The 144,179-nt window shown below is 40.2% G+C and overlaps 1 long non-coding RNA gene across 1 annotated transcript; it reads left to right on the forward strand.

Moving 5' to 3' along the window:
• The first annotated feature begins 47,297 nt into the window (after positions 1-47,297).
• Positions 47,298-106,978, forward strand: LOC128564760 (uncharacterized). Its single transcript, XR_008374154.1, has 3 exons — positions 47,298-47,449; positions 92,623-92,782; positions 106,564-106,978. It is a non-coding gene; the product is annotated as an uncharacterized LOC128564760 (long non-coding RNA).
• The last annotated feature ends 37,201 nt before the right edge of the window (positions 106,979-144,179 follow it).

Below are 144,179 nucleotides of genomic sequence, written 5' to 3' on the forward strand. Positions count from 1 at the left end.
TGAAGTAAGGAGTGGGTTAAGAAGATACTATCTTCTTCCATAACTTACATTCAACTGCTTTGAATCCTTTTGGATGAGTTAGGGAACAGCCATAATTTAGGTACTTAAAAGTCATTATCTTATGACTGTTGTCCCAGGGAGAGGGCAAGATCTACATAAGAAGAAGGATTCAACCAAGAACTTTCGATGCCTTTCCTTTTACCACTGCTCCGTTAACATTTTCTAATGTAGGCACAAATTAGATCTTGGAAACAGGCAGGAAGGAAAGCATTAAATGAGATCAAAACATGAGCAGCTCCCTCTGAATTCTACCTTATGTTTTAGCCACTCTATTGGCTTTCTGGATTGGAATACTTTCAAATTCCCACTGGCTTAGTGGCAAGACATCTTCCCATTCTTCTTTTCTAAATATATTTTTGCTTTAAAAAAATTTTCTCCCTACCACCTCATCTCTCTTGTGATTTCTCTTTTAAGAATTCAAATTGCAAAGGACTTCACAAGTGAAATAGAATACATTTTTGAGTGTTATATTTACTGCTATTCGCAGCTCTGGGGAGCAGTAAAAATTTTCAGTAAAGAAATTTATAGCTTTTGTTTGCTTTGAGTTGAAAAGGCCATGTTAGCCTTGATAATCATTTCAGAGATACTGGCTTGTGTCTCGGTATCTTGACAACTGAGTTACTGAGTACAACTATCACCCCAGCACCATCTCATGATTCAGAGTTAGGCCAAATTTTGAGGGCTATCGGCCTCCACTGACAAAGACAGTATCGAACTTATTATCAGTATTAAAATATGACTATAGAGAGCCTATGAGATCAGATTCAGATGGGATTTGATGACACAAATTCAAAAGATGGGAAATCCAGCTTCAGGTCTATTATATCCCCCCCCCCCCACACACACACATACATTCTGGTGGTTTCATGAAGACTATGTGAAGAATGTATTAGCTGGGCATGGTGGTGCACACCCATAGTCTTCCAAAACTGAAGCAGGAAGATCACTTGTACCCAGGAGTTCAATTCTAGCCTGGGCAACATAGGGAGACCTTGTCTCTAAAAATTAAACAAACCAGTGGAATAATTTTACTTTCATGATTTTGACATGAGGCCAATATATAGAACCCTCTCCCACCTTGGAGAATTATATTCATGTGCAGATACCTACATCTAGGAATATAAATAATTATTACAATAAATACATCAATTTTATGTTCTCAACACAAAGCTGCTTTTTTTTGAGACAGTCTCACTTTGTTTCCCCTCGGTAGAGTGCCCTGGCGTCACAGCTCACAGCAACCTCAAACTCTCGGGCTCAAGTGATTCTTTTGCCTCAGCCTCCTGAGTAGCTGGGACTACAGGCACCTGCCACAATGCCTGGCTAGTTTTTTTTAAGAGACAGGGTCTCGCTCTAGCTCAGGCTGCTCTCAAACTCATGAGCTTAGGCGATCTGACCATCTCAGCCTCCCAGAGTGCTGGGATTACAGGCGTGATCCACTGCTTCTGGCCAGTGCAAACATTCTTCAGAAATATAATGAAGAAAGATCTATCACCTCACTGTTGAATAATTACAAATAACATTGCTCAACCCATGACTGTATTTATTGTATACAAAAAACAAATTGAGAGGAAAATTGCAAATTCATTATGATCGAATAAAAGTATAAACATCTAGATATTTGAGGGTTTCTATCTAAATAATGGAACATAGTTACTACTTTGCAACCATCGGATTGGCTTTGTGCCAAGATCAAAGCTGCTTTTCTGATAGGGAGATAATAATGAAAGAGCTGGTACTGATTCTGTCTCTCACCGAGAAAGGTAAAGCTGAGAACAAACAGTTAATATTTACCTGCCAAGTAAGTCAGCATTTAGGACAGTGAGCTCATTATCTTGGCAAAAATCTGAAATTGGAAAAAACAAACACTGAAGTAGAATGAATTATAGAAAATAAGATTTTCTGGGATTTACCCAGTTTGGGGTCAGAGAGACTCAAAAAGATAAAGTGTGCCCTGAACTTGGGCTAGCTAGAGAAGGATTTTGTGTGACTGAGCAGTTACTTAAACACTGAAATTACACATTTATAAATTCAAAAGGCAGAAACTATTTTCATTGAAAACTCAGGATGCTGGGATGTTTCCTTTTGCATAAAATATGGCTGCTTGGATTGTCTTTACTCACAGAAGATGGCCTTAAACAATCTTCCATGGCAGTCAATGAAAAAATTCTTCCTATGTTGCCAATTTGGTGAGCATAAATTACCGGGAACCTTATATGGAATAAATTATCTTCTTAAGCCTTCTCAGATGTGTAGCCAATAGAAATTTTAAAGCAGAAAATGAAATGCAAAATTTAGCTGGAAGGGGCATTGGTGTGTATTTGGAACCCTCTGTGGAGCTGTTTCCTCTCCATCCCCTGTGAGGGGATTACAGGGCTGCATTCCAACCGGAGGCTTTCTTAGCCTGGGCTCTTCAAAAACCTGCATGTGGTTTTCGTCTTAGATTTAAATAAAGTGACAAGGAATAGTGCAATGTTGAGTGCCAGCGGGCCCGAGGAAAAAAGTGAAGAACTCGCTTGAGTCACAGAAAGGACAAATGCGGAAAGTGTCACTGACCCTAAATGTGCCATTACCTGACTTGCATGCCTTTGTTGAGAATTCTGAACTACCACCCCTTTTTGTAAAACCATTTTAAGTGCAATTCATGGGCACTCATAAATGCAAGGTAAGCTTAATTGATTTGTGGCTTTCTACATTGCTGACTTGCTGATGATGAAGTGGTTCTTTGGCTCTTGAAAGGTGAGAGGAACTTGATTTCAATACGGAGATGAGATGCTGCATTCTCTAAACTGACAGATGGAAATTCTGCATCGGAATTCATTATTTAATGTGAAGGACAATGTTGGGAATTTGAATCTGCTATATAGTTCATCAGGTCAAAATATAGTCAGAACCATTAAAAGTTAAATGAATGGAAACATTAAAATTCAATGGGAAATGTGCTCATGCACGCACGTGATGGTTTCCAGGTTTCCTCACAGTCCTTTTTCTGTATCATCTTAAGTTTCCTCCACTCTCTTTGAGCTACTGAGGTACCCAATCTTACTAGAATTTTGTGTCGATGCAGTATCTTTACACATGAATGGAAATTAACATCCCTCATCTAAAGTCTCCTATGGACAGAGTGAGAAATGAGAGAATTATTACTACCACCACACCTTCCCACATCTAACTATCTCACTTCCTTCTCAAGCATATAGCTATCTATTGTCTATTAATGGAAAACTTGTTACAAAATAACAAGTTAATTGTAATTAGTCAAAATATTATATTAAAGTATTCGAAGAAAAATTTAACAGTTTCCCTTTCTTCTAATCAGAAACCTTCCATAGTTTTCAAATTCTATCCTCTAATTCTCTGATACTTGTCCTTTTAAGAGGCAGATCCTAATTCCAGGAAGTGACATTCTACTACTTTGGAGACTAGATAATACAAAATCCATTCTGGCTCTAGGGTGTATGCTCTTTGTCTTTCTCTCTTTCTTGAATCACTGCCCTGGGAAGTCTTATAGAAAGGCCCAAGTGGTGAGAAACTGAAGTCTCAGCCAGTGACCATCGAGGAAAAGAGAGCTTGCCAATACTGTGAGAGTGAACTTGGAGAGTGATCCTTACACCCCATTCAAGTCTTTTTTGTTGTTGTTGTTGCAGTTTGGTAGGGCTGGGTTTGAACCCACCACTCTTGGTACATGGGGCCAGCGCCCTACCCACTGAGCCACAGGTGCTGCCCAACCCCAATCGAGTCTTAAGGTGGCCTCAGCTCTGTCCCACAGCTGGACTATAACCTCCTCCCCAGAGCTCCTGAGATGAAACCACTCAGCTAAGTCATTGTCAGATGTCCGACCCTCAGAAACTGTGAGATAATTATCTGTTGATTTAACTTCCCAAACTTTTGATGAACTAGTTACACAGCAATAGATAAGAAGTACACCCCTAAGAACAAAACTAGAACAGTGGCTGGTATTGACTATGAAGGACACTTGATAAATATTTGTTTAATGCATAAATTAAAATGAATACATAAAAAGTTTAATTTATATCCTTTCATACTTTTCTCTATTTTATAGCCTCTTTTAAAGTTAGCATAACAGAAGAATGTTTCTGAGAGGATCTCTTTAATTATTAAAAGCTCAAGCATTCAACAGATATTTATTGCTGCTATTATTTGTCAGTGAACCACTTTCTTTGACTATGAAATACTTGGGAGACCAATTGAGCACCTGTCAAGTTTTCATAAATAATTATTTATTGACTCTCTCTCTGTAAGGCTGTCTGACTAAAGAGGTTAAAACGCAGATGTTGGGGTAGGAAGATACTGCTGACCAAGAAAAGCGAAGAGTTAGTGCTGACAGAGAAGTTCTTTTATACTGAAATACTTAAAGAATTCATAGGTGAGGATGAGATGGATTGCTGAGCTAGAGAGTATAAATAATGCAAGGTATCAACAGATACTGGGAACAATTTGAGGGAAATGTAGCCCATTCGTACTCTCTATGGTGTGAAGTGTGGTCAAAGTTAATTCTGGGGTCAGAAAATCTGGGTTAAAATCCTGCTTCTCCCATTTACCAACTTAAAGACATCATTGAATCTTTTTTTTTTTTTTTTTGAGATGGAGTCTCACTATGTCATCCTCAGTAGAGTGCTGTGGCATCATCGCTCACAGAAACCTCAAACTCTTGGGCTTAAGAGATTCTCTTGCCTCAGTGTCCTGAGTAGTAGGGACTACAGGTGTCTGCCACAACGCCTGGTTATTTTTTGGTTGCAGTTGTCATTGTTGCTTAGTAGTCCGGGGCTGGGCTCAAAAACCCGCCAGCTTTGGTGTATGTGGCCCATGCCCTACTCACTGAGCTACAGGTGCCGAGCCTATTGAGTCTTTTTGATCCTCAATTTCTTCATCTATAACTTGAGCAAACAAATATTATGACATGCCTTTTACACGAGGCATGTAAAAGGCTTAGCTTATTGCCTAGCATATAGTAGGCACTTCAACAATTGTTGGCTGCCTTTCTTATGATGAATTTTCATGTGCCCTATGTTGTTAGATGCTGACATCATGCATCTCCTTATTTTATTTTATTTTATTTATTTTGTTGTATTTTATTTTACTTTATTTTTAAAGACTGGATCTCATTCAGGCACCCAGGCTAGAGTGCAGTTCACATCATCATAGCTCATTGCAACCTCAAAGTCCTGGGCTCAAGAGATCTTTCTGCCTCAGCTTCCCAAATAGCTAGGACTACAGGTGCCTACCACAAAACTGGGCAAATTTTTCTACTTTTTGTAGAGACAGGGTTTTGCTCTTGCTCGGGCTGGTCTCAAACTCGTAGCCTCATGTGATTCCCCCCTGCTCTATCTTAGCCTCCCAAAGTGCTAGGATTACACCTGTGAGCTACTGTGCCTGGCCCCTAATCTCCCCCCTTTTTGCCAGAGCATAACATGGTGGAACTGTCTGAATATATAACATCAAAATAAATCATTAAACTATTAGGGATATTTGGAGATTCTTCTTGCACCACAGTGACCTTGATGGTGGGTCCTGTGTGTCTCTAAGTTGAATTTCTGAGGTTTCAGCTATATGGGTTTTGCAGGAATAATTCAACCCAAACACTTCAGGGCTAGTTAGCAAGAATCAAGTCAAAAAGTGGTTTTCTTGTTCATCAACTTAGCTGCCTCACTTTACTTGACCACATTTGAAACTGCGTGAACCTCCTTTCATTTCTCTTCTTTCTCTTTCTCTCTTTTTTTTAAAGACAGAGTCTCACTCTGTTGCTCTCAGTAGATGCTATGGCGTCACAGCTCACAGCAACCTTCAACTCCTGGGCTCAGGTGATCCTCTTGCTTCAGCCTCCTGAGTAGCTGGGACTACAGGTGCCCACCACAACGCCTGGCTATTTTTTGTTGCATTTTAGCCGGGGTCACATTCGAACCCGTCACCCTCGGTATGTGGGGCTGTCATCCTACCCACTGAGCCACAGGCACTGCCCCTTTCTCTTTATCTTATCAACCCTGCTCACTTTGCCAATTTCTTCCTCTAGTTTTACCCATTCTAATAATCTCTCTCATTTTTTTTTTTCCTTTTTCTCTTTCCTTTTTGTCTACTTCTTGGTCCTGGGGAAGTAGGAAGGAAGAGAATGAGTGGGAATGCAACCATTTGGATTTCTTCCTTTTGTTTTTCCTTACTCACATCACATGCTTTCACTGCAGAGGCACTTTGAAAATTGCCAAGCAAATGAGGGTTTTTTGTTTGTTTGTTTGTTTTTGTTTTTTCCAGATGGAGCCAATTACATTTTAGATGCATTTTAGGGCTTACGCGGCCATCAATAAAATTAAAGTGAGACTGGATAAAGTGGACAAAATATCCTTTCTGTTTGGCTTACTCCTTGGCTAAAAACACATCATTATTTTTACTCTCCTCCATTTGGTATTTTCCTAGAATAGGCCTCTGATCTTTTGGCAAAAGCAAGCAAATAGAAACCCCCTAAAAGTATGAATACATAAAATTTACCTTACATCAGCCTGTTTGAACATACTCCTTGGTTATGAGAGTTAAGATATAATGACCTCAGTCAGGAACATAATGTGATTTATTAGATTTATTAAAATGTACTTATTATTCAAGTCCTTTGGGCCACATCTGCACATAAATATGACTAATACATTGAATCCAATGTCTAATTAAATTAAATCTACATTTTTGTTCTGCATACTTTTACATTAGCACATGTGTCTTTCAAATTTGGCATTCTGTTTTGATATTTAGTAAGATAGAGCACTTCTCATTTATTTTTTTTTTTAAGTCCTGGTGGGAAGAATGAAAAGACATGTTCAAGCAGATCTCGCCAACTGCTCCCTCTCAGAGGTAGAGAAACTCCATGTGGCCTGTCCTTACCCTCATCTTTCCCCACAACTTATAAAGAAAAATATACCAGCAGATCTGTGGGGTTTATAGCTTCTTTTTGCTCTAAATCCAATGTTAAAATACAGAAAACATATATGCACGGCAGTTGTAGCATGTGAAGGTTGAGAGAAAATATAGAAATTACCTCTATATAGAATTAGTTAGGATAAGCCAGGTTATGCTGCTATAAAATATTAGCACTAAAATATTTGTGGTTTAACAAAACGAAGACTCATTTCTCATTCACGGTACGTATTGACTGGAGGTTGGCAGAGGGATTCTGTTTCATGCACCCACCCCAGAGCCCAAGACAGTGAAGGCTCCACCATCAATAAGTGAATCCTCTTGAATTGGTGGTATTCTCTCTGGTCACACTGGGTGAAAAGAACACCAGGGTGTCTCCTGTGGGCAATGAAGGCCCAGAAGTGACACATGTTTATTCTGCTCTTGGCTAGAACTAGTTACCTGGCCAAGCATTACCACAGGGAGTATGAGTAATATAGATTTCTGTGTGCCTGGAAGGGTGAGGACAGCCAGATATTAGTGAGAACCTGTGATGGCCAACTCATCAAATAATCCAATTCCTTCATTTTACAGATAAGAAAACCAAGTGCTAGAGGGAGCTTGTATTTTAGGGCAGAAAGTAAGCTAGAGGTAGAGCCACCACTATAATCCAACTCTGTTGATACTGGGTACTAATTTTATTCTTGTTTTATACTAGTTAACTCTTCTTTATATGGGAGCTGATGACACAAGAATGTTGCAGAGCTATGGAATACATGGACTAAATCATTTGGCATGAATAAATAATGATGACCTCACCATGATTTCTAATTCATATCTTCCAATGCCATGATCAAAGAAGTTTTCTCTCTCAGTTAGGCAAATACCATGTACTACTACTAGTAATAGTATCTTTTATGTATTTAGAAAGTTAAACTTCTCAAAGCATTTTCAAATATATTTTCTTGTTTGCTTCACACATAATAGATCTGAGATAAGCAGGTTTACTGTCACTGACTTAATTTTATAGATATCGGGGCAATAATACAATGTGTCCATGCTCACCAAGTCAGTTAATGGTGGTATTGGGATTAGAATCTGTATCCAAAGTACTCCTTACTAATATGAAATCAATATATAAATAATTACATGCTCAGAAAAACAATAAAACACAAATATAGTCTAGTAGGGGAGTAGAGGGAGGGTGGGAACAGAGGGGAGGATGATTGGCAGAAGGAGGGAGGGCATGAGGCGGGATCTCACCTAATGGGACATTGTGAGAGTGTATAACACACCCCCTGGGTGAGGGGTTCTTCTGCAAATGGAACTTTACCCTGGAAGTGAGAACAATGTAACCTAAAAATTTGTACCCAAGACCAATGTTAGAGCACAAGCCATTCATTTCCTCCCTTTTGTCCTGGGATTATAGATTTCAGTGTGAAAGGAATAATTAGGTAACTTTCTTGATGCTCCACCAGCATCAAGTGGCTGAATGAGGAGCATAATGTAATTCTTAATCTGGGTGCTTTTTCCAGATTCTTAGAGTGAGAAAAACACAATGTATGTTGACATCTAGAAAATGTTACATTGAGGCTCAATGTAGAACCCCAGAGCTTGGATGTCTTTTGGAACATTGCAAACAATTTTACCTGCCTTAGCCAGTAAAATAGAAATGCAATTATTCAAAAACATGAGATTGAAAGAGTGCCTGTTATATTTCATGTGCTACAATACTCACCAGTTGGGTATGATCAATAACAGAGAAGGAAAGTGAAACAAAATAAATAAATCCAGCTCTAAATTTTTTCTTTTTATTTCTACTTTCTATTTCTGAGGAGCTATTGGGGTGCTGATAGGCAATACCCATAATACATAGAAAGTTTATACAACTGGTAAATCTCCTTGGGTCAGTAAGATTGCCTTCAGTGACAAGCAATAGAACCTCACTAGGGACTGGCTTAATAATAATAATAATAATAATAAAGAATATAGTAATTTATGTAATGAAAAAGACCAAGGAAGAGCTAAGCATGCAAATGATGCTACTGGGAAACTAGTTTTTGTCTTTTGGGTTTGCTTTTATTTGTGTTGGCTTTATTCTTTCATGGATTCTCTTCAAATGGCAGCAAAGATGTCTACTAACATCTCGAAAGTTGTATTTTGTTAGTCTACCCTCTTTGTCAGTAGTTGCATCAAATATTCCAGAGTTAATTAATCGGGTCATGTACCAAGCCTTTAAAAAAATCACCACCACTCTGATTGGGAAGGCTTAGGTCACCTGTCAACTGCTGAAACCAACAGGTGGAATCAATCTTATTTAAACCTTTAGAACTGAGAAAGAAGAAAGGGAATTGTGTTCTAAAGAAAAAAAAATCAAAGTGCTAGCCCATAAAGGGAGAATGGATGTTGAACAGAAAAAATTTATAGATAATCTGTTGTAGTACTCAACTACATGCTCTAATACTCAAAAAATGTAGAAGGGAAAATAAGTTATTATAGTCAAAGATGCCACTTTATGGGAGGGTTATGATGCTAAGAACAGATGGAAGAGCCTGACAGATGAAATATTTCCAAGTTACCTTCTTTTTAATGCTACATTTTCCCAGAGCTTTGCACATGAAAAGGAGATATATGACATCCTTTTTATTTTCATTTTTTATGGAAAATTTATTGGAGGGGAGAAAGTGTATGGCTTTTAAAACAAAATTTCTTTCTTTTTTTTTTTTTTTTGGTAGAGACAGAGTCTCACTTTATGGCCCTCAGTAGAGTGCTGTGGCCTCACACAGCTCACAGCAACCTCCAACTCCTGGACTTAAGCGATTCTCTTGCCTCAGCCTCCCGAGTAGCTGGGACTACAGGCGCCCGCCACAACGCCCGGCTATTTTTTTTTTTGGTTGCAGTTTGGCCGGGGCCGGGTTTGAACCCGCCACCCTCTGTTATATGGGGCCGGCGCCTTACCGACTGAGCCATAGGCGCCGCCCTAAAACAAAATTTCAAAACCATGTAAGTGATCAGTCTTCTCCAAATAAATAAATATACAGATGCTGTTCTATTCTTTAGATAAGATTATTTTTTAATCCCCAGGAAATCCCTGTCATTTACCTTTGCTTAATCTGCAAGCAGTCGTGTTCCAAGCACAACTATGTTTAGAATGGGAACCTTGTCCTCATGTTCTATTTTTCTATAGATGCCAACAATTGTTTCCTCAAGCCTGGAGTTCATGGTTATGGGACAGCCATTTCCTCCTTCAAATCACATCCATTTACCCGTGTGACCAAAGTTCATCATTGCCATCTACTGATCATATCTGGCTTGACTGAAACAAATTTTTACTATCACACAAAAAAATACTATCCCCAAACCAACCAAATGCATACAAACCTGCCAACAAACTACACTTTTAAATAAACCTATCAACTCACATTTGTAGAGCATATCCATGTTTCCTAACTTCTTGCTTGTAAACCATTTCATTTGTTTATTTTTTGAGACAGTCTCACTCTGTCACACTGGCTAGAGTGCCTTGGCATCAGGCTAGCTCACAGCAACCTCAAACTCTTTGGTTAGAGCGCTGCCCTTGCCTCAGCCTCCTGAGGAGCTGGGACTACAGGTACCCACCTCCTCGATGCCTGGCTAATTTTTCCATTTTTGGTAGAGACAGGCTGGTCTTGAACTCTAGAGCTCAAGCAATGCACTGGCCTGGGCCTCCCAGAGTGCTAGGATTACAGGTGTGAGCCACTGTGCCCCGCCCACATGTAAGCCATTTCACTTGATGATTGTGAAAGCTTTAGAAGCCAGGTAAGGCAGCTAATAATGCTATTATTCTCTTATCATAATGATAAAATACAGATCCAGAGAGATGAGGTGACCTACAGAAGCTGACGTGAGCCATAATTAATGTGAGTCTCCAGATTCCAGATGTCAGGTTTTTCTCACTGCATCTTATTATCTGAGTTTGTGTGAGGATGGCAGACTTGGCCAGAAGCTAATGGGGAAAACTCTGGAATCAAATGACTAAGGGTTTGAAGCCTGGTTCTGCTCTCTGTTCGTCGTGTGACCTTGGGCAAATTCCTTGATTGTTTAGCCTCAAATGACTCATCTGTGTTGTTCAGTCATTCCATACCTCATAAGATGCTTATGATAATTAAATAAAATAATGTGTGGGCAGTTCTTAGCAAGGACTCTGTGTATGATTCTTGTTTTGATATACAAGTTATCATTACATGTCTCTAGGTGCAGATTTAGTCTGCATCATTCATCTGAATTGTACCAATCTTCTGTTTCTATTAACTGTATCTTTTGAGCATGAGAAAAATGTAAAAGAATGCGAAATCCTGACCACTGGACGGGGAGTATCCAAAAGGTGAAATCGAATTGCCTCAATCAGTTGCCTCACTATACTCAGATTCTAATTGCTTTTCTTCCCATTCTGATTATCCACCATAAAGCCAAGTATGTACCATGTGGACTCAAAATTATTTTGTATTTTCTAAAACATAAATGTAAAATCAGCAATTTGATTAAACAATTACGTTTAGGCGTGTAAACAAAACAAAATAAAAACACCCATTTGAGTCTTTCTTCTTAGAATAAATAAGCTTCAATAAAAGTTTGTCTCCAATTTTGCTTCCAGTTGAACTTTGGCCAATTCATCTTACATTATAGACCTCCCCTAGTCTTAGTTTTATCAATGGTAAAGCAATTATTTCTATGCAATTCCAACACTGGTTCTTCTGCAAGATTGGCTTTGAATATAGGAGTGGTCAAAACATCAATTTCTTTTGAACAGCCCCTGATCAGCAGGTGGTTTTGTAGAGTGAAGGCGGATGAAGACAGTATGTTCTGGGAAGGGGTAATCTTTCTCGTTGACCTTGGTTGTTTCTTTCATCCATTCAGGACCATTGAACAGTGTGTCAGAAATAGACTTCAAGGGGAAAGAGCAAGACCAAATCCCTGCCTTGTGGAGCTTGTGGTCAAATGGGATAATTAGACAATGAAGGATGGTGACAGAAGGGCAGGGGACTGTGAGTGCATATAGGAGGAGCGCTCAGCCCAGACTGTGGGAGTTCTAGAGATGATGTCACCCGATCTGTGGAGGGCTGACCAATCGGTGTGGATTAGCCAAGTCAGGGTTTGGTGGGAGGAGGTAGAGGTAACTCTTCCAGGCCCTTTAAGGAGAAGACAGAAAGGCTGTGAGGAGATGACGAACTCACCCAGTGTGTGGAATGCAGAACTGTAGGTGAAACCTGGCAGACAGGGAGCTTAAGAAGGCCTTGGGGCCAAATAGGGAGAGAGTATAATAATAAAAACTTCTCCTCTGCCTAGCCCCAAATCTATGCATGTGGAAATGATGCCCACTGTTCCCAGGGGAAAGATAAATTCCCTTTATACCCAGACTTTCTGGGGACTGAATGAAAACAAGGATGACTGAGTACTTAGTGTATTCCAGGCACAATTCTAGTTACTTTGGAGTGTTTTGACTTAGAGCAATTCTTTGTTGGAGGCAACTTTGTTCTGCCCATTTAGCAGGTGAGAACATTCAGGCAAGAAGAGTTCAATGATTTTCCCAGGAAAACCTAGCTTATGGGAGACAAAGCCAGGACTGGATCTCGGGAGTCTGCCCCCTGCACAAAGAAGGCTTGTCATCAGATGTCCCACGAACTTACTCAGGAAGGCCATGCATGTGGCTTCCAATGCAGTGCATGGCAACTGTAGAAAACTCTCCTGATAAGCATGGAGACATCCACTCTCTCATCTTTCTTGAGGGTTGGTGGCCAGAACAATGTCTAAATAAAACATGCTTATAAAAATAAGTATGTCTTTAAGCTCCAAATCATAACAACTATTAAAACATACAGTGGTATGTTATGCAAGAGCTTTCAGGCTCCTTTTATCTTTACTTCTCTGCTTTCTCTTTAACTTAGATAATGAAATTAGACAGGTCATTGTCCATAGAACTCAGAATACTTCCTGGTTCTCAAGAAGTGACAAAGAAGCATATATATATATAGATATATTTGCCTTTTATGAACTGCTGCTTTATTAAAATTTCAAAGATTAGGTTTTACCATGTCTTACTCAGGCTCTTATTTGGTTTATAATTTTTTAAGCAACATTTCTCTTTTTAGTAGATCGTGTGACATTTCTTTTGTACCCAAATGAAAATGCAGACCTCGGCCATGCCTTTTCGGTGTCTTAGGAGCTCATAAATCAGAATGGCAAAGGTGCAATCTTGCCTTTCATGCATCTGCAATAGCATAAAATGAAGTCCTGGAGACTGCATCACGTTTTCAAAAAAGAAAAAAGTAATAGAGAGAAGGGGAAAGATGTTAGTTAAAAAACAAAAAGAGTGAAAGGCCTGATTTAAACTGGGATACTTTACCAAAGGCCTTTATCACTGACATTCAACACGACAACCCCCAAATTAACATTGCCTCGCTACTATTTGCTGTCCACTCACAACTTTTCAATTCTATTCTAGTCTCCCTTGGGAAAAAGAAAGTCATTCACGTTAATTGTCTTCAGGTTTGGCAGATGTACTTGAAGCATATTTGTTGGAGAATCAGATTAAAAAACAAAAACATTGTACACTATTTATATTTCCAGAAACAAAATTCGCCTCCATGAACAACAAAAAAAAAATTTAAGAACATGGTCAATTAGTTCCTGGAATTGATTTTTTTGTGCGTATTGCTTCATTTTTTGTTGCTGTCCACAAACATTTGTCATGTTGGATCAGGCCATTTGATGCTATCCTGTTTCCACTCTCCTTCCAGGACCTGTGAGCAGCACGGACAAACACCTTTTAATTATCCTGATCAAGTGCAGGGGACATCTTTTTGCTGACCCCACTCGTAATCAACTGTGATCTTCTAGAAGCAGGCGAATTGATTGCTTCTGTCCTCCCCAAGTAACCAGGAGAGTGGGTCATACATTATCCTGCCCCTTTGAAAAATCCAACTCAGTGATTGATTTTATAGCTGCCTGTGGCAGCAAATTCCTCAGCATGAATTCTACCACGTGAAGAAGTATTTCCTATAAGTTGCATTAAATTTCCTTAGCATTAACTTCTCCAAGTGGCCCAGTCTCTTGTGGGACAATGTAGTAAGGATCTATCAGTTTTACTGCCTAGCACATATCTTAAATGCCTAAGTAAATCTCTCTTATTTTCCAGCCCAGGCTTAGTAATTCTAACTTTTGAAACCGCCCGTCAGGAACGAATCGACACTGCACTCTCTTTCTTGCTGTGCGTTGGCAGCCACCCCCGTGCCACATTTCTTAAGGTGAGGAAGTGAAAGATGAAGACAGTAACCAGAGGAACGCGTATTATTCTCTTTCATAAGGCCGCTCTATTATGTTCTCTCTTATATTTTTATCCTCTTGATTTCTCTGCACACACAGAAAAGGGGAATTCGTTGCAAGCCATGGAAAGTTTCTTTGAAAGATTTTTATCTCATCTTACTCACATACAGTGCCAGGCCCTCTCTCTCTGCCATCTACAGCTTGGGTTTTTGTTTTGTTTTGTTTTGTTTTAAATCCTGAGGGAAATGTCCTAAGAGAGCTTTGGTATACATTTGTTCCAATTTCTACATTCTTTGGGAGAAGAGAATAAGCCTTCTTTTTGTGAAATAAAATACACATCTTTTTTTTTTAATTTTTTCCAAGGTGTTTTATTAAAAATAAATGGAAACCTCAAGCCTTAGTTGCTAATGAACCAAAAATACAAATAAAACATTCAACTATCCAAATACCATATTATCTATAGATTTTCTCCAGCCTGCGTCTCATCTCTCTATAATTCCAGATAATATGACTTGTATTATGGCACATTCAGGCCATTAGTCTTGCAAATGCCACTGTCCTGAAAGAATCTGGTGGCTTCTTTTTTAGAACTTTTGTGAGATTTTCAAAACTTAAATAAAAGAATTGTACTGAACAAAATGTATTTTGTCATTCACTTATTGGGATGTGTGTGAGAGAGACTTGGTAATTCATGCTTGGCAAGTGACTTAGCTTTGAAATATATATAAATTCGCAGAGGCAGAGTGTAGAATAACAAAAACACACGAAGAAAAAAAAAGCAAATGTAGGTCCAGTTGGGGTACACACCAAGTCAGGGATGATTTTCATTTTGTAGTTTCTGAGAAGGTAAGAATGAGGAGAAAGAGAGAAGGAGAGAGAGAGGGACGGAAAGACAGGGGGTTGAGCTGGTGACACACGGAGGATGGCTTTTAAGTGGTTCCCCTTTCTGCTTTTCTTCTCGGCCTTCTACGTTTCCTTCCTTCTAATTTCCCCTCCGCTTTCCCTTCCTTCCTTCCCTCCCTCCCTGCCTTCTCTTGTACTTTCTTTTTTATTTATTTATGTATTTATTTATTAAATCATAGCTGTGTACATTAGTATGATCGTGGGGTACCATACACTTGGTTCATAGATCGTTTGACACATTTTCATCACACTAGTTAACATAGCTTTTGTGGCATTTTCTTAGTTATTTTGCTAAGACCTTTACATTCCACATTTGTTAGGATTCACATACACCCTTGTAAGATGCACCGCAGGTGTAATCCCATTAATCCTCCTCCCTCCACCTGCCTCCCCCCTCCCTCCCCTCCCTTTCCCCCTTCTCCCTATTCTTAGGTTGTAACTGGGTTATAGCTTTCATGTGAGCTTCTCTTGTACTTTCATCAAAGATTATTGAATCCCTCTTAGGTGTAAATACGGGGTGTCCCCAACGTCACCAATAAAGCCACCATACTTAGGGAAAATGGAAAATTATACCTAAATGTATCTTTATTTATACAGTAAACATTTCAAAATTTTACAAAATAGTCTCTCTTGTTGGCCACCTCTTTGTAAAATTTTGTCATGAATGTGTTAGGTGCAAAAACATAATGATGAGACAGACGTGGTCCCCCAGCTCCTCCCAGAGCAGGGTCAGGTGACCAAAGCACCTGCATTAGGAGTCATCCCGGACGAGCCACAGATGGGCGGGCAAGGAGCACACTCAGAGTTGAGGAGACTGGGAAGGTTTTCTGTGGAAAATGATGCTAAAATCAATGGGTGTAGGACGGGTGGAAGTGGCCAGTGGAAGAAAAAAGTCTTCCACACAGCAGGAGGAGCCCACGGTAGAGGAGCTGAAAGAAGGAAGTTCTTCGGCAGGTACGGCTCCAGGTGGGGAGCTCTCCAGCGAGTCTGTCAAAGCTTGCCGTGCCAGCCACTGCTTTGAAAACCACACTAATGCCAGTATTGAAAAAGCTGTTTCAGGGGAAGAGGGTGTTCTTTTTCCTGAATCTGAGAAAGATCAGATAGAGTTGGAGTCATTAAAATAAAATCCTCTGGTGTAGCTTAGAACTTCAAAGAAATAAGAAATTCAAGGATGTGCTAAATGGCTGCCTTCCTGCCTCCTCTCCTCCAGACAGGGACCTGAACCTGGGCTGTGAGCCTCCCAGGGACTAGCTGAGTACTCTGCAGGCTGCTGTGGTTGCAGACAGACAAAAGGGCTCATTTGGTGTTGAGAGGTTTTTCTTTAAGGGTCTTCTGAGCATCAAGTGACATACAAAATAGAGAGACCTGTTTGCTAGAGTAGAAAACACTTCATCGGGTACTTACAACTTTTAATACTAGCTCTCACATTTTTTTCCTTCTTTGCCTCTTTATTTCTCTCACCACTGTCTTCTCCTCCTCCTTCTCTTTTTAGTAGGGAGTGTCCAAAATCTTAAAAAGCATACATGTTAAACCATAGGAGATTTCTCACCAGGGCAGGGTCACTCTGTTGATGATGAGCAGAAGGTCAAGGTGGGGTCATGTTCTCCTTGCTCATCCTTCTGTTGGGGCAGGAAGGTAATTGCATGGCTCCAGCTGCTAGTGGAGGTGGAAACCCCATGCTCCTGCGCTCTTCTTCCACCAGGTCTCCAGGACTGACAGCAGACCATGAGACGTTGGCTTTAAGTAGGGAAGAAAATTTGCTGGAAATGTCCTCCCGAAATTTGAGCCCAGCTCAGCCTGATAGAGGCCTGACTTACTGTTCCAGAAGAATACAGTCTGGGCCTGTGCTCTTTACCCAAATCATTCCTAGTCTTGCTGAGTCAGCTTAACTTCCAAATGTAATACGGCTACCTGCTTATCTCTCTTAGTGGAGGCTTTAATGTCATTTTTTGCTTGGCTTAACAAAGGGAAATAGTAAAACTATCAAAGATATAGATTCTCACTTTTTTCTTTTAGTATATTTAGGGGTTACAGTACAGTTGTGTTATATAGATATAATATATTATATACCAGTAAGGTCTAGACTTATAGTGTATCAATCACTCAAGCATTTCAAGTGCCCAAAGATATACAGTCACTCAAGTGTATCATTATACCCAAAGAGGTACATTCTCTGTTGCAAATATAAGAATTTATTCTGGGCTCAGCACCTGTAGCACAGTGGTTATGGCGCTGGCCACATACACCAAGGGTGGTGGGTTCAAACTCAGCCCTGGTCAGCTAAAACAACAATGACAACTGCAACAAAAAATAGCTAGGCCATTGTGGTGGGCACCTGTAGCTACTAGGGAGGCTGAGGCAAGAGAATTGCTTAAGCCCAAGAGTTTGAGGTTGCTGTGAGCTGTGACATTATGGCACTCTACTGAGGGCAAGGCAGTGAGACTCTGTCTCAAAAAAAAAAAAAAGAAGAACATATTCTGAAGGTTGGTCGAGGGAGTCAGTATAGGGTCCTAGGCCATCATCCAGTTTCTGGCTTTGATGCCATTTATTAACAGAAAAATTAAAATTGAAACAGAAATTCTATGCCAAATTATCAAATAGCCATGACTGAGTCATGTCTATAGTGGCAGATTAATGTTTTGGATGTGAAGGGACACGGGGCATTCAATCAGTGTTCTCGTGTTAAGGCAGACACGTTCCTTCAACTTTTGGAACAATGTTTTCTTCAAGGGTTAGGTAGGACAAAACTCTTTTGCTTACACATATTTTAAAGCAGTTTGAAGATAATATTTAAACAGTTTTTAAATTAAAATTATTTTATTAAATTACTACATATGTTGGGGAGGACAGGGGTGAGGATAATATGTACATTAATTGACGTTCAAAGAAGCCAATCTTTTATTTGGGGGGGGATATTTTATTTTCAAATGAACTTCATATGTCAGCAGCTTTAACTGGACAGCTATGTGTATGGAATGCTTCTTACGCTCCCTTGTCAGACAGGGACAGCACCACGTTCATCTGTATCCCAACACACTCCCACAGCCCTCATGGCCTCTTCCACAGATAAAGTCCTCAAAACAGAATTAAATGGTGGTGACATCTATGTTTGCAGAAATACACAGCCTCAGTGTCCGTGCTTGAGTCCTTTACTGCCTGTCCCTGTTTCCTGTTTCAGAGAAGGTTGTCATGATGACAACCATAATGCCATAACCACCTAGACCAAGCACTTGCTGTGCATTAGAGACAGATGATTATTTTGTGCAATCCTTACAGTTCCTGGAGGAGGTATGTTTTTATTATTATTTCTATTTTACAACTAAGGAAACTGAGGCTTAGAGAAAAATTGCTTAAAACTGTAGAGCTAGTAAAGGGCAAATTCAGATTACAATTTCCAACTCCAAATCGAGTTTGTCCAATTCTGGGTACTGTGCCATTAGTCATCACTCACACTCACTAAAAGGGACTTCAAGGCACAAAACGTTCTAAAAAAAAAAAAGGAAAGATTTTCCTGGGCCCTAGTAAATTCAAAACCAGTTTAGGATGAGAAGCCTGTCTGTTGGAACGATTCTTTTCTTGTTTCTTTTGTTCTTACTTTTCTTTTTCTCACAACTTGTTATTAAGGTGTGCCAGGAATTATGCTGGACACTGGGGTAGGGCAAGACTGCCCATTCAGATCCCCTGCCCTCTTCTGGTTCTCCTGCCCACAGGACTGGTGGGGGGTGGGGGGTGTTGGAGCTGAACGATTCCCAAACCTGGCTGGGCCATCTGTGTGGGGAACTCCTGCAGACCTACATCTCCCACAATTCAACTTTTTAAATCCACCTTGTTTATAATCCTGAGGCAGGAACCTGAGCTCTGCTGTCATCTTTTAGTTTTCCAGTTATTCAAAATATTTTGATCCAAATCTGCCCTTAGTGCGACACTTTATTAATGCAGATATGACTCGTTTAGTGAATGTCTGTTTTGGAGCCATTTACCCTGCATAAGTTATCAGGTTTCATTGTTTATCTTAGCTTAAAAAAATTTCGTACACCCTGACCTCACGACACCTAAACCCTGACCATACCGTTAAAACAGGAAAAGCAGTCATTTGATATCATGAAGGCAATTTAGCTGGTAGACACGCTCAAATGTTTCCATTTCCACTGGAGTGCCAGCATTATGGGGAGCCATGGATTATTAATCAGGAATGCACAGGAGGAAATTCAATTTTTTGTCTTTTAATTTCCAAAATAAACCCAATGCAAAGAAGATATAGCCAGCATGCATCTATTTTTCATTGTTAGCACATATGGCTATGTCACCCTATAAGAATTGCTCAAAGACATTTTAAAAAATCACATGGATCGCTTGATGTTCCTTTTCCTACCTGCCTGTGGAGTTGTCTGGAAAGAGATAAAACATGCACCCTAGACAGGCCTTCGGGTGAGGAGGCTGCTTACTCTATGAGGGTGCTGGGTTAGCCTGGCTGTTTGTGGCCCAGGCTTGGGCAGGCCACCAAGGAGACGACATTTACCCCAGAGGATTCTGAGAAAGTGACTAGTAGAAACCAGGAATGAGGGTAGAGCAAAAGATTTATTCCATGGAGACCTCTGGGGAGGAAACAACTTCACTTAGCAACATTTCTTTTCTAGTTTGGATTTTCTTTTAACTGCTGCACATTTTTTTTTTTCTCACCAAATTTCTTGTGTACCACATTGTTTTATGTCTGGTGCTCCTGAAGGCATTGCCACACAAATTCATCAGAAAAGAATGTATTGGCTATGTAGGTCTGCAGGAGTTCCCCACACAGATGGCCCAGCCAGGTTTGGGAATTGTTCAGCTCCAACACCCCCCCCCATGCTAGTTTATATAATAAGACATACAAATAGATGACTTTTATTGAGCACTTACTGGTACCCAGTATTGTGCTAAGATGTCCATATCATAGGTAATTCTCAGAACCTAGCATCTAGATGCTATTCCCAAGCCTAATTGCAGTTGAAGAAACTAAAATATGGAAAAGGTAGGTAAATTTCCCAGTGCTTCAGAGCAAGTAAATGGCAAAGCCAAGAAAGAACCCCCAGGGCCTGATGGAGTTTGGGTTCTTCCCAGGGACCCTGTGCTCCTCCGGATGTAGGCACGTGCATCAGGAGCCATCTCTGCTAAGTACCTGTTGTGCTAATATGGACTTGCAAACCACCACAAGGGCCATTGGGCTAGAAGTCAAAACAAAACATTCTCTTATAATATGATCTAGTATTCACACTTCTTGGTATTTACCCAAATGAGCTGCAAATTTATGTCCACAAAAAACCTGCACATGAGTGTTTACAGCAGCTTTATTCATAATTGACAAATCTTGGAAGCAACCAGGGTGTCCTTCAATAGGCGAATGCGTAAACAGACTGTGATCCATGCAGACAATGGTATATTATTCATCAATAAGAAAAACTCTATCAAGCCACAAAAAGACGTGCAGAACCACGAAGACACATTGCTAGGTGAAGGAAGCCAATCTGGATAGACTACCTACCTTATAATTCTTGAAAAGGCAAAACTAGGGAAATAGTAAAAAAACAAATATAATAGAAATTAAAAAAATCAATGGTTTCCAGGGGTTATGGCAAGGGAGGGTGAGGTGGAACACAGAGGAATTTTAGGGCAGTGGAACTACTCCCTACGATACTGTAATGCTGGACACATGTCATTACTCTTTGTCAAAACCCATAGAATGTACAACACCAAGTGTCAACCCTAATGTAAACTGTGGACTTTCACTAACACTAGGGTATCAATATTGGCTCATCAGTTATAACCAATGTACACTAATGCAACCGGGTGTGGCAGTTCACAACTGTAGTAATCCCAACACTCTGGGCAGCTGAGGCCAGTGAATTGTCTGAGCTCAGGAGTTTGACAACAGCCAGAGCAAGAGCAAGACCCCATCTCTAAAAATAGCCAGGCTCCATGTCCGTAGCACAGTGGTTACAGTGCCGGCCACATGCACTGAGGCTGGCAGGTTCGAGCTCAGGCCAGCTATACAACAAGGACAACTGCAACAAAAAATAGCTGGGCATTGTGGCAGGTGCCTATAGTCCCAGCTGCTTGGGAGGCTGAGGTAAGAGAATTGCTTAAGCCCAAGAGTTTAAGGTTGCTGTGAGCTGTGATGCCACAGCACTCTACCGAGGGTGACATAGTGAGACTCTGTCTCAAATAAATAATGGTGGGTGCCTGTTGTCCCAGCTACTCAGGAGGCGTAGGCAAAAGAGTCGCTTGAGCCCAAGAGTTTGAGGTTGCTGTGAGCTATGACACCATGGCACTCTACTGAGGGTGACAAAGTGAAACTCTTGTCTCATTAAAAAAAAAGAAAGAAAGAAAGAGAGAAAGAGAGAAAGGAAGGAAAGAAGGAAGGAAACCCCAAATGGTAACAATAGTAGAAACTAGAAGGGAATATATAGTATCTATACTTTCCTCTCAATTTCTCTATAAACCTAAAACTCAAAAAAAGTCCATTAATTAAAAAAAAAAAAAAAAAGAAAGTAAAAAGGGAGACAGAGAGCATTTTGGTGAGAGGGGCTGGGATATAGGGCTGGAAGAGTATTTTTCACCCCTATCTACCATTTGCATGTTTCATCTTTACAAAAAATGAAATTAATTTTAAAAAGCCAATTAAGTGTCTCTATTATACATTCAAAATACAAATTTTAAATCCAAGGAAAGAATTCTCAACTTTGGGTATGATCCTGAGGCTCTGATGGCCTCATGTTTGGCTCCCTTTCAATGATGAAATGATGATCTCCTGTGTCCTTTATGCATTAGAGTCACCGTGCTCAAGAGGGACCCACTCGGGGTGGGGGAGGGTGGGGAGGAGGTGGCTCACGCCTGTAATCCCAGCACTCTGGGGAGGCTGAAGCCAGTGGATTGCTTGAGCTCAGGAGTTTGAGACAAACCTGAGCAAGAATGAGACCCTGTCTCTATTAAAAATAGAATAATCAGGGCGGCTCCTGTGGCTCAGTGAGTAGGGCGCCAGCCCCATATACCGAGGGTGGCGGGTTCAAACCTGGCCCCGGCCAAATTGCAACAAAAAAAATAGTCGGGCGTTGTGGTGAGCGCCTGTAGTCCCAGCTACTCGGGAGGCTGAGGCAAAGAATCATCTCAGCCCAAGAGTTGGAGTTTGCTATGCCATAGAGTGATGCCACAGCACTCTACTGAGGGTGACAAGGTGAGACTCTGTCTCTTAAAACAAAAAAAAAAAAGAAAGAAAGAAAGAAAGAAAAATCAGCCAGGTGTTGTAGTGGGTGCATGTAGTCCCAGCTATTGGGGAGGGTGAGGCAAGAAGATCCCCTGAGGCCAGGAGTTTGAGGTCGCTGTGAGCTATGATGCCACAGCACTGTAGACTGAGGCAAGAGAGTGAGAGTCTGTCTTAAAAAAAAAGAAACAAAAAAAGAAGCAATAGGACCCACTCTAGGAGGAAGCAGTGGAAGGTACACTCAAAAAGCGACAGTGGGGGTCACTATAGTGCTTCATGCTGCCTGGTCCTGCCCTTCTGTTCCTCAGAGACTCCATAGAGAGCTACTCTGGTGGTCCTGTTTGCACTCTGAAGTCATTGGGATGAGACAGTGCTTAGGGGAAGGGGTAGAAAAAGAAGTCAAGGAACAATAAATGAACGAGGAAAGAGAGAGGGGAAGGAACAAAGGATAAAGGAAGAGAAGGGAGGAGGGAGAAAGAGAGAATGTCATGTGGACGGGCCAGTCAGGAAGTTGGTATCGTTTCCCTTAAAGGCCTGGACTTGGAAGTGATTCCTGAAAAGGAGAGAAGGTTTCCTTTGTATGTTCTAGCAAACTAGGGGGCTGGTATTTTTCCTGATTCTTCTCCACTCCAAACTGTGGAAGGAACATTAAACCCCAAAGAGGATTAGCGCATATCTGCCACCATTTCCTGCACCCTCACTACCAGGCCTGGCAGACACCATTAATCATAAAACGTGTCCATCTGTGTGCCTGTCATTTGGCCTGCTCCCTACAGTCAGGGAACAGGCAAATGCCAAACGCTCGGCTGTGGGGGTCTCCAGTGAGGACTGAGAAAAGAAGTTACAGCTCTTTGCCTACCTTCTAATTTTCACCAAATCCAATTTACTCTTGCAGAATGAGATACCTATGTTTATAGAGAATGGAGCAAACCCAATTCCATTTGGCTTTCCTGCTGAATTGACATCAGAGGTTTTAAAGACCAGTAGACAGTGTTGAGACAGTTGGAACACACACAGACACATCCCAAATCTGATGCAATTGGGGGGTATCTGAACAACCTACTTTTCTATCTAATCGAATGCTTGGTTTTAAATGCAGAATTAGTCAAGACAATCATCTTATTTAGCTGTATTACTCATAATGGCTTTAGAATAGAAACTTCGAGTTCTCCCTCCCCTCCAGAGGGAGCTTATATCCATAAACTGATATACAAAGGAATTTCCCAAGATTTGGAATATTATTTTCAAGATGAATTTTTATTTGGGATGCTTGGACTCCAAAAGCTTTCAAGAAATTTAATTACTGGCAAAATGTAAATTCCCCAGAGAATCAGAACTGATGGCTCCTTCTGAGGCAGAGTAAGCTCTCAGAGAAGTGTCTGACTCTTTCTGCAGGTGTTCAAGGCTGCTGGCTTTCCAGTTTCTTTGGGTTCCTTCAGGATGAATCTTTAAATGGCATCACAGTTTATACTTAAATTTAAACAAAAACGGTATGATCCCACTTCTAGAAGTGAAAACAATACCAGGAAGTAAACAATATTCTCCAACTCTTTACATCTCCCTTCAGATTCCGGGACACATTCTTGGAGCTGCAAAACACATGCCTGAATTTTATCTCAGGCATTTTTTTTTCAAGGATAGAAGTAGACCTGGGCTATCCAACTGCACCCACTCTTGCTCAGGTTTCTTATGGCCACCCAGAGGAATGAATTCATGAGTGAGCCAGGTATGGCTTATAGTCACGGGACAAAGGAGGCTAACTGGGCATAGTCCTCAACTTTGGTCTCATTCATACCAGCTTCTACCAACTAAGCCTCTACCTCCAAATCTGAAGAGCTAACGAGGGGAACTCTTGAAGAATGGATTTTCTTCCCACGACCAATACTTCATTCATTTCCATGGGCTCCCTGAATTAAGCAGCAGCAAAACTGCCTCCTGTTTTCTGAAGGCTCTGCTTCAGGCACCATGCCAAATGTTTTATATACTTCATCTAACATGAATGATTTTCATGATCATTTGAGTATTATTATTTCTGTTTCCCAGATAACCATACATATATTGACACTTACAAAGGTTAACATAACCACCACCATCATCATCAATAGCAATAGTGGGGCTTAACTTTGCTTGAAAATTTACTCTCCTACCAAAACATGGAAAGCATCTTATTTTATAATTCTCAAACAAGTTTGCAAAGTAAAAACTATTGATCTCCCCATCTTACAGCTGAAGAAACTGAGGCCTCGTGAGTTAAATGTTGTGCCCAAGGTCACAGAATGCATAACATAGAGTTAACAGGAGTTACTTTGCCTTACTCCAAAGTCTTTGATCTTTTTTGCTATAATTTCTGGCAATGTAGAGTAAAAATGAACTGAAAGTTAATATCAAGTTTGCAGCCATTATTTTATTAAGAAAAGAAGAGAAATGATAAGACAAAAGAGAAAACTATAAAATCTTAAAGCTTAAAAGCTTAAAAATTTAATATTTTGAAAAGCTGAATATTCTCAATAACCATAGATATCTGGAAAAAGTTACCCCAAATTAAGTGCACATTTTACTGTCAACAAGAGTTACCATTTCCGTTGTATTGTTATAGAGGGGTTTTCATTATTATTAAACATGTTTCATACTTGTGAAAGTAGAGGGTAGGCAAAAGAACATCAGATCCTGGTGTATTGCAGTGATTCTGTTCTTCTTAAGTATGTGAATCATGTAAGAACTGACAAGTTTGTGAGTTCATCCTAGGAAAGGTGCTTTGAAGGGTGGACTAGGTGCTGGCATCCTTGCATGTGTCCCCAAGGGGGAGTACTTCAAAGGTGACTGTAGTGATATTTAGCAACAAGGTATATAGCCCTTCTTCTAGGACGAGTTCTCATACGTAACAGTCTGACTTCATGCAGTACTTTAATAACACTCAGGATGTAAAAATCACCAGCACGAGTAGTAACTTGAGATGGTAAGGATTCTGTGTGAAAGGGAAAGATCACTTCCTATATTGGTTTGGCTGTTCCCAGGTGTGACTCTTAATGATACCACTTGGTCACATTCCATATTTAAGCATCTTCAGTTCATCTGACGGAATGAAAATAAGGATGTTTTCTTTAAGAAAGAAAGGATGAATGAAAATATCGCTGATTTATCCAAATGCAAAAAACATTGTTGAGATGAACATGAGCATCCTGAGGAAGACTAAGTGCCTTTCCCGGACTTTTATTTGCATGTATAGAGCACAGTGTGGTTAAGCAAATGATGAGCTCCAGGAGAGGTACAGTTGCATATGGCGCCGCGCTGGACCAAAGAACTCCGGTCCCTTTATGTTTTAAGGACCTGCATCAATCTTTCTGCCTCCAGCATCGCCATTTCTCCCCCTCTCCCCACTGCCAGCATGCACACGTGTGCAGAGTCATCACGGGAGGGAGGGAAGTTTATTCTCCATAAACAATTTGCTCCCCGGCCACTCTGAATCTGCCGGCCAGGTTGCCAATTCTGATGTAGACACCTGTCCATTTGGAACAGGAATGAAAACAGCCATTCATTTTCTAGAAATCATCAAACACCCTGTCAGCGAACAACAGCTTTTCGTTAACTGCAATCTGGGCAAGACACGAATGGGTCACATCAATAGACAATCACTGATCCTCTAAACCATTCAGCTTCCTTCAAACTGATGAAAGTTTCGGATCCCTTCCCTACAATGTAGTTTGAGGAGGGTTATCTTTTTTTTTTTTTTTTTTTTTTTTTGTGAGACAGAGTCTCAAGCTGTTGCCCTGGGTAGAGTACCGTGGCATCACAGCTCACAGCAACCTCAGACTCTTGGGCTTAAGCCATTCTCTTGCCTCAGCCTCCCAAGTAGCTGGGACTACAGGCGCCCACCACAACACTCAGTTATTTGTTGTCGTTGTTGTTGTTGCAGTTGTTATTGTTGTTTAGCAGGCCTGGAACAGTTCAAACCCGTCAGCCCTGGTGTACGTGGCTGGCACCATACCCACTGACCTACTGGTGCCCCCGAGGAGGGTTATCTTTTCAGGATAGTGATAGGAAGCTGTTTAAACCTTAGTTTTTGGTATACAATTGGTTTTTTTTTTTTTTTTTTTTTTTTTTTTTTTTTTTTGTAGAGACAGAGTCTCACTTTATGGCCCTCGGTAGAGTGCCATGGCGTCACACAGCTCACAGCAACCTCCAAATCCTGGGCTTAAGCAATTCTCTTGCCTCAGCCTCTCGAGTAGCTGGGACTACAGGCGCCCGCCACAACGCTCGGCTATTCTTTGGTTGCAGTTTTGGCTGGGGCCGGGTTTGAACCCGCCACCCTCAGTATATGGGGCCAGAGCCTTACCGACTGAGCCACAGGCGCCACCCTACAATTGGGTTTTTTAAAACAGTGAGGTCAAGAACTTTCTAAGGTGTCTAAGGTGGTTTCCTGAATGATAACTTCACTGTTGCAATATCAATGGAAAATGGTTCACAACATCACTACTGGTTTCTGAAAAATTTCCATGATTTCAAATAGAAGCAATTATGTTTTCCTCTCCTCTCCCACGTGAGTGTGCACATACGTGTGTGTGTGTGTGCGTGTGTGTGTGTATGTGTTGGAAGCCTCTTTGGTTCTTCCCCCTATTCGTTGTCTAGGAAGAAACTGCCCTGGTCTTTTGACTATGACATCCTTGTGAATCTTAGGTGAAAAGTAGTTTAGGTCAGTGCTACCTACAACTTCCAGATGAAATGAAAATTACCATTGATGGAAACTTTTCTGAGAGAGCTGTCTCCCATGTTTCAGAGCTCCTGGCTGGTGGAAGCTGGGAACTCATGTGGGTTTAATGTTGTTATGAGCCAGGCGGCTGAACTGGGTAACAATACAAGTCTGTTGGACATGTCTTCTGGGTTGTCACGTTCAATTTGCACATGACCTCCTGGCCAAAAAATGGGAAAGAAATGGTAGAACATGGGACTGAAAGCTCATATTATTGCTTTGACAGCTTCACTCATCTAGAAGTAATGCAAAATGCAATTTATATTTATACACTTTGACCTCCTGTACAGAGAGGGAAAGTATCCAATGATGGGCCGGGGTAGTAAAGGAAGAAACAGATCTCGATACAGCTGGAATTTGTCTACATTTTTGCTTTTCAACCATTCAATTACAGTCAAAAGATAAATGAAACACAGTGCACTGGTGAGGTAGTGACGTGATTATTTTATAGTGACTGGGTTCTGGCTTTGAGTCTTGACAAAGGTGGCTGCAACATGCCTTATTTCACTGGAGACAGATAATCTGCCTGCTTCCCCTGGACAAAGGCCCCTCTGCTTGTAGGTGCATCATTATGTCCATCAGAGGGGAAAAAAGACACCAGCAAGTCCGTGACACTCTGGATCTGCATTTAGAAATTCTTGAGAGAGGCTGACACGTTAATCCTATTAACCAAGATAAATCAAGTCAAGCCTGGTGGTAACTGGGGCATTATTCACTTTCCTGTGGAAACAGGTAGTGGGCAGAAAGCGCCATTTTCTTTTGTGCATCAGGAAATTTACTGGTTTTACATGCCCCTAAATAGCTTCTTTTTGGATAGAACCCATGAACCAACTGGGGTGAATGGACCCTCAAATACATCCTGAGTATTTCTGACCAAGGTTTGAAACGAACATCATTTTCAGTCTATGGCTTCACAGTCTTTATGAGAGCAGCACTCACAGGGAAAAAGGATTCTGGCTTTTCCCAGAGATTAAAGGGGACAGAAATAATCACTTCATAAAGTCAGTAGCACTTGCACAACTGATAACAAACCACCAAGCTATCCACATCTGGGGCCTTGCTTGGGACCCAGAGATCAACCTTGAGAAGTAAAACAAAAAGAAAAATCCGGAATTGCCATAAGCAATGAACTACCAGATTCCAAAATGAATCACCCAAGCACTAAACGCATTTTCCTACATTCTCGCTGGTTTGTTCTTCATGTTTCTTCTCTGAGGGATACAGAGCCTCCTCCACAGCTTGTTTTTCTAGGTATCAAACTTCTCCCTGCGAAAGTCCACCGGTGCCTTTAGATGCAGAGACAAAAATGCTTTTTTTTTTTTTTTAACTGAACAGAATAGACTTCTGTGTGGAGGAATATCAAATAACTGCTACTCTCAAATGCAATCTTTCTACTTGCTTCCTCTTATCACAAGTTTATGACACAACTTTCCCACCCGACTCCCAGCCCCCACAACCAGAGGAAATCACCTACAGTGTTGAGCCAGACAAACCAGCTTCTCCTGGTTTCCTTTAGGAAATAGAACAGGGTTTGGGTTTGGAAATTACTGTTTTTAAGGTTTTACTAGCTCCCTAAAGCAGAAAGAAATGACCAGAGCGTTTGTGAATTGGAAAGAGAGGCCGTGGGTGAGGAGGCCAGAGGGCTGTGAGGGCCAGGGTGTCTCCAACCTGGGACAGGGCGCTGGCCTCCGAGAAGGAAGGGTGGGCACAGGAGGCTGTCTCCCTTTCAATGGCTGAAGCAGAACAGCCCCCTCCTCCCCTCCTCATTTCCTAGGAGTTCCCAGGTTGGACTTGGGGCCCCAGGGGTCAGGGAGGAGACACTCCTCTTCCCCAAGAGGGGCTGCCCCTTATCTTTAAACAAAGGACAAATCTGGGCGCCAGGAAGGCAGCTGGAGGGGCTCTGGGCTGGCTGCCGGTTCCCAGTTCTCTGTTTCCTCACCTGTTCTCCTGCCCACCTTGTCCCCGCCCTCTCTCTAAATTGGGTGACATCACAGCCATAACTTTCTCTCTACCTCAAATTATGGCAGGCAAAAATGCCAGGGAGACTCCCAGCTCCCATCCACGACTTTAAGGGATTATTACAAGGTGACTTGTCTGGGGACGCTCAAGTTCGCAGAAAGGGCGATGGGCGTCTTTCTGAATGTATGATGGTGGCAGGAGAAGGATTTCCCAGGACTGGAACGTCTTAGGAGGATGCGGAGCCAAACGCGACCATCAGGGCACTCAACTCTGCGGAAAGGGCCGCGCCCCAAGGCCAGCGGCCTGCGCGACACTGGCCGGCCGGCGATGCCTTTCTCCGGGCGCTCTCCCACAGGGTGAGATCAGAACACCATCTGGCAGTGCCCAGGTCGGACAGAAAATCCGAACAAATCTCCCCATTTCGATTCCAGGGTTATGAAAGTAATCAGAGGATGGGTTTGACTGAGGACACAGTCTGAACCGGTTCAATCACTAGCCTGGGGAAAAGCTCCCAGGACGCTGGCGGACGCGACCTCAGTATCACCCTTCCATGTTTTCACCGGGTCCGGAGGGATGTGTCGCTGTCGGTCAAGCCCTCGTCCAATAACAAAAGGAAAAGTGCAAACAGGCTCCTCTCATGTCGAGGAACGCGCCTAGCAGCACGTGTGTACGCAGTCCTCGGGCCCAGAACTTTCTCTCCATCCCGGCGCAGCTGAGCCAGGAGCCCGGGAGGACGTTCCGCCCGACGAACTTTGGGGGTGGCGGCTCCCCCCCGACCCCTGCCCAGCTGGACCTGGTAGGGCGGCTCGGGCCACGGTCTCCCCGGCCAGTCCGGCAGGAGTTAAACCCGGAGGCAGACAAAGGAGGCTGCCGCCGCGCCTTTTCTCGGCTGTCAGTGGAAAATAGAAGCGCTGCCCTCTGGACTTTAACTCCCGAAGGAAAGGGCATTTTATTACAGGTTATGACAAGTTGCAGAGAAACAGGGAGAACTCAATAAGAAGGAGAGGCGAGTGGAATAAAAAATGCTCGAGATGTTTGGAAGACAGAGTGAAGATGGCTTCAAATGATAGGTGTTCGCAGGACTGGAGATGGAATCTGCGAGCCGGGCCGGGGAGGGAGCCGGGGTGGCCGGCCGCGAGGCCGGGTCATCGCCCTAGAGAATTACCAACGGATCCCTTGCCCAAATTTGCTCAAACTATACGTTTTAGACTATATTCGGGAAATCTGCTCCGGGGTTCTCTTTCTTTCTGGACCTCTGTAAGAATAGGAATGTATACGCTGTTATCCAAGCCTTGCCCCAAATGCTCCTCCACTAGACTTTTCTTTTGGTGGGGGGGCTAGTTTTTTTTTTTTTTTTCTGAGTGCCCCTCCTCTCACCTAATTAAAACAGGAGAAAAATGAAACCACACTACAGACATAGTTTCTGCCTGATGGGAGATGCTTCTTTGGGGATTTCTGTTAGAGCCATAGTCTTAACAGTTCCTCAGGGGCCTTCCGGACAGAGCTGACTTTGCAGGGTGCGGAACCGTCCTCCCCTCCCTGGCCACGTTTCAAATGCTTTTCATCACCCATCTAGTGGAAAATAGCTCTGTCTGTGTGCCCAGACCCTCAAAGCCCTGCCCTGCCCTGAACTCAGAATGGGGTGAGGAACCCCCAGGTGAACACAAACTTTCACTCCCAAGTGGAGCTTACAGGATTCACTTCGACCTGAGGGTACCAATTTAGTTGGGAGGTGTGTGTGTGGGGGGTGGTTGGGTAGTTATCTGAAAAAATGCTGTAGAAATGGATGTGAATATGGGAGCAACCTTGTGTTCCAAAAGGGCTGATATGTTTCTTTCCATTCCATTCCTATCGCCCAATCTAGACAAGAACGTGATTAGCAGTTTCAAAAACAAGCCTCTGTACAAAGTTCCTTACCCTGAAGGGTTTGAGCTCAAAGCCAGAAACTAGAAACTTTTCCTGCCAGCAATGCACAGCAGACTTTGGCAAAGTGTTTACAAATAAACTACAGATCCTCTTCTTTCCCCTCCTTTAAAAAAAATCTTGCAAATAAAATGTGAATACCTTGTCTAACTCTGCCATTGAGGAAGGAAGATGAGTAGATAAATTGCAAATGCAGCTAATGCTTTTCAGTGTTTCCCAGTCGCTGAAGGAGGGAATTTGAAAAACTGCTCAGGTGCTTTCTGCTGGCTTAATATGTTAAAATGTTAACAGCCTCCCAAAGTTTTAAAAACAGTGGATTCAGATAGGCTGTTTCTTGGGGTGATAATCTGGGACACACTTTACTCCCTACCCCCACTGTCCAACTGATCAGCCCCACTCAAACTTTGTTTCCCCAGCGCTACCCAATTTTTTACTATGCATTTCTTTCAGAACTATTTATTCCTTTCCTGTCAGAGTGTGCCTGATTTTTATAAACCTTAGTTATTTGCTGTTCCTCTGGAGCTCTCAGTTACCTGTCCCCCCTCCACAACTTATGCCAGACATACAAACAGACCTCCAGTTCAAATTTGTGACAGAAATTGAAGAAGGTTCTAACCGAGCCTGATAAACAAGTTCTTAGGGCCCATTGTGTGCAAAGCATCTCCTGCAAAAATTTATGCTGAAGAGCCGTGAAACTCAGTGAGTAGAAAAGGTGCCCCCAGAACAGAGAAATCTTTTTTTTTGTTTAGCATTGAAATTATGAAACAAACGGGATGGGAGACACCATATTTGTTTTTCTGCCATGATGTGCCACTAGTGACAATTGTACCACGAAAATTAAACTGAATTTCTCCAAAGATCAATTTATTTGTGTTATTTTTGTCTTTAAAACTCTTCAGTATTTAATCTAAAAATAGTTGTGTTTTTAATGGCTATCCATTTGCCATGAATCAGAAAAAAGGTTTGCAAAACTCCAGATCCTTTTCATTAGATAACAAATGGAAAAGTTTTAACTCTCAAGATAAAATATTTTCCTCTACAATTTTGCTCTTGAAAAAACGGAGAGAAATTGTAACGAAATCACTCTCCTGGCTTAACTGTGTAAATCGGGGTCCTCAAAAATGCGCTGGGGGAACAAAAGCAACAGGAAAGTGCAAACTGGGTTGAACGAAATGCACATTTTTACGTTTGGGCAAAATCTTAACAGGTAAGACTCACTCTTTTTTCTCTTCTTTCTTTCTCTGTCTGGGATCTGGTCACACATCAATTTATAGTCCCGAATCAAACTAAAATATGTTTAAAACTTCCTTGATTTCACGTATTCTTATCCTATCTACTCCCTTTGTCCCTTTCTTTTCCTGGAAAAAGCAAATTGTAGAAAGTAAAAAATCCAAAAAACAATAAAACAAACCCATACATCTCAAACGTTCCCTCACACCCTTCCAAAAAGATAGAGAGATTTAAGTTGAAGACATGCGAAGCTGTCACCAGTAACGGTGCCAGAAAATACTTATAAAAAGAAAGAAGGTCAACTATAAGAAAGTTAAAATAAGAGCCATTGTCTGTAAGTGAAGTTGCCCTGGCAACTTCCATATTGTGGCTAAAAAAAAAAAAAAAAATGAACAGAATTGCCACTTCGTAGTGTATAAGAATGAAGATACTGGTAAAAAGGGAAGGAGACAAATTTGTTAGGAGGGCTAAATAAAAATAGAAAAAGTCCCCAGGAAATTATTATTATTATTTTTTTTGCACTCTCACCTTTGTAAATCTTCTAGGAAGCTTGGAGAAGGGCTGGAAGGCAAGGCGAGGAAAAGAAGACTCAGGTTTGGGCTGCTTTAGACCCTTTATAAGAAAAATGGGGACATCTCTTTTTATGGTTTCCCTCCCTTTTAAGGCTTGAAATAAAGCTTGAAATAAGGCTTGAAATAATAAACTCAAGTGGCTGCCCGTCAGCCCCGTCCATCTTCTTTAGCAAACTTGACATAGTGGAAGAAATATGACGCGTGAATTATTAAAGAGGAGCTAGTTGACTTTTAACCCTGGTTGCTTTTCTCCGACCCCATTACCTGCAAATTTATCTGGCAACAAACTGCAAGAATTACAGGGCGTGCAAGCAAAGAAGAAGAGAGGGGGGAAGCAGAGCTGGGGGTTTATGAAAATATCAGGGAGAAGCAGGGTGTTTTATCCTACCATTTGTACCACTCAAGAAGATGAGTTATATGTTACAGAAAACAAACCACTTCTCTAAGAAGGAGGTCAGTTTCTCTGTCCAGGAAGAAAGCAGAGATGGAATTCAACACCACCCCTATACCTCTCTGATTCCTGCTCCCTTCAGCCAGAGCTTTGCAGAATTTTAAATTTTTTAATGTTTAATTTAATTTAAATTGATTCTTAACTCTATGAACAAGAATCATATAATGGGGCTCTTCTCTTCCTCTTTTTGTCCTTTTTGATACAACTCCTGTTTTCATTCAAGTTGCAGATACTTCTCAAAAGAACAGAAACATTTTCTATGCACTCTTAAAGATAGCCCGCAGACCCTTTCTAAGTCAGACTATTCCAAAACTTTAGAAAACATCCAGAGACTAATATGGGAAACCGATAAGATTACAAAAATCAGCAATAATCAGACATTGTGCTAATTAAGCAGCCATTATTTGGGGGAGTTGAGTAAGTGGGCAGATGTTTTTAGAATAAACTAGGAAGGAAGGTATTGACCCCTTATGGGTTTCTTCTTTGAAGATGAACAAGAGAAGAAGTGTAGTAAATAATAATAATTGGGATTACTTAGTCCTTGGGACATAGATTTGTATATCCTGTTGCCAAGGTGAAGGTAATAATTGAATCTATCCCAAATCTGAGGGATGGCATAGTCAGAAAAGACTCCATCTGACAGAAGAGCCAGGAGGCAAGTGATGGATACTATTGTCCAACGTGACCCTCCATTAACACCACCTATCAGCATCTGGATCCTGTCACCATTTCCCATCCCAGAGCCAAGAGGGCTGCCTGGCAAGCTCTTCGGGGCTTCCAGGCTGCAGTTCAACCCCACGTTCACTAAATGGGTAGGGAGGCTGACCTAAACCCTGCTCCCTCTATCTCCACGAGCCTCATTACCCCTCTCCAGGCCCATTGTTTGGTAGGTGCTGGCAATTTGCTTCTTATCTCCTCTGTGTTCATGAGCGCTTTTTATTAATAACAAAGGGAGAAATGTTATTAATATTAATTAACACAATAAAATGAAACAGTTTGGGAATCCACCAAATGAATAATCTCATCGTCTAATTGGAGCTGGAGAGGAAGGGGAGGAGGAGGAGGGGGGAGGGGGAGATACAGATGACCTACTGGGTGACAGGCACAGGTTGGAAGGGTGACATTTTATTGTAAGCCTCCCAATGAAAGGAAGAAAAGGAAGGGACCAGTCAATTTAATGCAGGGACCAAGAGTGCAAGAGTGTTGCTAAGAGACAGAGATGCTGGTAAAGTTCTATCAGAAGCACTACTCTGACCTTATGCAAATAGAGGCGGCCAACTCTTTGTGGAACGCTGAAAATTCCACCCCCTGTGTCACCAATACCTGGCATCGAGCCTTTTATTCAAATGTTCTCTAAAAACACACACAGAGGATATGACAAAGCGTGACACATTTAGGGGCTTTCACGAAAAATACCCACAAAGGGGGGGATAATAATAATAGTAATAATTTTTAAAACCCAGGAAAAAAAATCAACACCAGATCTTCCTGTGGAAATGTCACCCATCTTTACCTTCTGGCACTGTCATTTTCCGTTAGTTGAAAAGTAACCTAAAGATTCAGAAATTGTCCTCTCATCGTGGAAATAGAAGCTTATTAAGACACCACAGTGCCGCTCAAAATACTGCCATTAATTTACATTCGGAGGAGGAGTGTGAGGAAGAGTGAGCAGGGCATGAGAGAGCTTGGTGCTGACTTGCCCTACCCCCAACAAAGTAAGTACAATGTTTGTCCTTTTATTTTATCTACTCACTCCAGGGCAAGGTTAAGTACAAAAAGCCAGAGGCAATGGAACCAGGCGGCTCTTCTGGGAAGTTGAATGTTCTTACAGCCAAAGTGGGAAGGTCTACACATCTCCACAAGCTGGTGGCACTGGGGCACCTGCCCCAGAAGGGCTTCAGGTCTACTTCCTACCCAACTAGGAGGTGAACACCTCCTGCACTCTTGCCTAAGGGCTCTTGCAGAGGCAGCCACTCCCCTGGCTGCACCTCTGTGCCACAAGGGGTGTTCTGAGCTGGATTTTGCCCTTGTGGCTCCACTGTTTAAACCTTGAGAGGCCAAGGAGAGAAACTCAACCTCACCATTCAGTGTGGCAGCCCAGAGCCACTGGGTTTGACACATTCTGGGCCACCTTGGGTTCTGGCTTTGTCCACAAATACTTCTACGTGTCCAGGCCAAAGTCTCTCTCATGGTCCTCCTTTCAGTCTAAGTTAACACCTGTTTCCCTGGCTGGGAAGCACATCCCATGGAAAAGCAACCACATTCTCCAGGACAACCATTCTCCCTGGAAAGCCACCTGCTCTTAAGGTGCCAATCCTGAAAAGTTAAATATCACAGAGGGAGACATAGGCCATCTTCACAGAGCTTGGCAGAATTTGATCCCCTGGGGTCTGCAGCTTTGGGAAGTTCTGGGGCCCCAGGCTGGAGGATGGTGGAGGGCTGGGTGGAAGGAGACCAGGAGACCAGCTGGGACCAGGGAAGGAGCTTTTCCACTGCCACTCACCTGCTGATCCCCCCTCCTCACCCACACACACACCTAGGACTGGCTGCAGCCACACCTCCAACACAACCTGGAAGCATTTGTTTGTTCCTCACTCCCAAGGACACCAGGAAAGTGGAAAAATGGAAACATCTGTAAGTGAGGGCAAACCCTGACACACACAACTTTACAAACTCCACTTAGCCGGAGAGCTTGTTATCCATTCTATTTCCTCACTCACTTTTGATTTCAATATTGATAAAATACCTACGGATTCACATGTTTATGGTGATAGCTGCAAATGAACATATTTAATGGCTGGGGTGGTGGGTAACTTCCCAGGGCAACTTCTCCCCAGGACCCTCCTCCTCCCCTCTTCATAATGTGCGCAGTACTATTAAAATTTCATATTAGCAGTGTGTATGGTGAACTTTGTAATGGGAAATTCAATAGCTGCTGTAAATATTAATGGAATATGAAATGAAGCCACAGCCTCCACCAGCCCTGACAGTAAAACGGAGTGAGCATGTGGCGGCCCCGGGGCAAGAGAGGCCTTTCCTCTTGTCGCGCTCTCGCTTTATTACATTAGCGCAGGCCTCCCCGCGCCGGCATGGGCTCAGAAGCCGAGGCACCGGGTCACCCATGACAAATGTCCCCGTGTCTCGCCAACAGGCCCCGCCTGGCCCTGCCACTCCATCTGCCCAACAGGCCCCCGGAGAGTGCTTGCGGGTGTCAGTTTCAGGTAAAGAGCTCTTGAAAGCGCCAAGTCTCCAAAAAGGTTACCAGGGGTCCAGCGCCTCCCCAAGTCGCCACAGCTTGGTCATCGCTGCCGAAGGAGGCGATGGGATGGAGAAAGAGCCTCTCTGTTCGTGTTAACGAACCCCGAGCGGCCCTCTGGGGTTGAAAGCTATTTAGGGCAGCCAGAGTCCCGCTTCCCAGCCTCAACTCGATCCCTCCTGCCCCCTGCCCGCAGTCCTGGCCTCAGAATCCTACGAGTGGCTGAGGAGGGCGCCTGGGAGGGGACAGGATGGAAGTAGGACCGGTCTGGGCCTCGGCTCCATCTGGCACCCCCCGCCCCGATTCCGGCGCTGTGCGGGGTCGCGAGTTGCCCCCATGTGGGTCCAGATGCCAGCCGGACCCGGGGAGGCTGTCTGCAGTGACGCGCGGACTCGCGGACCCTGGGCCCCGGCTGCCAGCCCAGCCCAGCCCAGCCTGTGCCCGGGAGAGGTTGTGCGTAGACCCCGGCGGGAGCCGCTTCGCTGGGCCTGCGGTCGCCCGGATCGCAGCAGTTCCCGGCTACGTAGCAGCGGAGGAGGGTCGGGGCCGCACGACGCGCTGACAAACGTGGCCAACACCTGCAGCTGCCCGGGCGAGTTATTTCACCAGGCTGGGAAAGATAGGTACCGTTTGAGTGGCAGGCGACGCCTTTCCTCACTGCCAGCATTTATGTCGTACCGACGGCACTTAGGAGAGCTTAGTTCTAGATGGGGCATTCCTCTTCACTTGTTAAGAGATGGGCTGTCAGCTCTTCCCAGGGACTTTCCTTCTCCAAACGTGCTGTGCCCTCCCCCGACGCTCGGCCGCTCCCCACCTGATCCTGCAAAGGAGAGGAACCCGGGGTTAAACTGCGGCAAGGTGGGCGAGGGAGGGTTAAAGTCAAATCAAGTAAGAGGTCCCTGCACCCACCTCTTTGATTTTTGCCTGTTTCAAGTGAGGAGAGCGAAGCACTTAATCACAGCGAGTTACTTTTCTGAAGGCACGAGGCACGCAGGCGCGAACATCCCGGCTGCTACCTCGGGGCAGCTGTCATCCCATTTCTCTGAAGTCTCCCTCCCAATTTCACCGATGTGAAGTCACAGAATCTGTATCTCTCTAGCAACACCAGCTCTATGGGGTCACTTTTCTCTTAAGCTCACTGGGGGCTCCCTCCTTTGAAATTATTTCCTGCCCAGTCATTTTTTCCCCCAATTAATCCAGAATAGTTTTCTCATCTGTTCCAGACGCATGAAAACTGCAGAGCTGAAATGAACTGAAATAAGAGCGGAATTGAAATGCACCAGGGGTTTCCCTGCAGGAATTGCCGCAACAAAATATCCACGTTTTCAAGATCCGTTGAAATGCTTCAGGTGTGGTTTGCATTCTCACCGACCTTCTGGCTAGTTCCGCGATCATTTTTACACCCCCTGGGTAAATAGTTGTGTCTCATTGTTTCTTTGAGGTCATAAAATTAGCCCCCCTCCCACCCCAATCTTGCAACTTCTTCCCCTTGCCCTTTAAAAGAGTTACAGTTTCGAAGAAGACTTAGGAAAAAAAAAAGACAAGAAATGGATATAGGTTTCGTAAGTGTTAAATAACTTTCTCAGCGTGTATTAAAGGAAGATTGTATTTTATCAACAGCTGATTGATGCAGCCCCGTGATCCTGTCGGTTTGTCTATGGTATCATATTTATTTAACCTGCTGGGGGACTGTGTTCAGGGGCAGCCTGTTCACGCTGACAGGAGCATGCACATTACACACTACCCCAGGTATTTTGATTGATTGTTCCCACCCTAAAGCCTTTGGTTCATAATTTAGCACAGCGGGTTCTGCATCACAGACTAGGTTAAAAAAATTCCTGTAAGAGATTTCAGTGAACAACTACTGCCAAGAAACCTTTCTACACCTGCAACCCACAAATATTTTAAACGCCTCTGGAGATGGTTTAGTTTGTATAATTAATAATTACAGGGCACGCAACCTTTATTTACCCTAGTTCCCTGAAGTGTGATGAGATTTCATTTTAAAACTGTGGCTGGAACAACATATCCTTTACTAGGGGGTGGCTTAAGGGCAGGGTGGTGCTGGGAACAAGGTCTAGTGTGGGCGTCTCTCTTCTCACTGTCTTTCAACATCAGGTTTGGGGTGTGGAAGCAGTAGAAAGGCAGACAAAATTCTTCTTTTTCTTTTTTTTTTTTTTTCAAAATTCTTCTTTTTCATAGACACTTTTCCCAGGTTGCTTTGGGACTTCCTTTGGCAGCAAACTAGATTTATTCTACCCCTGACTCACCACCACCTCCATGGAAAGCTTTTTCTAAACAGGTGACACTGTTTAGTATGCACAATAAAGTTTTATAATATTGGTGTCTTTTCAATAAATAATGTCAGTGATCGGTACATCTTAGTAGTTCTGAAAGTTGCGACCTGAATGAGCATAACCAATGAACAATTACTTCCTATGAGATTTCTACAAGGAAGGAGCCTTTTCCTTGATATTTTAATATTTTTTTTTGCCAACATTAACAAGCACACATGTTTATGTACTAATGGATGTATATTTATTAAATCAATTTTTTCACTAGGATAAAAATGGGGCACATTTTTCTGTGTACTTTCTTGAATGACTATTATGCTGACTAGCAATATTTTTTTGTCATTTTACATGTGTGCAAAAGTGAAATTTCAAAACTGTCCTTATTTCCAGTGATAGAGATGTTGTTTTTTGTGTTTGATGTCTTTACATTTACCTTTTAGAGACTCTTGAAGCCTGAAAAGGCAATCTTAGTACTTGTAGGTATCTCTTTGCCCATTAGAGTTTTATTTTTTCATTCTAGATCAGTTGGGAAGGTCATTACCAAGGTGGTTAATTGCATGTGTGTATAATGCTACACTGGAGGATGGGGATTTAAAGCATATAAAAAAGATGTTAAGTGCAGAATTGCCCCAACTAAGTCAACACATCTAAAGCAGGTTTTTTTTTTTCTCTTTTAGCTCTTAAGTTAGTATTGGGGGCAAAGTTTCTTATATACCCAGTGATGGAGATGTTGGCAGCGCTGATTATTAAAACTGTCTTCCTTACTCTCAAATATTATTTACAAAATTATGCCTTTTGGCTTGATTGTGTACCTTATGTAAAAGATACACACCTCTCATTCCAGTTAATACTTTTTTTTTGAATGTCTGTTAATTGTGTAGACACTGAAGCGTGTCTCTTACTGTCCCATATCCAATCCTGATGGCATGTTTTATTTGCTGCTAACAGCATCTTCAGCAACTCCTTTTATCACTAGATGTTGCCATTTTTCTTTAGATGATGTCCAATGACAAAAACAAAAATATTTGCAAACTCCAGGAGATGTATCTATCTTTCTGCTGAGAAAACAGCCATTGTCAAAAGTCAGTACAGACACAATATCCAGAGAGAAAGTGAGAGGGCAGGCTGCCAAGAGAATATTTACTCACAACTCAATGGCATCCGAGGGCACTAAGGCAGACCAAACAAGGTGAAAGAAAAAACCATTTCTGATTAACAAAATCTACAGATTTTACGCATATAAACTAAAGATATTTTGAGATACTACGTGAATCTATTTGTGATCGTTTCCCAAAATGTTTTGGAAATTGTTGGTTTGCATCGAAAATAAATCTCTTAAAGTTATCCACTACCAGGGTTCTTTAATAGACTACTGTGTACATGACCCATGATAATGAAGAAAATAATTTCACATATAGTCTCCTGGGGTGTCAAATAAATTGAATGAGGTCCTATTTATTTTCAAGGGGACACTTTGACTATATTGAATACATGCTCCTACATATATACACATACGCATTAACTTCTTTGAAGTTTGGCCACGTCCTCGCTGTGTGGTTCTGGGCAAGTTACTTAATTTCTCTGTCTTTCAATTTCATCAGCTGGTGAAATGATTACAGAACCTACTGCAGGGGCTACACTAAAGATGAAGTGAGTTAAAGCATGTGAATTTCCTAAAGCATGCCTACCGTGTCATAATTTCTATACATGCATTGTGCATCAGCTATTAAATGTGTGGCTAATATTTTTATTGACACCAGCATTTTTGTCCTAAACTTAAACTGTAAATTAGAAGTGGTATTTTGGAGACTTAGCTCAAAAACCTGCAAATCTGCAGATTTGTTCAAATCCTCCCTGTGCTGGAGCTTCACGGAGACATAAAGCGATCACTGTCTTTCTCCCTTTCTTTCACACACACTTAATAGCCCCAATGTAAATGCCAACCAAAAATGGAGGTTGGGGAATTGTGGGAAAGCCACCAAAATGTCCACACACCTAATTACAGGGAAACACCTCCACAAGCTTCTAAAAGACCAACAATGATGTGACATGCTTTCTATAGACACTTTATTTGGTAAGGAAGCCAACGTCCTTCCTCATCTTTGCCTTATGCTGAGCGCCCGAGTTTATCACAATATGTCTGACTATCCTCTGGGTTTTATGATATGAATTCTATATGTGCCAGGTACCGGTTTTTATTAGGTTGTCTAAATTTAAGTTTATTTCTAATAGAAAGAGATGTGTCTTGATAATACGTTAGAATGTTGATTTTTTTTTTTTTAGATTAAGATCTTGATGCAAAAATGAATGGGATGAAATAATCGTTCAACGTTTGATTTTCTTTCTTACATGTTGACTTTTGAAATTAAGACAAAACCAATTTCAACTGGGAATGGTATCAGGGTTACCTCTGCGATGAAGTGTCCTTCTTTCTGTGTTTGAGCTGTTCTATTGCCTGTTTAGATAGTAACTTGAGATCAGAGCTGAAGTGAAACCAGAGGGTTTGAAAGGCAGCTGAAAGCACCTTCCCCTTCTCTCCAGGTCAACCTACGTGGATGCAGAATAAGACTCAATTTTGTTACAATAGGATGGCAAAACCTTAGGAATGAATAGTTTGTGAATCACCGTGAACTAACTCCTGCAAACCAGGTTGGACAGGAGCTGGTGTTTTCTGACACATGTTCATGTTAACCTTGCCACTTTGAGTCATACCCCTTCTCTCTTTAAAGCATCGTTCCACATCCTACCCACATCTTTCCTTTCCAAAATGTTCAGTGTTGTAAAGACGTCTGTTTCCACTCCATATGAACACCAAAAATGCATGAAGTTCTGAGAAGCTGGAATTGTGTTTCGATGCCTCCTAAATATCTGCCATTGCTTTATTTGATATCAAACGTTCGATGTTTAGACTCAGCTTCAGTGTTAGATATTTTCTTACTTTTGACTTAACTAACTCACCGTTTTAAATGAGAGCAAAGTACTCTTTGGTGAACGTCACATAACATATCGTCCATCATGTGTATCAGACTTGCTCCCCAGCCTTGAAGTGAGTTTTCTCATATTTGGACTAATGATTTTTTTCAAAGTTGCCTAAAAGGCACTCCATAAAGATATTAGAACATCCTCAGAAAGAAAAATACACTAGTGTTTGTTGTTTCCTGTATGTGAATACTGAGATTTAAGAATATATCAGGATGCTCCTTTAGCTCACACATAAATTCTTTTTGTTTTAAAACATGGCTCCCTTTTGAGATTTAGCAAATAGTTAAATTAGTTTGCATAGTTCTTTTCTTTTTCTTTCTTTAAGTACAGCTCTTAAGTAAGCAGACACTTTAACTTGCTTTCCTATTAGACAGCTTTCCTTTATTGCTTTTTCATAGCACAGCTATCAAAAGTAAGATAATGCCCAAAGATCTGGGACCTAATCAGCTTTCTAGCTGAGTTTAAAGAGGCTGGAGGCTGCTTAAAGGTGGCTCTGGGTGTGTCTGCGGGCCCAGGGCAGTGTTTGCTCTGCCACATTTTGATGGAAAGGGTAATGTGTTTGCTAGATAAGGTGAAAGGGACCAGCCAAAAAAGCAAGGCTCTGTTTGATAAACCCTGACATATTTAGCCATTTTTCACGCACATGAAAGGAAGCTTTAAAATCCAAGGAAAACAGAGGTGTCCATTCAAGCACACTAATGTTTATCAAGACAAAAAAGGTAAATAAAGAAAATTGGCATCTTGTAGTCTATTAAATTAATTAGCTCTAGAGCTTATCATTAAATTGAAAAGCTGGATAAAATACAAGTCTATTTCTTGTTATTTAATGGGAAAGGTAAGTTCTTTACTTCAGGGTACGCTGGAAAAGACGGTTATTTTATTTTGCTTGTCTTGCCCTGGTGGAAGATTTGATCCTTATATGAAGGAGCTCATGAATCAAAGTCAGTTGAACCTTATGGACCAGAGATGAGAATTTAATTTGAAATTAGTGTTAAAATACATGATGCCTTCTTTATAAGTGATTTATAGCCTGCAAACAGATTGATAAAGCCAGAATAAAAACATGTCACTTGGCATATACTTACAATTAGAGGGCAGTATATTCTTTTTTTAAACAAAAATTTTAATTTACTTTTCCTTTTTTAACATTTTAAAATTTAATATATTAAAAGGGAACAAATCTTTTTGTTACATGGATATCTCGTATAATGTTTAAATTATCATTTTTTGGTCTCACTATGTTGCCCTTGGTAGAGTGATGTGGCGTCACAGCTCACAGCAACCTCAAACTCTTGGGCTTAAGCAATTCTCTTGCCTCAGCCTCCCACATAGCTGGTACTATAGGACCCACTACATTGCCTGGCAATTTTTTTTGTTGAAGTTCAGTTGTCATTATTACTTAGCTGGCCCAGGTCGGGTTTGAACCCTCCGCCTTCAGTGCATGTAGCTGCACTGTAACTACTGTGCTATGGGCACCGAACCTAAATTGGGGCTTTTAATGTACCTGTTATCATTATGGTTGTTCATTGCACCCATGAGGTAAGATTTCACCTCTCAGCCACCTCCCACCTTCCCCTCTTCTTAAATTTCCAGTAGCCTTTACATCTCTTTGTAGAGATGGGTACATTCTAACTGTCCAATCAAAATAAGTTCATAAAGAAAGACGTTTTTAATAAAATAGCATTATAATCTAGAATGGATTATAAATGCTGGGTTGAACCATTCATTGATTTATAATAATTTCCCTTTTCTAGAAAAAGTAACAAAAAAAATCAGAAAGTTACAAAATACACAGTCTTCTTTCAAAATAACAATTAAAATGATATAAGTACGAAGATAATTTGGGGTTCAATTTCATACTGTGCTAACTTTAAATTAATGTGGAGGGAAATATCAACTGAAAATCAATATAGTAGTAAAATTTTCTAGTATTTTTCTTAGACAAGATATATTACTGATCTTCTCTTTTTTTCTAAATCAAAAGTACTCAATAAACTGAAGAAATCACCTCAAATAATTAGTTCATCTACAGAACATTTTAAAATATAATCGCATGAACCTCTGGAAATGTGTTTCTTCTATATATTAATCACTTTAAACATTTTTTTATGTCTTGGTGTTAATAATCTATATGAGTTTAGATTTTTAGATGAATTTAATGTCAACTAGGGATTAATGTGCATTAATTAAATCGACTGTATCTTCTTTAATGAGAAAAAAGGATTTCATTTTAATACTGATTTCTTAATAAAGCTTCTCTCTACTTACCTGTATTTTCTCAACATTACGAATTATTCTATTAGAAGGTAAATTAATTTAATAATGGCAGGGTGGCAAAATATGAAATAAATCAAGTGATTGCAAACTGTTTTTACTGGGGTTGTATTCTCAAAGCACATAACTTTCTAAAAAAGAAATCAATTTGTATTAACTATTTAAAAGTAAAAGCATAAATTGGACTTCACATTTAATTTTCTTTTGAGTATTATATACATTGGCTAGCTCTCTGTCAAAATTTGAAGCCCTGTTTGGGATGTAACCTGTTTAACAGGTTGACTCAATTCTCTAAATAGTCATATCTTTATGGAAGATGCATTTTCAGTAGAATTTTTGTCCCAAAAGATGCAGAACCGTAAAGTAGTGGATCCTAGTGGAAATCTGTGACGTTACTAAAATTAATCATTATATTGATAAATATACTCTGACCCCCAAGCATGTACAGGGTATTTATGATGCCTCCCCTTTTTGGTAGATTTGATGTAAAAAGATGAACACTAGCGGTGAAATCCAAACCACCTGAACTTCTTAGTCTTTATTTGGGGGAGTATTCATTGAAATTACAGGCTATAGTTCCTTTTCAGATTAAATATTTGTTTATTATTATTTTAACATGGAAGATGGAAAACAGAAAGAACAGGGACTGGCAAAATCCAGACAAAAGAAAACCCCCACACTCTTTTCTGCCTGCCCCTACATTTTTTTTTTAACAGTCTCATAGATAGCACACATTTTAGTAATTAGAACTCATGGATAGCAACTGCCACCTAGCCTTTCAAAAAACTCCTCATGAATGAATACTTAGCTGTTCTCTTCCCTAATCGTCAGGGCTCCTGTCACATTAAATGGCCTAACAAGGGAATTCCCCAATGTCCCACACTTACAGGTGGCCACATGTGATGGGACAAGCAGGCTGTTGTGAGCATCTTGCAAGGTTGATCCTCCAGCCAGCCAGATATGAGATTAGGTATAGAACAAAGTATGCAAAGACTTTTAAAAATTAACTTTAAGCCTGGAAATACAGTGTTATAGACCAGGAAGCTGCCATATTAAAAAATGTACCCAGACTTAGCTACCAAATTGTACTAGGCAGGTTGGCTTTTACTAGGGTGAGTGCCTTGGTCCTAGTTCTGGCTTGCTTTGCTAGTTAAAAAATGGGTAATAAAATTCACTTCTCTGGCTTACTGAGAATATGAGAGAAGGGATCCAAAGTTTCTTAGCTCTATGCCTAGCACAGAATATAGTTTCTATAAAGGATGAATCTCAGTATTACCTCTTGAGGATGGTAAGCAGGATGAATTCCAGTTCCAGGCACCAAATACTTTAAAGAATAGCTGGGAGAGAGTTGGGTGATGATGTGCAAAATGTCCTCAAAGGGTTGCAGAGGGAAATGGTTAGAAAATTGTTATTACAGGTAGTGGATTTTAGCTCAACATAAGGAAGAATTTATAATTCAATAATTTAAAAAATATTTGTAAAAACTATCATGCCATCTGTCAAGGTGACAAATAAAAGATAATTACGTCAGAGTTGGGAAGCCATTGTTTTTAAATTTGGTTGCATAGAATAGAATCACCTGGAAACTTTTTAAATATTCACCTGAGAAAATTCTTCTTTCAGGGAGGCAAGCATGCTATTCACAAGTGTAATTTGTGGTGTTTGTTAGAAATGAGACACCTTGACTATGTAACACCAACATGAGATCCAGTCATGATACGAGCAAAAGGGTTTGTCTTTTTGATTGTCCTCTGTGAAATTCAATAAATTACACTATTGCCTCCATTTTTCCAATAACCTGGTGATGTGGGAGATGAAAGTGAGTGTGAAGGTTATTGACCAGGGGAAAAGGTGTAGAACCATAGTATAGAAAGTATCATAAAGCTAGCCTTCTGGTCCAAATGATTTTTCTTTTTAACAAATTATGTTGTAATGATAGCCAATATTTATATAATACATTATTTAGTACCTTTCTTTTCTTTCTTTCTTTCTTTTCTTTTCTTTTTTTTTGCAGTTTTTGGCTGGGGCAAGCTTTGAACCCACCACCTCCGGTATATGGGGCCAGCACCTCAATCCTTTGAGCCATAGGCACAGACCTCATTTTTTTTTTTTTTTTTTTGGAGACAGAGACTTACTTTGTCGCCGTTGGTAGAGTACCATGGCATCATAGCTCACAGCAACCTCAAACTCTTGGGCTTAAGCGATTCTCTTGCCTCAGCCTTCCCAGTGGCTGGGACTATAGGCGCTGCCACAATGCCTGGCTATTTTTAGAAACGAGGTCTTGCTCTGGCTTAGGCCAGTCTCAAACCCATGAACTCAAGCAATCCACCCATCTCAGCCTCCCAAGAGCTAGGATTACAAGTGTGAGCCATTGCGCCTGGCCTAGTACCTTTCTTGTTAACTGAATTTGCTTGCCCTCTCTGATCCTAAGTTCATATTTCTGAATGAGAGGGTAGAGGAGCTTAACTAGATCAGGAGTTGCCAACAAAAACATTCATAGGGCCTGAGAAGGATTAGTGGTGGGTAGTGTGGACCAGATGTGAATAATTGGGAGTGGTGGGAACTATAGCAAACTAGAGAGTTCTATAATACTTCTACAGAGGGGCATTGCTAGGTGACTCTTCAAAATGTGGCCTTGTGGAAGAGCAGCTTCAGTGTTACCAATATTTTTGATTTTGAAAGATAACCTGGTAAGTTATTCAGAATGTAAAAACAGGCATTTAAAAGTCATTTTGTAGTTCCAAATGTATAATCCTGGGCTTGAATCTGGCCTGGGATGGGGGAGTCACTGGCCTCTTCCATTTGGACTGGCAGGTGACTAAGGGTACTTCCTAGCTTTAACATTCTCCAGTGATGTTTCACAAGAATCCCCTAGGGAGCTTTTTAAATCTCAGACTCCTGGATCTCACAGTAAGAGATTCTGATTTATACTTCTCATAAGTTCCCAGTTGATGCCGAGACTGGCACTGGCTGTGAAAATGCATATAGGAGCCAGTCATTGTGCTGTTCCCATTGGCTTGGCCATTGCTAGGATTAATTCAGGGGACTCCCCTGATTACTCCGTTTCCTTCCTTTCTTTCTGTTTCCCTCCCTCCCTATATCAAGGTGACACCTTAGGGATGGTGACATTTGCACTTTTGCATTGGGATGGGGAACAGGGGAGTGTTGATCTTGTTCCATTCATCCCCATTAACTTGGCAGGAAATGCTCAATCCTGTTTGAAGATGGAATTATCTATGAGTACGCTGAAGATGACCGGCTTCATAAATTAGTCTGGCTAATGATACATGGGTGATTACTGGGTGACAGGCAACATACAATGGATTTCACCAGTACTACCTCCAGTCCCAGTGACCTTTTCTCCGGTAGGTATATTTTCATTCCTATTTCAAGGTGCAAGAACTCAATCTTAGGTGAAATAACTCATCCTCCTCACATAGGTGCTGAGGAGCAGAACAGAGATTTAAAGAGGGGTGGGTTGATTACAAAGCTTATTCTCTTTTTGTTATACCCCTCCAAATTATATGTACTCACATGAATTATATTAATTGATATATTATATAATATAAATAATACCCTACTGAATAAGGGATTCAAAATGGTTAACAAAAATTCAAATTCTATTGGTAAATAAAATAGATTAGAAATAATAAAATACATCAAGAAGGAGAAGATGGGCATAAAATGACATTCCATAAAGTCTTTTTTTTTTTTTTAATGGTGTTTCACTGTGTTGCCTCAGGGTAGAATGCCGTGGTGTCAGCCTAGCTCATGACAACCTCAAATTTCTAGGTTCAAGCAACCCTCTTACCTCAGCCTCCTGAGTAGCTGGGACTACAGGCACCCACCATGATGCCTGGCTAATTTTTCAATTTTTAGTAGAGATGGGCTCTCCCTCTTGCTGAGACTGGTATTGAACTCCTAAGCTCAAGTGATCCTCTACTGCTAGGATTACGGGTGTGAGCCACTGTTCCCTGCCTTTCCATAAAGTCTTATTTTCTTTTTTCCTTGCTAGTAATCATGAACTTGATGCTGAGCTTATGAAGAAAGGAGCCATGGTCCATCTCTTGTTGATATGAGCCATTGCGAAGGTAGAGAGGAAGTAAAGTGCATGAAGCTCTCTCATTTCCTAAATAGGCCCTGATGTGGTCTCCATCCGTAGTCCAAGCTGCCCCTTGGGCTTGCAACTATCTGAGATGACTACTCCAATGTCCATGGATTTACCTGCATCTGAAGACAAGGGAGAAAAGACAGTTGACACTTATTAGAAATAGTAATTCCTGTTGACCTAAAGCAACCTATATGGTATTATACATCCGAAGTCAGGGTTTTTGTCCATTTAATTCCATTTCTATGCTTTCTGGTACAGGGCTACAGATAGGTAGGTTCTTAGTTAAAACAGTACTATCAGATTAATGATAACCCTTCAGATTAATTGCTTTAAATTGAATGTAAGATTATGTCCTTAATATAGTTTAACACTTGAAGTCCTTCCTTGGTCTTCCAATTTCATTTGTTTTAAGGTATAGTACATAAGAAGGGCTTTAGTATAGATCAGCGATTTTCAGGTGATATGCCATGAGATGCAACTGATTCTCTTGACTCAGCCTCCCCAATAGCTGGGACTACAGGCGCCCTCCATAGCCCAGCTACTTTTAGAAACGAGGTCTTGGCCAGGCTGGTCTTAAACCCATAAGCTCAGGCAATCCACCCACCTCGGCCTCCCAAGTGCTAGCATTATAGGTGTGAGCCACCTCACCTGGCCCGCAATTTTTTTTTTTAAGTTTTTGGCTAGGGCTGGGTTTGAACCCACCACCTCTAGCCTATGGGGCCAGTGCTCTACCCCTTTGAGCCACAGGCACTGCCCCAGCCCACAAAATATTTTAAAGATCATTAATTAAATTATTTTTTAAAGAAGTTCAAAGCCAAAGTATATACATATATTTTACTCTTTTTTTGATCAACATAATTTAACTGTCCCGTGAAGTTTAACTATAGGTTCAAGTGTGCCATGGGATAAAAAAGGTTGAAAAACACTGGTATGGATGACTTCAGAAGAAAAACAAAAAACCTGGGAAGTACCCAAGATAAACACAAAACAAGATGATTTCATTCTTGAGGGCAAGGAAGTTATCCCATACTTAAAATTAATTCAAGTATTCAAGTTTTTTCACCTGAAAAGGAGGGGGTTGGTATTCTCCTGATCTCTAAGGTCCTTTCTGATTCTTACACTTGAGAAGGTATTAGAAAGTGATTTGAGGAATCATAGGCCGGCAAAGAAGGAAGAACAGGTGATAATCCTCAGAACATCAGTGCCAAGCGGCCAAGCTCCATCTGAGATGGAGCCATGCTGCTCCTGAAGCAGCCGTGTCACTTACGGATGAGGCTGACTCCCTTCCTCATGCCCTAGCTGCGCTGCCAACATCAGCCAATCAGCTCAGAGGAGAGTGGGATCAGGCTGGAAGCCATTTCCAAGGAATTTAGATCTACTGCCAACTGGATCACTGAGTCGTATCTCAGCATCACATTCAATGCTCATGTGGTGTCATAGGCATTAACAGGGAGACTGGATGGGGTTTTGCATTGGGCTTTGGACACATGGCCAAGTTCACAGTACTGACTTCCTAATCTTGACCCCACAGTCTGAAAACCTCTACCTTCCAATTTCTGTTTAACCTTGTTGTTTGAGTAGTGTCTACCCATGGGTAGAAGCAGAGTTTAAAACTGAATGAGGGGCTGGTGCCTGTAGCTCAGCAACAAGGGTGGCCAGCCACATACGCCAGAGCTGGCAGGTTCAAATTCAGACTGAGCCTGCCAAACAACAATGACAACTAGAACCCCAAAATAGCAGGGCGTTGGGGCAGGGGACTGTAGTCCCAGCTACTTGGGAGGCTGAGGCAAGAGAACTGCGTAAGCCAAAGAGTTTGAGGGTGCTATGAGCTGTGATGCCACAGCACTCTGTCTAGGGAGAGAGCTTGAGACTCTGTCTCCAAAAAAAAAGAATGAGGATTTTCCAAATGAAAAAAAAAAAAAAATCGAATCAAGATGTGTGTAACCTTAAGTTTGCTTAGTTCCAGGCTACATTAGTGGGGTGGTGAATATATGCTGTTTGACCTAGCCAGCATCCTTTCAGCTTCTAGCTCTTATGCCCTGGTTTCCCAGGAGAACCATCTCTTTGCCACAATCAGCTCAGGGTCACCTCTGAGCTTCATACACTCTTGACTAGGACAGCTGGTCCCAGGCTTGGCAGGCAAGTGGTTCATGAGAACCAGTCAAAGCTTGTATTCATTAGGATTAGTGTGGTCTTCAGTAACCAAAAGAGGCTTAAATAAGATATATTTTATTTCTCCCTCTTAGAAAAGTCCAGAGCTAGAAGGTTTAGTGTTGAAATGGTGATGATAGCTCTGCTCCAGAATTTTTTTAAGGAAATGGACAGGCTGATTTTAAAAAGTGTATGAAAATGCAGAGAACCTAGAATAGCTGAGAACATTTTGCAAAAAAAAATATAGGTGGAGTATAGTTGGAGGGTTCACACTACCTGATTATAAGACTTATTGTAAAGTCACAATAATTAAGCAGTGATGTATAATGTAATGTTAGAAAAAATAGACCTAAGAAAGAAATAAGAGCCCAGAAACAGACCCACACATATACGTCAATTAATTTTCAACAAGGGGGCGGCGCCTGTGGCTCAGTCGGTAAGGCGCCGGCCCCATATACCGAGGGTGGCGGGTTCAAACCCGGCCCCAAACCAGGCCCCGGCTGAACTGCAACCAAAAAAAATAGCCAGGTGTTGTGGCGGGCACCTGTGGTCCCAGCTGCTCGGGAGCTGAGGCAAGAGAATCGCTGAAGCCCAGGAGTTGGAGGTTGCTGTGAGCTGTGTGATGCCATAGCACTCTACTGAGGGCCATAAAGTGAGACTCTGTCTCTACAAAAAAAAAAAAAAATTTTTTTTCAACAAGGACACAAAACAATTCAGTGAAGTAAAAAGGAAAATTGATTCCAGACATGGTCTAGTACAGAGGTGAGTAACTTGCAGCCTCAAGGCCACGTGTGGCTCCCCAGATCCCCAAGGCCTATCCTTCAACCAAATCCAAACTTTAATCCTTTATTAAAAGGATTTGTTCTGTAAAATCAGCATTCAAGGATCCAGATTCAAAAGTAGCACTCAAGGATCCAGAAGGCCACATGTGGCCTCAAGACTCTAGACCAACTGAATAACCAGATGAAAATTGTGGCACTTATATTACGCACATACAAACAATACTTTCAGACTGACCATGGGTCTAAGGCAAAAGCAAAAGTTACACAGTTCTAGAAATAAAAAAAAAGACTATCTCTCTTTTTTTTTTTTTTTGAGATAGTCTCACTCTATTGCCCAGCCTAAAGTGCTATGGTGTCACAGCTCACAGCAACCTCAAATTCTTGGGCTCAAGCATTCCTCTTGCCTCAGCCTCCTAAATATTTGGGACTATAGGTTCTTGCCACAACTCCTGGCTTTTTTTTTTTTTTGCAGTTTTTGGCTGGGGCTGGATTGGAACCCACCACCTCCAGCATATGGGGCCAGCTCCTTGCTCCTTGAGCCACAGGTGCCACCCTCCTGGCTATTTTTTAATGAAGACAGAGGTTTGGCTTTTGCTCAGGCTGATCTCGAACTCCTGAGCTCAAGCAATCCACTAGTCTCTGCCTCCCAGAGTGCTAGGATTACAGGTGGAGACTATCTCTAACAACACACAGTAGGCAAAGATGTCTCAGACAAAATACAAAGGCATACAAAGAGATCAAAATTAAAAATAATAAATTATTAATTATATGTTATCAGAATTAGAACGTCCTACATGTTACAAGACATTCTTAAGGAAATGAGTAGGGCTTGTTTTTTTCCCCATTTTTTAGGAACTTTTGTTTCATCTGAAGTCTTTAATATTTAGTAAAATGTGTAGCTTTTTAACGTTGCTTTGAAAAGGTGTGCTTTAACTTGCTTTATATCCCTTTCTTTTTCACTATTAAGCATATTCATTACTCTGTGGCTTTACAGTCAAACCTAGAACTGTTAACTTCAGTATCATTGGAATTTTATTTGCTTTTCTGCATGTACAAAGACTTAGAGCCGATTCATTCTGTCTGTGCAATTACCTCTCTGTCTATAAAGATCTCTGTTGGGATTTCCTTGGAAATATTTCAATGATAGCTTCACTTTTCAGACAAAAGAAACTAAGTGAGGAAAACATTTCCTGGAAATTTGACAATGTCAGCACTGAAAAGTTAATCACTGTAAATTTAACAGATGCAAAGGAATTAGTCCTTTTAATACTAATGTCAGAACATTCCCTGAATTCCTATTTGATTGCTACTTCAGAGACAGAGCTCATTAGAAAACATTACCCATTCTTAAGTTCTTTCTCTGCGATACCTGAGCACTGTCAGTTCATCCTGGAAGGGAACTACTTTATGAATAGCTTTATAATACGGGAGGTGTGTACTTAGCATACGCTGAAGATATGTATCCTTTGAAAGACTTTCTTAAAATTCCCCTTTTGCTGTGATTAAAACATGATACTGTCAAAAGGGAAGAGAGCTGGTAGATAGGGAAACAACGGATGGAGGAAAAGAATGTCTTCTCTCTCACTGAGTGCATGTAAATGCGGTGTCTGCTTTTCTTTTTTTTGCAGTTTTTGGCCAGGGCTGGGTTTGAACCCACCACCTCCAGCATACGGGGCTGGTGCCTTACTCCGCTGAGCCACAGGTGCCACCCAGTGTCTGCTTTTCTAACAGAGATCTCTTGGTACCGCTGTCTCTTTACATTCACATGGTGTGCTATATTTTATGAAGGAATTTCGTAGACATGGTATTACTTAATCCTAAAAATGTTACAACTGCTGGTTTGTAACTATCTTCTGGATTTAGGTACCCTCCTCAAACTCGAATACTTCAAGGCATTGTGATGTGAAAGCTCCCAAAGTTGGAGTTTATATCTGTATTCTCTCAGTTATGTTAATGGAATTATATTTTAGCTTCATGATGTTCTGTGGATTCTTTATGTATTTGACCGTGACAATCTCTCGTTCTGAGTCTGTCCAGGATTCATTCACACTTCTCAAAGCTTGCTTCTGCACTGTGTTCTGGGACTGGTATTCAGGGGTGTCTTTCTTACCAGAGTGGTCCGAGGAGATAAATCTTTCCTTTCTCCAGCCTAGTACAGATAGGTGTGCAAGGTAAACCCTACAAACAGATGGAGGAAAGGGTGAGGAAAAGAACGGTAAGCCCCCTGCACAGGTAAGCTTCTGGGTGATTCCTACAACGATGAGGGTCCTCCGTGGTCTCTTATGCACCTGCCAGAACCCACTTGGTTCCAAATCTGGTTTTACAGATCTCCTGAAAATATCTTGTGATCCTAATATCTGCCAACAAATTTTCTTCACTTTACATTAGCCAGAGTAAATTTTTATTTTGTTGTCTGCCCTTCAAGAACCCGTCTATGTAAGTTCTCTTTTGGAAGCATGAGCCCACAATCCTCAGAATTAGTTTGCTGAAGGAGTTTGCACGTGAGACTGGCAGAAACTTTCAGTAGCAACACCCTGATTTTCTTTGAACAGAAAGGGTAACTCGTTTGTGAAAACTGCTCAAGACTTTCACCAAAATAATACATACTGCTTTCATTCTTATATTTTGCCTACCAATCAAGGGGATGAACTCGGTTGTACAAATGGCATCATATGATTCTGATTTAATATCAAATTATGCATGAAACTGACCATTTTCCAAACTGGCTAGATAATAATAGTGCCTAGGATTTTCCAGTTGTCAAGGGTGATGGTAAGTATTGCCCGTGCATTAACTTTTTAAATTCTGACAACAACCCACTGAAGTAGGCACTATTATTATCCTCATTTTACTGACGAAGAAATAAACTTAGAGAGGTTGTTCATCAGAGCTGCTAAGTGCCAGAGCCAGCATTTAAGCTAAGGCACCGAGCCATATCAACTACTCTACACTAATATAATAATTATGCACTTCATCATAAACCTGTTTTTTAATTACAGAGATTGTGCAAATAGATAATTTTTATTCTCAGTGTTTATTCTTAACTCCAACCACACATTTAATTAATAGATTTTGTATTTATTTCATTTGTTTATAAAAATATGTTTTGCTTTTATGATTAGATGACCAAGTGTCAGGGACTATAACTTGATTACATATTACTTAATAATTAGTGTATTAGGTAATTATGTGGAGTTAATTTTAAAAATTAAGTAATTGTATTTTATAACATGTTTCTCTTCTAATGTCAGTCATATTTCTCTGCTAATTTTGAAAGTTTGAAGCTTTATTAAATGCACAGTTAAACTAAGTTTAGTGCAGGATAGTCATAAGGTTTTATACGTATTTTATGTACATATAAACTTACACACACATGTGCTTACATACAATTCAGATCCTTTAAAATTATTTAATTATAATATATGCAAACATTAAATATTAAGAAACATTTGCAAGTAACTTTTAAAAGAGAGCCTCAATTTTTAGATGGGTTGGAAATTTTGTTAAATTATAAGATTGGTCTCAGCATTCTGTTTTATTATTTTAAGTAGACACTATTTTATGTTGAAACGCTACTATGAGAAAATGACTTAACTACGTTGTCAGCTTCTTCAGGACTGGGTCATTGTTTCACATTCTTCACATGGAATAGCTCCTGGCACTATACATGTTTGTTGAATTTGAATTTTGAATTTAAGTGAAATGATGCTGAAAATTTTGCATTAGCTACAGTCATCCATCTGAATTTAAGCCAGCAGTTGCTATCTTGCATAAGGGAATCATTAATAATATGGTTTCTAGAGAGATCATTTGGTGACAGTAGGAAGTGAAACTTTTTTTTTCTCCTTCGAGTTTTCTGTTTCAATCATGCATGGCTCAGTCTTCTGGGTAGTATCTTTGGAGCAAATGAATATGATAAAATATATTATCATTAAGGTTTCTGATACCTTATGGGACAAGAAATTAATGAATTTAACTCCATCCCTTATTTCTGCTTTGGTTTATCCAGTGCCACACAGCTATCTACTGTCAGAAGTGGCTGCTAAGTGTAGTGTTTCTGGGTCTCTGCAGTATTCCTTCTCCTGCTCCTGTGATAGAACCTCTTATTAAATACTTATATAATATTACAAGAATTACCATTATTCATTATTAAGCTAGTATCATTCCTTCCTAGTTTGTTCACTTTGGACCTGTGTTCAACATGTATGGTACATAACGAAAACAATTATTTAGTGAAAGAAAGAATTTCCTATGAAATATTTAAGAGATTTCCAGCACTCAGGATGAATCGAGTTTCATTTTCCAGTACACTGCTGTGGAATTGTAAGTTGGTCCAACCTTACTGGAAGGAGTTTAGAAAAGGATATAAAAAATCTTAAAAAATGTATAGTTTTTAATCCAGTGGTTCCATTTCTGAGACATTATCCAAAGGAAAAAATCTGACCAATTCACGGAAATACAGATATACACACACATGATATTCCTCAAAGTATTGTTTAATACAACAATAAATTGGAAGCATACTAAATGTTCACCAATGAGGATTCGTTATGATGCATACGTTATGATGCCATGGCGTCATAGCTCACAGCAATCTCAAACTTCTGAACTCAAGTGATTCTCTTGCCTCAACTGCCCCAGTAGCTTGGACTATAGGTGCCTGCCACAACTCCTGGCTATTTATAAAGATGGGGTCTTTCTCTTGCTCAGGCTGATCTCAAACCTATGAGCTCAGGCAATCTACACACCTTGGCCTCCCAGAGTGCTAGGATTATAGGCGTGAGCCACCTCACCTGGCCTCAATGGTTGAACTTTCAATGTGCCATTTTATGGAATTAATATCTTGTTGATTTTAAACTCTTTTTCTAAAATGACCATGAGAGCTGTCCTCATGGGTTCTGATGATTGAGTTTGAGAACTTGCCACTGTGTGTGTATATTGGCAGCACTGTGCAAACAACTTGGTAAGGTTTCATAACCTTGGTATATCAGTGTCTCACAGCTGTGTTCATGTTGGCGTGTGGTGGTATCTTACTGAGTGGTGTTCATTGTTGTTGCGTGTCTGGGTGCTGTATGACAATAGCACTGTGTGTGTATATGAACATAGGACAAAAGGCTGAATTTATGCTGCAAAATGTCAGCAGTGGCTTTATGAATGGTTTATTCTTTATATTTTTGTATTTGTCATATTTTCTATAAAGAGTCTGCTTTTATAATAAAGAAGTGTTGTTTATAAGAGGATTTTTCTCTTTCAGTTTCTGTCTTTTTCTCTTTCTGTCTCTGTCTTAGTCTTTTCCTAGTGCTATAACACAATACCACAGGTTGGGTGATTTATGAAAAAAAAAAAAAAAAGGAAATCAATTTCTCTCAGTTCTGAAGGTTGGAAAGTCCAATATCAAAGTGGTGACAGATTTGGGGTCTGGTTGGGGCTCATTTTCTGCTTCCAAGATGGTGCCCCATTGCTGCACCGTCCAAAGAGGAAGAACATTGTGTCCTCATGTGACAGAAGGAGAAGGGGCCAAGAAGCTCTCTGAAACCTCTTTTGTGAGGGTACTAATTCCATTTATAAGGGCATAGCCCTTATGACTTAATCACTTTCTAAAGCTCCCACCTCTTTAATACTATTGCATTGGGGATTAAGCTTCAATATGAATTTTGGAGGGACATAAACATTATATATATTTTTAATAACTAAATTATTCTAGAATCCAAAGGCAGTGTTTTGGCTTAAATTTTATTTATTTATTTTCTTTTAGAAAAGGGGTCTCATTCTGTTGCTCAGGCTGGAGTGTAGTGGCCTAATCATAGCTCACACAGCTCATTAAAGCTTCTTGGGCCCAATCTGCTCAGCTAGGATTATAGGTATACACCACCACCCCTGGCTAATTTTTAAATTTTTTTGTAGTGGTGGCTGGCATTGGTGTCTTACTATGTTGCCCAGGCTGGTCTCAAATTCCTACCTCAGCCCCCAAAGCTGGGATTACAACATGAGCCAGTAGGCCCAGTTGGGATATATACATTTTAAACCATAACAATGCTCAAACATTTTTAAATTTTGAATAACATATTATTTATTTAATTTTTATTAAATTATCAATATGAATATTTTCCCAAAGCTATTACAATTTTCTCCCTGCTTTCACAAACTCTTGTGATTTTTTTTCTTTTTGGTGACACACACTTCATTAAATTATTCTTGACTTCCTAAAATCAGAGCCAGGTAAACCCAAGTCTGCAGAGGAAGCTCATATTGGATCAGCAGTCTTCTTTTTGACCACATTGCTGTGAAGACCAAGAATGGTGATTTTGGTCACACATGATGATGACCAAGGCTGCTAGTATCAATTGACTGTGGGAGACGATACAACATTAAAGTTGGAAGGATCATGTAGATCATTCTAGAAGAGAGGAATGCTCAAAGAAGTTGTCCAAGGCCTTATGACTAGTTTTTGGCTGACCCAGCTGAGGTAGACTAGCCTGCATTGTTCTAACCTGACTCCACAATCCTTCATTATCTTCCCTTCCCCAAATGATGTGATGAGACTCAATTGGCTTGTTTTATGGAGGCTTCAGGTAAATAGACATGGGCTTTTGTCATTTAAAAATAAAGGAAAATCCTCTTTCCTCAACAATTTTTTTCATACACAATGTAAATTAATATCAACAAACTTTCTCATGCTGGGTACTTAAGCTTTGAGGAGAATTTTCAGTGGCTTACTTACTTTACAGGTGTTTACACATCACCAGTGTTGAGTATGCTAGTTCCAAGCCAGTGTTACCCACTTCTGAAAATGAGGTGTTTCAGAAACACCTCAACATGAAAGGTGTTTCATTCTTTTTTGGTCTTAATCTTTGAATTCTGGTTCCACTTTCAGAAGAAGCCCTGGGGAGGGGTCCGGTTGCCCACATGATACCTGTATGAACCTGTTCAAGTTCCCTTCCCTGTTCAGCCAATGATAAAGTGCTAAATAATCATAAAACATTTCCTTTAAAAATGCTTTATACTTAAACTTGGGATTTTCACGTGGATCTTCTCCTTAGAGCAGCTCAAGTATTATGCTTCCAGATTAGAACACTTTAAGTTGTGTTCTCTTTCTCTCTCTTTATGCTACCAGGCCCACACATATCACTCCTTTCCTCTTTTGTATCTGAATACTTAACTGTAAGATGCATGTTGGGTGAGATGGGAATCAGAAGGAAACTCAGTGGGAATGCATAGGAACCCTATAAAAGAGCAACAGCTGAGTTGGGACAAGGACCCAGAGCAAAGCTTAAACTGTGTCATTGCAAGGTACAAACAGACTGGCTAAACCCACATTATCAACCCATCTTCTTTGGTGGTGCATCAACACCAAGGCACCATCTGGATTGGGCACAGCGGTGCCTTGGGGGAGGAATGAGGGAAGGCTGGCATCTTGGCTGGTTGCTTTTAGGCTATGTTTGTCCAGAGCAGTCACGTTTTTCCTAATTTGTGCAAAGGTGTCACATGGGTTAGTGGGAGCTATGGTAGAATTAGGCTAAATTTCACCAAAAACTATTGTAAGTACATACTGAATCTGTGAGAAATAATTGATTTTTTTTAATTAAACTGGTCAGGAAATGCCTACAAGAGTTTAGATTAGACCAAGGTGGTACCTCTGGAGGTTTTGGAGGAATAGATGAGCCGTCTTTCTAAGGTGGTCCTGGATCATGGATAGTGCCTGCTTTAGTAACCCCAAAGAATTTTACAAGACCCTGGAGCCATTGCTCAGATTTCCAAATGTCTTTTTTTCCTAGTCTTCTCATTTGCTTAATCAAAAACTAAATGGTGCTCACAGATGAAACAGAGAGAGACACATACTATTAACAACTCATGTATATAAAGATTCTGGGATTCAGTGACTCTGAAATATCACAACAGACTATGAGAACAGATGCAATTAGTGCCTAATCTCACTTGACTCCTGTGTGTAGAGTCTGGAGGGGCTGCTTCTTTTACTACTGACTTGAGGTCATTGCGACTGTCCTTTGGCTCAGTTACATCTGCCTCCAATCTTTAAAAAAGGGAATGAGACACTTTAGTTAGGAAGCAGGCAAAATAAGGTCACGTAAAAGTCCAAGTAAGGAGGGCTGCAATTCTTCTTCTCATGCATTTCAGATTAAGAGAGAACGTAAGGGTTAACTATAAAGTATTCCACCTTGAACCCCCGCACTCTCTTTATCTAGCACACCATAATAAAAGATCAAGAGTTCCTGCTTATTATCTTATTTTTCCTCCTTGCTCCACCAGGCTAAGGCCCAGTCTGGTTATGGATTAACACGCTGATCAATAGTAAGCCTGCTGTCTCTCTCTCGGCAGGGGAAAATGAACTCAAAATGCAGTCAAACTCTTATTGATCAAGGATATAGGTCTCACTTTCATTACCTCTGTCTCCTGATAACCCACAAATAATGTGATGAGTTGCTAATCTCTCCGATTTTCAATGGACCCTTCACCCCTCCTGTCTGCACATTGCAGCTTTTATTTTCATCTTGATACACACTCCGTGTAATTCATGTAGCACGATCTCTCACTCTCTTACCGTCAGACCTAGTCCATCAGAGCTAATAATATTGCTCTTCACTGGGTGTGGAGGCTCCAGCCAGTTCAAAATACGGTGTCCCCAAGCCTGGCAAAGAAATACTACGTGCAGACTGTTTCCTTCAAGAACAGAGGGATGTGAAGTCCTCTAGGTGAAGCAGCACTCTAACTGATAGTAAATGTATCAAGATGTGACCTGCTTCTACCAAGTAACCCCAGATTTTACAAACTTCCCTGTTCAAGACTCTCACATGACAAATTTCACTTCGGCTTCCTCTCCCCGGAGAATGTGAACTGACCAACACAAAACAACTCACCGCTGTGGGGCTAGGAAGGGTCCCCTCACTCTATGTGCCAAAAGCACCACAGGAAATTGGTTAAGTAGCTGTGGAAAATATCATGGGATGAACCTAGACAAACAAGGATGTTTAAAACATAATATTGTGTGGATTAGTCAATAAAGGTAGTGTGGTATGACAGAAGCTACATTTGGAGCCTTTTGACTCCAAAACCTTCAGTGTCCACCTTCCACCTTCTCAGGTAGGGAAATGAGGATGCTGTCTTTGGAAAAATATTACTTTTGTCTGTGTTTTAATTTACGAGGTAAACATGGGCCCAAATCAGTGCTTTAGGAAAGTGATTACTTTCAGAAGCATCGTTATTTTTTTATTTGTTAATAACTTACCATGACTTCACTCCTTTTTTAAATTCTGCAGCTTACTATTTTTTAAAAAGCTAAACAAGGCTGGGCATGGTGCTTCCCACCTATAATCCCAGTGCTGTGGGAGGCTGATGTGGGTGGATTGCTTGAACTCGGGAGCTCCAGACCAGCCTGAGCTACAGTGAGATCCTGTCTCCGCTAAAAATAGAAAAACTAGCTGGGTGTCATGACAGGTGCCTGTAGTCCCAGCTACTTGGGAAGGAGAGGCAAGAGGATTGCTTAAATCAAGAATTTGAGGTTGCTGCGAGCTCTGATACTACAGCACCCTACCCAGGACAACTCTGTCTCAAAAAAAAAAAAAAAAAGCTAAGCCAAAAGAAAATAAAAACAACCTACCTTCTGTAATGTGTGATGTCATTTGCGCATTTGGCTGGTAAAAGACCCTGAGGTACAAAACGGCACTGACCACAGGTATAGGACAGACTACTCCGAAATTCATCATTTTCCCTGGTTGACTTGTTAGAACTAAATTAAAGCTGGTTACTGATTCCTTTCCCTCCCTGATATAAAATCAGGGAATGCTCACCTAATTGAATCACTTTGGGGAGGAGATAATATTTTCTGTTGCCAATCTAATTAAAGTAACTCACAATGAGTACATAGGATTTTTTTTTTCTTTTGTGATTTTTGGCCAGGGCTGGGTTTGAACCTGCCACCTCCAGCATATGGGACCGGTACCCTACTCCTTGAGGACAATTAATGACAATTAAGGTTATGGGGGGGGGAATCAGAAAGAGGGACGGAGGGAGGGGGCTGGGGCCTTGGTGTGTGTCACACTTTATGGGGGCAAGACATGATTGCAAGAGGGACTTTACCTAACAATTGTAATCAGTGTAACCTGGCTTATTGTAACCTCAATGAATCCCCAACGATAAAAGAAAAAAAAGAAAGGAAAAAAAATTACTTTCTCAATGAAAAAGACACAATATTCCATCAAAAAAAAAATAATAAAGTAACTCACAATGAAACAAATTCCTCTTTCTTAAAGAAAACACCAGATGACCAGTAGCAATCAAGTGAACGTGTGAATACTCTGCCCATAGGGCCTGAACGCTGGTTTTTGTTGTTGTTGTTGTTGTTGCAGCCCAAACAATTTGTACACCTGTTGAAGAGAAAAGAGGATATGACAGGGTACAAAGTCTGCAGGATTAAAGAGATCTGCATTGATCTCTTAAAGCTGAGGTAATTGCAGGTCTCACTTTCTCCTTTTGTTCTGCAGAGCTGCAGTGTGAAATTTGACAAGGAAGTCCTCCGCCCCTTTTTTTTGCAAGGGACTAGGTGGAAATTTCACCAGTTTCCCCCCTTTCCTCTTTGCTAAGTCTCCTTGAAATACTGTCCTTGGCTTCATAGGGAAAGATAAAGGGAGAACTAGCCAGGCCTGGCTGTTGTTTATTTGGCAGATTTTGGAACTACCTGTGGCAGTTTTTGACCTATTGCTTTAAACTCCCAAGAGAGTGACAGGAAAGGGTCCTTGTTTAAGGCTGGCGAGAAAGCTTACCCTGCTTTTCATAAACATGGGCAGAGAATGCGCTGAGCAAAGCCTTCACCCCTGTCAAGCGTGCACTGTCATCTACATTCACACTCTGATTTGCTCTCCGTCCCAGGCTGAACATATGCCACGGAATACTTTGATGTTGCCATAATTGTGTGTGTGATCTTCAATCACGGATGTCATCAAATTTTATTAAACTTAATATAGATAAAACCAAGACATTATTGATTAGTTCTGCCATGCAAACCTCCCAGGCTTCCTCTTAGGGTAGGTTTTCTTCTGGGGAAGCTGTCTTTATCCTTTCGATAATACTCATGCCCTTGGAGCCACTGTGGCTTCTGAGTTTTCTTTTGAAGCCCGCATCAATCATGTAATTAAGACGTCTTAATACAACTACAGCAGTCTCGCCATATTGCCAGCCACGTTCTCGGGGCCGCTGGTGCGGTTTTAATTCATGCCCCTCTTTCATGTGGGCATAATTACTGCTGTTCTCTGTTTAGGGTTCTTCATGGCATATTTTCTGTTGATCCAAATTTAACCAGATAGACCCCTATCTGAATTTAAACTTTTCTAGCTTATTAATAAGATGAATTGAATTTTGGGGGGTGCCTGTGGCTCAAAGGAGTAGGGTGCCGGCCCCATATGCCGGAGGTGGTGCGTTCAAACTCAGCCCCAGCCAAAAAAGAAAAAAAAAGACGAAGAATAATTGAATTCTGACAAAGTAAATCTAATTTTTTTTCCTCCTTTCTAGATACCGTCTCTGCCATACTCTTCATGAATGCAGTCTGGTGGTGTTAGAGGGATGGCAAAACTTCAGATGGAAAATGAAGAACGCAGGCAATCTCCCAGAGTCCCAGGTGACCTGGTGTCTGGGAATAAAGTATCGAGATCACAGACATTTTATATATGTTTTGGGATGGGGTCTCACTATATTGCCCAGGCTGGAGTACAGTGGTTATTCATAGGTGCAATCATAGCTCACCGCAGCCTCGAATTCCTGGGTTCACGAGGCCCTTCAGTCTTAGCCTTCGGAGTAACTGGGACTACAGGTGTACGTCAGCATGCCTTGCCGATTACTCACTTTTCTTAATATTATTTTCCATTTGGGTGTTTTGGCATTAGGCAAACATATGCAATTCTTAACCCCCAATCTTCATCTTATTTTTTTCTTACCACTTGTTGTGTTAGAAAATCTTGTCTCTGTTTTTTCTCCCGGGTCTCCTTCCCTGTAATTATGTTGCAGATCCAATCCTGACATCTGACAGGAAAATATAGGCTAGAAGGCAGGTGGGGAGACAGGGCCACAGTGAGGGCCCAAGTTTGGGAATGAGACCTGAGCTGGTGCGGTTCTGGCTGGATTTGTAGCCCCATTTCTGTTTTATAAGATGTACAAATTTGGTTCTCAATCAGCTATCTACATTTCTTGAAAATAACAGAGTCCTGCATTCAGATGAAAAAACCGTATTTCCCTGGGGAGGAAGAAAAAAAAAAGACCTTCCCTTTTGTTTGATGAAGACTGGCCTCCTGCTGAACTTGATAAAAACCCTGTTCACTCTTAGAACACAAGCCTCCAATTTGATAACCTTTTCCTTCGGGGTGTCTGGTGTTGAAAGCATTGGGTTCTCAGCTTCCACAAGATCATAAACTATTTTCACTATAGATTCTTGTTGAAGAATTATTTCATGGGTTGTTGGCAATTCAGCATCTGCTAGAGGCTTGTTCAAACATCTCATATTCATCTAGAATGTTAGGGTTTTTTAAGTGAGAGAGTAATGCCTTCCACTGTGCATGAGTTGTTGTGAACCAGTGACTCACGAGTGTTCCCAGGAGAGCTGTGGATTTGGGCAAAGCACGTGTACTGCTTTACAGTGGACATTAGTGACTTTTTCACAACACGCTGTTACAGAAAGACATATGCTACTTTCTGACTTGAGCTTACTTTTTAGACATTTTTGTCACTGAAAACGGATCCCTGTCTTGTCTTTTAGCAGAAAAGGAAAACTACTTGCCCAGTGCATGTCCTATTTGGCCTTAGCTAACACTAAACTGCCCTGATCTTGTCATCACTATCAAGCATCTTGGGGACATAGAAGCATCTATTTCCTTTGCTGTCTTTGGGAAAGTCGCTTCTAACCCTAGCTGCCCGTTAGTATTATTGGAGCAGTTTTTTTTTTTGAATGTGGAAGCCTGAGATCCATCCCCAGAAATTCTAATTTAATTGAACTTTGGCCTATAGCTTATTTGCTGAACGACTTTGGAAATTGGTCGAGTAGATATACACAATAAACAATCTCCATTAAATCTTACATTAAGAATAAGACAGGATTGATACATAAATTGGTACATACAGAATACAAATAAGCAAGCAAAGAAACCAGAAGTGGGGCCCCCGACAAACCACTTAACCCGCCTGGCTTTGCTTCCTCCTTGTAATCACCAAGCCCCCGGCTGCTGCAGGACAGCACTGTGATGGAGGGTTCCCTGCCAGCCTTCCTCAGTCCTTGGCCTCTCATCCCTCCAATTGGCCCATCTTCTGCAGTTCGGATAATCTTTTATGCCTGCTGTTTCCAGTCTCCCTTTCTCAAGACCCTCAAATGACTTCCCATTAGCTTCTGGGTCATATTCAAATTATTACCTATTGGTTCCAAGACCTTTAGCCAGGCAATCCCTTTTTATGTCACTTTTAATCTCTCCCCTTCCTGCTCCCTTTGTGGCTGTCAGAATCATCTTCCCCAAGAAACCCTTGTTACTCTGTGTCTCTTCCTCTGAGCCCTGCTTGCTTCAGCCTATCGGGGAAAACTTTCTAGCTTATGCCCATCTGACTTCAGCCATCCTTCCCATTGCCCTAGTATTCAAGCCTTCCCGCAAACTGCAGCTATCCACTGGTGCTTTCAAACCTTGTAACTGGGTCTTGACAACCTGAAGAAGGCCAGAGTCCCTGGGCAGTTGCGCAGGGATTCTTCTCACCCAGATTCATCCAGAGATGACTAAGCAGAGGAAGATATCAAGGAAACAGAACAAAACACAAAGAAGCACAGGTCATTTGTATTCTCTGCACAATATCCAGATCTCTCTGTGCTCCCCCTCAGTCGCTCATCAACCGTCTTCTCTTCTTGAATATGTTTCTGAAGTTCTGTAAGTGCTTAAAATATAAATAGATCTAGTACCTGACATTTGGGGGCTAATGTGATTAATTTCGTGTTGTAGAACATGTCACAAAGGAAAGCAAAAATCAAGTTGTGATTTTAAGGATGAATTCAGATCTCCCAAGATGGACTTTCTAGCTTCCAAATGCAATTGATGATGGGAACTGTCCCATGTTGAGTTAATTTTCTAATCGTCCCTTAGATAAAAGGGGAAGAAAGTAATTCATCTTACATATCCTATTGTCTCCAAACATCTTCCCTTACACAAAATAAGCATTCAGTACACATTTATTTCAAAACGTTCCCCCCCAGAAATGCCAATCCTTTAATCCTGATATTTTCCCACAATTTATCACTTTTTAAAATATCAATATAATTTATTTATTCTGTTAATTTATATTTTTATCCTTCCAGCAAACCCGACTATAATAAAAACTGCAAGAATGCAAAAATACTACTTTTGGGTCTTCAATACTCAGAATAATATCTGCAAAACATGCTCAATAAATATTGGTGATATAAATAAATAGACACCTTGTGAAATGCAACTGTCAGGATAAAAGCATGTCTACATAAGGGTGACTAAATCGGAAATAAAATCTGTAATAACTAAAATGGCTTATAGTAATTAGCAAGATAAGTTTTAACATAAGAGAAAAAGTATCTCAAAATTAAATATAACATTGCTAGGTGTAAATCTTACTAAACCTCTGTACTATCCCTTTAAAAGTGGGAATAGTATTTTTATAACTAAAGGGACATATTGAGGAAGTACTACAGGGCACTGTCCTCCAGCTTCACAACTTTCTATTTCTTGGACTACTTGTAGCAGAATCACTGGTTCAGGGTAGTGTGTGCGGGGCGGGGGTGGGGTGGTGGGACTGTGGGGGGTGGTGGGACTGGGGACTCTGTGGGGGAGGGGAAAGCTACCTGTTAAAGTTCAGGGGTCTCACACTAAACTAACCAAGTGTTAGCAAGCACCCAGGGAATGTTTTATATACTAAAATTTGATAACCCCTGCTTTATGATGATATTCAAAGGCACTCTATAATTATAAATTTTATTTATATAAATAAGCAAAGTTATAAATTTTATCGGGCATTCAGAATGTATCAGCTCAAGTTAAATGAGTACCCAATTAAGATGCAAGAGACTGTTTTCCACATCCTGCACCTACAGTGACGTCTTATACGATGCGGTTACTGAGGCTCTGGGAAGTCAATCTCGCACCTAAATCTTTTGTTCACATTGTTCACTGCGTTATAGAAGTGAGATCAGAGTCATTTTCAGGTTAGTCCAGCCTGCTCATGGGCTGCTCTCATTGTCAATTCTCTTCCAGTCCTGAGATTCTCTCCCAGATCCTCAAATGGAAGGAACAGAACAGCATGCTGCATGGAGTTATTTTAAACTTTTTTTTTTTTTTTTTGCGGAGACTTCACATTTATTTAAGAAGTGATGAAAACTGCAATGTATTCAAATTTCTACTGATTTGAAGCTACAACCACCAATTACACTATAGTAAGAATGAATATAAGATGGATGGAAATAAAGATTCTAACCGTCCCTAACAAAACGTTCCTTTTTACGGTGTTTCTCATGTGGTTCATGAGAGAAACATACTGTTTGAAGGACTGTAGGGGAAGGGCTCGTATTGCTAACTTTCTGGCCTGGCTTGGACCACTTGGGACCACTCCACAGGTGTTACCCGACAAAGAGGATCCAGCCTCCTGTCACTGTCCAGCCAAAAAGCAGAGACAGGGATAGGTCCACCAAGCTTTATTATCAGACGGCCAATGATTCTGGAGGATAGCGAGAGTAGGCTCTCCAAGACTGTTCTGCCCTTCCATTCCAAAGCCACAGTTTTATATGTAAAAGTTCAAAGCAAAAACCATGTTAACCCTTATCTTAAACAGTAATAAACAATAATCAGCAGAACCCGTGACTTACAATAAGCAATAATCACAACTTATGGCCTATTACAACATTTCCAATTCAAAAGTTAATCTCCTAAGTCAATCATCCTAAACTACTCAAGATACGCAGTTTTAGGGTGAGAGCTAAGTTTAGAAAACAACAAGAATGGAAGACGAGGTGTGACGGTCCGTAGGACCTACGCTGAGCAGTCCGGCTGTGCAGTCTCTGCACTCTCTGGACTAACTCCGTCTTATTCTCACGATATGCACTCTCGGAGGATGGAGACGGAGGATGCCACTGTGGGTACAAGAGAGGAAGGAGAAAAAGGAGTCAGAAATACCATATTCAAACCATATAGTTTCTTTTAAGACCCTGTCAAGATTTCACTAAAATTTCACATCTCTTTGTGATTCCTCCAGTCTGCATTTGAGACAGCTGTCCTATTCTTTGGCTATTTTTTCCAGAGTCCTTGGAGGAGTGACAGTTTTGTTGGAAATTTACATTGCACGTTGATTACCCAACTGGGATGTTCAGGGTTCATAAGCAGAATTTTACTTTATATAGTTGTAAAAGTTTCCCAAAGACCTTTAGGACCCTAAATAAAGAGGTAGAACCAAATAAGAGTTGCTTAAAATAAATGGTTTTAAAGTATATTTGATGAAATGTTAATTTTTTTTTTTTTGGCAGTTTTTGGCCCAGGCTGGGTTTGAACCCGCCACCTCCGGCATATGGGGCCAGCGCCCTACTCCCTTGAGCCACAGGCGCCACCCTGAAATGTTAACTTTTTGAGTGAAATGCTATGTGTATGCTTTCTCTCTCCCCACACCCCCCACCCTGAAGGGCTGGTGTGGTGGGCTCATTGGGAGATTAACAGGAGTAATTCCTTGTGAAGTGCTCAACACTGTGGTAGTGCAATAACTCTTCTTACTGCTGTCCTTAATGCTATTTCTACTATTAACTGGTAGGCGCAGTGGCTCATGCCTATAATTCTAGCACTCTGGGAGGCGGAGATGGGTGGATAATTTGAGCTCAGGCATTCAAGACCAGCCTGAGAAAAAGCAAGACCCTGTCTCTACTAAAAATAGAAAAAAAACTAGCCAGGCATGGTGTGGGATGGGGTTTACCTGTAGTCCCAGCTACTCTGGGGTTGGAGGTTGAAGCAAGAAGGATTGCTTGAACCCAGGAGTTTGAGGTTGCTGTGAGCTATTACGCCAAGGACCTCTACCCTGGGTGGCTGAATGAGACTCCAACTCAAAACAAAAAAGAAAGCCAAAATCATGTTAGATATTAAAACTGAATACATGAAAAAAATTCAACATTTGGCCCTCAAGATCATCCTGGATTTGAATTCCGTTGTTCCAGATACTGAGTGCCCAGTATGGAGCCCATTTGCCCTTAAAAACTTTGATAAAATCAGTTGTTTGCTATCCCCGGGAGGAGCCAGGAGAGATCTGACAAGATGGGCAACATCTTGGGGTCCTGCTTCTACCTGACTTAAGGTGTGACTGGTTTGATAGGTGTGGGCTTGAGGCCACCAGACAACTTCCTCTCTCCCCCAGGCACAAGCCTGGGAGTGGATGGCTTTCCAATTCCATTGAGTCCTTTATAGTCTTCTTTTATTTTTTTCAATGAGTTGCTTTTATTTTTGTCAACAAACTGTGTCATTTACCCTAGTAAGAAAACTCCTGTGGTTCCAGGTCTTTATCAGAGTTCCTACAAATCAGGTTAATTGGTGATCAACAGAGCTTTTCTGCCTTTAATGAGGCCTGGTAGCCCAAGGCAAGGCCTACCTCTTGATAAGGGACTTTCTTTTTTTCTTATTCTGAACTCTTTGATCACTTAAAAAAAAAAAAAAACCTGGAAGAACAACCACGGGAATGTCATTGTTTTTTAATTGCCTGATTACCAAATGTTGGAGATAAAAGATAGATGTTCTCAATTAATAACATTTACATAGATTAGCATCACTAACAAGCCTCATTAGTAGCTGCTGATTTTTGTTTAGATGGTAGCCCATGTCATTTGCTCTCTCTCTGTGCAATCGAATGCACCTTTAGTATGACAAAACATTGCCTTCTAATCTATTTCCATTAATCAAACTGTAACGCATTTTCATTCACAGCCAGGTTTTTAATTAATTAAAAGTTGATATTACCTAGTGTAGATTTAACGAAAGGCTTCACGTGTGTTAAAGTTTCACAAACTGTTTCTAAAGTCTGGCTATATTTTACAGAACCAAAACACCATTATTGGATTAGTCACCACACAAACACATCTCCATTCATTGAGAGGGGCATCAGAGAAATACAGTCCATTTAGCGAAGGCCTTCTGTGGGCCTCAAATTTTACGCACACCATCTCATTAATCTGCTACCAGTCCTGTGTGAGAAGTTCACCATCAAACACACAAAATAATAAAAGTTCCGAGCAGTTTAAACGAAGTGCCCAAGATCACTAAGACACAGTTCTGAGTTCAAATGTCCGTGTTCATTTCATTAAGGGAAACCTCCTGCTTTCCGTGTGTGTCTAGAAAAAGAATTCAATGATATTCTGAGCAGAAGCAAATGCTCCTGATCACCTGCAACTAACCAGAAATCCTACCTGGAAACATCATCATTCGTTTTTCAATTTGGGGGGAAACAAATGGAAAACAAACAACTAAAAATGCAATACACATGTTCTGTAAAGAGAAGGACTTGAGATACCTAAATTTATAACAATCTATAAATGGTAAAACTCTAAAAATCTGAAGTTTAAATATTTAGTATATACAAATTTTATATCATTGTAAGTAGACAAGTGTACTATATGTTTATCAAGAGAGGTTTTTATTCAAATATTTTGATAAATATGTAAAGTGATTTCTTTTTACATCTAAAAAAATAAATCTCTAATCTATTAGGGGTAAAGTACATCTCTAATACCATGACAAATATTCCCGGCAGAAACAAAAAATGTTTGAAGACTGAGATTTTAATTTAAATTTATTACCAATATGAGCACGGAATATTCAACTTTCCCCTTCTACCTCCTCCCCTTCCCAATATTTTACTCCACAGAATGGAGTAAAATCAATCAATGATTGATTCACCTTTAAGGGAGGAACATATTTCAAAAAGCCAAAAAAAGTCATCCTGATATATTACAAGCTTTAAAAAAGTGTTGATACTGATAGTGCAAAATGAGGTAGGATACAGATTTTTCTAACACTATTTCTTTTTCTTTTCTTTCTTTCTTTTTTTTTGAGACAGAGCCTCAAGCTGTCACTCTGGGTAGAGTGCTGTCACATCACAGCTCACAGCAACCTCCAACTCATGGGCTCAAGCGATTCTCCTGCCTCCGCCTCCCAAGTAGCTGGGACTAGCGCCCTATTCACTGAGCCACAGGTGCTGCTATTTCAAAAGGGTCCTAACACAAACCACCAACTCCTGTAACACAATAGATAAAATTTCAAAAGGAACACACAGAGAACAGTTTCCTAAGTGAAATGAGGTCTTTATTTTATTCTACTTGGAGTTAAGGCACATTCCTTTGCAAGTACAAGAGGTAAAATGACATTTCTGAAATCTTATGGCACAATCTTATCAATATTTTCTGTTTGAATTGATGAAGCCTGGACTGAGTAGCTTCAGTGAGAAAAGCATGTGATTCATGGGCCTCTGGGCCCTTGTCCTTAGTTGAGGTGGTTAAAATGCATACGTTTCCTTCCTGCTTTCAGTAGCTATCCATGATCCCCTTGAAACTTGATCTCATCAACTTTCCCCTTTTACCTCCTCCCATTCCCACCACTCTGTCCGGCGCTCTTCTCAGGATCCCCGAGAACTTCAGATGACAATGTCCGATGCTCTTTTTGCCCATATTTTTTTTGACCTCTTGGTAGTATTTGGCACAGTTTACCATTCCCTCCTTTGAGACACTTTGACTGCCACCGTCTTCTGGTTTCTTTTCCTCTCCTCCTCTTCTTAACCTCTAAAGCAGGGGTGCCCAACCTTTGTATTTTTCTTGGCTGCACATGGGAGGAGTGAGAGTTGTCTTTGGGCTGCATATTAAATACACAAATGCTAATGAAAGCCGATCAGCACACACACACACAAAAAGGTCTGCACATGTTTTTTGTGATATCTGACACCACAGATAAGCAAAAAAAAAAAAAAAAAAATCCTTGAAAAAACCAACATACAGCCCAAGGGCCACAGGTTGGACACCCCTGCAAAGGTTGATATGCCCCATGGCTCAGTCCTTATTTGCAAAATGAGAGACTAATAAGACCCATCACAGAGAATTCTAAACAGAATTAAGTGAGATGTGGTGGATCCAAAAAGCTTAGCAACATTTCCCCCACTGCAACACACACATATTATTCACTCAATAAACAGTAGCTACCAAGGATAACAACAGTTGGCTCTTCATGGTATTGCTATAATTAAGTATGAGGTTGTATGAGACAATTCAAACTGCAACTGACTATGGAGACACTGGTGAGAATGTGCTTTGAACTGAAAATGTTTGTAGGAACCAGCTTCCTGTACCATTATGATGAAATTTATGGGGGGAATGGGCTGCTGTTGCCCTCTTTGGTATGGAAAAATCGAATCTTCTGGTCTCTCTTATCTCCCTCTAGTGTTTGAAGTTTACAGGGGCTAAGATATAATTACAGTCAGCTAAAATAATTCTTATTCTTTTCTAGGCAGAGCAGCCCCCTGCTCTGCTCCACTTTCAGATCATTAACGCAGGTGCCCTCCCTGAGCTGCTCCTGGAGCCCGCTTCCCACTCACCCACCTGATAAGGGTGTTTGCTGATGGTAGCGGATTCATCAGTGGGAAGTCTAGCTTCAGGCCTTGGAGCTAGGTACACAAAAGTCACTAGGATACGCAATTCCTTAAAGTCTTTCAACTTATTTATCCATTAATTTTAGATCCTTGGAAAAGCATCGTGAAGTTGGCAAGTTTGCTTAGAAATTCAGGTACATTTAAAAACATGGTTCTGAGTGCTCAGCAATTAAAATAACAGAATAGCTCAGAATGTCAATAAATGATCCCACCAAAATACAAAGGTTTAATTTCATCAGGGAATTTCTAATTAATGATGTTTGAGGGGGTTTTACATTCCCCAACCACATTCCCACCACCCTCACTCACCACTTGGGGAAAGTTTAAGCCTTAGGGCATTTTTTAGATGAATACTAGTAGCCACATTTACGCTGTGTGGAACAGCACCAGTAAATGCAATTATAGCAGAAAGGAACCCTTGCATTCCCAGGATACACATTCACACTCCATTACAGTGGCCCATCCGTATTTCTTTGTTTCATTGTGTTAAAGAGTAATAGCAAATGGCCAACACAAGCTGCACATGTAAAACGGAAGTCTTCCCTTAATGTTTCCCTTGGACAATCCAAGAAACACTCCTTTGCTGCTATGTGGGTCCTGTTCAGCGTGGATGTGTGCAATTACTTCCCAAACAATGATTTGAACAGCAGAGTAGAGAGGAGGCTGCTTTGCCTCTAGAACTAGTTTGAGCTGATCATTCAGTCACAAACCTCAGTAAGATGCAGTCACTTCCCCTTTGGATTTCACTGTGGCGTCTAAGAGATTACTGCTGGAGGGATCTGGGCATTCTGGGGTAGCTGATGCCACTCAGCAGGATAAGCAGCTCACACGCAGGTCAATTTACCACTGTAGGGTTGGATTTCTGTCTTGGGTGCCAGGAATCTCTGAACTCTGGCACTATGCTGGCACATAAGGGAGTTTTCCTTAAGTTATATGGTGACCCAGTGGAGATGATTAAACAAAACCCAAAGGGTGCATCACGATTCAAAGCATTACAGAGCCTAAGAAGAGTGTTCACATATTCTTTTATGCTCTCAACATCTCTATAGAAATGTGTTTTTGGAAACTGGCACATTTGTTACTTTTAGCATCCATAATTTCCAGTTCAGAGACGGTGGTTTTGTGACACCCTAGATTGTCTTTATTCAGGGCAAGAGTGCTGTGAAGTTCTTAAATTAATTAACTTTAATTAATTGTATAAATAGCGCGTGTATGTCCACATAGACTTGTAATTGTATTTTAAAAGGAGAAGTTCTTTTCGAGCAATCTAAGACTGGTAAGTTGTGATGGTTTCATAAAAATTGGGTAAAAAGTAATCCCAATATAGAGAGATGATTGAAGTGGTGAGAGACCCAGGATTGTGGGATGAAATTACAGGTTTCAATGCAGCTATGGCTTGTGGAAGTGTAAATATGGATATAACAAAATGACGAGTAGAGAAATATTATTTGGACATATTATGCAGAGGGTGCCAAAAATGTATTTTAAGAAAGGAGAAAAACTGTATTAGATTTGTAATACTCTAGTCATGTTTGACTTCTGCAATAACAAGAGATGCTCAAAGTGATGTGTGTTGATCTTTCATTATCAGCATATATGGAGTATTACCATTTTAAAACTTCCCTTTCTTACAATGTGTATATGTTTTTGATAAGGAAGCTTATAAGGACAAAGAAACTATTAGGAGCCTATAAAATCAGCCATTTTCCATTTGAAACCACCCTTTATAAAATTAATAAGGGACTACAAGGTTAGAATTGTGGTAGGAGAAATCACACACACACACATATACATATAACCAGCCAATATTCCCTGGCTTGTTTTCCTAGAATTGCTTAATACTCAGAAATCACACTCTAATGGTCATAAAGATTCTTAGCTTTCTTCTCTGCCTCCATAGATAACATCGCCCTTGTGAAACCTAAGGCTAGTTTCAAGACATCCTCTAGGCCCTGCATTTGAGTGGAATGGCTGACCCACCCTGACCAGTGGCCCATACTGAGAACTGACTCAACTGGTCTTGCCACCCAAGCAAAGAAGACAAATTCTACATCCCTATGAGTCTCCCCCACACCCAGACAATTAGCAGACATAATTGCCTTGCCCTTTGTCCAGCAAATTATCTTTAAAAACCCTTTCTTCCAAATTCATGGGGAGACAGATGTGAGCACCTCCTCCTGTTTCCTCATGTGGTGTCTGTGTTATGAACCCTTTCCCTGCCATAGCGCCTCTGTCTCAGTGAACTGGCTTCCTCGTCAGCAGCAGGCGGTGAACCTGGGAAGGCTGGAATACACTTGCCTGACATCATCCTTCAAAGATTGTATTTTACATCGGCATTTTCCAAAACATTGCCCAAGATCTGAAATTACCAGAGACAACGCTCTAAAGATTCTGTCACAGGCACCACGGGTCCAGAAATCTTGACTTGGTAGATGGGATAAGATTGAGAATAGGCAATTGTTGGAGAGAGTTCTAGAAAAGGTGGTTCTGATATGCAGTTGGATTTTAGGAATTCTGAGTCTTGTTTCTTGCCATCAAAAGATTTAAAAAACAATCCAAGCAAGGTAATTCAATGAGAAAAATAAGTGTGGTAGATATACTTCTTTAACAAAAAACTTTAGATAGCTTTGAAAATCAACTTCAGGAGGTCTTCACAACAGCAGAGTAGTAATTTATGGTGGTGAGTGAAGGGGCGGAGAATTTATAGCCTTAAGGCCACATGGGCCCTTCTAGGTCCTTAAGTGTGGTATTTTGACTGAATCCAAATTTTACAGAACAAACTCCTTTATTTTTATTAATACATTTTTGTCTGTCATTTATAATGTTATTTTATTTTAAAAATAAATGTATTTAAAATACCGAACATTAAGATAAGTTTCAATGAAATAATCCTCCCAGATTGACCAGCATAATTAGAACATTAGTAAACCCTGAGGGTTAAACTGATGGCCACTGCACTCACAATTTAGTTCTAACTTCCCCCTACCTGGTTGGTCATACTATTGCATGAGGCTGGTTGGTGAGAGTTTATGGGGGCAGTGTACACTGGTCTGTTATCAGCTTTTGACAATGCCCCACTGGGTTAGTGTTTGAAGTGGCATTTGTGAAAAGCTGCACAGTGTGATTCTATTTTTAAATTCTGTCTACTTAACAGCCTATCATGTCAAAGAAGACCAAGAGAATGCTGAAAGAAAAAAACAGATTTTTTAAATGAGGATTGGGAATCACAATATTATCTTGTTTCTGCTAAAAATAAGATGAATTGCTTACTTTGCAATACTGCAATATCAACATTAAAGAAATTCAGTGCTCATCAGCATCAGAACACTCACAAGGACCACAAATGGTTTAGATTAGAGGGAGAGGCACAAGATGTTGTTTTTCAGAAATGAAAAGATGAAAAGCAAAAGCAAAGACAGTACTTTCCAGAAACAATAAGACATGGAAATAATGCCCCTGAAGCAGCTTATAAAGTAGCTGATGTACATGGAAAACCATTCCGTGATGTAGAAACTGTGAGAGAGTGCATTGTTGAAGTTGCAGGGTGCTAGACCCTGGTCACGTTTCATGTACACACTGCCTCTTTCAAGGAGAACCATAACTGACCAACAGTATGAATTAGCTTCAACTAAACAGAACAGTTTCATGCAATACTTCAAAGGAAAAAATATATTACTCAGGGAGGTGCCCGTAGGTCAGTGGGTAGAGCGCTGGCCACATACACCGAGACTGGCGGGTTTGAACCCAGCCCAGGCCAGCTAAAACAACAACTGCAAAAACAACTACAACAACAACAAAAAATAGTCAGGCATTTTGGTGGGTGCCTGTAGGCCCAGCTACTTGGGAGGCTGAGGCAAGAGAATCGCTTAAGCCCAAGAGTTTGAAGTTGCTGTGAGCTGTGACACCACAGCGCTCTACTCAGGGTGACACCTTGAGACTCTGTCACAAATATATATATATATATCAATTGTTTTGGATGAACCAATTATTGATTCATTGCAGGTGTTTTTCTTTCTTTTTTTTTTTTGAGACTTACTTTGTTGCCCTCATTAGAGAGCTGTGACGTCACAGCTCACAGCAACCTCAAACTCTTGAGTTCAAGTGATCCTCTTGTCTCACTCTCCCAAGTAGCTGGGTCTATAGGTGCCTGCCACAATGCCCGGCTATTTTTAGAGATCAGATCTCGCTCTTGCTCAGGCTGGTCTCGAAACCGTGAGCTCAGGCAATCCACCCACCTCGGCCTCCCAGAGTGCTAGGATTACAGGTGAGCCATGGTGTCTGGCCTCAGCCAGGATTTATACTCCATTTGGTTCCTAACAGATTTTCTTTGCTAAGAAGAGTTATTGGCTGTGGACACTCTTAACCAACAGGACACAGAGAATAGATGTCTTCAACAAATTTCAAGATAAATGTCATGGAATTGGACTGAATTTGATAAATTTAATGAAGCATGTAGCATCAGTGCACCTTCCATGACAGGAAAACACCAAGGGTTTATTGCACAATTGAAAAAGTATTAGTAGATCCAGATACTCTCGTTTCTTTTCATTGTATCTTTTTTTTTTTATTATTAAATCATAGCTGTGTGCATTAATGCGATCATGGGGCACCGTGCACTGGTTTTATAGACCGTTTGACACATTTTCATTATACTGGTTAACATAGCCTTCCTGGCATTTTCTTAGCTAAAACCCAGTTATAACCTAAGAATAGGGGAAAGATGGAAAGGGAGCGGAGAGAGGGTGATTGGTGGGATTACACCTGCGGTGCATCTTACAAGGGTATGTGTGAAACTTAGTAAACGTAGAATGTAAATGTCTTAACACAATATCTTTTCATTGTATCTTGCATCAGCAAAATCTCTGTGCTAAAGCTACTACGCTAAGTGACACTTTGCAACGAGTTATAAGAATTGTTAACCAAGTCTGTGCAAATGCAACAGGGCATCTCAGTTTCCCAGCAGACTAAAGTTGACCAATGAGGTACCTGTGTGGATTTGCCATGAAGTTCAAAAGCACTTTGCCTATCCCAGGGACAGGTGTTAGTCCAACTTTCATCTCTGTGAGAATAATTAAATTTGATGAGGAACAGAATCAGGAATGTGAATTATTGACAGAAGGTTTCTACAGGAGTACAGCATTTCCGGGTGATATGTTATCAAATATCTTTGCAAGGTAAAAATAAGTCTTTATATGATACATGGCTCAAAATCCAAGCATTCAAAAAAAAGTTACCTTTTTTTCAAAATGATTCTTCTTCAAAAGGAAATTTCAGATGAACATTGTCCCTAGTTAACAAAGGTTAGGATGAAAAAATTATTAATTACTTAGTAGTTATATTTTTACAATAATGTACATTTTAAAGTGTGTGTAATTGAAGTTTCTTGAATGCAGACTCATTTGATTACAGATAAATCGTATGGCCTTCCAACATGAAAATGTTCCCCACCCTTGGTATAATGTGTAGGTGGGAGTGAAATAATAGCTTTGTTTTATTTTAGAAAGCAATGGCTGGTTAGGTTACTGCTTATTATATCATTAAATTTTTTGAGCACCAGGTTCTTCATCTGTTGGGAGGAGGTTGGTCTTCGCCAGCCATGGTCTAGAAGTCTATGGTAGTTTTTTTCCCTTAGTGATGGTGTCTTGCTGTGTTGCCCAGGCTGAAGAGCATGGCTATATGAAGGTATGATCCCACTGCAGACAGCATGAGAGTTTTGACCTGTTCTGTTTCTGACCTGAGCCAGTTTACCCCTCTTTAGCAACCAGGTGGTCCCCTGCTCCTTGGAGGTTGTCATACTGATGCCAAACTCAGTGTGTACAAGGGATTGGCACAGCCCAGAACTCCTGGGTTCAAGTGATCTTCTTGCTCAGCCTCGTAAGTAGCTGGGACTATAAGCCCACACCATCACACCTAGCTATGATACACTATTTTTTTTTAATTATGGAAAAATGCAAACTAATGAGTGCATTTACCTCGGTGCATATTGGAAGTGAGTGAGGAGATGATGTCCTTATTTTGAAAACAAGATGCCTAAAAGAGGACAGGGGAGAAGAAGAAGGAGGAGGAGGAAGAAGAAAAAGAAAGGGAAAGATCAACATTGTATCAGGCACTAATTATATGCAGGGCCTGTGCTCAGCACTCGACATAAATTATTTCATCTTCACGCAAACCCTAAGAAATTAAGTAGGTCTGTAACACAAGAGAACCAAGATACAGTAAAGTTAAGCGAGGTTCCTAACAAATGGATGTCAGAAGAGGAATTCAAACCAGGAGACTTGATTTGGGGCTCTACATTGTGTTTTCAGCTTTAAAAATAGTACACCTGATAATGGAGATTAGATGCAGTGTACGGATACAGACACTGTGCAGTGCCCCCTTCAGATGCTCCTGTTTATTTTGGAAAAATTTCTTTCCTATAACTTCTCCTTTCCCTACTTCCTCTCTGTGGGAGATGATGAGATTGAAAAGGCCTGCCTTAGTTTGAAACATACCAACATGATTTCAAATACCACTCTTGTTTCTGTGCACGGTGCTGCCAAATGACTTTTTAATTTTTATTTTGTTTTTTACATCTGTGAGATATTACTCACCACGGTCAGATCACCAGCTTGTTAAAAGTTTCACAACTTTCCTTTTGGTAACTACGCTGAAATTAGGATCCCAATGATTGAAGAAGCCAAGACGTTAAATAACAGGGATAGCGCTGAAGAGGAAAAAACATTATTTAATTAGATGACTACCCTTTCTATTGTTACTTTATTTTCAAGTTCTGTGGAAATAGGCTCCCTGCTGTTTGCAGTTTCCGGCTATCTTTATTTGCCTCGTTAATTCCTTTTTACCCTTCTCTCTGCTAATCAGCCCCGTGTCATGTGTTTGGGAGTCTGGTTTTATCACGCATTCCCTTTTGGATTCCAGGGTGACTAGTAGACCCAGGCTAAGAGTCAGCCAGCAGCCAAGGTCAAGGGTATACCTTGTGAACAGTGCAGCTGCATCTCACATGTAGTTTGTGCAGCTGTTACACTGCAGGGTCAGAGTTCACTGAGAATTTCCATAAATCTGATGGGTAATGTGCCAAATGAGATTAGAGAGGGCTTCATGTGATCACGGTCAAATGAAAATATCTTATGTTAATTTCCTAGTACAAGCTTGAGGCAGGTAGTTAATACTTCCTTGTGATGGAGGTAGAAATACACACGGGAGGAAACGCGAGCTGTTGTCTAAATACAAAGATGGAGCACATGGAGCTTCGGAGAGACAAAACTGTGCATGTTGAGATAGCAGAATTTTGCTGCTAGGTTTGAATCCTTTCCTTAATATTTTCAGTTAACTCTTACCCTAGTTGTTACCCTAAAACACATTTTCACGTAACTCCATTTTATAAGTTGCTTTTTATATATTTAGATGTCAATACATTCTTCAAGTTATTTTGTTGCAAAATAGAAAACCAGAAAGGAAAAAAGAACATTAGCAAACGGAGGGTTGTTTACAGATTTAATCTCTAACTACTACTTATCCAGACAAGCATTTTCCTTTTAAGGTTTTACCCGAGTCAACCCGATTCAGAAAAGTGCATTTTAACCCACCCATCTTAGAACTGATACAAAAATATGGACTCTTGTTACATTTGAAAATAAAACAGTATTCGTATTTTAAGGCAATTTTAAGAGGAGAACTTAAGAAACCAGACTTGTCAGCTCTCTCTGGCTCTGGTCATTGCACACAGCTGAAAATGTCAAGTTTTCACTTTACTCTTATCTTCATTGACTATTCTGAGAAATGCATGGGTGTAAATACATTCAAAAATAAATGCAGGCTCAAGTTGACTGATGAGGAGCTAAAAAAATAAAATAAATGCAGGGGCTTAAACTATATATTACTGATGATCAGGGCTGTTTATTAGTATTGCAGAAATTCAGTTCAATTCAACATGCATTTCTTGAGCACCTGTTCTGTTTCTCATGGGGCTTCTGGGATAACTGATGTTGGAGGGAACCTCAAGAGGAAGGAGACGGCTTCTGCAGAATGCCAGCAAAAGGGCACGAGGGTGACTAGGTCTTCGTGAGAAACAAACAGCAAACAATACCAGAAAGCACACGGCCAGCACAGGAAGGATGACTGACGATCAAAACAGGAGGAATCTGCGGAGCTCCGGTGGAGGAAGGGGTAGAATTTGCGGAAGAAGAGATGGAAAACAAGGGCAATTTAGGTGGTAGGAATAGCACAAGGCCAAGTGCGGCAATGGGGCTGGTTTGCTCCAGGGTCTCTGAGTTGAGTAAGCACGACACGATGGGGGCAGGGCCCCCAGGTCCTGTCCTGGGTCTGGCCCTTGTGTCCTACATGTCTGCACCATCTTGAACGAATCTATTTCCTCATCCGGAAAATGAGAGCATCAGAGCAGCATCTTCAAGGTCCTTCTTAGTCTAAAACTCAGTGGGCCTTGGAGCTTCGTGGCTCTGATTTAGGGTCTGGAGTCAAAGAGAACTGAGTTCTAGTCTTGGCTTTAACTAATTATGAGAACGAGCTCCCTAACCAGTGCAAGTCTCAGTCACCTATAAAATGGGGACAATAATGGCATGAAAGTGGTTGGAAAAAAGTGGATGTGCTTGGCATATAATACGTGCTTAGAATAGGTTAGTGATTTTGAAAATCCTATGAAAGTGATTTTTTCCCTGAAAATGATGTAGAATTGAGGCATTGTTGTTTAGTATCTACTAATTAATATTCATTATTGACTAATAAATATTCATTATTCATAGTTTGAGTAAGACAGTGCGTTTGGGAATCAAGACCTTCATTGCTAGAACTAGATGTGTATACGGTAACCGACGGGAAATGGAAGCAAATGATGGATTAACAGTAGGACCCGTTGCAAAGGAAGTGAAGTTCTAGAAAAACTAACCTGGAGGCACGGACTCTATAAGTGGATTCAAGCTAGGGGGAAATAAAAGCTGTAGGCAAACTCCAGGTGGAGGAGAGAGGTTTAATTAAGAGAGACAGAATAAAGGGAGAGCTTAGTGGCTCCTTCCATGAGCCTCATGCTGATTTTATGAGGACATTTTTGGCTTTTCTGTGGCATCAGATATCACAAAAAATATGCATGGACCTTTTTTTTTCTGATCATCTTTTGTTACTGTTTGTGTATTTAATGTGTGGCCCAGGACAATCCTTTTTTGAATACATGACAGAGAAAAAAAAGGTTGGACATCCCTCCTTTAGGGATGGGGAGAAAAATGTATATCCATGATTTGGAGCCCTGGTAACCAGGAGAGCAGTGGGGCAGGCCCAAAGGTGGGGTGGTTTGGGTGACTCCATGACATCTCAAGTGGAACCGGGAGGCAGCAAATTTAGATGTGAAATCACCGAATTTCAGGTGTTGGCTGGCATGGTGGGTGCCTACAGGTGGCTAAAAATGGGCCTGAAGGGCTTTGTGAAAAGAGGCCAGAGGTGGTGGGCTCAGGCCTCCCTACGTAGCCAGCCGTCCAGGGAAACGGTTAGCAGGGAGAAGAAAGTAGAGAGCCTGGCCCCCCACCCCGGCCGTGCGGGGACCTCATGTGGGTGGAAGAAAATAGGCTGATGCCCAATTTTCACCCCTAGATGATTCTGACATAGGTGGTTGGGGAAGAGGGATTTTTAAAAAAACTCTTGCAGAGAAAACACTGACTCTAAGCTCAGCTCACTCTGAAGAGTGACGAAAAAGAAAAACATGTGATGAAAATTCACCTGCCGAGGGCCCCGCTCCCGGGCTGGGGACTTTGCACGTGTGCTGTTTGCACTCTCAGAGCTGTTCTCTGGTTCCCTGGGGGAAGTTCTAACTAACTCCAGCCTGAGATTCAGAAAGGAGGTGACGTGCCGGCTGGGCTTCCCAGCTCTGCCTCTGCAATTGGTGTTTTCCCGAGAATAAAAGTGAAGAACCAAATGGGCTGTAGTGACACTTTGTACATCCAGAAATCAGCAATAGCACACTTCAGCTTTCTAAAAGGAAAATCTAAATTCACTGTCACACAGTAGTACATACGCATTTTCTGAACATTCACTTGATTCTAACCTTTTCATGTCTCACTCAGAACCTAGATGTTTTATTGGTTTATGTATAATTCTACCAGGTTGGTAATCCTGTGCACCGGCTCAGTAAATGAAAAACAGCAATTTCAGAGGGGAGGGCAGGTGTAGAAGGACTTGATCATAATTAGCAAGCCAAGTAAAAGGCTTCGAAGTAGGAGGGTGACATTCATTAACTACCTCCTGTGTGTCAGGTCCTCAACACACATCGCTGTATTCCATTCTGTGTAAGTACGTTGTCAGTCTGGCATCGGAACTCAGTCTTCTTCTGTGGTGTGTGTTTTGGGGAGGTAGGATTCTGCTTTCCACTAAGAACCCTGACAGGAGCCACCCCTTTTCCTCATTCTCTCCCAACCAGGTGGCCTTTGAATGTGCAGGGAGGATCATGACAGCTGAGTGAGAGCTCAGAGGTGTGGGTCTGGCTCTCACAGCTGTGCCATGGCTGTGGCACTGAGGGTCTGATGGTGGACTGCCCAGTGGGGTCTTTTCAGTGAACCAACTGGCTTCTCCTCTGTTCTCTGCTGCCAGCCTCTGAGCTCCTGCTCATTTTCCTTCAATTCTGGGAGTTACCTGATATTTTTCCAAATGTTTATTTTTCACTGAAACTAGCCAGAGTTTCTTTCTCTTATTTGCAATTAGGAGGGTGGTACAAATACTCTTGATGACTGAGGCCATTTAACTATCTATATTCTCATAGATGAGGGGACAGAAGTTAGAGAAGTGAGGCAACTTGCCCAAGACCCCAGAGCTAGAAAGTGGCCGAGCCAGGGTCCTACGGCAAACAAAAAATAATCCCCCTTTTTGCATAGGTCATTATGTAATGAATGAATATCCCCATCACTTTAAAAATTCTGAGGGCATCATTACATCATTTTGTTTAAGAGACATTTCATACCACAAGTTCTTTAGATCTCAAGTACTGTTAACTATTTATAATACTGTACTTATTTTAACAAAAAAAGGAGGTTTCTGAAAAAGATAAAATTATTAAGTAACAAGCAAAACCAGTTTTAAATAATTTTTTTAAAAATTGCACAAAAAGCTGAATTATTTAAATGCTGAAAGACAAATGCTTTATTTATCTGGAAAAAATTTACTTATTCAGAATTATGAGAAGGAAAGTGCAAATTTTTTTATCTGACAAATAAGAGAAATACTCCCAAACACCTTCCTTCCTTCCTCCTTCCCTCCATCCCTCTCCCCTCCCTCCCTTCCTTCCTGGAGACACGGTCTGGCTGTATGGCTCAGGCTGGTCACAGACTCCTGGCCTCAAGCAATCCTCCCGCCTCAGCCTCCTGAGTAGCCGGGATTGCAGGTGTGAGCCATGGTGCCAGTCTGTCAACTCACGGATTTCTCAAGAAAAGAGCATGTTCAGGAAAGCTGGACCCTTTCCTGAAGGCTGGGCCTATTTGAGTTCAAGGGTGAGAGGTGGGCTGCGTGGCCATGAGGAGGTGCACCAACCTGGTGCAGGGACTCTAGCCAGTTCCTGCCATCCTAGGCCTGCTCCGTGTCTTGCTTGGCCTGTGCGTCATGTCCCTGAAACCCCCTGATGGTGATTATGACCGATTACATGACCTGCCATGTTCCCTAATCATATCACTTACACTCCTGCGAACGGCAGTGACAAGGGTTTGAAGGGAGAAGATCATAGCTGTCTAATAAAAAATCAGATAAAGGAGAAAGTGTTGCAGGCAGGAGATCATACAGCAGCCGGCAAAGGGGGCTTGGTGCAACGGGGTTCTGCCCTCTTTCTAACCCAGCTCGTCTCCTGACTGCTCTTCTGTCTCCAGACCCCTCTCCCCACAGCCGCACAGTGCGGGAGCTGCAGGTGTGACTCACACACCCAAGCTTGTTTATTTATTACGTTATTTGCTCTTGCTCCCTGTTCTGTGAAGTGAGCATTGTCACTTTGGTAAATTTAGAGCCCGTCACTGCCAAAATCTAGACAGCTCTTATGAATCAAAGGAAAGCTCCGTGAACACCCCCTTCCCGTTCTTCTCTGAAGCTGCTCTAAACTTAAGGCACCAACCTCTCTGCTGCCACTCCATGTTTAATCTGTCTTCAAAGAGAAAGCCAACTGTCTTGAATTAAACACGAGCAGGCAGTTCTTGAAGTCATGTGTGATGAAAGTGATTAAATAATTAATTCAAACAAAGGTGACTTCTGAGTCAGGGTGGGGGTCAGAGGAAAAAAAAAGTCTTGATTTAAAGCAGCGTGTAGTCAGCATGCTATGGAAAAAAATATTTAATATGATACGAAGTTACCATGCTGGAGGCTGTTAGGCTGTCTCCCCGGCTCCCTCATCTCCAGGCTCCCTGGCCTTTTGCTGGCCCTGGGATAGAGCAGGATATTTTCCAAGGCCCCACAGCCTCCGGACCTTCTATTCTCTTTGTTGGATGACTCTTCTCCCTGACACTTATCTGAGTCACAGTGACCCAGAGCTCTGTGGATCTCTGTTCAATTGTCAGCTGCCTGGAGAGGCTGTTCCTACCTGTCCCAGGCACAAGGCTTCCCCCACCGTGCTGTCCCGTTCCCCATTCTCTACACTCTAGCTGGTTCCCTCTTCTTATTTCTTCATGATACTTACTGCTGCCTGGCATATTGGAATATATCAATTTTTTCTTTCGTTGCCAGCCTTCTCCACCAGAACGTCAGCACGGTGAAGATAGCGCTACACTTACACACCACGGTAAGTAACTGTTCAATGAATGCCTGAGTAAACGTTGAAGCTCAAATGCTTCAACCCCTTCTAAGATTCAAATAAGCCTTCAGAAGGGGTTTGACAGTGAAAGGTGAGACACATGTCTAAATGATAAAACTCACCCACCAGAATGATAATCTCAAATTTAGGAAAAGGCTGAACAGAAGGCAGGCATGCAACTAGCTGCTTTCCCTGCTTTGAAGCAAACACTCGGCTTTTTGAGATTTCGTCTCTAAAAAGTCAAGAAACATTTATCAGAAGATAAACCAGCTTCCTTTTTGTGATGAAATACATCCAAGGGCAAGCCTATCTCCCCATGTGCTTTTCTGGGTGTGCAAAACTGGCTTAGGCAAGTTATTGAAAGTAGACAGGTCTTGAGCCAACGTTGTTGAGTGTGACAGTCAGCCTGATGGAGACTAAATTATGAGTATGAGCCTGGCTATAGCCACTTGTTTGGGTGCACTAGACACAATTGTTTGATAAAAATCCCTTTCCCCTTCACCTGTCCAAAGTGCAAATGAGTTTGTAATGATAATTATACTGCACGCCTCAATACTATTTCCTAATCTCTGCTGTCTCTAGACAACCTATAAGAGCCCAATCCTGATAGTAAAACTCACAGTCTCAGACTTCTTTTAAATCAGATATTCGGACCGGTTGGATAAGGCTGAGTTACAGAGCTATGGAATATCCCTCCTTTCCTTAATGCAGTCATGCAGTGAATCTTATTCATGATACTAAAAGTCAGAAAAGAATGGTAGTCATTTACATGCAGAAATTAGCCACTCCTTAAGATATGAAAATGCAAGGTAGTTTGATGTTTTAAAGCCACTGTCATACTGTGGGTGGGCTGGATAGCAGGTCACTCTGGAAGAAGCCAGCAACTTCAACCATATAGTACAGAGTCATATGCATCAACGGAAAATATCTGAAGGGCATGGCAAAGTTGGGCGTGGGTAGGGAGGTTTCAACATAGGGAGGCTGATGTAAGAGCAGAAGGAAAAGCTGGGCACTGTTGACATGGCTGGATAGGGTGCTGAACAGGAGTCTGCAGGCGGAGCCTTGGTCCTCAGCTCTGGGCAGAGGAGTAATTTTGGTCTGTATTAGCTGTCAAAGCCATTTCAAGTCAAAGCAAAAGTAATATGTGGAGAAATAAACTCTATTGTTACTCAAAGTAATACGTGGAGAGATAAACTCTATTGTTCTAGTATCGCTGTTTAATTGGATCTATAAACAACTCTTTTCTATGATTTATATTTTCCAGTAAATATTTGTATTTTTTAAGTGTAGCATGACATAGAATAATTAAGTAATTAGACCTAGGTATTATGCCATGGCAGTCACAGAAACAGAATTTAAGAGAATAACTAAAAATTTCAAGACCAGTGAATAAGGTTCATTTGAAAGGCTTCCTTCCATCTTTAGGAGAATTTCAAATGGAAATAGCGTGGCTGGGAAGAAGCAGCAATTGTATGAATGGTATGATATATAGAGACATAATTACTGTCAATGTAAGTGATGTGGCTTGGCTCAGGAAAATAAGATGATTGCTTAGGGTTTTCCAAAACCCCCTAAAATTGCTTCTATACCACATGTAACCACATGTGGTATAAATAAAATGTGAGTCAAAGGAATGAGGAGAGATAAACATATAATTAAAAACAGTGCAGCAGATAGTTGGGCTCATTCATTTCAGTGGTGGCATCTGCGGTTTATGGAGCGGTTATAGGCCCACAATATATTGGCATTGACTACATGCCATAAAACACATCAATGCAGCGTGGGCCCGAATTATTATACACAAACAATAAATCCATCCTGTTAACAAGATAAATATGATAACTGTTGATAATGTCGGAACGTGGCAGAATGTGATCCCTAAGTAAATAGTTTTATGTTTTTTAAGAAACAAAGATTACTTTAGCTTTGAGTGCCTCCCGCCATTTCCGTTCTCTTATCTGTAGTTTGAATTAAAAGGGAGAGTGCAGCCTTGAAAGCATTTATGCTGATTACCGTTTGTGAGTTTAATAAAAGACATCGGTCTTACCATTTATTTGTGAAAATGAAATCTTCATATGTTGAAGGTCAGTTATAGTTATATAATAAGTAAAAGCCAAGGTTCTTTTGCCATTAAAATGGCTTGTGGAGCAAATCTTTGGTGTTCTACCCTTAACCTTGAATTTTGCCCTAAATATTGTAAGGAAAATGGTAAATGCATGTCACAATACAATGATGGTATCATTATGATTTTGCTGGAAAGGGGGAATTGTAGCTAAATGTACTATCTTTACAAAACAGTCGTTACAACATTTTATGAAGAGGTGGCCAACAAGTAGAAAATATTTTGTAAATACTTTGTAACATTTTGTAATGACTACTTTGTAAAGAAAGGTTGTAGTTAAAGTTTTTGCTAAAGTTTCCCATTTTCCTTAGGAATGGTGACTTTATGGATGACTTTAGGGACACCCTGTATAATTTTTCTTTTTGAAGACTTCGTAATCAACTTTATGAAAGTATAATTTACATGCAATAAAATTTAGCAATTGTAAGAGACAATTTGGTGAGTTTCGACAAATGGGTGCGTGGTATGACCATCATCGCAATTATGATTTTGAGCACTTTCATCACAGCAGAAAGTTCTCTTATACTCCAGTGTCCTTAATCTTCTCCACTTCTAGCCTGTGGCGACCACTGGTACCCTTTTAAAATTTTATTTTCACTGTATATATTTATGCTGTGAACATGATTGTCTGACATACAAAATATATACACAGCTAAGTGATTACTGCAGTCAAGCCGATTAACATACGCATCATCTCAGTTACCTTTCTCTCTTTCCTCCTTTTTTTTTTTTTTTTTTTTTGGTAAGACCACCTAAAATCTACTCCCTCACAAATTTACAGCCTATAATAAAATATTATTAACTATAGTCTTCCTGCTCTCGAGACTTATTCCTTCTTCATCGTACATAACTGCAGTTCTCTACGCTTTGATGTATATTCAGATGTCTCCCCTTCCCCCACCTCTGCGGTAGAATCTCTGGTAATCACCATTCTCTCTATTTGTATAATTTTTTAAAAAATGTATATAAGAGAGGTCATGTAGCATTTTTCTTTCTGTATCTGGATTATTACTTACTGCAATATTATCCAATTTCATCCAGGTGGTTGTAAATGGCAAGATCTTCTTTTTAAAGGCTAAATAATATTCTGATACACACATATATACATATATATTTCTTTATCTGTCTGCAGACGCTTAGGCTGTTTCCATGTCTTAGCTATTGTAAATAATGCTGCACTGAACATGGGAATGCAGGTATATCTGAGGTGCTGATTTCATTTCCTTTGCATATATATCTAGAAAAGAGATTGTTGGATTGCTGGGTCATATTGTCGTTTGACCCATATTTTCCTTTTTTCTTTTCTTTTTTTATTTCTTTGAGACAGAGTCTCACTATGTTGCCCTGGGTAGAGTGCCATGGTGTCGCAGCTCACAGCAATCTCAAGCTCTTGGGCTTAAGTGATTCTCTTGCCTCAACCTCCCAAGCAGCTGGGACTGCAGGCGCCCGCCACAATGCTCGGCTATTTTTTGGTTGTAGTTGTCCTTGTTGTTTGGCAGGCTGGGCTTAGTTTGAACCTGCCATCTCCAGTGTATGTGGCTGGAGCCCCAGCCGCTGAGCTACAGGTGCTGACCTTGATCCATATTTTTCTGAGGAAGCTCTATTCTGTTTTCCATAGTGGCTGCAGCAAAAGTGTACAAGGGCTGCCTTTCCCCCACACCATCACCCACACCTGTTATTGTTTATCCTTTTGTCCCAAGCAACAGCCATCTTAATAGGTCTGAGGTCATATTGTGGTTTTGATTAGTGAGGTTTCTGTCACTGCAATTTTGCCTTTTGTAGAATTTTACATAAATAAGAGTCATACATGGTACAGTTTTTGTGTTTTTTTTTTTTTTGTTTGTTTGTTTGTTTTGAGACAGAGTAGAGTGCTAGGGTGTCATAGCTCACAAGAACTTCAAACACTTGGGCTTAAGGGATTCTCTTGCCTCAGCCTCCCAAACAGCTGGGACTGCAGGTGCCTGCCACAATGCCCTGCTATTTTTTGATTGTGGTTGTCATTGTTGTTTGGCAGGCGCAGGCTGGATTCGAACCTGCCAGCTCCGGTGTATGTGGCTGGGGCCCTAGCCGCTGAGCTACAGGCGCCAAGCCTGCATAATGCTTTAGAGATTAATTCATAATTTTGTGTGTGTCAGTAATATTTTATTATTGCTGAATAATATTCCACCGTATGGGATGCATTGCAGTGGATTTATTCATTCCTCAATTGATGTATACTTAGGTCATTTTCAGTTTGAGTCTATAATACGTGAAATTGTTGTAAATATTTGAATACTGGTCTTTGTGTGGAAATAATGTTTTCATTTCTCTTGGATAAATACCTAAGAATGGGATTGCTGGGGTATATATGTTTGCGTGTGTGTGTGTGTGTGTGTCTGACTTTATAAGAAACTGCTGGGCTCTTTTCCAAAGTCCTGTCCCACTTTCCACTCCCCCAGCAATATATGATATTTCCAGTTGTTTCACGTCCCTGCCAGTTCCTGGTACACTTCAGCCATTCTTATGAGCAAATGGTGGTATCTCATTTTGATTCGCATTTTTCTAATGACTAAAGATGTTGAACATCTTTCCAAAGGCTTTATTGGCCATCCATAGATCTACTTAAGTTTTCTGTGTATTTTAAAAATTGTGTTGCTTCTCTTCTTATTGATTTGTAAAAGTTCTAATTAATATATTTTGGATAACAGTTCTTTGTCAGGTACGTGTTTTTTTGAAAATTGTTTTGGGTACTCTTGGTCCTTTGAATTTTCACATATTTTTAAAATAACTTATTTCTTCATAAATGGCTTCTCATATTTTGAGTGAGATTGCATTGGGAGAATATCTTAACATTATGGAATTTATGAACATGGTATATTGTTTCATTTATTGAGAAATTCTTTAATTTTTCTCAGCAATGTTTTGCATATATTTTGTTAAATTTGTATCATCATATCTTTTTTTTTTTTTTTGAGACAGAGTCTTACTCTGGGTAGAGTACTGTAGCACCATAGCTCACAGCACCCTCAAACTCCTGGGCTCAAGAAATCCTTGTGCCTCAGCCTCCTGAGTAGCTGGGGCTACAGAGGCTCACCACAATGCCCAGATAGTTTTCTTATTTTTAGTAGAGACAGGATCTCGCGCTGGCATGGGCTAGTCTTGAATTCTGGACCTCAGGCGATCCACCCACCTTAGCTTTCTAGAGTGCTAGGATTATAGGTGTGAGCCAACACACCCAGTCCTATAGCTTGTGTTTTTATACAGTTACAAAGGTTACACATACTTTACATTGTAATTTCCAATAGTTCATTCCTAATACATGAACATATAATTGGTCTTTAAAATATTAACCTTCTAGCATCTGCTAAACTTCTATTAGTTCTAATAACTTTAAATATATACATAGATTTCTGAGAATAGAGAATATTCTACATGTATGATCATGTTGTCAATCAGGAATTTGTTGCTTTTTTAAAAATCTGTATGCTTTTTCTTTCTTTTCTTTTTTTGGGACGGTCTCACTCTATTGCACAGACTAGGGTGCCATGGCCTCAGCCTAGCTCAGAGCAGCCTCAAACTTCTGGGCTCAAGAGCTCCTCCTGCCTCAGCCTCTCAAGTAGTTAGGACTAGATGCCTACCACCAGGCCTGGCTAAATGTTCTATTTTTATAGTTATTTTATTTATTTATTTTTTTACTTTTTTTTTTTTTTTAACTTTCTATTTTTAGTAGAGACGTGATCTCACTCTTGTTCAGGGTGAACTCCTGAGCTCAAGGGATTCACCTCTCTTGGCCTCACAGAATGCTAGGATTGCAGGAGTGAGCCATCGCATCTGGTCAATTTTCTCTTTATGCAGTATCTGAAGACAGAGGCCAGGCACAGTCCTCACATTCAGTATTCTTTTCTGAATATTTGTTTGCTAATACTTTTTTCTTGCCTTACTGTACTAACTAGAACCTCTAGTAAAATGTTGGTTGGGAGTGGTGAGTGTGGACATTCAAGCTCAGTTCTGTTCTAAGAGGAAAAGCATTCAGTCTTTCACTGTTCAGTACGATGGCAGTTGGAGGCTTTTGTTTAAAAATTTTTTTTTTTGTATGACCAGGCATGGTGTCTCATGCCTGTCATCCTAGAACTCTGGGAGGCTGAGGCTGGTGGATTGCTTGAGCTCAGGAATTTGAGACTAGCTTGTGCAAGAGCAAGACCCCATCTCTACTAAAAGTAAAAAAATTAGTGGTGGGCATCTGTAGTCCCAGCTACTTGGGAAGCTGAGGCAAGAGGATCGTTTGAGCCCAAGAGTTTGAGGTTGCTGTGAGCTATGATACCACTGTGCTCTATCCAGGGTACAGAGTGAGACACTGTCTCAAAAAATAAAAATATAAAAAATAAATAAATACAATTTTTTTTTTTTTGGAGATTCCCTCTCTCAGGTTGAGTATATTTCCTGAGTGATGAACGAATGTTGACTTTTGTCAAAGACTTTTTTTTTTGAAACAGGGTCTGTCTCTGCAGCCAGGGCTAGAGTAGAGCAGGGTCATTATAGCTCACTGCATCCTCTGACCCGGGGCTTAAGCAGTCCTCCTACCTCAGTCTCCCAAGTAGCTGGGACCTGAGGTGCACACCACCACACCCAGCTAATTTTTCAGTTTTTTTGTAGAGACAGGGTCTTGCTCTTGCTCAAGCTGGTCTCTAATTCCTGGCCTCAAGTGATCCTCCCATCTTGGCCTCCTCAAATGCTAACATTTCAGGTATGAGCCACCACATGTGGCCTTGTCAAACATTTTTTGTCATGTTTTGAGGTAATTGTATAGTATTTATTTTCTGTTAATGGGGTGAATTACGTTGCTTGATTTTGAAATGTTAAATCAATGTTATCCAAGGAGAGATTGACCCCAGTTAGTCATGATTTAATATCCTATTTATATAATTCTGGATTTGATTTCCTAAAAATTTTTTAATGATTTTATGTTCATGTTTATGAAGGATATTGGTCTGTAAGTATTTTTTTCTTGTAAGTTTTTGGTTTGGTTTTCATAATAATGCCTAAAACCAGGGCAAAGATGTCCTCATAAAATGAATTAAGAAGATTATCTTTCTTGATTTTCTAGAAGGGATTTTATAAATTACTATTACTTATTCCTTAAATGTCTGGTAGAATTTGCCAGTGAAGTCATCTGGTGCTGAAATTTTCTTTGCGGAAAGGTTTTATAATCATAAGTGTAATTTTAAAAATGAATGTGGGATATTGACACTGTCTAATTCTTCTTGATGAGTGAGTTTTGGTAGTGTGTGTCCTTCAAGGAATTTTTCCATTATCTTCTAGGTTGTTGAATACATTGGCATGAAGTTGTTTGCATATGCTCCAACTAACCTTTTACCATCTCTAGGATCTGTATCGAAGTCTACACTTCCATTTCTGAAATAAGTAATCTGTGTAATTTCCCTCTTTTTCCCAACTCAGGCATCTCAACTGATGTAATCCTCTAAAAGTAAGTAAGGAGACTAGTATTTCCTGAGTACCTATTATGTACTAGACCCTCTTGTCATATACAGTAGACCCTCTGTAAGTTGACCACTCAAGGAAATGTAACAAGCTGATTAACATTCATAGGTGGTCAACTTAAGGACCTAGGCCTACTGTCCTGCTCTGTACATGTGCTGCATGTTTGGTCTTTGAAAATTGGGTTAACTTAGGGAGGTGGTCAGTGTAGGGAGGTGGTCAACTGTATTTCTACTGTATTTGATTTAGTTCTTTCAATTAAGCCCACCAGGTGATAATCATGATTGTTATTCATTTGTTTTCTTTGAGACAGTGTCTTACTCTGTCACCTGGGTACAGTGGCATGATCACAGCTCACTTCATACTCAAACTCCTGAACTCAAGTTATATTCCTGCCTCAGCCTCCCCAGTAGCTGGGACTACCTGCACATACCACCACACACAGCTAACTTTTCTATTTTTTTAATTTTTTGTAGATATGGATGTCACTATGTTGCTCAGGCTGACCTTGAACTCCAGGCCTCAAGTGATCCTCCTGTCTTGGCCTCCCAAAGTGCTGAGATTACAAGCATGAGCAACTGCACCCAGGGTCATGATTCTTATTACGTCCATTTCACAGACGAAGAACTCAAGATAGTGAGTTCAGTGGTTAAATGCTTCATGCCCTTAGCTCTCTCATGATTTATCTTGATACTTACTGCCCAGATTCTTTGAGTGCCTGAATCTTTTCCTTCCTTGAGCTAAGAAACATACTCCCACATCGGATGGTTTCTGTGTTGACTTCAGTGAGGTCTACCTGGACCTCACTTCTTTCTCTCACAACATTCTGGAGTCTTAACTTACTTCATGAGTGGAGATAACCAGTGTTACAATTTTTACTTTACTGAGCTAGGGAGAACCCGATCTTGACCACTCCTAGCGCCACTGAGATACTAACTGTCCCTGCCTCTGAGCTGGGGAGGTCCGGCGTGTTCCTGCACACCTCACTGATTTCACCATTTGTTTAGAAGTTATTTCTTGAGGACCAACTATGTTCCAGGCAATATTCTAGCTGCTGAGGAAACAGTAGGGACCAGCCAAGCTTGTGAGCTAGTGTTGAGTAAGAAACAGACAAATAAACAACACCATTTCACCCTGATAAGGGGTCTAAAATGTGTTAGGTAGTAGAGATTGGGTGTGGAGTGGGGAGAACTTTAGACAGAATGGTTAGGAAGGTTCTCTGAGGAGTGGACACTGGAGATGAGATGATGTGGAGAGTGTCCAGGTAGAAAGAAAGGGGGAATAAAAGACCCAAAGAATGAGTTCAGTATGATCAAGAACCAAAAGAGATTCTCTGTGGTTGAAGCATGGTGAAGGGAGGTGAGGAAAGGACTGAAGATAAGTCAGGGCCAGGTGCTGGAGGGCTCTAACCATGGAATGGCTTAGAAATAGAATAAGTTGTATTGGTAGATTTTTTTTTCCAGGACTAAGAGGAAGACACTAGGTTGCAAAAGTAGGAATGATCTGATTTTTATTTTATAAATAGCATTCTGACTGTGGGGTGGAGAACAGATGGGGTTGAGTGACAGTGGACACAAGGAGGCCAGTGCAGTTGCAAGTAGGGATGGAGAGTCAGGAAAGGTTTGGGGCATGTGTTGTAGGTCAAGTGTTGGTGGTAGAAAAGAGGGGAAATAGGCTCGGTACTCCTAGTATAGTGCTTATGGCGCCAGCCATGTACACCAAGGCTGGCGGGTTTGAACCCACCCTGGGCCAGCTAAACAACGACAACTGCAACAAAAAATAGCCAGCATTGTGGTGGGTGCCTGTAGTCCCAGCTATTTGGGAGGCTGAGGCAAAAGAATCATTTAAACCCAAGAGTTTGAGGTTGCTGTGAGCTGTGATGTCACAGCACAGCACTCTACCCAGCATGACAAAGTGAGACTCTGTCTCAAAAAAAAAGAAAGAAAGAAAAGAGGGCACATTGTACCCTTTGATTGCACTAAGGTACACAGCTATGATTTAACAAAAAAAAAAAAAAAAAGAAAAGAGGGGAAATAAAATCGATGACGACTCAGTAAAATCCTTTGGATTGAATGCATCACCAAGATTTTGCCTGTGGGTGTCCCTTAAACCAAGGGCTCCTTGTCAACTGACATCCCCTCTGCATCTGGGCTAAATCTCCACTGGTGCTCTTTCTAATTTGGGCAGGAATTAGGTTGGAATCATAGAATGTTTGATCCCGGTGAAATTGCAAAGATTTTTCTCAACTAACCTTCTTTGTAGTTGAGAAGAGGGTGGCAAAGAGAGATTAAGAGATGTACTCATGGGAGAAATGAGACAGAATTGGACAGGCTCTCAGGGCTGCTCTTGTCTGACCAGAATATCCTACAGGAATTTTTTTTTAAAGAGTATTCAGAGTTTATTGAAAGTCATAAAAAAATCTCTGTAATAGTTAAGACAAAACTTAACAGTAGAAAGGTAGCTGAAATGGCTCACCCACGGATTTATTTTTAACCCTGAAGATGCATTCCCAAAATGGATCCTTTGTTCCCAATCAGGAAGAAATATTTAAAAAAATTTAAAAACAAATGGAGAAACACCAACTCATAGAAAAGCAACATTTTATCATTTAGTCTGAATCTTGAATAGTCTCACCTAGAGTCTCTGTCTGACACTTCAAAAATCCTACCAATTTGCCTTGGTTTCTTTATTCAGCAACAAAGCTTGTAACAGTCTCACCAGCAGATGCCTGCTCAGGTCTTTCCAGGTTAAGTGTAAGAAGGTAGAAACTAGTTGATTCCACTTTTAACCAAGATGCGCCAAATTCTAGGCACATTATTTAGCCTGTACCTTGGCCAAATCCAGAATACTCATATGCGTGTGACCTCAAATGAGCAACACACTTCTTTGGCAAAGACTCCTTCCTTTGATGGCTGGATATCAAGTGATTATCATGCCCTTCTGTAAGGGTTCATCAGAATTGGGGTTGAGAAACGTATTGGTAATTTTAAGATCCCTTAGTCACATAATTAGATGACCAATTATAGCTACCCTATTTTGAGTGTCTGTTATTTGCTTGGTTACTTTAAGAAACTTAACTCATTTTAACTTCCTTATAATAGCCATGTGGGGTGGGTGTGGGGGAGTGAGAGGACGAACCACATGCTCATATTTGCCTTCTATCATACCCTTTCTGTGATTCTCAACCTTCCTTGTGCCGTGATGTATTTTCTTTCTTTTTTTATTAAATCATAGCTGTGTATATTAATGTGATCATGGGGCACTATACACTGGTTTTATAGACCGTTTGACATATTTTCATCACACTGGTTAACATAGCCTTCCTGGCATTTTCTTAGTTATTGTGTTCAGACATTTACATTCTACATTTACTAAGTTTCACATATACCCTTGTAAGATGCACTGCAGATGTAATCCCAATAATCACCCTCCCTCCGCTCCCCTCCCCCCTCCTTCCGGTCCCTTCCCCCTTCCCCCTATTCTTAGGTTGTAACTGGGTTGTAGCTTTCATGTGAAAGCCATAAATTAGTTTCATAGTAGGGCTGAGTACATTGGATACTTTTTCTTCCCTTCTTGAGATACTTTACGAAGAAGAATATGTTCCAGCTCCATCCATGTAAACATGAAAGAGACCAAGTGTATGGTGCCCCATGATCATACTAATGTATACAGCTATGATTTAATAAAAAAAAAAAAGAAAAAAAAACATGAAAGAGGTAAACAAAGGGGTCATGACCCACAGGTTGAGTTGAGAACTGCTGCTTTACATGCTCATGATGTGTCCATGTTGTTGACGTTGGGTGTGGACAAGTCACTGGCTTTTCTCCATAACAAAATGGGTTGAGCTGTCATCTTTATTCTCAGCAACTAATGCATAAGAAGCTTCATGGGTTTCTTTTCTTTATCCCACTGAGCTTCTGACTTCTTCCAGGAGAAGAGTATGCCCCAGGTTGATGTTACTCCTATGACCTAAATTCCTTGGGGAAAATATGGAGAGAAAATCTCAACTTGACCCAAAGATTGCAGTCCAGCTAAGCTCAGTCAAGGTAACATAACAACAGTTGAACCTCAGCCAAGCTACACCATCTACTTGACTATGAAATAAACTATCCACTGAGATTTAGAGGTTGTTTGTTACAGAATACTATTACAGCATCAGTTCACTCATACATTAAGTGTGTGTTGTTACTTCCATGTTCATGATGAAAGCAGAATGTTAGAGACACGAAGCGTCTTTTCAAGCTCACACAAGTGGAAGGTGGCTCAGATCCATTTGTCCCCTTCAAATCTTGTGCCCTTTTCGCTCACACTGTACTTCCTCCCCTTTCCCACATAAAGAAGGGCAAACATTTTATCATTTAGTCTGTAATTTTTCTTTGTTGCTTCATTAAAAGTATTTGTTTTCTCATACGATCACACTGTGGCACAAGGTGAAGGAAATGATAAGTGTATAGATGGAGATAAGAGATTGCCTACGTATTTTATGTGTCATTCCTGCATTAAATTACATGGCAAGTCAGCAATGGAAAACAGTCTTTCTGTTTTGTGGTAATATTGAACTTAGCCTTGAAAAATTAGCACAGTATCTGTTCATGAAGTCCAGAGAGGTGAATATCATTCTCCTCAGTTCATGGAATAAATTAAGACAGATGGGTGATTCACTTACTTTTACTTCCTAGCTAGGTTATATATTGATTTTTCCCTCTCTCTTTCCTTTTAAATCTAAAGGAAAACTTCAAATAAAACCTAATTACATCACTCTGATACTGAACTCTTCTGGAAATTACAGAGCTATCAATATTAAGTACACTCTACACCAATTTGGAAATCTATTTTGCCCAGACATATGCCCAATGCCACTCTGATTTTTATGTAATTGAGCTCTAAAGAGTGGTATAATGTGGATTTTCTAATTAGCTTATGCTAAGTTAGGTGGGATTTTAAAATGTGGAATGGGAATTGGACTGACACTTAAAGGTGAAAGTGGTCACATAAGAAAATGGAAAGAAAATCAACAGGAAGGCAGCTCTGTCCAATTAGGCCAGCTCAGTGGGGGCAGGTTTCCAGATAAATGTGGGTGCTTGGGCTTGAACTGGGGGAATAACAGAGAAGATCCAACTGTTTCTTGCACAGAAGTGACCCTAAGGCCCGCTGACTCTTTCCAATTCAGGTTCAGAAGGCCTCCAAGTAAAATTGCTTCTTAACTTGGAATTCAAAAACGAAGTGGGAAGTGGCCCCCAATCTTTTTGGCTCCAGGAACTGGAGTTTCCTAGAAGACAATCTTTCCATGGACAGAGGGTGTGGAGGAGAAGGGACACAGTCGGAGGTGATGCCATGTGGCTTGGTTCTTAACAGGCTTGGTGACTGCAGAACTGGGGCACTACTAACCAGGGACAGAAAAGACAGCATCACAGACGGCGCTCCCCAGAGCTCTAGGCTTGTGTGTGCCCAGAGGCTGCAGGTCCCAGTTCCCCCTTCTGTCCTGCCCCAGTTCTCTAAGAGAGGCATATAAAGGGGAGCAAGAAGGCGTCCTAGATCTGTAAACCAATTATGGCACTTGGAGGTTTTGGCAGAGAACTCTTGTCTCAGGGGGAAATAGTCATGGCTGAAAAGGAGAAGCCAAGGGCTGGACCCTAATGGTCAGCTGACTCCTCATCCTGACTCTGCACTGTCTGGTTAGGACACATGAGGTAACCCTAGAGAGCTGCCTCTCCGAAGGAGGAGGAGGTGTGGGAGATAGGAGCTGACATACCCCACCCCGGCTTCTGCAAAAGGCAGGTGGAGATTCTGACTACTTCTGAACTCTTCTGAATAGATGGATGAACTCAACTTCAATCCTGAGAGAAATTCTAGACTGGATTATGAAGAGGATGTTTTGTGAGACCTTGACAAAAGGAAGTGGTGGTCTTAGAAGCCAGGATAGATTTGCTGAGAATAAATCTTGCCAGATTAATAACTTTATTTCCTTTTTGGTTATGGTTATGAATCAGGGAGATGACCTGTGCCTGGACTTCAGAGAGACAATTGATTAGTCTTTCAGGAGAACTTTGTAGTATAAGATGGAGAAATGCAAATTAGATAGTAGCGGAAGTCAGGGCAAAAGGATCGATTGCTTTTCAAGAAGTGTTGTGCTGGTCGCGGTGGCTCACAACTGGAATCCCAGCACTCTGGGAGGCCGAGGTGGACAGATTGTATGAGTTTTCAGAAGTTTGAGACCAGCCTGAGTGAGAGCAAGACACCATCTCTACTTAATATAGAAAAACTGAGGCAAGAGCCCAAGAGTTTGAGGTTGCTGTAAAAAGTGTTATGTAAAGAAATATTGCTATTAACCTTCGAGGTAGCTCTTTGTAATTCATCCTCATAGTGAGGATATAGGTTAGGCCTAGCTAAACTTACTACTGGAGTCAGGACAGATACTGGACAGCAGATCCATTCCTAGGGGCTAGAGGAAGAACAGGTAAGCTATGAAAGGTTTTCGCAACCAACACTCGGGTCAGGCAGAGATCAAACTGATTCATACAGAGTTAAGCAGGGGTTAGTTGAATGGACCGTCACAGTGAGTGGCCTCCCAGCACCCATCTACTCTACTTTCAGGAACAGCCTATGTTTTCATTTAAAGAGCTACCTGATGCCTATTTAATATGCATGTGGTTCCTGCGGAGTCCCACATCTGTCTTCAGGAAATATCATGTGACCTAGCTCTAGCCAATCAAAGTGCCAGATCTCACTTGGGACTGCACAGTGATTGGAGGTTAATCAGAAAAGATGAGACACGTCTTGAGCAGGTTTGGTTACTCGGTGCAGGAATGGAGACTTCCTACCCCCTCTGCCCGGAACATACTATGATGTAGCGATGATGTGAATCCAGTGCCCTCAGCACCTGCATGGAGATGCTGAGAATGAACCTGACGTTAGGATAGTCACAGCCAAGAGATAGAAAGAAGTTAAGTCCTGACAACATTGAGCTGTGAGCTCAGAATTAAATCTCCATCTGAGATTACATGTTCCGTGTAATAATAAATTCCTTTCTCTGTTTAAGCCTGTCGCGTGGAAATTTCTGTTATTTTAGTGGGAATTCTGATTGATATACAGGATTTTCTGAGCTTGTCAGTGAGAAATCCAAGAAGAGGTCATGATAAGAGCTACGATGGGCAGGAAGCAGCAGAAAAGTAGAGTCCTCACCACCGAGTTTTGTTTGGGAAGGAATTTGGTCCCAGAGAGAAGGAGGAAGTGTAAGACCACAGTGTCAGCAGAGACAGGACTTTGTGCTCCATAAATCCTGTGTCATTTTCCTCATCTGAGGGGCATGAAGAGTCTGCTGTGCTGTCAGAGGAAGTGTGGAAGTGGAAGTGTGTGTGTGACTTCCGGGGGAGTACCAGAGAGCAAAGCTGGGTTTGGCCTGCTCTGCCCCTTGCCCTGCTCTAGGCACTATGGCGGCTCCACGTTGAAATGGTGGCACTGTAAGGTGAATCAGCCTGCGAGTGAATGCTCCAACTTTTCATGAGTGTGAACTTACTGACTGAGTTTCAGGGGTGTGTTTGTTTTTGCAGCACAGCCTGGCTTAATGGACATGCATGACCCTAGTGTGACTAACGTACTAGATTAAGGCCTGACTCAGAGACTTGAACACCAAGGAATTAGTCAGAAGTCCAGGTGATCAGAACTGCATAAAATAGGGTGGCCTAATACTTACGTCCTGAATATAAAACTCCTTAAAAGTCTCTTTTTCAAGGGCGAAGATTGGTTCAAGAGGAAGGGATGAGGAGTTGGCAGGACTTTGTGTGGACAAAGAGTGCTTAGAAGGGAAACTGGCCATGGAAGTCTTTTATTTCATGGGCTAAGATCATGGATGTCTTATTCTCAAATTCAATAACAAAAAAAGTTAGAAAAAACGACTCTCCTTCCATGATAGACTCTAGGATCTCAGAAGATCTTAGCAGACAGAACTTGAGCTTAGCATGAGTTTTACTAAGGATGAAGTCCTCCGCATAGGTCTGAAAGCTATTATTCTAGCACAGTGTGGGTTATAAGCAGCCCATACAATAGGACTTAGAGGCTTTACTTCCCCTAATTTTGGTGTGAGCCAGCAAGGTGACCAGGTGGTCACCATTCCATTGCCATCCTAGGCTGCATTACAAGTCATATAGCACTTTTCCCGGACAGGATCTGCTCTTCTTAACTTTAAACTCAGATCACACGTGGAGATTATTTCAGTTCTATCATTTCAGTTCTACACTTTATGAAGAACTGAGAAAAGTTACCAAAACTTTAAAGACAAACATTTAAGGTGTTTACCATCTGCTGAACAACTGTGGAAAAACTGTGGGTCATCTGCTATACCTGTCAGCGCTCCCTTTGTGCCAGGCAGGGTCCTAGGTCCTGAGGATATAGGCTGCATTGGAAATGGTTCCTGTTCTGGAATAGCAATTCTGGAACCAGAATTTCAATCATCACTCACAGGAAATGTTAAAGAAAAAAAGAAAAGAAAAAAAGGTAATTTAGCTTGATGTAAAGAAGACCTAGAAAGAGAGGCATAATTATCGTCTCCAGATGGTTTCAGGGTTGGCATACTATAAAAGACAGATTAGACTTGTTCTGCGGGATCTTGGCAGGCAGAATTTTAATCAAAGGGCAAAATTTCAGTAGTTGATGGAGGCACAAAGGGAACTGTCTTAAAATAGAAATTGGTACTGAGTGGTACTGAGCTCCCTGTCACCAATAGTATTCAAGTCAGTATGGGGTGAGCCAGTGGGGAAATAAATAGAACACCACAGCTAAGAGCTTAGGATGTAGCATTCAAATCCCAGCTCCTCTTAATTTGGTACGTCATTTACTTCCTCATGTATAAAAGGGGCTAATAATACATAGTCCCAGACCAGCTGGGAGGATGAAGCAAATTTGTGCATGCGGAGGGCTGAGCATCTGGTGATGGCCATGATGCTGCCGCAGGAGATGGCCTGAATATCTCAAGAGGCAGGAAACTGGAAAACTCGACTTCGCGATCCCTTTAATCCCCAGTGTTCATGACTTTATTATTCTGTAGGCACCTCAGTTTGCTTATCTGTTGCAAGAAAAGAACTCTCGTGAAGTGCTGAAGACCAAGGTAACTCCATTGCTGCCTGGGTCCTACAGATGTACCTCTCAGCCAGGATCTACACCCAACACCTGGCTCCCCTCCCATGTGAGCCTCCCTCCGTCACTGGCCTGGGTTTGCCAGATGGAGTCTGTGCCTGAGAGTGGGTGTCAGCTTCAGAGATGAATTTACACTGAGGTTTCTTCCCCTTCCCTACAGTTCCTCCTAAGTCTTTGTGAAAGACTTCAAACACCAACTAGTTGGTCATATCCCCGACTGGCCAGAGGGGATCTCTCTCTCTGGCTGTGAACTTTACAGCAGCTGCCCAGAGAGAGATAGAATCAGAGTCCTGTCCAAGAAGCCCTGGACATCAAGGGCGGACACTTCAGATGGGAGAGCTCAAGTTTGGCCTTTTAGGAACTGACTGAGATAAAGGCCATGGGATCTTTGACTCTTTGGGGGTGGTCTTCATACAAAGTTTGTTGTTATTGTTTTTTTTTTTTTTTTTTCCAGCGAAGTTTAAGTTTACCATCAATGGCAGTAGAGTTCAAAGTGCCCCAGTTTGCCATAACCAGGTAAAGCAGGGGGTTGATTAAACCTTCTTGTCCTTAAGCATCATGATCCTGTAAATTTACAACAAGCCGGCATTTGACATTTGGTTGCACAGTCCTCACTATCAATATACCCTGAGGTTCCCTCCCCTGAAATACTCTTCCTCATCCTTCAGTAGAAAATTTAAGCAGCAGTTAGACAGCTCAGCACTTCCGGCCCATTCAACTCCCAGGAGGCAGTTGGGTCCACAGGTTGAAGTCAAGAAGAAAAGTTGTCTTATTCCCACATATTGAGATTTTCTTGAGCCCAAGGAGCAAAAATATTCCTTCAAAGCTAGAACAAGCCTATATGCTCTGAATTCTGTTGCTGATGAATATTTTGCATTTGTAACCAATCTGCCTTACCTAGCAAATGTCAGGAAAAGGTCCCAAGTGCCATTGAACCTAGAAATAACAATAGATTTCTTAATGCCAAAAGCTTCTTGTTCAGCAGAGAATTAAAAATATATCACAACATATAGATTTTTTTTTTTGTCCGTATGAGTCACAGTCATGAAATATTTGCAGGCTCAGAGTCGAACAATTCTTTTTTCCCTGTGTTTTATAATTCTCCAAAGGTGGTTATTACTATGTGTCAGAACAAGGATAACTTTTAAAGCTCACAATCTCTGCAGCAACACCTCTTGGTCCTTGATTGTTTAGGTCTGCTAATGTAACCACACTGAGAAAATGTTTTAAATGCACTCACGCCTCTAAATGCCATTTTCTCATCAAAATATTTTCTCTTGTTGGGTCCACTGAGCTAATGCATTAATGTGACACCTACATTAACGCCATAGTCTCTTTGCACTTTGACCCCTTCCTTGTAGTGGAAACACACTGTAAAGCTGGAGCATGCAGACCTCTGAAATAGAGGGAAGCAATTAGGTAAAAAGTAATACCTGGGCTTGATGGGCTTTGTGGGTTGAACCAAAGTGGTTTCTGGCTCTCTGATATATTAGGCAACAAGTAAGAAAATAAATATCTGAAATCCATATCTACGTCTATATCTAATGATACCCTGTGTTAATCATTTTCATCTGGGTAGGAGAAATTCCTAGGACTCACTGTTCAGCATCCTAATCTCATGTGAACCCCTGGGCTCTGGACTTTCTATCCACAATCTTCACCTTGTAATTCCAGTAACCTAATTTCGCCAGGAAAATAACAATGGAAAGCATGTGTCTAGAAATGAAGTATGATCAGATAGCTGATGTAATGAGAACTATAAACCGTTCTATTTTCCATTTACTTTGTGTTTGGTTTTTATATGAATCTGTGTTGGTATGGGGTGCTAAAGTATCGTCCGTTTGTTCGCTGTAGGCAAAATGTCAATATTGTCTGAAGGAAGGGAAAACAGATATGTGGAGAAACAGTTGGAGGTGGCAAGGAGAGAGAGAATGATGCTGACAAATTCATCCTCCTCCAGTTTTTTATGCTTTAGTATCTCCTGTATCCCAGGGTGTTGGAAATACACAGAAAAATAAGACATAGACATAGGGGGTCAAAATCTTGAGTACAAAATAATGATTCAAGTAGAGCAGAGAAAATTAGAAGTGGGAGGATGGAGGGAAGGGATGGGAATGAAGTTGTGGTGTCTAGTGTCAGTTCTTTGGTTGTTAATGGCACATGGGCGCCATATGACAGTATTGATGCTCTCTACTGAGATGGGTAGGGACAGAGAGACCTAGACAGACCCGGGGACAGGATGTTAAGAGTTCAGGAGGAAGTGTTTCATGAAAGAACAGGTGTTGGAGCCTAGAAATGTTGATTGAATTTGAACATGGAGAGAAGGACTGCTAGGCTGAGAAAACTCCAAGTTGCGAAAGTGTTGGGCATGGATGGAGAATGCAACATGTCCTTTAAATATCACCATTATAAACCAAATTAGTAGATTTTTATTGAATACTTATGTTGTAAATACAAAGGGTCAAGTGAGATGTTTTCTTTCCCACATACTCTGCCAGAAACTTGAAATAAAGGGAAATAAGGTTGTTTTCAGAGTATTAAACTGCTAAAAATTCATGAATAATGGACATGATGAACCAACCATCTGTGAGACTTTATCAAGCTATTTTCTACGGAGCTGAACAGGCGAGTTTGAGAATAGCTAACAGTCCAGTCAAGGAGACCCTGGAATTCCCAACAGGAGGCAAGCCTGGAGGCAGAAATGTGATTGCTATTTGGTGAATAAAGACTAATTTTTTTTTTTTTTTAATGTGACTGGAGGGAGGATTTCTGAACAGAAGGGGAATAACGATCTGAGAGCAATATACTCAATATATGGGAAAGGGTCTGGCCACAGCTGTGTTCTCCATCAACAGCTATCATCATCTGTCTAAGAGACAACAGTGAGTTTTGTGGGGGTTAAAAATGACTTAATACCTTGTTGTGTTGCAGACCACTAGCAAACAGCCTGGCAAATAGACACTCAAAGAGCCAGAAGTCAGTAGGGTTTTTCCATTATTATCCAGGGAAGAAAGATGGTATGAACTTTCCAGTCCCAGAAGAGGTACCGCCTTTGAAGGAGAAGCAGCAGGCTCACACTGATTAACACCGTCAGTAGCTGCTACCAGCAGAGAGCATGTTCTGTGTTTGAGACTAGGTACATATTTTTTCATTTAATTTCCATGATGATCTTATAAATTATGCCCATTTTTAGGAACAAGAAAATCAAGGATCTTTGTTTGAAGATAGAGCTGACTTTGAATCAGGTCTTTATGTGTCAATTAAATTTTTAAGAAATGCAAAAATTTATGACACAGTAGACATAAAATTGACATTTGGGTTATATGGTTGTATAAATCTGAACACATCTATAAATTCATAAACCACCACCAGAGAGTACAGAAATGTTCTATCACCACAAGGAACTCGCCTTTAAAGTCACATCCTCCCCCCATCCCTAAACCCTGGCAACTATTCATCTATTTTTCATCACTATACTTTGGTTTTTTCATGAATGTCATATTAATGCAATAATACAGCATGTAAACTTTTGAGATTGGCTTCTTCACTCAGCTTAATTTATCTTTTGAGCTTCGCCCAAGTTGTTGAGTGTGTCAAAGTTCATTCATTGTGTTTTTAATTGTTGGATAATAGCCTATTGTACGGATGTAGCACAGTTTGTTTATTTTGCATCTATTGAAAGACACTTGGGTTGCCTCCAGGTTGGGGCAATATTATAAGTAGAGCTGCTTTAACATTTGCACAGGTGTTTTGGTGTGACCATAAGTTTTTCCTCCTCCCGTATAAATTCCCTTGATTTCTAATTGTTCCAAGACCATTTGTTGAAAAGTCTGGTTTCTCATCAATGAATTAAAGAGAATTCTACAGGTCTTTCCATGCAAATATGGCCAATTGATTTTTACAGAGGTGTGTCTATCCCTTTGCTAATATCACACTCTTTTGACTATTGTAGCTTCACGGTAAGTGTTAAAATCAGCGTTGCTCCTTCAACTTTGTTCTTTTTAAAAATTAATTGGCTATTCCAGTTCCCTTACCTTTCCACATATGTTTTTTTTTAAATCTATTAGCCTGCATTTATAAAAAATCCTGCAGAGATTTTGGATTGAAATTGTGTTAAATTTATAAGTTAATTTGGGGACTGTTGACATTTTAATTATAGTGAGTCTATCAACCCATGAACACAGTATGTCTCTCCATTTATCTAGATCTTATTTTATTTCTTTCATCAGCTTCTTTCAGCATACAGATGTGCACATTTTCTTAGGCTTTGGCAGGGAGAAGCTATTGCAGGTGGTATATGTATGGGCTTTTTTTTTACATTTTTGTTTCCAATTATTCCTTCCTAGGATATAGATTTGTGCTTGATATTTTTTATGCTGAATTTTTATTCTGCAACATTGTTAAACTCACTTATTAGTTCTAGTAGCTTTTAACAAATAGATTCTGTGGGATTTTCCATGCAGATAATCATGTTATCTCTTCCAATCTATAAATCATTTATTTCTTTTTCTTGCCTTACTGGAATGGCCAGGACTTCCAGGACAATGTTGAACAGCAGAAGCCACATACTTTATTGTGTGGAGTGTGAAAAAAAGAAATATTGCAGAAAGAAGTGCCTTTTGGAAGGATGTGTGTTCTGGGCACAAAGTGGCTTCATTGACCATGAAGCAGGTTTGAACAAAAAAGCATTAAATAAAACCTACTAAGATCCAATTTAAGGTGGTTAGGAAAAAGAGTGGATATGATTCTATTCTCACTCAACAGGGAGAAGAGGAGGACACAGGTAGCAAGTTCTTAAACAGAATTTCTCAAATGCTTCCACTTTCACTGTGTTCTTACCTTGAACAGTTTTGATGTGTGGGACCGTGATAGTGTGCAGGCTTCATTTGACTACATTTAGGAAATAATCAAAGCTGAACTTGCATCTAAGCTACATCTTCATTATGGAAGCTGGAGTTAAGAACACCAACTTAGAGTCAAGGCAGACCTGGGTTCAGATTCTGGGAGTGCAGCTCACTATCTCCGTGGGCCTCTACCTCTCCTCTGGAATGAGACTTAGATCATGGGATTGACGTAAGGATTACAGGAGAACATGCCTGGTCCGTGGTAAGTGCTCACTACATGTCACTGCCGTGTCTTCTGTGTATTTCTCCTTGCTTTTTCTCATCCTTCACTGTCTGTCTCTGCACCTCATACTGTTTTTCTGCAATCTCCCACCCATTCTTTCTCTATATTACCTGGATCCCTAGAATGGTGTCCTTGTCATATCTTTCACCCTACTGTAGAGGATGAACTGGTCTGTTCTGCCTGGTCCTGGGTCGTCTATAGTCCAGGGAAATTTGGAAGGAACAACGAGTTGCAGAATCTTCCATGGATTGGATTTTCTCAAGATGATGGAGCACCTGATTCTCTACTTGCCTCCTGCTCATAATATTCTGTGTGTATCATGGCCTAGCCGGAGGAGAGGAGGCCAAAGCAGATGTTAAAAATAAAACTTATGAATGGATTAACAAATTGTGGTATATGTATGCCGTGGAATACTATGCAGCCATAAAAAGGATAGAGACTTTACATCTTTTACGTTTACATGGATGGAACTGAAACATACTCTTTTTAGTAAAACTTCTCAAGAATGGAAAAAAAAGTATCCAACGTACCCAATATATAATCACCTACACATTTATAGATAAATGATAAAATACAAATATAGTTCAGAAAGAAGGAGGGAAGAGGAGGGAAAGGGGAGGGGAGGGAGAGGGTTGGAGGAGAGAGGGTATTTGGTGGGACCTCACCTATTGTGCACAATGCAGTGGTACATTTTAAAACTATTAAGAGTAGAGTATAAATGTCTTACCATAACAAGTAAGTAAGTGAGGTGATGGTTATGTTAATCAGTTTGATGTAAGCATTCCACATGGTATATCGAATCAACTCATCGTACTCCATAAATGTACACTGTTATGATTTAATAAAAAATAAAGAAAACCAAAAAAAGCTGTGAATATATATTAAAAAAGAAAACTTATGGATTTTATATTTTGGGAGGCTGAGGCTGGAGGATTGCTTGAGGGCAGGAGTTCAAGATCAGCCTGGCAACATAGTGAGACTCCACCTCTAAAAAAAAAATCTAATTAGCCAGTGTGCTTGTGGTCTCAACTACTGGAGAGGCTGAGGCAGGAGGATCAATGACTTGAGCCCAGAAGTTCGAGGCTGTAGTGAGCTATGATCACTGCACTCCAGCTTGGGTGATGGAGTGAGTCTCTAAAACAAACAAACAAACAAGCGAACAAACAAAAAACTATGTTTTCATCTGTGGCATTTTTTACTTCAAGTTTTTAAAATAATAATTTTTTTTAATGTGACAGCAGGTGGCAACTGGGGAGGAGTAGTTATTATCTTATTAAAAAGATGAAAAGCTTTCTTCATTATTTCTTTAGACAAACCTTTTTTTTTTTGGAAATCAAATCAATAATGAAATGTGGAGAGTTGTATCATGGTGGGAGACCATGGGGATATTAAAAGAAAATGAGTGGACAGGAGTCTGATAAGCCATGGATCTCAGAGGAGCAGACAAAGAGAATTTCCTAAGTGCAATCTTTAAGACAGGAGGTAGACTTTTTAGAGACAAATTTAGAGACAAGTGGACCAGTAGGAGAACACCAAGTTTTTATAAAAGGTAATTTGCCCTGAAACACTAGAGAAATTGGGAGCTATAGGAGAAAATTCAGTGGTTAAAAAAAATGAGAAAGTAATGGAGGCGGGAGGTTTTGGTGGAGGGAGGGTAATGGGTGGGGTCACATCTATGGTGCATCTTAGAATGGGTACAGGCGAATCTTACTAAATGCAGAATACAAATGCCCACATAGTAACTAAGAAAATGTCGACAGTTTGATGAGAGTATGTCGAACTATGTCGAACAGTTTGATGAGAATATTTCAGATTGTATATGAAACCCGCACATTGTACCCCTTGATTGCACTAATGTACACAGCTATGATTTAACAATAAAAAATTAAAAAAAATAATGTATATCTAAGTTATGTCATTCTTTATTATTTCCTTTGACATAAACTCTTTCACTTACGTCATCTCCTTTAAATCTCTGAAAGCCCTGTGAGATTAGTATTGTCTCTATATTTTACAAATAAGAAAATGTAGTTCATGGGATACCACTGACTTGTCCAAAGCCCACACAGTTACACGGAGGCTGGAACTCAACTCATTCTTTTTCTTTTTTTTTTTTATTGTTGAGGATTCATTGAGGGTACAATAAGCCAGTTTAGACTGATTGCAATTGTTAGGTAAAGTCCCTCTTGCAATCATGTCTTGCCCCCATAAGGAATTGTTTGGTTGGTGGATTTTGTTGGTTAAAAATTTCCTTTTCTGTTCTGAGTGATATGTCAGAATTCAGCATTATCCATGTTTCTCCAGGCACTTCTCAGGGGCAGAGAAACTGGTCACTTACCCTCTAAAACCCTATTGTCTCAAGTATTACACTTGTTTGCTTGTTGTGGGCTGAAATTCTAACCAACATAGTTTCAAATCATGGGGAAACAAGGTCTTATCTCTCAAGACCAGGTAACAACTAACGTTTATTATGTGCTTACTGTGTGTAGTCCCAGTCTGTCTTAAGAGCATTCGCTCATTTAATTCTCCAGTAATTCTAAGAGATGGGTATTATGATCATCTCCCTTTTCTAGATGAGTAAAAAGAAGAACAGAAAGGTTAAACATATATCCAAGCCCTCACGCGTAGGGTGCAGCTGGAGGTATTTAACATCAGGCATTCCTGTTCAGAGCAAACAGTCTCCACTTGCTTAACTCTTTCTTTCAAAATTGTTCCAGTTTGGCTAGGGCCAGGTTCAAACCCGCCACCCTCGGTATATGGGGCCTGAGCCCTACTCACTGAGCCACAGGCACCACCCACTTAGCTCTTTCTTATTAAACTAGAGGCTGGTGAACTTCCCAGCTCAGTTTTTTGGCATCTCAATCTAAGAGGAAAGCACTTAGGCTTGTGGAGGTGTGAGCAGATCAAGGCAAGGACCAACCGAGGAAATGAAGGGCCACAGGAGGGTGCTGTCCTCAGGGGATGGATGAGGTGGTGCCAGGTGGGAAGAATGCGTGAGCATTTTCAGGAAGTGGTGTTGATCTACACACTTTAAATCCACACTTTCTAGTTTTTCCTAGGACCAGGATAAATATGCAAAATTTTCAATCAATTTTGTTTCCCTTAATAACACGCTGGAGTTCTAGAATTTATTTGGAGGAAAATCTTAGAATAGTACAGTCTGATTGGAAGAAGATTGGAGAATTCACTAGAAGCTGTAATTGCAAGTATGCTATTAGTGCTTTTAAACATTTTTAGGGGTGGGGGGCTTTAGGGACCTACAGAGATAATCAAAAGAGCTAAAGTCCCACCTACACTTCTTTGGAAACTACATGGTATCTACCTGTTAATACTATTCCAATTATTTTTCCTCTCCATAAAACATTCTTGGCTTTGTCAGAAGAAAGTAGTTATGGGTTGCATATTTTTAATAAAAGACGATTTGCTTCCATGGCATATGAGTTTGTAGAAGCGTTCTATGACCTTGCACAATCTTTAGCAGCATGGACTCAAGCCCTTTGTATTATCTATTTAAGTCTTTAAATTTGGTATTTAGGTTAAATACAAAATATGGTTCTTAGCATTATTCCAAGGTCACTATCCACGATGGAAAAAATGTTAAAAGCATAGAAGTAATGCATGAAAAATCCATTATGAAAAGCAGCACCCCCTTATCTACAATAGCAGTTACTTTAACACGATTTCCTTCCATTGTAGTGACATACTGTTGCCATCACTGCTAAAGCTCTGTTAATGTTTCCATTATATATCTCTATTCAGTGTTTCCACCAGTTTATAATTCAATGTATTCCTGGGCTAAACTTTGGTTTATGATAATCTCAGTTGTAAAACTTCCCTGAAGAAATTAAAAGCATATGAACAAAAATGTGCAGACCATCCCATCCCGATTTTTGTGCACAGGGGAGCAAAACACCTTCATGTTTGGGGGATTTGAATGGGAAATTGATTTTTGTCTTTTAATCAGTTGTGACCAGGATTATAATGCTATTAATGCAAAAGCATGCCGAACTAATTAAGAGCCAGAGAACTGGAAATGATCCTAGGAGGTCTCCAAAAGGCAAGGGTATATCAAAACCCCAGACAAAGGGGGTCCAGTGTCCAAAGAGCCCCGGGAAGTTCCTTCCACAATTGTTATTGCTAACTTGTACCATTGTTTAACAACCCCTACTGTCAGGAATTTTTTCCTTATGTTTAACTCAAATCTTTGCAGTTTAAGCCAATTTCCCGCTGCTTTTAGGGGAAATGACAAACAGCTGTTTGACATGGTAGTCATAATAACTTCTTTTATTTTATATACACTGCTATTGGACTCCTGAAGGGCTCAACCCTTCCACAGAACATTTTCTTCTTGGTTCTGGTTTTAAAACTCTGAATCATTGTCTCTATTTACTTTTGAGTGTTAGAACCCCATATGGGACCCTCATCTAATATCTTCCTAACACTAATCTGCCCTGCCCATTAATGCAGAAATAACTCATGATTTTTATATGGCCAATTAAAGTTTTCCAGTTCTTTCCTTGTTTTGAAAAATAAACTGCACCTAGTTATTACCCTTGAAATTGCATAGGAACCCCAGATCATTCTCTGCCTCACTTGTAAGAAGTTGTTTGGCTATAATATGTGCAGATTTGAATGCAGAGACATGATTCGAATCCAGGTCTGTCTTTTTTCAAAGCCCTTCTCACTGACCAGTGGGGCTCCGTGATGTCTATATAAGAAGGATTTAGGGGCAGAATATGGTTGGCAAGGAGGATGTGGAGGCTTGTCTTAAAGAAACATTTCCTTAGTAAGGATGTGGATTTTATATAGACTGAACCATTTTCGATCTCCTTCCCTCCCTCCCTCCTTTGCTTCCTTTTTTAGAGTCAGAGTCTAGCTCTATCATCCAGGGTGGAGTACAATGGTGCAATCGTAGCTTACAGCAGTTTCAAAATTCTGGAGTCAACCAATCCTCCTGCCTCAGCCTCCAGAGTAGCTGAGTCAATAGGTGTGCTCTACCATGCCTGGTTAATTTTTCTGTTTCTCTTTTTTGTGCAGATGGGGTCTCACTGTGTTGCCAGGCTGGTCTTGAACTCCCGGCCTCAAGCAATCCTCCAGCCTTATCCTCCCGAAGCTCTGGGATTATAGGTGTGAGCCACTGTGCCTGGCCTGAGTATTTTCTTAGATAGGATTAGGTAAGCAAAGTTATAAGAGGAAGAGTGGGGAAGCTAAAGCTTTGCAACCTTCCGTTGATGCCACCCCTACTGTTACCCGAGAGACCTAAACAAGATCTGGTGCCTCTAAACAAGATCTGGTGCCTCTAAAATGCTCTCCCATGACAGTGATGAGTTGGGAAATAATAAGTGTCTAGCAATGTTCCTAAGGCACAGAGAGGTTAAGACACTTGCCCAAGGTTGCACAGCTAGTAAACAGTGTCGACAGAATTTGGATCCTGCAGCCTGACCCTGCAGTGAGCTATCAGGATAGAAATCCAGTGTGGTCCCCACTTAGGAGGAGGAATATTGCACTGTGATCTGATAACAGAGCAAGAGGGAAAAGAGTCAAAAGATTAGTCATGAGATGCAACAATCTGCAAGAACAGAACAGGCCCCTCGGAGGTGGGATGTTTGAGGAAGACAGGAATATAATTGGATAAAATCTTGGCTTGGGAACTAATTAGGTGACGTGGCCCCCTTGCCACATCAATTTTCAAATGCCTTTCCTTTTGGCTACAACTTGGGTGGAGTATGTTCCCAAAACAGAGGAGTTGATAAATGCATCCAGGTCCACCCAAAGAGAAGCCTCTAGAGTCAGGCCACTTGGCTGAGTCCTTGGCCAAAACATTCATTTGATTACTGAGGACATGTGTAGGAGCTTATCGAACAGGTGATCTTGAGTTCAGAAAGTCAGGACAAAAGCTGACCATAAGAGGTTGGGACAACGACAGTCTGAATTTTTCAAGACCATATTCCATAAGAAAAACACGAATCCAGGGTTATATATATAAAAAAAAAGTGAGCTGATGTATCAAAGGAGAAGAGGTTGACAAGACACAGGACACCCAGAAAATAATTAGGAATTGTACTGTAAGCTTAGGTGGAAAAATTACTGGGAACAAAAAAAAGAGAAAAATGGGAATACAGGATGAACTAAAAATACAATACGGAATGTATTCACTATTGATAAAGGCCCAAATGGAGACTCAATTTTGTTCTAGAAAATTCTTCCTCTCCACCAGTTGGGGGTGGGGCAGCCAAGCCATCTTCAAATATTAAAAGGGTGGTCACATTGAAGAGTCCAGTGTGTGACTTAATCTGTGTGACATTACCGAAGAGGTTCTAATCTGTGTGACCAGGGACACATTTCGGGTGTGTCACTAGTAATTTATTAGCAATATTCTGGTCATGCTATGATAATGTCTCCCTTGTTTTCTTATTTTCTTGACATTGCTTTCCTAGAGTGGGAGAGAAAGGAGGGGCAGTGGGAATTACCCCAAACCAACAGTTTTGCTTTTATCTTATTGTAACTGACTTTCACTGTTAAGGTCCTAATTACCCACGTGACTGGGTAATTGACAGCGGATGGGGCCTAAGCAGATGTTGGTGGTGTGAAATGCTGGGTAGGAAATAGAGATTCCTTCCCCAGGTGTGGAGTATTGAGAACCATGCCCCACAGTGTGGGGCTGGGTTGCAGGTGTCAGAGAAAAACTTAGACAAGGTCAGTCTAGCAAAGTTTATTTGAGCAAGAAAAGAATGTTTCAGAGCTGGCCAGAATTTCAAATAGTAGGTTCAGAACGCCTACATCTCCACCCTGGTGGGCTACAGGAAACGACTTGCCAAGAGTACCTGCTTGGTGCACTTTTGTGTTAACCTTACGTGGGCTTGATTTGGCAGCTTTCGGCCTGAGATTGGCTGAAGATTTGGTTGCTATGATCAGCTGAGACTCAGTTCCTTAGTTACATGAGTATACCCACAAAGGGTCCAGGCTAAGTCCTGTCATGGCTGCACAAAGAACCAATTAATGAGACAACAAAAATTGCCGAGAAAGGACTTTCAATGCAAAAGGCGTCTGTCAGGAGACAGTCTCAAATCCGCCTCCCCAACTAAGGACCAGAGGTTTTGTAGTGTGCTGTGGGAGTTATATGGGGGGCAGGTGGGGGTTGAAGTCACAGTCGAAAATCATCTGTTGATTATGGAGGGTGGGTCCAGGGGAGAGGCTAGTGAAGTCTGGTTGTTAGACTTGCCTGATAAAGTCTGAGGAACAAAAAATAACTTAAGGAGGGGGGATCATTCTGCAAGGCTGATTACACACACTCCTAGGTTAGACTCCAACTTGTTTACCTATCAGTGTGGGGTACAGTTCACTGTATACTGAGGCAACTTGGGGTCAAACATTTTTGCTCAACTGTAGTGGCCAGTTTAGGCCAAATGTTATGAGGATAACCTGTTGGGAAAGTGCTCAATTTCTGCTGAGGTAGTAAACTAGTTTAAGTAAGTCCTAGATTATCTGGGAAGACTCAAAGGCTGGGCCATGGCTGAAGCATTACTTCCTGACATGTGAAGAGATCTTTTTTTCACTCATTTCAAAATAGTTTAAGTTTTCTCCAAGTAAAAAAAAAAAGAAAAGTTACATGGGGAACATTGTTTTCTTTAAGATCCCTGAGTTTCTTTTGGTGGAAGGATTTATTTTAGTTAGGAAACCTGCCTGCACTACCGAGGAACACACTGGGTCATTAACTCATTGCATTAGGAATATGAAAAATACGAGAATAATTTGTGATAGCCAAATCTTCTGAGATGGGTGATTTTCTTCCCTCTTTTCTGAAGGTTTCCATTCTTTCTGCATTGCCACGTATGCTGCGACGATCAGGAAACCCTTCCTGAGGTCCAGGTTTAATTTATTCTGAGGTCATTTAAGCCAAATTTTGGCTGCTCCCTTTCTGCTCTCACTGCCTGCGGTGGTGACACAAAGAGTTTTGTTCCTTTAGGTCTAACTAGTGCTGATGTTTTGATAGCATCACATCTGCAGCAGTTTATTTGGAAGTAACAATGTCATTCGTTCTTAAAAAAAAATCAAAGGTAGTGTGCACATTATTCAAAGGAGGAAATATTGTTCTATAAAATTTGTAGACACTTGCTCCCCCCCACTTCCCCTCTCCCACAGCACCCATTTTTTTGGTTCTTCTGATTATTTGATGATCTTTCCATTATCTCTATCTAATTGGCATGCTCAGCATAATCCACTTCTTGGTTTTTCCATTTTGAGCTAACCCACGTCTTTCCTGTAACTTCACCTAAGAGAGTTATATTGAAATTTTGGTTAGATCAATACTCTACGTTTCCATCACTAAGACCATGTAAGCACTCTTTTCAAGGTGTTCAGCTCCACCACCTCTTCCATCCACCTTGCCTCTGCCCCCGGATTTGCTCATCTGGGCTGATGGCCGTCTGTACTGGGATCTCCTTGCGCTGTGACTTGAGGATTCCCTTTGCTCTTCTCCTGTGTTGGATCTTCTTTTCTTTCTTGTTTACTTCCTCATTTTGGTGGTCCACATTCTCTAGTAGCTTCCCAAGCAAGGGTACAGAAGGAAAACTGTTTTTGTTACCCAGCGTGTCTGACAATGTTCACATTCATTTTTATGTTTACGTATTAAGTTTGGTGAGACAGAATTTTAGGATGAATTTTTTTTTCTCTCCAATGTCGAAGGCATTTTTGACATTTCTAGTTTTTAGTCCAAAGCCATCCTATTCCTTATTTTTCATCTCTGATCCATAATCTACCATCCCCAGATGGTAAGATCTTACCCGTGTCACCAGCACTCTGAAATTTCAGGTTGATGTACTGGAATGTGGGTCTTTTTTATCTCATTACTTGGTAATCAATGGGCCCCTCCTATCTGGAGCCACCAAATGTTAGTCCTGTGAGAATCTCTTGGATTATTTCATCATGATTTCTTCCCTTCTAATTTCTCTTTGCTCGGTTGGAAGGTCCTGTTTTTCAGAAACTGAAGGTCATGCCTTGGACATCCATGTATCTTCTCTATTTTCTATTTCTTTGTCTCTGCTTTACTCATTAAGAATATTCCTCTAACCCATGATCACATTAATGTACACAGCTATGATTTAATAAAAAAAAAAAGACTATTTTCCTCCATGTGACTGTGATTTGTCACACCAAGCCACAGAGAGCCCTGAAGTGTAGCTGCCAACAATGGCCCCAGCCTCCCGTGTTCCCTTGAGGACCAACTTCCTGCTCAGCCCTTGGAAGCACTTTGTTTTCCTGGTTCTCTGACTTTCTCTTTCAGACGCTGGCTTTGAGCACCAGTCTCTAAATTATTTGTTTGGCCCTCTACGTAGAATCCTTTGTCAGACTTGCTCATAGCCCCACCTCTTTACTCTCTTCACTTCTGGGACATCCTGTCTGTAGGTAGAGAGCTTTTCATCACAGAGGCAGGTCCCCCTTCCTCATGACGCTGGCCTATGGAGGGAAATTGGATACACACAACCTGTTACCAGTCTGGAAGGGAAGTATCCCATCTGGACGGTTCTCTAGCCTAATGCCCACCGTTACCTTCCTCACCAGGGAGGCTTGTAGACAACTTACTAACTTGCCCTCATACTCTGCAAGCTACTGTCATAAAGCAAGCTTTTCAGAAAAGAAATGCTTCCCTCCAAGGAAGAAATGGTCTATGTATTGGGCTGGCAGCTCAAGAACGAGGTAACACCACTTCCATATGTCTCCTGCAAAGCCCCAGGAAACTCATGCTGCTCACATCAGGACTCTGGATATTATATGATTTGCTGCTCAGTGGGAGGACGCTTAAAATTCCTGAAGGAAAGTACTTGGCATCAATAATCTCAAGTGTGTGCTACGCAGTGGGCTGGAGAGCGGAGAGCCGTTTTGCTCAGGGCTCTTGCTCACGTGGTGGGTTCTGTGCGGCTGTGCAACTGTTGCTCTGCTTTCCCCTCAGCTCCGTAGAACAAGGGGCCCCGTGTGGCAGGAAGCAGGTGGGAATCCGGTGCACCCAGGGTGCCTAATGTCAGGAGCCATTTGCTCTCAGATGACTTCACAGCTTGCTGTGTGATTGAACAGCACGCGGGAAGCCCTGGTCAGTGTTTATCCATTCGCTGAGGTGGTTATCTACACTTGGCTTGGAGGCTTGGGTCTCTTCCCATCCTGCAGGGCGGTGGTGTCTGGGCCTCCCTTCGTGTCCCTGGGAAGATGCTGCGAATGCGTGTTCGTCCGTTGCCTGCATCACTAGGGGAGTGGTAGCGCTCCATGTTCAACTGTTGAAGATCTTTCCCCACAATATCTGGTGGGGGAAGGAGCAGAAACTAGAGAATGAGAAATAGTGACACAGTCCGTATCTTTGTCTGTTCTGGTCCCAGCCAGAACCATCCACAGTCACACACTCTACTGCAATTTCCTCACTACCAGGCTGTAAGTTGTTTGAGGCTGGAATTACAACAGGTTTACTTTCAGATCTCTTGGGAGTGTCTGGCTCAGAGTAGGCTAAATGAATGGGTTATCGGCAATAATTAGAGTTGGCAACGCTTGTTGTGTGTTGCAAGAAGCACTGAACTAGGATCCCAGCCAGGTAGATTCTTGTCCCACATTTGCCCATCAAAAGCCACTAATTTGGGCAAGTCCTTTTCACTTAGGCCTCAGTTTCCCCTTCTGAGGAAATAAAAAAAAGGATTCCTCTGGTTTTGTTCAGCTCTGATATTCAGCAGATTAAATCTTGATCTGAATTTGTAAATATCTGAGGCTCAGTGGAGAGTGTCAATGATTTACATTCACACCATAGACCCAATGGGCAGGCACAATGTCACACTTTCCTTGTACGAATTCTGTAGTTGTTAAAGATAATGATGGCTGTTAACTCTCAGCCTCGGGGCTATCCTTCCTGCCAATTCCCTGCACAGGGCTGGGTGAAGCCTCGCGAGTTCCCCTCCAGTTGGATTGGCTTGTCTCATGAGTGTCACTGAGGACTGTCTTCAAAATGAATTGGAAAATTACTTTCTCATTCTTCTCTCCCAGAAAAAGCAGAGTTAGCTGAGGTTTAGGGCTCACGATGTGCTCTTTGAATAATACTTGAGCCTGATCCAAGAGCGAGAATTGTTCTCCCTGGGCAGAGAAACTGACAGTCTTCCACAGCCTTGCTGTGCCTTTCCCCTTCCAACCCACAAGCTTTCTTACCTTGCTATCAGGGTTCAAGAACGAGGAAGCCCCTTGGGTTTCCACCAACACACCCACACTGCTCCTTCCTCCGAAGGCTCCAGCCCTGCTTAGACCATCCTTTCACTCTTAGAAGCAACTTTATGTCTCAGTTGTATCAATTAAAATGTTGCTATGAGAAAGAGGCTGCCTTTTCTTTCTAAGGTCTCTTACTGGGTGGACTAGGGACTTCTCTGTGACTCTTGGCCTTTAGCTGGGCTGTTTCTGCATCTCTCCGCATCTAGTGCGTGCTTTGGTATTGCGTGCTTCAATCAGCATTTGAGTGATATGTCCCTTTGACCGTCCACTCTCTTGGGGGACAGTGAACTCCTACACTCCTATGGACGGAGAGTGAACCTCATTTGCATGAGGGCGTCCTGTGTCTGCTACAGCCCAGTAAGTGTTTATTAAACTGGGCTAATCCTCCACGCCACCCCTGCAATCATTTTCCAGCTGGCACTGGGGTTTGGCTGTCTTCTGTAATCATCCTACTTTGCCTGTAACTCGTAATAATTTATACCTCCGTGAGAAAAAGCAAACAACAACTCAACAAGCACTCTTAGTTGTCAAACAGACTTGCTTTGGTTTTCTTGAGCATGTTTAAAGTTCCATCAAGTATTCCCACACGGAGGGTTTTTTTGAAGATTAGATTTTCTCTAGCTTGATCTCCACGTCTAGATTTTTTTTTTATAGTGCTCTTCAGTTTTTAAAGGACCTCATTAAATCAACCAATTATAGGTTCAATGTATGTAATATAATCCTCTGTTATTTTACAAATACAGGCTTTTATTATAAACCCATGGAAAAGTCGAAACCGATGGCACTTTTACTTTAGAGGTATCACTTCACTTTTATTCATATAAAAAAGGGGGAAAAATCACATTAGACTGGTGATATCTGACATACCCTAACCTCCTCCGTCTTAATACGTGGTTGGGGGAGGCTGTGCAGTCAATGCCATTCGAAGCCTCTTGGAGGGGTCTACTACCCACATAGATGTAAAGAGACACCGCACGTTTGAATTTAGAAGGAGAGAAAGAGTAAAGTGACCATCACCAATTACGGACACGGAGCGGGTGATTGAGAACAAAATTGCAGGGAGGTTTTTAATTTAGCTGCCCAGAGGAGCCACCCCCTGGTTGCACCAGGCTCATCAGATCACACACACCGCATGGTTCCTTCACTCTGCACTGCCACTCAGCAAATGCATCTGAAAGGGCACCCAGCGGATGGCGTGGCTCAGGACCCTTTGCCTGCGTGTCTACTAAAGCCCCCTCACCATCTCATTAGAGAGAGCAAGAAGGAGCGAATCACATTTAAATTAAGCAAACCAAGATACCAAACAGGGCAGAGTTCAAAGTGCGATTTTGTGGGACTCATTCAAGGTGTGCAAGTCCTTGTTGGTGCCGACGGGTAACAAGCAGAGCTGTGGATTGCATTAATACACAGGCTTTGGTTTATGGCTATTGGTACTTTCTGCTAAAAAAGAAAAATCATCTCCCAATGTCTTTTTTAATATGTTGTCTAATTCATTCACCAGACACCAATAACTTCCTAATTCTATGTGTAACCCTCAATGGTCATGCATATCATATTGATGAAATAATGTGGTTGAGTTGAGGAGCTACTATGTAGATGTGTCCAGTAAGTGATATAATGATATAGTAGTGATGCGGGGGTGGGGAACCCTCTCATAACAGTGCCAATAACGCCTTCCATCTCTGCATCACTATGTGCCTGGCACTGGGCTAGGCATCTGATCGCATTATCTCGAATGCTGAAAACACCTGGGATATGGATTCTATTCTCCTCCACGACAATGACAGTGCAGACAGATGAAAACAATGGGAAACAGTCTCATGAACATTATACACTACTCCTGAGCTACATTTATTGAGGGGTCCACACATCCATTATTTATATCTATATGGCCAATATAATTGAACTTCATATTAGCATAAACCCAGTATAAATATTTATAAATTAATGTTTAATTAGCATGTCAATTTAAGCAGACTTCTATTGGTAATATGTAGCCCATGACATTGTAAAGTTTCAGAACTGTATACAAAATGAGTGTTTATGAAGTTAATAAACCTATTTTTCACTTGGAAAAAAAAAAGCCAAGGTTGAAATCAAGACCCCTAAGCACCATGTCTTCTGGTTTTCCTGATAATATATTCTTGAGTATGAATGTGGGCCATAGTTAACTGTTCAAAGCCTCTTAATTAAATTAGGAATAATGGAATATTTTCAAGATTCCTATTAAGAACATTTACTGATGAGTACAGTTTATTCTTTTTAGACTAGAGCTTGACTTAATTCAACATTCTGATTACACTGCCCTATCATAGTCGGGTGGCCTCATCAAAATAATGATAATCCTCAATTCAGTACTTTGAAAACAGCCAACTTTTCTCCTTGTTTAATAGGCTCCAAATCAGTAAACTAAATTAATCAGAAAAGTCTTTAGCTCAAGTAATGATGTGTTTTCAATTCAAATTTTTACTTTGTAAATCTAACTATTCATCATGTGTTACAAGGAAAGTATGTGGCAAGGACTCCAGCTAGACAAAATTTCTGAACATTTGTTATTTCATCCAGGACTATACTTATTTTTGTGGACATGTAAAATATTTTTACTCTTTAAAAGCTAAAGATTTTAACTGTTTCTACTGCAAATACATACACATACACACACACATATAATGTGTGTATAAAAAATATATGTATATTTTGTTATATATATTATACACGTGCATAACAAAGAAAACAATTAAGCATTTAAAATGCATTAATGTTTTTTAAAAACAACTGTATAACTCAAGGAGCTTTTATTCTTTATTATCTCAGAAAGCTCCCTCTAGATTTAATTGCTCTTTGTATTTCTAGATGACAGTGTGCCTTCGTTTTTTAATTCTAGAATTTTCTCTTTCATAACTATACAATCTGTTCCTGACCAGGTAACTCAAACCAGTAGGTAATGAAGACTTTCTGACATGACAAAAATTAAAGTTGAAAAGATTGGTGTTATTTAAAACAAATTTGTATTTAACTGAAATCTGAACAAATAGATGAGGCAGCAGTTTATGATTCATATTTATTATGTTGTCTTTTGGACAATCAGAACATTTTCAATCATAATTCCCATCTCTGATAAATTCTTCTAACGTAGGGTTTGACCTACTCTGTAATTTGGGTATATGCACATAAAGGAAAAATGTTGAAATAAAATGAACATGAATTATAATAAAAACAGACAAGGCTTTTAAGCCCCTTCACTTCTTTTACTTACTACAAATTAAATACTTTCACCTATAACAAGGGCTAGTTGTGGTTTGTAAACATTTCACAAAATACACAAATAAATAGCAATGTAGCACAGGCTTACCAAAATAAGAAAACAAGTTTCAAATTTTAATACAGACTGAATTAAATGTTTTTAAAGATTGAGCTTTTCAGATAAGGACAATTTAATTTTCATCCAAATAACTCAAAAATAAAAATGCTAATATATATATTTAATTAAATTATATTATGTCTAAGCTTTATGTTTCCTAAAATATGAAAGAATTCATCTCAGTCTGTAATTGAACACATGACATAAATCAATATTGTTCTTAGTTTAATGTCATAGAAGCTTCCCTTATGAAAAAAATTATGATTTTTATTTAAATTTTTAAATTTATCATTGAAATGAGTATTATCATGTTTCAATATGAGCAATGAATCCTTTAGTAATTTAAATTGCAAGAAGAAATCGAAATTCTTTTGTTTTTTTTCCTTTGTCATTGCCATTTTAAGTAATTTTTTATTAAATCAAATACTAAGCTAAATATCACACTAGTGTTTGTTTAAATTTACTTTTAAAAATGCTTTTATTTGATTTACACAAATGAACTAGAATTCAGAATAGTGTGTCTAATATTTTTATAAGCCTAAGTTCTTAGAAGCATTTAAATAATTTTACCAAAATTAATTGAATCAAAGCAATTTTTATAAGATATTTAAGATCTATTCTAATAGTATTAAAATAAGTTATGGTAATTAAATTCTAACAATAACACTGCTTACTTATTTTATTATAGTGTAACTTAATTTTCTTCTGTAAATATTTTGATATTTAGAAAATAATAATTTTAGGCACATCTGAATACATTTCTATATTATTGTGAACTTTTGTACAGTAAAAATAAAACAAATCTCATGCAGATTTCACAAATTTTACCTGGAATGTTAAAATTAGAGACATTTAAAAATAATAATGCACTTAAAAATATTAAAAATAATATTTAACTAATTTTGTTACTATGTTATAACTTATGAAAAAGTCTCATTCTTAATTATGATTCTCTGTAAAAAAATTTAACTACAATATGATATCTTCCAAGGGTAACAAGAATTGGGAAGTAAAGTAATCCTTTAGAAAAGTTACTTGTAATAATTTAGAAACGGTTTTGCTTCCATATATATTTAACATAATAGTAATTTCAAAAGGCCTATCAAGATGCACAGGGAAAGTAATCACTGGCCTTGGTTTTGATGTTATAATTTATGATTTCAAGTTACTTATGATTTTAAAATGTATTCTATTTTAGAAAATTATAATCAAATATTACTATTTCAGTTTCCATAATCCATAATGAGTAACAAAAAATGAGTAATACCTCTAGCAAAGGTATTAAAAAATATCGACCCATTGGGTTAAAAATAAGCCAACCTTTTGAACAACTTTAATTAATTTACTTATTTTTATCTCTTGAACTTATTTCACAAATCATTTATACAGACCAAACATCAGTTGTAGTTAGTACAGATTTGAATACACTTCTAAAAATATAATTGTATTAAAAATTTAAGTTAATATAATGGTTAATAAATAAACCAGGGAAAAGTCTGACATCTTAATTCTGTTTATTCTTAAAAAGTAATACTGTAGCATAGAGTTTTGAAAGGGGGTGGAAAAAGGTGGGCAGAATAAAAGTGGATTTTCTGTTTCTTTTTGCTTTGTGTCAATATCGGACCATGTGCGTTTTGTTTATCTCTATTTATTTTTGTTACTAAAAGTGTTTCAAGGAAGTCTGCAACACCCAATGCATTTTGTTTGTTAGTGCATTTGAAGATTTATTTATGTATTCTCAGGTAAAAAAATAATAAGAATTTAAAAATATAGGTAGTAGCCATTCAATAAAGAATGACCATTTGTTCTTTAACTTACAGAATTTCAGCTGTATGTTAATTATAGTAAAAGGCCTTTTTAAAAGGCAAAATTTTCAAATATAAATTGGCATTTTTTTGCCATTGATGCCTCCTTGTTTTTTAAATAATTTCTTGACATATAAAAACAAATTTTTCTCATAAGAATTTAAGTAATGTATATATTTTTTTATTTTCTATAATTGTCAATATTTACAAGCCCCCAAAGAAGAAATTAGTACAGCAGACAAATATCTGGTCTTTTTTGGTAAAGTATTTGATAGTTTAACATTTAGATGCCTTGTTTAATAAATGCTAAGCTAATATTCCAGAATATTTTAAGACTTTTTGTGTAAAGAGAACATAAAAACATAAAAATCACTGATACTCTAAGACGATTTTAATTATTTCAATAGCAAGTCTATATAAGCTTCAGTTTATGACTTGGGTTACTCACGGTGTAAATTTTTTTCATGAAGGCCATGAGTATAATTCAATAATTATTCAATAATCAAAATGCAGGTTAACAAACTTCCATATGTAAAAGTTGAAAAAAGTCCTTCATTCAAACTGTGAACTCTAAGCCTATAAAACTCTTCAAAGAACCCCAAGATATCAAGCAATCTTTTATTTAGTTAAACCTACCCCCCACCTTCACTCTTATTCATTCTTAAATACTCAGTATGCTCACGGCTTGGAAAAAAGCTAGAAAGCCTTAATGGATCACTGATTTTAACTAAAGAGATAGATGCATATCCCTTATAAATGAATTCAAAACAATTTTTGTTTTAGCATTAATAGTTTTCATTAAATGAAAACAAGCTTCTTAGTGTAGGAGAGGGAAGTCTTGAATAGGGCACATATTAGCATATCTTTTATTTTAAACTCAAGAGCAAACATTCTAAAACAATATCTATTACACTGGAACAACGGTGCAGTTTTTTTCCATTTTGTAATATTCCAGCATGGACTTCTTTTGAGCAAAGTGTAACATAACCAATGTACAAAATGAAGGGCTCAGTAAAAACAGCAGGAACACATACAATCAATTTAAAAAAAAAACAATATTTAATCTTGTCCTAGTTTAAAGCTAATGGGGTGAATGTGGTTGAGCCTTTCATTTTTCATGAGTATGTATTCTCAGGTTTGGTGTTATGCCACTGTAAAGTTTATTTATGATTAAAGATGATGAGGGTACAGATCTGAATTTTGATCTGGCCAACAGTGAGGTCATACATTCTAATGATGTTGGTACATTTTTGGTAAAGTTATAATTGACAGCAAGAACAATTTTAGATGTCCTGGGAAGCTTTCTCAAGATTAAAAAATATAAAAAACAAGTAGTGCTTTAGTTTTCTGTTTCTTAAATATCTGCATAATTTATTTTAGGAGAGAGACACATTGTTAAATTTATGAAATATTTCCTGAATGATACTGAATGGTAGACATTTCTTTTAAATGATTTTTTTCCCCAGTCTTTGAAAAAGTATGACAATTTGGACACTGACAATGAAAGTAATTATGTATCTTGACAAAAACAGTGAGAAGGACTGTTCCCATTTTTAGCTAAAAGAGAACTTGAAGAAAATTAAATCAGGATGATAAAAATCACTCTATTTTTATTCTAGTGTTCTTTTTTTCCTTTTCTGGGGGAATACTAAAGCCTTTAATATTGCAAATGTGATGAACTCAGTCATAAGGCAGGGTCGTGATCATGTGAGCAATATTGATCCGATAATTATCCCTACAAAAACAAAATTTATCTTTTCACGTGTGATTGTGAGATGGTGTCAAAAGAAAATGCTTGCAACAAGTGTCACTATTCTTTAAAAAGCATTTCCATATTAATTATATGAGTCACTTAATTGCCAAAGTAAGTGAAAAAAACCAATTCTTCACAAAAAATCTATAACTTGTTCTTTCTTTTTTTAAAATGTTGTTATTGACTGCGCTGATTAAAATGATCCTTCCCTTATTTTCCCTGCCCTCGTTGTGTTTGTTACCTTGTTACCTTTGAGCATTTTGGTTTACAAGTTTTCATACGAGTGTCCCTCTATCTTTTTGACACATCATCCCAACGTATTGTTAAGTCCAACCCAAGCGGTAATCACACATCCAAGAAGACAGTAGCAGTTTCTTTTTCTAACTTGTTCAGTGAAAACAGGTAAGGCCATGAACAAGTATATTATGACCCCACTAGGTCTGTAGCTTTTGCCTCTGACATCCGTCAGACAGAAACAAGAGAGAGATGCTCTTATCAATTACAGGAGATCACTGATAGGACCGGAAAGTTGAAATGATGAGGAAGGCTTCCATTTTGTTCTTTTTTGAAGGCATGCCAGGTGTAGCTATTAGAAAGGGCTGAGAAAAAGACTTGTAAATGCTTACTGGAAAAAAAAAAATTCGAAGAAAAATAGTGTTGAAAGCATATAGTCCCCTTTCTTTAGCTAATAGAAATCTAGAGACAGAAAGCTTTCGTTAACTTCTAAGGCTCTATTTATAAAACAAAAGCATAATGTAACATTCCACGGCAAAATTAACCACCACTAACAAGTATTAAAGGTCTCAGCTATCCCAGTTACCTAATTAAATATCAACAGTTGGAATATTGAAGAATATCCCAAGTCAAATAGAATTTATTTTTATATTATTCTTCTAGAATCAAATTTTATTCCCTAACTTCATTATAGAAAGCTAGTCAGGCAATGACAATTTTCTTCAGGTATGAAAACAGTTCTTATGGGGAAAGGAAACTCTTCTGCTAATGAAAAAGGGGAAATTGTGGAGTCTATCTTTCTCTCTAATTAACATGATTTCTTTTAAATAAAATCATTTACTCGGTGGCAGTAAATGCAACCAGCAGATGTTTAGTTATTTGTCGAAGCAGGACAGTGTATTAACTGATGGAAGTATCAATTGCAGTTATTAAAATAGATGCTATTAAGAAGAACTGTGGGATTCAGAAATAATTATTCATATAATTAGAAATTGGAAATGAGTCAACAGGATTTGTTTTGGCATAAAAAAGACATTTGAAATGACTTTGAGTATTTAGTTCTACCAAAGCACATGCAACGCACACAATATAAACACTAAATTTACTGTTTTATTTCTAAGATCATTCTGAGTTCTGTGAGTCAGACTGGATTTTGTGCAAATAAAAATCCTGGTAAATTACATGTATCCTATGGCAACAGATTATTTGAATATATTCAAGGCTGGATATACTTCAAAGTTTAATTTTTTTTCTCAATATCATCTTTATCCATTTGGTCAAATTGTTGCATACTATGCGTCAGGTCTAGCCTAGAGAGAAGACATTAAGTATTTGCTTCTTATAGGCCATTATATAATTCTCCTTCTTCCCTTTAAAACATAGCATGAAAGAAAATGCCAGAATAAATAGTCATATGCTCAAGGAACAGAGAATAAATTATTACACTGCGTGAGAATAGGAACTCCTCTGTGAACATATTGCCTCAAAATTAGCATCACTACTGAACTGTTACTTGGATTCAGCCCATCTGAAAGATTTGAAAACTACTTAGAACATACCAACTCTATTAACAAGAAAACAAAACAAAACACTGTCACCAACCCCTGAAAATTAAAACAGTTTTATTAATCAAGGATTTCATCTCCACATTAAACCAAGGCCAAATTAGGAAGGCTATGATGCACCCAAAAGCATTTGTCGAGCAAAGTCAAAATTAATGACAAACAAAATTAAGTTTCCTTTGTGGTTTATTTTCAGGCAGCTGCATCCAAATATAAAAGAGCCATCAAAGAAAGATATCCATTAATTATTAACTCCGAACAACTTCAGAAAGCAGAGCCCTTAAACCTCCATTGACATCATTCTGCCAGTCTCCTAATCTCTGCAAGTTGTTGGTAAGAGTTGCATTAAACACAGCATGCTACCAATCCTGCCTTTAACAACTGCGGCTCCAGAGCTGCACCCTGCACCCTGGAAGACCACACGAGAGAAGCTATAATTTCTATAAAGACATCTTTAAGAAACGTTTACAATCTCACATTCTGAATAATCTCCTGGGTTACTTTACCTCTCTCAACCACATAATAGGGTGTCAATAGCCTAATGGCAACATGCAGGATGCAGAAACTCATCCAATTTTTTTTTTGGTGGGGGGGTAGAAGTACAGAATGACTGTCATGGTTAAAAAGCTGTATCACCCTGTCGCTTAACCAAGTTAAATCTCCAGCTTGTTCCTGGGCTTTTCTCATTACAGGATGGAAGAGGAGGCTCTAGCACAAGTGACTTGGAGAAAACGTGGAAATATACGAGGTTGTTATGTAAGCCAGTGAGATCATTTAGGTTACTATGCATTGTTATTGGTGTTTTTGTGGTTTCTCATTGAAGCACTTTTCCATACGTTAAGATACTTCTGCCTGTGTTGCAAGTATTGAAAGGACTTTAATTTCTAGGACAATATACTTTTAAAAATGTATGTTAATATACATAATTGTAAGTTCTGATTTCTACTATGTACTTAATAAAATTCTGAAGCCAAAATATAGAAATTCGCTTTCATTCAGTTTGACTTTTCCTGTTTTGACATCATTATAGATCACTGATTTGCTACAGGGCAAGATACAGAGAAACAGAACTCTCACGCAGCCTGTTTCCAACCATAATGTCAATCTGGTAGGAGAGAAGATTTTTTTTTTAAATACCTTAAAATGGAAGTCAAAATGAATACATCATATACGCATGAATATAAATCTAACATTTCAATCGTCTGGATTGTATTTTGCGGCCTTCTCTCCCTAGGAAGAAGCAGCTGTAATGTGACAGGCAGGAACGTTATTTTCAGACCTTTTAGGTTGCACCTCCTTTATTCTCCCTGCTTCTCCTTTTCTCTCATCCTGTCTTCTAAAAAACTTATCAGATTACAGAACAGGCTCATCTGACCAAAATAAGTGTCTAACGACCATTATACCTCATGGAAAATACCAGCACATTTGAATAAAAAAAATGTAAAAGCAGCCAACGGCAGTGAGAACGGATAGCAAACATTTATTAGATGATCAAGTTGATTTATCACAAACTTCCCAACCTTTTAGTTATAATCAGTTTGCCCACCTGCCAACTCTTCAGATCCTCTCTTCCTATCAAAGGACTAGAATGATTAGAAATGAAAATGTTAACTTTTCAAACCAATATAGAAAGAACGGAAGAGGAAAAGTGTGTATCTGTGTGATGATGATTCACATTTAAAGGTTTTATCTCTTTACTCCATTTGATTAAAGGCCTTGTATTGAGTTAAGCAGCAAATCCTGCAGAATAATTAGTGGCTGTTAGTTTTTTTTTCCCCCTGCCCACCCATCCCCCCCCCTTTTAAATGAAAGCTTAAATGGGGGAAAATGGAATGTCAGTCAGAAACTGGTTCATACCAATCATAATAATTATAATCTATTAGAATTAAGCCATAATCATTAGAATTTCTTCTTTTCTCCTACCTTTGATGGCCTGTTTCATCTGTTTCATTAAAGCTGTAATTTTTACAGATGCTCTTGATGTTCCTATGTTTTCATCAGAGTCTAAGACAGACTAGAGGGAAAAAAATAGCTCTTTGCCTATAGAAGTATATGTTAATACATTAGTTACTTGAAGCAAGCAACTTTTGCAATATGTGTGTCTGGGTGTCTATAGTTGTCTTTATTTAGGCCTGTCCAGCATTTTGTTGTGTCCTACCCCTGCCGGGCAGCTGGACTCTGACCTTCAAGTTCTTTTTTTTTTTTTTTTTAAGAAAAAGAAAAAAAAGAATTCTTTTCAGATTCCAAGTTCCCCCCTTCTTACCCTCCCACTGACACCATCCTATTCAGAACCGGAGATAACTTCATTCATCTACACATCATTGTATCAAATTCAATAGGCAAACTGCTTCAACATGCCTCAGAGCTGGACAGAACAGTTACGTCTTCATTCCTTTCCCCCTCCAACCAGCCCCCAGTGCAATGAGATTTTTACCACCGTCTTTTCAGGCATGAAATGAGCACAGTTACAAAAAATAATTTCAAACAAGTGTTTTACTACTCTGTTGGGTCACTGTAGATAGATTTTCCTGCAAACTCCTCAATTGGATGGAATACATTACCACCAGGCTGAGTTGCTTAGAATCATCTCTAGATAATACATGCTGGAAAGGAAGAAGGGGATCTGTTTATTCATTAAGTTCCATAAACTGCTGATATAGACTTTGATGAAAAATGTGCTTGCATCCCAAGTGCTTGCTTTAGTATATAATTAAGAGCATCAACCTTGCAAAGCAACACCATTGCACAGATTACACACACACACACACACACACACACACCAAAAAACCCCAAAAAAACTGAAAGGAAGAATTCTGTTATACCAGCAAGCAAAAGCAAATATCCTGTTCTCAGAAAACAAAATATTATGTCTGTGTCTCGGTCAATTTCAGAAGAGAGGAATTAATGCTTCTCCCCTGCCCTTGGCTCTATAGCACTTTGATTTCACTTTTGGGAGTTTGAAATTCTTAAAGAGAAAAGTAGAACTTGCTTAATGTCAGGAACATCAAATAAGTGTTTGATGTTGGACGCCCTTACTGCAAAATGAGCCCACTGTCTTCAGTTAGGACGACTGGGTATCAGATTAGTTTTCAGGGTGGGAATTGGCTGGGATGCTTGGATACCCAAGGAGGTAGTCAGCAGGCTTTAACAGACTAAATAGTTCTTTTCTTGCAAAAGTGGATTTATTTTTTCATAAGGATTCCTTCTAAAACAAAAAACCCCTAGACTCTGCTATTTACAAAACAACAACAAAAATTCTTGGTCAAACAGTTCTGAACTCAACCCCACACCCTTGTCCATTCCTGGCTACCCACCCCCCTCCATATCAGAATGCAAAGCCTGAAAGAAAGTTGAATGACTAAAATTAAATAGAGTATCTAAAGTTCTTAAACCAGCTGGCCGTTATAAAATATTCTAGATCCTGAAGGTAGAAAAGGAGAAAGATCTTTTTAAAAGACAAGGTGTTTTCTACTCTAGCTCCTACGTGTTTATGTAGAGGGTGTTACAGACATTTGGAAGGATTTGGGAGTTTCAAAAGAGAGAAGTTTATACATTAGTGCTGCAAGTTGCAAAACACTGTTGATATTCAAATGTTTATTGTGCAAAATCTGGGATAAGCTTCAGCATGAGGGCCCCTTTAAGTGCCTACAACTCTTGCTAATTCCCCTCAGCATTGAGGCTCGCACAAAGGCCTTAATCCAATTCCACTTTTTTTCAGAAAGCCTATGCTATTTTCTCTCACATAAACTAACAACACTACCCCATCACACTGCAGAGTGGGTCAAAGAGAGAGCGCTCTGTTTATACTTCACCAACACTTTGTGTTTCTTGGGCAAGCAAGGCAAGGAACTTTAAGTGGTTCCCCAGACCCCACGACAGCTTTAGGGGGAAAACGCCTTCAGGCGTGGACATAGCGGTTTTTAAGGACTAAAAATGTACCAGAGTGTTAAGCATTCTCCTCATCTGTTATCTGTAAAAAGAAATTGATCCCTTTAGCCTCCTTCTTGCAGTTCTGATTTAAATGATAGAAGGCAGGCTTGTTTGATAAGGTAGTGTGCACATTTGATAAGATGGTGTTATTTTTTCCTCTAGAACTGTTGGTTCTCATTCTCTTACACACACGTGTGTGTGTGTCTCTCTCTCTCCTTTCCTTCCTCTCTACGTGTGTATCTCCTTTGCCTCTTTTCTCTGCCCTCCTCAGACCCCTAGCATAAATGCCTTTCATTATTTCCTACAGAGATTTCTTAAGGTCACATAGACAATACTCATTATTAATGTTCTCTCAATTGCTATTAACAGTTCCCGTTATCAAAATGAGAAATTGATGAAGTTAAACTTTGAGGCATCTTGTGCCTTGCACCCGTGATTTTGGTGGCAATTTCTAATTTCAGGTGGAAATTCTGCTGGGAAAATAATAATACCTGCTATTGGCAGTGGGAATCAGGCATTCGCTTCTGATTGTGAGTACACAAGTAACCAATTACTCTAGTAATTAAGTAACTGTGCATACAATTAGAAATGACCATGATTTTGTCCCAGAAGTGAATTATTGGGACAGAAATAGGAAGCCAAAATCAGAATCCATGTGAGTTGATTTCAGAGTCATACTGTGGCAATTGGTGTCACCAAAAATCAAACTACACAGAATTCTGTGTCCTCATTAAAGAAAAGCATGCCTTGTTTCTATTGATTTCTATTCATGATGTCAAACTGATGAAGTGCATGGTGGTTACTTTCGAATATTTCTACATTTCTATAAAACCTATGAGAAAAAATTCTCATGGACAAATTTGAGGTTAGTGTGTTTGGAACTGAGGCAGTGTATCTTTATGTCTTTGTCCTGAAAGATTACTCTGTGTTCGGGCGGCGCCTGTGGCTCAAGGAGTAGGGCGCCGGTCCCATATGCCGGAGGTGGCGGGTTCAAACCCAGCCCTGGCCAAAAAAACAAAAAACAAACAAACAAAAAAAGATTACTCTGTGTTCAATAAGCTTCCACAATAGAAAACAAGACACGTTTGATACCGGACTTAATATATCCTAAAGATACTAATTGGCACAAGAAGAGAATTTGCTGCACAAGCCAAGATTAACCTATAGCAGCATCTGGTAATTTTTCTAATGAATCACACCAAACATTTGAAATGGCGTCTCCTCTTCCCTATATCACACTAGCTGGAATCAATTTTCTATAAGGCATTCAAACCAAACCCTGAGTGGTTGCAAGAAGACATTTTCTATGATTAATTTGTGTCAGGAGGGGAAAAAAAAATTAAGTAGATGGTATCTCAGAACTTAAATCAATCACATTTTAAAGTCTTTTACAAATCCTCTGTATTCCGAGATTGCTTGTTATCTAAGAACTATGGTATATTTTCCACTTTTAAGATTTCTTGATTTTTTTTTTATCTTTGAAATTATTTGCAAATACTATAACCTAGCAGAAACAAAGAAACAAATGAAAAACTCAGGAAAAGTCTGCAGGAAGCAGCTTGATGGTGAATAATTCAGACACGAAGCAGGGTGGATCTGGTTTGATTCTGTTGGAATCTGGTCTGATCGCTAATGGTCAGCTCTTCCATTATCGAAATTAAATCACTTATGTAATTAGCATGGCTGTCATCCTTGCAGGCCTTCTCAGTAGACAGGCCAAAGGTCTGAATGAATATGAAAACGGAATTCTCTTTTTGCTCAGGAACCTCTCTGTGCTGTGCATTGGAAGAATAATCTCCCCTGCTAGAAAGGGGTGATGGGATCACAATTTCTCCTAAAAATGGTGGTGTTATAACTTAACACCGGGAATAAGAAATTGCGCTCTTTCAGCATAATAGAAAAAGGTTTTGGTTTGTAAGAAACTGTAATATACACTCTACTGGGGAATAGTTCAGACATGAGTGAACAACACAAATCATACTGCATCTGGTCTAGGTTCTAGTGGTCACTCATCACTTGGGTAATTATCAAGAATATGTTTTTTTGAGACTTTCATTAGTTGGGGCAATGATCTCAATGAAGCATTCTTTTCCTCAGGGGAGAATAGTAAAAGAGGGAAGGAAGGAAGGGAAAAAGGAAAGAAGAAAGGAAGGAAGACAGAAGGCATGGCAAACACATTAGAAGACAAAATTAGAGTTAAACATTTAGTTACCAAAATCTCTTGGAGAGATCAACCAGAAGACAAATGGTGGTTTAGAAGCAACTTTGTTGAAAAAGATGGGTTCTCTTTCAAATGAATCTCACCAGTTCCATTTCCTTAGAGAAGAAAGACGTCCATCTAAGATACATGTTAAAACCAAGTCGGCAAGATAGAGTAAGGATGAAATTATGGACAGGGAGTCAGGATATCTGAAATCATTGTCACCTGAGTGTCCACACCCTGAATCTGAAACTCATGGCTGGCAGGTGCCAGAAATATACGAGGTCTCTGCTTGGACCCATGGCCACCTGGAGATTGCACTTCTTACCTGAAATAACTGTCTATTTTTGTTTTTTGTTGTCTTTCTATTCGAATAAAATACTGCTGCTGCCCATATTGGCCACAGGACAGCATTTGTAAGCAAGGAGGCCCCTTAGCATGTCTGAACTTAAGGCTTTCATGACTGAAATAGTCTCTAACACACACTCACTTTGAAAAAATAGTAGAACCGCTTTAAGTTGACCACCCTAGAGACTATGACAAGCTGGTCAACATACAGAGGTGGTCAACATAAGAAATTAGGCCAACCATACTGACACAAATGTGGGGTACATGTCTAGTCTGTGAGAATTAGCTCAAGTTAAGGAAGTGGTCAAAGTAGGGAAGTGGTCAACTATGGAGGTTCTACTGTAGTAGCATAATTACAACCTTTCTCCCATTGCAATGCATCCTTTATTTTCTTTAATTCAGCCTAAAATTGATCACATTAACACTGATAGTGATGGAGTGGGCCATGATTTAGAGTTGAGAGATTGCGTTCCAAAGCTATATTTCCTTTAATTTTCTTTTTGCTAATTTCATCAGACCCCAGCTGCCATCCTGCTGGTGGTCAAGCAATCTTAGGCATTATGGGGTCTCTTTCCATTTCTTTCTCTATTTCCACAGTTGCCTGGGGCCCTGGGAAGGGCACCAAGGCATTGGGAAGGCCTGTTCCACAGTCCATCACACGGCAGCAGGTCACGTTGACACACCCAGCAGCTTCCTCATGGTCACTTAGAACAGTGGCTCTGTGGCTTTATACTAGGTCAGAGACATCTGTGAGTCAGGGGTGAGGTTCACAGTCCGTTGCTGGGGTTTCCCCTCTAAGTTCCTGACACCTGCACAGGGAAGGACTCAGTTTCCCCCATCAGAGGCACTCCTGCCAATGTCTGGCCATTTTGAGCTCAGGGAAATCATCCTCCTTCCCTTTCTTTCCAGGATATGTGGCACACTGTCTTCACGAGCTTTTAGGACTGCTGAGTCAAACTCCTTCAGGAGCAAGCAGGTGAGAATAAAACAAACATGAAGTGAGTTAGATGCAAAAGAAGAGAAAGGACTAGAAACTTCAGTGAACTGGAAAATAATTGAATGTGTAAAGCCTTTCAACTCCAACTGAAAACGCACACATGTACACACAGCCCACCCCCGACCCCCACCGTGAGAATCTCAAGTTGGAACTTTTACTTAATCTTTTACCAAATACAGGAAGAACCCTTGGATATCTACTTTGAATTCTACAAAACTCCTTTAGGCAAGGAAATAACACAAAAAATACAAAGAACTGGGTTACCTGCTCTGACAGGGGTGATGGTGCTAGAGAAATTCAACAGGAAATAACAAAATAGAAGTTTAATAAATTAGTAGGCCAAAAAAAAAAATAATGGCAACTTTTTGGCTTTTGTTTTGCTTCTTTGTTTTTGAACCAACTATGGTGTGTTAACACACTTAGACATTTCAGTCAATGTACATTTGGGTGCCAACTGTTCACCTACATTTCTGGGGGGCGGTGAGGAGAATACAGATACATGTCCCCCTCAGGGAGCCCTCACTATGTACTGGGAACAGTCACAGATAAGTAGAAACTTATGGCAAAGCAAGTAATTGTCATCCAAGTACTTAATCCTCAACATGATTGAGGTAGGCATGCCTACCACATCCATTTTACAGATGAGGAAACTGAAGCACAGTTAGGTCAAATAAATTGCTTAAGGTGCCAGAGCCTGTAAGGGGCAGAGGTCAGATTAGATTGTTGGTTGGTCTGACCTTCTTCTTAGAAATTTTCACTATCACTTTGATGCTAATCTAATTGTTCATATCCAATAGACTTTACCAGTCTAGCCTTTGTTGTTCAAGATGCAAGGTAACATCAGTGTCTGGAAAAGAGGTTTTCTTTTGAGAAAGAGTCTCACTCTGTCGCCCTGGGTAGAGTGCCATGGTGTCATGCTCACAGCAACCTCAAACTCATAGGCTCAAGAGATCCTCTTGCCTCAGCCTACTGAGTAGCTGGGACTACAGTCAGAGACCACAGTTCCTGGCTGATTTTGTTTTTCTTCTATTTTTATTTATTTTTTTAAAATTGATTGATTGATTGAATTGAATGATTGATTTTGAGACAGAGTACAAAAACCTCAAACAACCTTACAACAACCTCAAACTCTTGGGCTTATGTGATTCTCTTGCCTCTGCTTCCCAAGTAGCTAGGACTATAGGTGCCTGCCACAACACCTGGCTATTTTTGTTGTTGTTGTTGTTGCAGTTGTCATGGTTGTTAGTAAGCCCGGGCCAGATTTGAACCTGTCTGCCTCAGTGTATGTGGCTGGTGCCCTAACCACTGAGTTACCAGTGCTGGGACTTTTCTTCTATTTTTAGTAGAGATGGGATCTTGCTCTTGCTCAACCTGATCTTGAACTCTTGACCTCAGGAGATCTATTTGTCTTAGTCTCCCAGATGGCTGGGATTATAGGCATGAGCTACCACGCTCAGCCCTGGAAAAGAGATTTTTACTCAAGTTTTTGCTGGGATGAAGACGAGAATTTGTCCACTCATCCTGTGGGGTGAACCCAGTCTGGAGCCCTAGACAGCTGCCAAATCAGCCCCTTAAGAGATGCTCCCTGGAGTCCTTTTGGTCCCTTCCAAGGTCTTTCCTTTTTTAACTGAAACATAGTCCTTCCTATTCCCTGGCAGATCAACCATCAACAGCTCAGTTAAACTCTCAACAGCTTTCTCCCACCTTATAAAATTGGAAGGAGACAGGTAGAAAGGGGTTCACAAAAGCCTCTTCTCCCTGAAGCTCTTGTAATAGGCTCATTAAACACCCGCCTGGACTCGTTATAAAATACTTTGGAAGCAGCTTGTAAGTAGCTGACTGTCTGTAAGAGATAATATCAAATTGGAGAAACATGTAAAAGCACATACAAAAAACAGTAAAATGAGATGTACTTTAATGATGACAAACAAGTAGGGAAATTAGCCAGTCCATGTACATGATTTGGGATTTGTAGCAGAGCTAATTGTATTTAAGGCTATGCCAACTTTTAGCTTTGGTGTTTTGTGGGGGGGGGGGGGTAAATAAAAGATGTTCTATAGAAAATTGTGTATTGTAGGCAACTAAATGATGTTGGCCATCTCATTAAGGTCACCACACAGAGTATTTATTAAATATGCTCCTTCAGCCTCTCTTTAGATGCTCTGTGGAATGTTTTGATTATTTATGTTTTTCCTTTCATCAGATGTGAATTTGTGTGATGTAAACTAGTCTAATTTTAAATAAAATTATTTGTTTATAGTAGAGTGATGCCGTTTATGTTTTGTAATGTCTCTGCTGAAAACCAGTTTCTTGATTTACAATAAATGTTTGCTGTATGTCACCTCCCATGAAGGACCCCGAAATGGATGCCATAGAAACATTTGACTACTGCTGACCATCTTCTGAGAAGGGAGTTGTATTTTGAGGAAGAATTTCTAAATTTGAAGAGTTCTGCTTTCCATTGCTATCTTTGAAATAAGCTTTAACTTATATAAAAGTGTTGTTATATTCATTTTACTAATTTTGCTCCAGAAAAGTCTTTGATTCTTCAGAAACTACACATACAACCTATCTGGCAATGAAACATTTTCTATGTCTGAAAATATAAAAGGTATAAAAAGATATTTTTGCATACCTCATCAGAGAAGAACCATGGAAGTGTTACTGATACAACTTTGACATCCTAAACATTTGTCTTTAAGCACAGTTTACATAGGACCTCATTTGTTTCATCAATACGCCAGTGCATGAGTTGCAATCCTTCGCTACCACCATCTGCTGCTGCCCCATTATAAGCCTTTAAAATTACTCTTACAGGAATTTAAACATTGCTTCTCATATTCTGATTTGGGCTTTGGGGGATTCTAAAATTGGGGAGGAGGCCATCAAATGTTAAAGAGAGCCTGATTTTGAATGAGGATCCCCCAATATTAGGCCTTCTGCACTGGTGCTGCATGTCCCCATGGGTACATTCCTCAAGCTGGAAGTCCTTTGTATTCTCATCTGTCAAGTGAGAGGGTTGGAAAAACAGTCTCTATGTTGATGCCCAGCCCCAAATCGTGAGGTAATAACATCATCAGGCTGAAGTGTACAGACACGCTATGTGTTGCAAGTATCTAGACTGGGCAGATTTATTTCAAGAGCTCTAGAACATTGAGAGGAGAGGATGACTTAGTCAACATAATCATAAACAACTATTTATTTATTTATTTATTATTTATTTATTTGGAGACAGAGTCTTGATCTGTTGTCCCTGGTAGAGTGCAAGGGCATCACTGTAGCTCTTTACAACCTCAAACTCCTGGGCTCAAGTGACCCTCAAGCTTCCTGAATAGCTGGGACCACAACATCTGGCTCATAAACAACTTGAAAAAAGTGATCAGGTGCTACTGGATGGTGGACAGGCTCCTACCTCGCAAGAGCAAGACCCCTCTTTACTAAAAACAGAAAAACTAGCTGGGCATGGTGGCAGGCACCTGTAGTCCCAGCTACTTGGAAGGCTGAAACAGGAACTTCGCTTGAGCCCAACAGACCAAGGTTGCTGTGAACTATGATGATGTCATAGCACGCCACCTGGGGTGACAGAGTGAATCTGTCTCAAAAAAAAAAAGTTTTTTTATGAAATACATTTTGCGTGTAATGTCATCCAACTGGACAAAGTATATTCACATCTGAAGATCTCAGTTTGGAAAACTGGACAACTTTGTCAAGATAGGGAACGTACATATCGTTTGATCCAATAATTCAACTTGTTGGCATTTTTTTCCTACAGATATAAATACACATGTGTGCAAAAATGTCTGTGTGCATGTACACACTGAAGCATTGTTTACAACAGCAAAAGATCAGAAAAAAAATCTACAGATGTGTAAATAGGGAGCTTCTTAATAAATCACCACTTGAATTCAATGAAATAATCATGTATTGGTATTGAAATCAGCAGGGCTATTTATAAGGACTGACAAGGAACTATCTTCAAAATAGGCTGTCAAGTGAAATAAACAAAGTACAGAATAATGTGCAGAGTATTCCACTATTGATATTTTAAAAAATATAGACATGTGTATATTATTAATAATATCTCTAAAAGTTTACCTAAAAATCTGGTAGCCATGATTGCTCCAGGGAAGAGAACTAATCCAGGAGATAGGGATTAAATGTTAACTTACTTTTCACTGTCTACTGATTTATACCTTTACTTCAAAAACATTTCAATAGATTTAGAGGGTATTAGCTAAACTCCATTACGTGCATGTCACATGAGAAGTCTGGGCCTTCCTGTATCCATCATCAGCACAGTGTGCATTGTACCCCATAGGTACTTTTTCAGACTTTCTTGTTTTCACTCTCCCCCGCTTTTGAGTTTCCAATGTTCACTATAGGACTTTGTGCACTTAGCTTCCACTTGTAGGTGAAACCAGGCAGGCTTTTCTTTTTCCTGTTTCTGTTACTTCCCAGAGGATAATGGCTTCCTGCTTTATCCAGGTTGCTGCAAATGACATCATAAAGACATGATTTTGTTCTTTCTTAGGGCTGAGTAGTACTCCAGGGTATGATATATATCTCACACACACACACACACACACACACACACATATAAACATATGCACACACGCACACCCATTTTCTTTATCCACTCATTGGCTGATGGACACATAGGTTGCTTCCTTTTCTTTGCAATTGTGAATCATGCTGTGACTTAGGTTGATTCCATATCTTTGCGATTGTTAATTATCCTGTAATAAACACACAAGGGCAGGAGTCTTTTAATAAGTTGTTTTTGTACCACATGCATCCACCATCTGTTTTAGAAAAGCAATAATAAAGGCAAGTATTGAAGTGCCTAGTATATATGAAGTATTGTTCTAATGCTTGCATTTTACTTATCTGCTAGTTGGAGGTCATGTAAGAATTCTAATCTCACATGGTTAGAGGCAGGAAAAAGTTAAGCTGGTTGTCCAAGTTCATGGAAATAAAGAATGGTGTATAATCTCTGTGTCCCCTTCCTAATGCTCTTGGTATAAAATTTTAGAAGCACCTTCACAGATGCAATATATATATATATATATATATGTATATATATACACACACACACATATATATCTGTATATTTATATATTCATCCGTATATTTGTATTTCTCTATATATGTATATTTTTATATACATATGTATATTTGTATTTCTCTCTCTCTATATATATATAGATATACATATGTATACACACACACACATACATACAGGCTTGTTTAGGTCTTCTGACTTTGATGAGACTATCCTTTACTACTGTCAATGCCTTTTGGTTAAATTATGATAATACAGTTTGTCTCATTTCAGAGCAGCTTCATAATTGTACACTATTCTCTACAACTTCAAGGCTTAATGGCAACTCTTTGGCCCATCCAAGAACAGCTGAACCCACATGGGAATTCCAAGTCTTACAGTTTGGAGACTGTTTCCCCTCATGTTGTCAAAAGTTGAATTTTTGTCTGCTCAGCAATATAACACACAGGAGCCTTCTAAATGCTCCAGTCCCTATCTCACAAATTTATGTATACTTGTTTTTACTAGACATGTTTTTTTTTTTTAATTAAATCATAGCTGTGTATATTAATCATGGGACCCCATACACTGGTTTTTTATACTATTTGAAATATTTTCATCACACTGGTTAACATAGCCTTCCTGGCTTTTTCTTAGTTATTAAGACATTTATATTCTACATTTAGTAAGTTTCACATATACCCTTGTAAGATGCACCATAGGTGTGGTCCCACCAATTACCCTCCTTCCACCGAACCTCCCCCCTCCCCTCTCCTCTCTTTCCTCTTTCCCCATATTCTTAGGTCATAAAGCTATAATTTATAGGTTTCATATGAAAGCTATAAATTAATTTCATAGTAGGGCTGAGTACGTTGGATACTTTTTCTTCCATTCTTAAGTTTCTTTTTTTTTTTTTATTAAATCATAGCTGTGTACATTGATATGATCATGGGGCATCATTCACTAGCTTCACAGACTGTTTACCAAGTTTCACATATACCCTTGTAAGATGCACCGCTGGTGTAATCCCACCAATCCCCTTCCCTCTACCCACCTCCCCTCTCCCTCCCCTCCCTTTCTCCCTTCCCCCTATTCTTAGGTTGCAACTGGGTTATAGCTTTCATGTGAAAACCCTAAATTAGTCTCATAGTAGGGCTGAGTACATTGGGTACTTTTTCTTCCATTCTTGAGATACTTTACTAAGAAGAATATGTTTCAGCTCCATCCATGTAAACATGAAAGAGGTAAAGTCTCCATCTTTCTTTAAGGCTGCATAATATTCCATGGTGTACATATACCACAATTTATTAATCCATTCGTGGATCGATGGGCACCTGGGCTTCTTCCATGACTTAGCAATTATGAATTGGGCTGCAATAAACATTCTGGTACAAATATCTTTGTTACGATGTGATTTTTGGTCTTCTGGGTATATGCCCAGTAGAGGAATTATAGGATTGAATGGCAGATCTATTTTTAGATCTCTAAGTGTTGTCCATATCTCTTTCCAAAAGGAATGTATTAATTTGCATTCCCACCAGCAGTGCAAAAGTGTTCCTTTTTCTCCACATCCATGCCAACATCTCTGGTCTTGGGATTTTGTGATATAGGCTAGTCTCACTGGAGTTAGATGATATCTCAAAGTAGTTTTGATGTGCATTTCTCTGATGATTAAAAATGATGAGCATATTTCATATGTCTGAAGGCCACACGCCTGTTTTCTTCAGAGAAGTTTCTCTTCAAATCCCTTGCCCAGCCTGCGATGGGATCCCTTGTTCTATTCTTGCTAATGCGTTTGAGTTCTCTGTGGATTCTGGTTATTAAACCTTTGTCGGAGACATAACCTGCAAATATCTTCTCCCATTCTGAGGGCTGTTTGCTTGCTTTACTTACTGTGTTCTTGGCTGTGCAGAAGCTTTCTAGTTTGATCAAGTCCCAGTAGTGTATTTTTGAAGCAGCTTCAATTGCCCGGGGGGTCCTCCTCGTAAAATACTCGCCCATCCTGATTTCTTCAAGGGTTTTCCCTGCACTCTCCTCTAGTATTTTTATAGTTTCATGTCTTAAGTTTAAATCTTTGATCCAGTGAGAGTCTATCTTAGTTAATGGTGAAAGGTGTGGGTCCACTTTCAGTCTTTTACAGGTTGCCAGCCAGTTCACCCAGCACCATTTGTTATATAGGGAATCTTTTCCCCACTGAATGTTTTTAATTGGCTTGTCAAAGATTAAATAATGGTAAGTAGCTGGATTCATCTCTTGATTCTCTATTCTATTCCAGACATCTACCTCTCTGTTTTTGTGCCAATACCATGCTGTTTTGATCACTACTGATTTGTAGTATAGTCTGAGGTCTGGTAGCATAATTCCTCCTGCTTTGTTTTTATTTCTGAGTAATGTCTTGGCTATTCGAGATTTTTTCTGCTTCCATATAAAACGAAGTATTGTTTTTTCAAGATCTTTAAAGTATGACAGTGGAGCTTTAATAGGGATTGCATTGAAATTATATATTGCTTTGGGTAGTGTACACATTTTAACTATGTTGATTCTTCCCAGCCATGAGCATGGTATGTTTTTCCATTTGTTAATATTTTCAGCTATTTCTTTTCTTAGAGTTTCATAGTTCTCTTCATAGAGATCTTTCACGTCCTTTGTTAGATAAATTCCCAAATATTTCGTCTTCTTTGGCACTACTGTGAATGGGATAGAGTCCTTAACTGTTTTTTCAACTTGACTGTTGTTGGTATATATAAAGGCTACCGATTTATGAATGTGGATTTTGTAACCTGAGACGCTGCTGTATTCCTTGATCACTTCTAGGAGTTTTGTAGTAGAGTCCCTAGAGTTTTCCAGATATACTATCATATCATCAGTGAAGAGTGAAAGTTTGATCTCCTCTGACACTATATGGATACCCTTGATCGCCTTTTCGTCCCTAATTGCAGTGGCTAAAACTTCCATTACAATGTTAAAGAGCAATGGAGACAATGGGCAGCCTTGTCTGGTTCCTGATCTGAGTGGAAATGATTCCAATTTAACTCCATTCAATATGATATTGGCTGTGGGTTTGCTGTAGATGGTCTCTATCAGTTTAAGAAATGTCCCTTCTATACCGATTTTCTTAAGTGTTCTGATCATGAAGGAATGCTGGATATTAACAAAAGCTTTTTCTGCATCGATTGAGAGAATCATATGGTCTTTGTTTTTTAATTTGTTTATGTGCTGGATTACATTTATAGATTTACGTATATTGAACCAGCCTTGAGATCCTGGGATAAAACAGACTTGGTCATGATGTATAATTTGTTTGATGTGTTGCTGGATTCTGTTTGTCAGGATCTTGTTGAATATTTTTGCATCTATATTCATTAGTGATATCGGTCTATAATTTTCTTTTCTTGTTGGGTCTTTCCCTGGTTTGGGGATCAGGGTGATGTTTGCTTCATAGAACGTGTTAGGTAGTCTTCCTTCTTTTTCTACCTTTTGGAACAGGTTAAGTAATATGGGTACTAATTCCTCTTTAAAGGTTTGGTAGAATTCAGACGTGAAACCATCTGGTCCCGGGCTTTTCTTTTTAGGGAGGTTTTGTATGGTTGATGCTATTTCCGAACTTGATATGGGCCAGTTCAACATTTCCACTTGATTCTGGCTAAGTCTTGGAAGGTGACGTGCTTCCAAGTATTGGTCAATTTCCTTCAGATTTTCATGTTTCTGAGAATAAAGTTTCTTGTAATATTCATTAAGGATTTCTGAGGAGTCTGTTGTTATTTCGTCTTTGTTTGTACTGATTGATGAGATTAGAGATTTTACTCTTTTTTTCCTGATTAGGTTGGCCAAAGGTTTATCTATTTTATTGACCTTTTCGAAAAAACAGCTTTTTGATTTATTGATCTGTTGTATTATTCTTTTGTTTTCAATTTCATTTAATTCTGCTTTAATTTTGGTTATTTCTTTTCTTCTACTGGGTTTGGGGTTGGAATATTCTTCCTTTTCCAGTTTCTTGAGATGTCCCATTAAGTTGTTAACTTCCTCTCTTTTCATTCTCTTGAGGAAGGCTTGCAGTGCTATAAATTTCCCTCTTAGAACTGCCTTTGCAGTGTCCCAGAGGTTCTGATAGTTTGTGTCTTCATTGTCGTTTTGTTCCAAACAATTGGCGATTTCTTTCTTAATCTCATCTCTGACCCATCTCTTATCATTCAGCATAAGGTTATTTAACTTCCATGTTTTCGTATGAGTATGCAGATTCCTGTTGTTACTCAGCTCAAGTTTTATTCCACGGTGGTCCGAGAAGATGCATGGAATAATTTCTATTCCTTTAAATTTACTGAGGTTAGATTTGTGAACTAAGATGTGATCGATTTTGGAGTAAGTTCCATGGGCTGATGAGAAGTATGTGTATTCAGTTTTGTTGGGATGAAATGTTCTGTAGATGTCTGCTAAATCCAAATGTTGGATGGTTAGGTTTAAATCTAAGATTTCTTTGCTCAGCTTCTTGCTGGAGGATCGATCCAACACTGCCAAAGGAGTATTGAAATCTCTGACGATTATGGAGCTGGAGGAAATCAAGTTGTTCATGTCTGTTAGAGTTTCTCTTATAAACTGAGGTGCATTCTGGTTGGGTGCATAGATATTAATAATTGAGATCTCATCATAGTATTACCCTTAACAAATATGAAGTGACCATTCTTGTCCTTCCTTACTTTTGTTGATTTAAAGCCTATTTTATCTGCAAATATAATTGCAACACCTGCTTTTTTCTGATTACCATTTGCCTGAAATATGGACAACCATCCTTTCACCCTGAGTCTGTATTTGTCTTTTAGGTTAAGATGTGACTCTTGTATGCAACAGATATCTGGCCTGAGTTTTTGTATCCAGTCAGCTAACCTATGCCTCTTTAGAGGACAGTTTAAGCCATTCACGTTAATGGAGAATATTGATAAGTCTCGTGAAGTTTTGGGTATCGAGTTTTTCAAAAGTCCAGTGGGCATTTTTAATCCTTTTGCCAGTGTGGAAATTGGAGTTTGATCCGAAGTTTCTGAGTGAGTTTACTTTTGTGGTATAGATTGGGTTGGTCATTATGGAGGATAGGTCTGAGAATATCCTGAAGAGCTGGTTTGGTTATGGCAAATTTCTTCAACATATGAATGTCATTAAAGTATTTAATTTCTCCATCATAAATGAAACTCAGTTTAGCTAGATACAAGATCCGGGGTTGAAAGTTATTTTGCTTTAGGAGATTAAAAGTCAGTGACCACCCTCTTCTGGCTTGAAAAGTTTCAGCAGAGAGATCTGCAGTCATTCTAATTTTCTT

The sequence above is a fragment of the Nycticebus coucang genome, chromosome 2, assembly GCF_027406575.1.
Source record: "Nycticebus coucang isolate mNycCou1 chromosome 2, mNycCou1.pri, whole genome shotgun sequence".
NCBI classification, from domain to species: domain Eukaryota; kingdom Metazoa; phylum Chordata; class Mammalia; order Primates; family Lorisidae; genus Nycticebus; species Nycticebus coucang.